The sequence below is a fragment of the Drepanopeziza brunnea genome (genome assembly GCF_022702325.1).
Source record: "Drepanopeziza brunnea f. sp. 'multigermtubi' strain 214-2 chromosome Unknown ctg9, whole genome shotgun sequence".
NCBI classification, from domain to species: domain Eukaryota; kingdom Fungi; phylum Ascomycota; class Leotiomycetes; order Helotiales; family Drepanopezizaceae; genus Drepanopeziza; species Drepanopeziza brunnea.
The window spans coordinates 565655-678144 of NW_027094072.1; the positions used below are offsets into that span (position 1 = coordinate 565655).

The window sequence follows — 112490 nt, forward strand, 5'->3', positions numbered from 1 at the left end:
TGCTACTTATATCTACGAAAGAATTCGATCAGTTTATCGTAAGCTTATTAAATAAGCCGCTCGAATCGAGCAGCTACGCTAATATATCGAAAGGTTTTGTGATTATTTACGGCACTTTTAACGCTAACGAAATATATAAGCAATTAAAGATTTAAACGGCATTTTACGCTTTTATTAGCTAAGTGGAAACTTAAAAGATGCTCGAGCAAGATCCGCGTATGCTTGCGAGCAAAGCAAAGACTTATATAGCTTCGAAGTATTTTAAAAACGTATTTATAAGCTTTATAATTAATAGCGGAGCAGCCAATTTCTTTACCGTTAGCTTGCTTTAGCTAAAAGCACTTTAAAAGAAATACCTCGAGGTTTAATTAAATACATCTCGAGCAAAAAAGAAATCCGTTAAATACGAGATCGGCTTTGCCACTTTTATTGAAGCAATTACCTTAGATACTCTTTTAAGTTAAGTAAAGTTTTACGTTATAAAAAGCGACGTACCTTTTTTATTTTCGTTAGCTAATATAAATAAGCATAAAGTGATTTTAAATAACTTGCGGAACGTGCTAATCTAAAGGAAAAAGGAAATATTAATAATAAAGATATTTAAGCACGTATAAATGCTATTAAATAAAAAGCACGCTGCTATTTATTATAGCATCGAAAGCGAAACCGTTTATTATTACTTTATAAAAAAGCAATTAAAAACCATTTACAAACGTTTTAATTACCTTTTAGCAAATCGATTTGCTATTGTTTTTAAAAAGGCCGAGCACGAATTTAAACGGGATTTGCTTTATAATATCTAAAAGTTTTGCTATTATTATTAAGTATTCGAACGCTCTTTAAAAAGGTTTAGTATTAAATTTAAAGATAATATTAACTTTAATAATACGGTATACGTAAACGTAATGCACTTTAATAATAAAAACGTATTGCACGTCGTTTGCGATTTTACTAATTTTTAAGCCGCTACTTTCCTTAAAAGCATATCCGCATAGCACTTATTTAAAAGATTTAATCGATATTAAGTTAATACTTACGTCGGACCTTTTATAAATATCGTGCACGATTTCGGAATTAATTTTAATTTAATAACGTTTCGAAGCTATTTTAAAAGTATTAGCAGCACTTTAAAGCAAATGCTTATAAAAGCTTATTATAACGTCGAGCTAATAAAACGCTATTACGTCTTTATACGACGCGCTTTTAAGATCGTCATAAAAGAGCTTTTTAAAGCCTTAAAAGAGGATCGGCTTTAAATGGCTATCAAAGCTATCAACGATATAGCGAGACTTAATAGCTTAATTCTTATATTCTTCGTTTTTAAGACCTTATTAAAGCTAACTGTGACGACCTTAAGCGATTATCTGAAGGAACTCACGGGAGCGCGGGGGTTTATATAAGAGCTCAGGAGAATCTCAAAGTAATAACTTAGAATCAACAACTACCGAGTGTAGAGGTCGAAAGTAGCTGAGGTCTATATACACGAAGGTAGAAGCGCTAAAGACTCGTGAACCATGGTTCATAGGTCAAAAGCGGGGAATAAAAGAATACGAAGAATACGAAAGGAAAAAGGAGAGAAGTAGCTTAGCGCATGTGAGGTGCGTCTAAGAGACTTGGCGTGTCGTCACACTACCTTTCCGTCCGAAAAAAGCTCGTCCTCGAGCGTTTATCTATTGCTTTATTACTACTTAAGTGATCGTAGTTATTAATACCGTCCGAATAAGCTTTAATCTAATCGAAGAGCTTCGCGGGAGGGCCGAAGAGCTCTTTGTGTTTTAAGTAGAAGTCACGTACTTTAAAAGGAGCGTACATGAAGTCGGAGGCGGAGTACTAAGTAAGGTTAATATCGCAGCCGAGCTAAAAAGCGCGGTACTCGAGGTGCTTTTTAGTTTAGCGCACGGCTAAGATGTTCTTTACTTCGTATTCAAGTTCGCTAATGATATTAATCGGGTCAGGTTCAGGAATGATTTGCTCGAGAGTAAAGTCATTAAGAGCTTTTCGTAGCCGTCCGAAGTAAAAGACTAAGTGAACTTTCATTGACTCGGAGAGCTTGAGTTTGAAGCTGTTGTAGACGTTATCGGTAACCTCGAACGGTCCGTTCGTAAGGTTATCGAGCTTCTTTAATAGTCGAGAGGTAAAGAACGAGCGCATATCCAATTAAACTTTATCATTAACGTCGAAGTCAACCGAGCGCTTTGATTTATTAGCTTGTTTGGCCATGCGGTTTTAAGCGCGCTAGAAGTGCTCTTTAACGAAGTTCTAAGCTTCGAGGTAGCGGTTGGCGTAAGCGCGAGCTTCGTCTTGGTTAAGCTTGCGAGAAAGGGTTTGGTCGTTAAGTCGTTTTAAGCTCTAATTCTAGGTGGTCCGGAGGGCGTAGCCGTAAATTACTTTAAAAAGGGAGAGGCCGCCGAAGGAGTCGTGAAGGAGCGTCAATTAAGCGAAGTCCATTATAAGGAGGAACTCGCTCCAATCGTCTTAGTAATAGCTCACGAAAAGACGGAAGCGCTTTTGCAAGTACTAGTTGTAGATTTCGGTCTGACCGTTAGTCTCAAGGTATGCGGCGGTGCTAAAGGTCAGTTTAGTGCCGAGGATTTTATTGAATTCTTTTTAAAACTTAGACCAGTATTAAGGTCTTCTATTAGAAGTCAGCGTTAAAAGAGCTCTAAAATACTTATAGATGTAGTAGATATAAAGCTTGGCGAAGCCTTTGGCGTCGATAGACTTGTGATAAAGGATCGAGATTGCTTGCTTAAAGAAGCGGTCGATTATTATAAAGACGTTGTCGTAGCCGTGTTTGTCTTTATTAAAGCTACAAAAATCTATAGTAACGTGCTTTTAAGAGCGCGAAAAGATCGGGAAAGGTTGGAGCAAGCTAGGTTTCTTATCGCGAAGCATTGAAGCTCGTTTGCAAGCGTAGCAGTTGCGGCAGTATTAGTTAACGAATCTGGCTATACCGTGCTAATAGTACTATGCTGCAAGGAGCTTGTAGGTTTTGCAAGAGCTGGGGTGTGCCGTAAATACCTGGTCGTAGACTTCTCGAACGAGTAACGAGCGCAAGTTTTAAACGTCGAAAACTAATAAGCGGCCGTCATAAAGCAGCAGGTCGCTTTTTATAATGAGTTTGGCCCGTGAACCGTGGTTTACGAGTAAGGACTCAGCTCTAGAAGCTTGAATTCGAAGTGCTATGAAATTAAAAGCGGTCCGATTAGCTTTTAAGACTTGGTTAATAACTCGGAATATAAGTAAGAGCTCCGCGATCTTTTCGATAGTGACGGCGGTCTTCGAAGGCGTAAGTTAGCGTAGCTCTTCGGTCAAGAGTCGTAGGTCAACGTTATCGGCGCGAAGCAGCGTTTGCAAGCGTTAGGTGCGCTTAAGGTTGTTTTAAAAAAGGAGCTCTTCGGTGCGACGTATTAGCGCGTTAGCTAAAGGGTTGTCTTTACTTGGCTTGTACGTAATAATAAAGTTGTAGTCGGAAAAGAGCTTTGCTTAGCGTGCTTGACGAGCGTTAAGGGTCTTAGAGGTCATGAAGTACTTTAAGGCTTTGTGGTCGGTGATTACTTGAACCTAATAAGAAGAGCCGGCGAGTTCGGCGCGGAAGTTATTAAAAGAGCGTATAATAGCTAGCATCTCTTTATCGTAAACGACGTAGTTAAGCTTAGCGAGAGCTATGGTTTTAAAGTAGTAGGCGACTAGTAGCCAGTCGGGACTATGCTTTTGAGAAAGGATTAAAGCGATTACGCCGTCGGAAGCGTTAGTTTCTAGCATATAAAGGAGGTCTTAGTTGTAGTGCTATAAGATTGGCGCAGTAATCAAGGCGAGCTTCAAGAGATCGAAGCTTTTTTGATATTAAGAATTGAATGAAAAAGGAACGTTAGCTTTAGTCAAGTATATTAAAGGCTTCGCGATTACGCCGTAGTCTCGAATAAATCGGCGGTAAAAGTTATAAAATCTAAAGAAGCTTTAGACGCTTTTGACGGTCGTAAAGGGCGCCTAATGCTTTACTATCGACGTCTTGTCCGGATCTACTTTTAAGCTTTCGGTAGAAATGATAAAGCTTAAGTATTTTACTTTGGTTGTGCTGAATTCGCATTTTTTGATGTCAGCTTAAAGGCTAGCGTCGTCGAGTCGTTAAAAGACTTAGCGAACGTGGTAAGCGTGCTTCAAAAGGTCGGAAAAGTAGATTAAGATGTCGTTTAAATATGCCGTGCAAAAGATATTTAAGAAGTCGAAAAGGAGGTCATTTATATAGCGTTAGTAAGTGGCGGGTCTATTAGTTAATCCGAATAAAAGAACCTTGCACTTGTAAGCACCGTAGCGTGTCTTGAATGTTATGAGCTCTTTTAAAGCTGGGTCCATCCGTATTCTATGAAAGGCTTGCCGAATGTCGAGTTTCGTAAAGATTTTAGCTCTTAAGAGACGTGCGAGGGTCTTATCGATCAAAAGGAGGGAGTATCGATCTTTACGAGTAAGGTTGTTTAGCGCGCGGAAGTCAATACAAAAGCGGAAGAAACCGTTTTGCTTTTTAACAAATAGGATTAGAGCTGCAAATAGCGCTATTAAGGGTTCGATAAAACCTTTGTTAAGATTGTCGATAAAGTAAGCTTTAGTAAGCTCTAGCTTAAGGATCGACATCTTGTATAATAGTGAGTACTGAAGCGCTTTCTCTTTCCTTTCGAGAAGCTCGATTTTGTAGTCGTAAAGCTTATATAATGCTAGCACGTTGCTAGCGGCCTTAGAGAACACGTGTGCGTAATCGGAGTATTCGAGAAGGATAGGAGGGTCGTTAATGAGCTTTAATAATTCCGTTGTAAGGTCAATAGCAAAGATAGAGCCGTTAGTAAAGCGTGTTAGCGATGCTTGATAGTCAGCTTGAATAAAAGCAATCGTTTAACGCTCGGAGATTAAGCAATCGAGCTCGTAAAAGGACGTAGAGAACAGTTTTACGTCTTTTTAGCGAGCGATCATATAAAAGGCGTATCCGGAGACGCCGTTGATTTTAAGGTTTCTATTGATTTTGTGCTTAGATGTTTAGCGGGAGCGTTTGACGAGTAAGAAAAGTTTTACAGAAGCGATGTCGGTTGACATAAGCTTACGGTTTATTTAAGATATTGATTTAGCGTAGTCTTTAGAAAAGGTGTTTTTCGTAGAGCGAAAGAGTGACGGCTCTACGAGAAGGTGAATAGAAAAAAAGGGTTTAACGATCTTAGAAAAAGAAGCGGAAGGAGGACGATTCCGAGGAGAAAGAAGTGATTCAGCGACTATTATTGCTGCTTGATCCGCCCGTGAACTATAGTTTACAAGTGAATTAGCGTCGTAAGCTCTTTAAAAGCGGTCTAAGGCTCGATCACGCTTGTTAGCGTCGTATTAGTGACGAGCGTTTACTTTACGCTAGTTAAGGTGTATAATCTTAATAGGTTTAGCGTAAGTAGCGGTCGAAGGGTTGGAACGAGGCTAATAGAGCTTGCGGCGAGCGCAGTCAAAGAGAATCTGGTGCTTAGTTAGCTATGCTCGTCCGAGGATCACGCTGTGATTCTTAAGGTTGGTAATAAAAAAAAGAGTAAAGGATTAGACGCGCTTATTAACCGTAAGGTTAAGAAGTGTAAAATGTAAGATAATAGCTTTACGAGCTCTATTGTATGACTTGATAAGGAATAAGGCCGGGAGGGGTTGAATTAAAGGTTTAAGAAAGAAAGAAAGCGATTTAAGTAGCGCTGAGTCAATTAGCGCGTACTTATTAGCTCTTGAATCGAGCAAAGCAGATACTTTGTACGAAAGGCTATTCTTGGTAAAGGTGACGGGTATAGTCATGGCTTTACTACTAAAGAGCTTCGTAAGGTCGAGGTATCGCATATTTCGAAGCTGGCTTAAGAAGGAGGCTTTGCTTAGGCCTCGACGTTTCCTTTATTGTCGGGAGCGTCGGAGTTAGCAAGAGGGAGCTCTTGGTGATCCTCAAGAGCGTCGGAGTAGGGCCTATCGTCCGAGTCATCCGAATAGGGGCCGTATTCAGGTCTAGCGCCGTATTTTATTTCGTTGATTGAGTAGTGGCGGAGGAGCTTCGGCGTATTCGGGTCCTTGCGGGACGATCTAAAGGTTTTGATTGCTGACTTAAGGGCGTTTCCGGAAAAAGAGAATTTGTTAGATCGATTAGATCGATTTGCACTAGCGTTAAGGCTGTTAAAGGTTTAGCGTTAAAAGGTAAGGAAGGAGACGGGGGTTGAGCTACTTTAGCGGTTCTCGTAGTAGGTGATTTGCTTGACCGCTGCTCTTTAAGCCGAGCGGGATTCGTTACGAGCTCTATTGTAAGAGCTCTTTGCGAATTGAGTATTATACTTAGCTTGTAGAGCGTCGTAAAGCTTTGCAAACGCGTATTAGCCAGCAGTTAACTGCTGGACGGCGGTCTAAAAGTCTTTGAAAGTTGTAGTCTTAGCAAATTCTAAATAGAGCTAGTCGCGCAGCGTCTTGGTGATCTTGGAACGCAAGGCTTTACGTAATCGGTTTTCGTCTTTGATTTCGGCGGTAGCGGCAAGCTCCGAGAAAACAAGGTAGAAGTCTTAAAATTGTTGGTTAAGCCTTATATAGAGTTTTTCGAACTTAATTGACGCTTTAGCCTTTTTAGCGGGGTCGTTTAAGAACTCGAAAGCGATCTGGACGAGTTCCGGGGCGGTTACGGGGTTGCTACGATCTATGACCAAAGGGGCTAAGAATAGGTGGGCTATTCTTTCGGTTTGGTCAAGGACGTAGTTCTTGCGCTAGCGTTCTGTGAAGAAGTAATAGTCAGTGCACTGACTTTGTGACCTGCGGGCTCTCGGTCACAGTCAGGGCAAGCAAGTGTCCCAGGTCAAGCAAGTGTCCCATTTCAATTATTTCAACTTGTATTAGAAATAACTTAGCAACGAATATTTCTATAATATTCAAAACTAGATGCATAGATCGGCGTAATCGAGATCTTTAAAAGTCTAATCAAGTATAAAATCTTTTTATTAACAATTTAATAATTAATAGAATAAATAATGTTTGATTATCGATTGAATTTGATTGAAAATCAAATATTTTGTATTGAAAATTTTATATTTTTGAATATTAATCGTCTTTTGAATTGAGTTTTAATATAAAAATTTGATATTTAAAAAACTCTTAATCAAGCGGACTCGTACCATTTGTTTTTTTTATTATAACTTTTATAATTATTATTTTATTTAAGTTACAAATATAATCGAAAAGTTGATGTTCTTGAATTTTCGCTAAATTGTCCGAGCTTTTTTCGCTGTTACAATCGTGATTTTGCGTAATAAATATTATTTTACTTATTTTAATAATAAAAAATATACAATATGTTTAGTAAGTAGAGTATAATTCACTTATCTCGATTCGTATATCTAATTTTTATTATTGTATCTTTTTTTATTATTGACTTATTCTTAATATAAATCGCGATTTTCGATTCTTTTCGATAAAGAATCAAAAACAATTTTTTTTTCCGATTTGCAACTTGAATTACTTGATAATAAAAAGAGCTATATTGATAAAAATTGAGTGCATTAATCGGCGGAATCGAGCTCTTTAAAAGTATCAAATTTTTAATATCATAGCTTTATTTGTTATTAAGTTATTTCTAATACAAGTTGAAATAATTGAAATGGGACACTTGCTTGACCTGGGACACTTGCTTGTCCTGACTGTGACCGAGAGCCCGCAGGTCACAAAGTCAGTGCACTGACTATTATTCATCGAAAGCTTCTAAGTTGTCGAGGACGCGGGCTTGCTAGTAGCGTGCTCGGTAGCTTACACTGTCTGAGAGCTTCTGTTCAAGGTTAGGGATCCGCTCGATACGAGCGCGACCTTGGGAAGCTGAGGAGAAGGCTCTAAGAGTCTTGAACTTAGCTGGAGTGCGAGGGTTGGTTAGCTTGTGAGGAGAAGGTGGTTTATCGTCGTCGGCGAAAAGGCGGCGAAGGTTAGCGGTTTTATAAGTAGAGGGAGTGGCTTGGAGGACCGAGGGCTTATATAGCTCTTTGTCTTTGGAATTATCTTCGAAAGAAACTTAAGAAGGCTCTAACGGGCGTTCCGTAGTTGGCAAGACCGCTTAAAGCTGGTCTAATTCCTTTCGAGCTCGACGGGCTTCTTTTTCAGCCCTTTCGGCGAAGGTTTTTTGTTCGCTAGCGCTTTTATCGAGCTCTTCGTTGCGGGTTTTCATGTCTGCGAAGAGCTTCTTGAGCTTAACGGCCTTTCGTTAGGACTAGAGGAGAGCTTAGTGTTGGGCCAAAGCTTCTTCGGGGTTGGTAGAGGCCGAGAGATCATCTTTATCGTCTTGCTTACTAGTAGCTTCTTCTTGAGTAGAAGGAACTGCTGGTTGAGCCGTAGAGGAGGAGGAGGGAGCTGCTAGAACAGCTTTAAGAGGTGTGCGAGGGATTTTGCTCGCGGGGCGAGGGTTGCTGTGTTATGTAAGTGTTATCCTTTAAGTTGTACTTAGAATAAGCTTTCTCGTGACCGTTAGAGTCGTCTGAATGTTTTTTAACGTCTAACCACTAAGGAATTCTGAAGAGGAGGAATATTATTAAAGCCGTTTTCGGCGGAGTGAAGTAGTTGTTGATAATGTGACGACCTTAAGCGATTACTTGAAGGAACTCACGGGAGCGCGGGGGTTTATATAAGAGCTTAGGAGAATCTTAAAGTAATGACTTAGAATCAACAACTACCGAGTGTAAAAGTCGAAAGTAGCTGAGGTCTATATACACGAAGGTAGAAGCGCTAAGGACTCGTGAACTATAGTTCATAGGTCAAAAGCGGGGAATGAGAGAATACGAAGAATACGAAGGGAAAAAGGAGGGAAGTAGCTTGGCGCATATGAGGTGCGTCCAGGAGACTTGGCGTGTCGTCACACTAACGGAATAAAATCGACTTGCCGCGTCTATTTAAAAGCGTGCTGCTGCTATTAATAAAGCTATAAAAGAAGTACGAAAATGCTACGCTGCGAAGCAAATTAAAAACGCGCTTAAGAAAAAGAATAAACCAATTACAAAGCATACTTTAGACCTTTTTATTAATTTACGAGTACTCGTGTAGCGGGAAAACTAAAGATAAAAGGGCCCCTTTTAGCTACTTAATAAGCAAAAGCATACGTGCATAATAGCATATCCGAAACTTACGAAATTCAAGTCAACTTTAATAAAACCTTATTACTTTAAAGTTGAAAAGCTATTAAAAGAATTGCAAGTACTTAAAGTAAAAGTAAAAGAAGATTAAAGTAAAAACAAAAAAGAGCGAGAATTACGAAATTCGCTTAAACCTTAACATTCGCTTAATTTATCGAGGTCGCTTAATTTAAAAAGCTCGTTAAGATCAGCCCTTAACTTTTAATTTGCTAATCTTTAAAAGTTAATAATACTAATAATCTAAATACTTTATTAAAAGTACGACTTTAATATCTCGACCGTGCTTGATAAAAAAGAAAACGATTTTTACGTTTTATTTATTAAAGACTTTAAAATATTAATTACCGATAAGGAACGCCGAGACTATAAGCTTTTAATTAAGCTACGAGCCGAAAGAATTATTAAGAGCCTCGAAGCATTATTTCAAGAGTTTAAAGCAAAAGAATTAGTTAAATTAATAACTTAAAGCATCTTTTAAATGATCCCGAGCACCGACTTACGAGCTAAAAGCGCTAAGATCTTTAAGTTTAAGTTTATTAACGAAATCAAAGGCAAAAAAACACTTACGCTATACGAGAAGTCTCGTATAATAGTCTAAGCTTTTTAAGATAAAAGCAAAACGAAAGTACTTATCGAGTCACCTACGGTGCAACGAGCGGGTCAAAGATTTTATTATACTTTAGCTTTTTTTTTAATAAAAAACTACGGATATTAAGTCTATAATAAAAATATTACGCAAGCTTACACTTAGTTAAGCACGAAGCTCATTCGAATAATCGTTATGCGATTACTTAAAGAGATTACTTATCGATTCTTTTTCGGCACTTTATTCCTTATGATTAGCTTTTTATACGGCATCCTCGAAGCAAAGACTTATTAATATAAGCGTTTCTCCGAGCACTTTACAAACAACCTCGGCATAAAGCAATTAAGTTTTAACTCTTGCCTTTTTATATCAATTAATAAAGATCAGCTAAGAATAGCTACCTTATAAACGAACGATATTCTTATAATTATCAATTGAGCTATAAAAGCAAAAGAAGAAAAAGAGTTAATCAAATCCAAGCTAAAAAGCAAGGAAATAAAGACCTTTATACACGCCGAGCCGATGATTTTCAATAAATGCAAGCTATCTTTAAATAAAGACGGGTTCGGACTATTAATTGAGCAAAAAGGGCAAGGTAAAAAGCTTACCGTAATCAAGCTCGATTTAGCAATACGAGCTAAGAAGTACTTGGAGCAACGTGCTCGAAAGGCGTATTTAGCTATTATTTATTATTTAAAAGCATCTTATGCTTTATTAATAACTGCTTAACACTAAAAACCGAAAGACGAAGATTATAAAGCCCTTAATAAAGTGATCTAATAGCTAATCGATCACTTAATACGAAAGATCTATTACGTGCCTTTAGATCTAAGGATTGCGAAGCTTTTTATGTTCGTAAATAAAGCGTTTACTAATAACGCTAACTTTAGCTTTTAGATCGGTTTCGTAGCTATCTTTAGCAATAAGGCTTACGTAAATAAGAACGAGTTCACTTTAACGAGTAACATCTTTTATTAAGTGTCATAAAAGTGCAAAAGGGTAATAAAAGTAATACTAGCTTTTAAGCTATACGCTATATCCTTAAGTATCGATATAACTATTGCTATATCGATTACTTTTGCTTAAATCATAGCTTAGCTAAGGATCTTTAATTTCCTCGTGATTATATGCACTAACTCTTATTCGCTTTACGAGTATATAATAAAGCTAAGAACTATTAAAAAGAAACGCTTTATGATCGATATTATAGCTATTCGAGAGTCATACGAAAAGCGAGAGCTCTTTAAAGTACGCTAGATCGGAAGAAAATCTAACCTTGCTAACGCTATAATTAAAGTCGAAGCTAATACCTCTTTGCAAAAGCTAGTTTTAACTAATACTTTAAAAGTGCAAGTAAACGAATAAATAAAAAGGCCGCTATAAAAAAAGGGAGAGTGAGGTTTGATAAAGTAAGATTGATTTTCTTTTATTTAATTACCTTCCTTCTTTTTTTTTTCGATCGATATAATAATTAGCAAAGCATTGCTTGCTAAAAAGAGAGTTGCCGGTATCGATATATCTATATCGACCTTAGCTAGCTAATAATAGTAATAGTAGTAATTAAAGAAGCTTACTCGTAAACTATAATTCACGAGCTACTTAGCATGCTTCGCTTAGCATACTAATAATCAAAAGACCCTTTAACTTAATAAGTAAACCTATTAGTTAGCTAATGCACGTGATTCCTTTTAATCATATAAAAGGAATCAACTCCTTTAAGTCTTAAAAGGCAAACAGAATTTAAATACTTTATCAACCGAGTGTTTTGCAATTGCAAGTACTTTAACGACCTTACGAAGTTACGAATATCTTTTTAATCGCTTAGAAGCAATCCAACACGAGCCCTTTATAAACGTAGTATACGATTTCGAAACCAACTTTAATTTATGTAACGACCTTAAGCGATTACCTGAAGGAACTCACGAGAGCGCGAAGGTTCACATAAGAGCTTAAAGGAATCTCAAAGTAATGACTTAGAATCAACAACTACCGAGTATAGAGGTCGAAAGTAGCTAAGGTCTATATACACGAAAGTAAAAGCGCTAAGGACTCGTGAACCATGGTTTATAAGTCAAAAGCGAGGAATAAGAGAGTACGAAGAATACGAAAGAAAAAAAGAGGGAAGTAGCTTGGCGCATATAAGGTGCGTCCAGGAGACCTGGCGTGTCGTCACAATTTAGCGACGTTCCGAAAGTACTTTAAAGGTATTAAAAGCACTTCGAAGCAAATGCTTATAAAAGCTTATTATAGCGTCGGGCTAATAAAACGCTATTACGTCTTTATGCGACGCGCCTTTAAGATCGTTATAAAAGAGCTTTTAAAAGCTTTAAAAGAAGACCGGCTTTAAATAGCTATTAAAGCTATTAACGATACAGCTAGACTTAATAGCTTGGTTCTTACGCTTTTCGTTTTTAAGACTTTATTAAAGCTAACGGAATAAGATCGATTTGCTGCGTTTACTTAAAAGCGTGCTACTACTATTAATAAAGCTATAAAAAAAGTACGAAGATGCTACGCCGCGAGGCAAATTAAAGACGCGCTTAAAAAGAGAAATGGATTAATTACGAAGCATATTTTAAACCTCTTTATTAATTTACGAGTATTCGTATAACGGGAAAATTAAAAGTAAAAGAGCCTTTTTCAGCTGCTTAGCAAGCAAAGGCATACGTGCATAATAACATGTCCGAAGCTTACGGAATTCAAGTCAACTTTAATAAAACTTTATTATTTTAAAGTTGAAAAGCTATTAAAAGAGTTGCAAGTACTTAAAATAAAAGTAAAAGAAAAAATAAAAGAAAATTAAAGCGAAAGCGAAAAAAAGCTAAAAATACGAAATTCGCTTAAACTTTAATATTCGCTTAATCTATTAAGGTCGCTTAATCTATTAAGGTCGCTTAATTTAAAAAGCTCGCTAAGATTAGCAAACAGCTTTTTTAACCTTTAACTTATTAATTCTTAAAGATTAATAATACTAATAATTTAAATACTTTATTAAAAATACGATCTTAACATCCCGATCGTGCTCGACGAAAAAGAAAGCGATTTTTACGTTTTATTTATTAAAGATTCCGAAGTGTTTATTACCGATAAAGAACGCCGAGATTATAAGCTCTTAGCTAAGCTACGAGCCGAAGGAATCATTAAAAGCTTTAAAGCATCGTTTTAAAAGTCTAAAGCAAAAGAATTAGCAAGATTAATAGCTTAAAGCATCTTTTAAATGATCTCGAGCATCGATTTACGTATTAAAAGCGCTAAGATCTTCGGATTTAAGTTTATTAATAAAATTAAAAGCAAAGGAACACTTACGCTATACGAAAAGTCTCGTATAATAGTCTAAGCTTTTTAAGATAAAAGCAAAACGAAAGTTGTTGGATTGCTTCTAAGCGATTAAGAATATATTCGTAACTTCGTAAGGTCGTCAAAGTATTTGCAATTGCAAAACACTCGGTTGATAAAGTATTTGAATTCTGTCTGCCCCTTAAGACTCAGAGGAGCTAATTCCTTTTATATGATTAAAAGGAATCACGTGCACTAGCTAACTAATAGGTTTACTTATCAAGTTAAGAAGTCCTTTGACTATTAGCATGCTAAGCGAAGCATATTAAATGGCCCGTGAACTATAATTCACGAGTAAGCTTCCTTAACTACTATTACTACTATTACTAGCTAGCTAAAGTCGATATAGATATACCGATATCGGCAATTCTTTTTTTAATAAGCAATGCTTTGCTAATTATTATATCAATCGAAAAAAAAAGAAAGAAAGTAATTAAATAAAGGAAAATCAATCTCATTCCACTAAACCTTACTTTCCTTTTTTTTATAGCGGCTTTTCCATTTATCCGTCTACTTGCATCTTTAAAGTATTAATTAAAACTAGCTCTTGCAAAAAGGTATTAGCCTCGACTTTAATTATAGCGTTAGCAAAGTTGGATTTTCCTCCGATCTAGCGTACTTTAAAAAGCTCTCGCCTTTCGTATGACTTTCGAATAGCTATAATATCGATCATAAAGCGTTTCTCTTTAATAATTCCCAGCTTTATTATACACTCGTAAAGCGAATAAGAATTAATACATACAATCACGAGGAAATTAAAGATCCTTAGCTAAGCTATAATTTAAGCAAAAGTAATCGATATAGCAATAGTTATATCGATACTTAAAGATATAGCGTATAGCTTAAAAGCTAATATTGCTTTTATCATCCTTTTGCACTTCTATAACACTTAATAAAGAATATTACCCGTCAAAATAAATTCGTTTTCACTTACGTAAGCTTTATTGCTAAAAATAATTACGAAACCGATCTAAAAGCTAAGGTTAACGTTGTTAGCAAACGCTTTATCTACGAACACAAAAAGCTTCGCAATCCTTAAGTTTAAAAGCACGTAATAGATCCTTCGTATTAAGTAATCGATTAATTATTAAATTACTTTATTAAAGGCCTTATAATCTTCGTCCTTCGGTTCTTAATGTTAAGCAGCTATCGATAAAGCATAAAATGCTTTTAAGTAACAAATAATAGCTAAATACGCCTTTCGAGCACGTTGCTTTAAGTACTCTTTAGCTCGTATTGCTAAATCGAGCTTAATTATAGCAAGCCTTTCACCTTGCCTCTTTTGCTTAATTAATAGTCCGAACCCGTCTTTATCTAAAAATAGCTTGCATCTATTAAAAATCATCGGCTCGGCGTATATAAAAGTCTTTATTTCTTTGCTTTTTAACTTGGATTTAACTAACTCTCTTTTTTCTTTTGCTTTTATAGCTCGATTAATAACTATAAAAACATCGTCCGTCTATAAAGCAGCTATTCTTAGCTGATCCTTATTAATTAATATAAAAAGGCAAAAGTCAAAGCTTGATTGCTTTATGCCGAAGTTATTTATAAAGTGCTTAAAAAAACGCTTATACTAATAAGTCCTTGCTTCGAAAATGTTATATAAAAAGCTAGTTATAAAAAACAAAATACCGAAAAAGAATCGATAAGTGATTTCTTTAAATAATCGCACGACGATTATTCGAATGAGCTTCGTGCTTAACTAAGTATAAGCTTGCGTGATATCTTTACTATAAACTTAATATTTATAGTCTTTTATTAAAAAAAAAGCTAGAGCATAATAAAGTCTTTAATCCGCTCGTTGTATCGTAAATGATTCGATAAGTACTTTCGTTTTGCTTTTATTTTAAAAAGCTTAAACTATTATATAAGACTTTTCGTATAACGTAAATGTTTCTTTACTTTTAATCTCGTTAATAAATTTAAACTCGAAAATCCTAGCGCCCTTAACCCGTAAGTCGGTGCTCGGGATCACTTAAAAAATGCCTTAAGCTATTAATCCAACTAATTCCTTTATTTTAAACTTTTAAAATAGTGCTCCGAGGCTTTTAATAATTCTTTCGGCTCGTAGCTTAGCTAAAAGCTTATAATCTTAGCGTTTTTTATCGATAATCAATACCTTAAAGTCTTTAATAAATAAAACGTAAAAATCGTCTTCCTTTTTATCGAGCACGGTCGAGATATTAAAATCGTATTTCTAGTAAAGTATCTAGATTATTAGTATTATTAACTTTTAAAGATTAGCAAGTTAAGGGTTAAGAGCTGATCTTAACGAGCTTTTTAAATTAAGCGACTTCGATGAATTAAGCGAATATTAAAGTTTAAGCGAATTTCGTAATTTCCGCTCTTTTTCGTTTTTATTTTAATCTTCTTTTACTTTTACCTTAAGTATTTGCAATTCCTTTAGCAGCTTTTCAATTTCAAAATAATAAAGTTTTACTAAGGTTGACTTGAATTCCGTAAGCTTCGGATATGCTATTATACACGTATGCCTTTGCTTGCTAAGTAGCTAAAAAGAGCCCTTCTACCTTTAGTTTTCTCGCTATACGAATACCCGTAAACTAATAAAAAGGTCTAAAGTATGCTTCGTAATTAATTTATTCCTCTTCTTAAGCGCGTCTTTAACTTGCTTCGCAGCGTAGCATTTTCGTACTTCTTTTATAGCCTTATTAATAGCAGCAGCACGCTCTTAAATAAACGCGATAAATCGATTTTGTTTCGTTAACCTTAATAAGGTCTTAAAAACGAAAAGCGTAAGAACCAAGCTATTAAGTCTAGCTGTATCGTTAATAGCTTTAATAGCTATTTAAAGCCGGTCTTCTTTTAAAGCTTTTAAAAGCTCTTTTATAACGATCTTAAAGGCGCGTCGCATAAAGACGTAATAGCGTTTTATTAGCCCGACGCTATAATAAGCTTTTATAAGCATTTGCTTCGAAGTGCTTTTAATACCTTTAAAGTACTTTCGGAACGTTACTAAATTAAAATTAGTTTCGAGATCGTGCATAACGTTTATAAAAAGTCCGACGTAAGTATTGACTTAATATTAATTAAATCTTTTAAGTAAATGCTATGCGGATATGCTTTTAAAGAAAATAGCGGCTTAAAAGTTAATAGAATCGTAAACGACGTGCAATACGTTTTTGCCGTTAAAATGCATTACGTTTACGTATATCGTATTATTAAAATTAATATTATCTTTAAGTTTAATATTAAACCTTTTCGAAAAGCGTTCGAATACTTAGCAATAATAACAAAACTTTTAAATATTATAAAGCAAATCCCGTTTAAATTCGTGCTCGGCCCTTTTAAAAATAGCAGCAAATCGATTTATTAAAAAGTGATTAAAACGTTTATAAATAGTCTTTAATTGCTTTTTTATAAAGTGGCAATAAACGGTCTCGCTTTCGATGCTATAATAAGTAATAGCGTGCTTTTTATTTAATAGCATTTATACGTGCTTAAACATTTTTATTATTAGTATTTTTTTTTTTTTTTAGATTAATACGTTTCGCAAGTTATTTAAAATTACTTTATACTTATTTATATTAACTAACGAAAATAAAAAAGGTACGTCGCTTTTTATAACGTAAAACTCTACTTAATTTAAAAAGGTATTTAAAGTAATTGCTTTAATAAAAGTAATAAAGCCGATCCCGTACTTAACGGACTTTTTTTTTGCTCGAGATATATTTAATTAAATCTCGAAATACTTTTTTTAAAGTGCTTTTAGCTAAAGCAAGCTAGCGGTAAAGAAATTAGCTGCTCCGTTATTAATTATAAAGCTTATAAATACGTTTTTAAAGTACTTCGAAGCTATATAAATCTTTGCTTTACTCGCGAGCATACGCGGATCTTGCTCGAGCATCTTTTAAGTTTTTATTTAATTAATAAAAGCGTAAAATGCCGTTTAAATCTCTAGCTGCTTATATACTTCGTTAACGTTAAAAATGCCGTAAGTAGTTACAAAACCTTTCGATATATTAGCGTAACTATTCGATTCGAGCGGCTCGTTTAATAAGCTTGCGATAAATTGATCGAATTCTTTCGTAAATATAAGTAGCAAGCTTTTAATCGATGCTACGTATTAAAAGAATTTGCTTTTCGTTACTTTTTTTACGTTTTTAAAAGCTTAAAACTTAGCGACGAATACCTTTTTTTCGTCGAAAGTATAGTTAATGCTTTAGCAATTTAGCTTTTTGCAAACAAAATACTTTTTCTTACTTTTAATAGCTTTAATAGCTTTTTTATTTTTAAAGTATTAGCGGTCTTAAATAAAGCATTCGTATTTTTTATTTAAATCGGAGTTAGCTTTTAAAGCGTGCTAAAAGCAAGTGTGATCGTATAGCTCGCTAAAGCTCGCGTAAGCTTTAGCTTTAGCGAGAAGTCGAAAAGTCTTAATTGCAAAAGCAATTGCTCGACGAATATTAATAATTGCCGCGATAAAAGTAAAAGCAAGATTCATTCGTGCAATCGTAGTTTTTAATACGTTTTTATAAGTTAAATATAGCTTGTTAGCTAAACTTCGATCATCTTTTAAACTTAATCGTAAAGAGCTTTAAATGCTTTTAAGCTTTTTAACAAGCTTTTTAAAGCATTCGCTAAGCGAAGTTCTTAGATTTTTTTTTTTAATTAAATCTAGCGAAATTTTCTTTTAGCAATCGTATTTTGCTTGCCGCCGATAATCAATCTCGAAGTAATCTTTTATTATAATAGCGTTTGTTTTAAACGTAAAAAGCCGAGCTTTAATTACGTAATTGTAATAAAAAGTGATAGCTTTTTTCGTAAGCATAATAAGAAACGCCGTTAAGTAATCGTTTAAAATTAAATCGTATCGACTTGCTTAATTAATAAAAATCTTTAATTAAGTTTTAAAATTATCGTCGAGTTTCGAATACTTTAATTTCTTAAAAAAGCTTCTTGCAAATAAAGCTAATTCTTTCGCTCTTAAGTAAGGGTTTGCTGCTTTAAGCTTAAGGAAATCGTTTTTATTATCGTTAAAAGCGCTTAAAGTGCTATACGCAAGTGTATTATGCTTAATTAATAATTTAATCGATAAAAAGTTATCGATATAATTGCCGATAGTCCGTTTTCTTTTAAAGTTTTTAAAAAGCTTATTTCCGAATCCGAAGTCTTTTAAAAGTCCGTTTTCGAATCTTTTTAATAATCTAAAAGGCTTATTTCTACCTTTTCCGTACTCGTAGCTTCGATCTTTTTGCTAATCTTTTTCGTTTTTTTTTCGTCGGTTATCGTTAAAATCGTTAAAGCTATTCGAATCATCGGCTAAAGCTTTAGCTTAATAATATCCGTACTTTTAAGCGCGCTCTTAACGATTCTTATACTTTTAATTTCTCTTTTGCTAATACGTAGCTTTTTAAAAGATTTAAAAAGCTTATCGATACGTTTAAAAGTACTAAATCTTTTTTTCGAGTTGCTAAAATTAAGCACGGAAATCTGCACGCTATTTTTAATAAAAGCTGATTTTTTTCGAAATGCTTTCAAGTTTTAATAAATCCTCTTTTAGCGTATAGCTTTCGTAGCTTCGAATATTATTTAATTCGATAATAATCTTAAGATTATTTTTATTGCTATTCGATTTAAGTTTTTCAAAAAACTAAATATAGCTTTTAAAAAAAAAGTTTAAAAGCCGCTTAAGTGATTTTAGCTCTTCTTATATGATTAGCGTATTACATAGCGATTAATAAATTAAAAGCGTTAAGTACGCTAAAGCGCTTCGTCGTAGCCTTTCGTTAAATTATATAGCGTAAATCCGTAATTCCGCTATTTGCTTTGCTATAACCTTTATATTTCGTTTTATATCTTTTTTTTCTTTTAAAAACTCTTTTCGTAACCTTCGGATCTCTTCTCTTTTTTCTTTTTCTTTTTCTTTTAGACTTCGTAAAAGTAGTAAAAGTAATTAAAGCGTATTATCCTTTTCGTTCGTAAAGTTTTCGACGGTTTATCTTAAATTAAAGCTTAAAAGTATTGCTTATTATTCTTTTATTTTTTCGAAAGTCTATTAATGCTATTGCTCGTCGTTTAAAAGCTTAACTATTCTATTAGCGTAGCCCTTTTGCTTTAAAAAGCATTATACGCTTTTAAATAGCAAGTGTTTTTTAAAACTAATAAAAGTAGCAAACTTAAGACTTCGTCTCGTATTATCTTTCGTTATCGTAAAACTCGTTTAATTTCAACGTAAAAAAGCGTACCGAAATAAGCTTTATAAGTCGTAATCTTTTAGCCTTTTACACTTTATATTTAAAAAGTCTTTTATTATTGCTCGAGCCGTAATCTTATTATCGAGCCTTGCGTATAATAGCTCGTTTAAATCAAATAAGATACTCGATATCTTATCGTTTAATCTTTTCGAAAAGCTTAAGAGCTTTAAGTATAATGTTTCTTTTAGCTAAATAGCTAAAGGTTTCGTAAGTGGTAATAAGATTCGAAAAGTATAATACTTTACTGCTTTTTATCGGCTAGATTCTTTACTTGAAAATCTAATTGCTCGATCGGCTATAATTATTATTTATTTATATATAAATCGATTTAAATTTAATTAAGTTGCTATATATAGCAAGCGCGGCTTTTATAGCGTTATTGTTTTTAAAAGTGACTTAGTTCGAAATCACTTTTCTATAAGAATAAAGAAAATCGATAATATAAAAAGCGATTTAATACGGAATCGCTTTTCCGTTATAAAAGAAAAGAGGTATCGTATTAAAAGGTATCTTCGCTATAAAGTCTTAGCTTCTTTGTGATTAATCATTTAATAGTAAATCAACTATTAATTAATATTAAATTGCTTTTAAGCGATTAAAAATATATTCGTAATTTCGTAAAGTCGTTAAAGTACTTGCAATTGCAAAACATTCGATTAATAAAGTATTTAAATTCTATTTGCCCTTTAAGACTTAAAAGAGCTGATTCCTTTTATATAATTAAAAAGAATCACGTACACTAGCTAATTAATAAGTTTACTTATTAAGTTAAAAAGTCCTTTAACTATTAACATGCTAAGCGAGGCATGCCAAGTGGCCCGTGAACCATAGTTCACGGGTGAGCTTCCCCAACTACTACTACTACTACTACTAGCTAGCTAAGGTCGATATGGATATACCGACAAAAGTATTTATCGAATCACTTACGGTACAACGAGCGGGTTAAAAACTTTATTATGCTTTAGCTTTTTCTTTAATAAAAGACTACAAGTATTAAGTTTATAATAAAGATATCATTTAAGCTTATACTTAATTAAGCACGAAGCTTATTCGAATAATCGTTGTGCGACTATTTAAAAAGATCACTTATCGATTTTCTTTTAGCATTTTATTTTTTATAATTAGCCTTTTATATAAAATCCTCGAAGCAAAAACGCATTAATATAAGCGTTTTTTAAAGCATTTTACGGATAACTTCGAGATAAAGCAATCGAGCTTTGATTTTTACTTTTTTATATTAATTAATAAAGATTAGCTAAGAATAATTGCTTTATAAACGGATAATGTTTTTATAATTATTAATCTAGCTATAAAAGTAAAAGAAGAAAGGGAGCTGGTCAAATCTAAGCTAAAAAGCAAAAAAATAAAGATCTTTATATACGCCGAACCGATGATTTTCAATAGATATAAGCTATCTTTAAATAAAAACGGGTTCGGACTATCAATTAAGCAAAAAAGGCAAAGTAAGAGGCTTATAATAATCAAGTTCGATTCAATTATACGAGCTAAAAAGTACTTAAAGCAACGTGCTCGAAAGGCGTATTTAACTATTATTTGCTACTTAAAAGCATCTTGCGCTTTATCGATAGCTGCTTAATATTAAAAACCTGTTGGATTGCTTCTAAGCGATTGGGAATATATTCGTAAGGTCGTAACGGTCGTCAAAGTACTTGCAATTGTAAAACACTCGGTTGATAAGGTATCTGAATTTTAATTGCTCTTTAAGGCTTAAAGGAGCTGATTCCTTTTATATGATTAAAAAGAATCACGTATACTAGTTAGCTAATAGGTTTATTAATTAAGTTAGGGTCTCTTAATTGCTAATATGCTAAGCGAGGCATGCTAAGTGGCCCGTAAACCATAGTTCACGGGTGAGTTTTTTATTTATTATTAATACTATTACTATTAGCTAAAGTCGATATAAAGATACCGACACCGGCAATTCTCTTTTTAGCAAGCAGTGCCTTGCTAACTATTATATCGACCGAAAAAAGAAGGAAAGTAATCAAGCAAAAGTAATTAAACAAATAAAAGAAACATAATCTTTTCTTTTCTTTTTTTATAGCGGCTTTTCTATTTATCTATCCACTTGCACTTTTAAGGTATTAATTAGAACTAGCTCTTGCAAAGAAGTGTTAGCTTCGATTTTAGTTATAGCGTTAACAAGGTTGGATTTGCTTTCGATCTAGCGTACTTTAAAAAGCTCTCGCTTTTCGTATGACTTTCGAATAGCTATAATATCGATCATAAAGCGCTTTTTTTTAATAGTTCTTAGCTTTACTATGCATTCGTAAAGCGAATAAAAGTCAATGCACATAACTACGAAGAAACTAAGGATTCTTAGCTAAGCTGTGATTTAAGTAAAAGTGGTCGATATAGCAATAGCTATATCGATACTTAAGGATATAGCGTATAGCTTAAAAGCTAATACCGCTTTTGTTATCTTCTTGCATTTTTATAATATTTAATAAAAGATATTACTCGTTAAAGTGAACTCGTTTTCATTTACGTAAGCCTTATTGTTAAAGATAGCTACGAAATCGATTTAAAAGCTAAAGTTAGCGTTATTAGCAAACGCTTCGTTTACGAATACGAAAAGCTTTGCCGTTTTTAAGTTTAAAAGCACGTAATAGATCTTTCGGATTAAGTAATCGATTAGCTATTAGATCACTTTATTAAAGGCCTTATAGTCTTCGTCTTTCGGTTTTTAGTATTAAGCAGCTATCGATAAAGCGCAAAATGCTTTTAAGTAATAAATAGTAGTTAAATACGCTTTTCGAGCACGTTGCTTTAAGTACTTTTTAGCTCGTATAATTGAATCGAGCTTAATTATTGCAAGCCTTTTACTTTGCCCTTTTTGCTTAATTAATAATCCGAATCCGTTTTTATTTAAAGATAGCTTGCATTTATTAAAAATCATCGGTTCGGCGTATATAAAGATCTTTATTTCCTTGCTCTTTAGCTTAAATTTAATTAACTTTCTTTTTTCTTTTACTTTTATAGCTAAATTGATAACTATAAGAACATTATCCGTTTATAAAGCAGCTATTTTTAACTAATCTTTATTAATTGATATAAAGAAGCAAGAATTAAAGCTCGATTGCTTTATCTCGAAGTTGTCCGTGAAATGCTTTGAAAAACGCTTATACTAATGCGTTTTTGCTTCGAGGATTTTATATAAAAGGCTAGTTATAAAAAATAAAGTGCCGAAAAAGAATCGATAAGTGATTTCTTTAAGTGATCGCACGATAATTATTCGAATAAGCTTCGTGCTTAATTAAGTATAAGCTTAAATGATATCTTTGCTATAGACTTAATACTCGTAATCCTTTATTAAAAAAAGAGCTAAAGCATAATAAAGTCTTTAGCCCGCTCGTTGCACCGTAAATGATTCGATGAGTACTTTCGTTTTACTTTTGTTTTAAAAAGCTTAAATTATTATACGAGACTTCTCGTATAGCGTAAGTGTTTTTTTGCTTTTAATTTTATTAATAAATTTAAATCCGAAAATCTTAACGCTTTTAATACGTAGATCGATGCTCGAAATTACTTAAAAGATACTTTAAGCTATTAATCTTGCTAATTCCTTTGCTTTAGATTCTTAAAACGGTGCTTCGAAGCTTTTAATAATTCTTTCGGCTCGTAGCTTAATTAAAAGCTTATAGTTCCGGCGTTTTTTATCGGTAATAAACACTTCGGAGTCTTTAATAAATAAAACGTAAGAATCGCTTTCTTTTTCGTCGAGCACGGTCGGAATACTAAAATCGTACTTTTAATAAGGTATTTAGATTATTAATATTATTAGTTTTTAAAAATTAATAAGTTAAGGGTTAAGAAAGCTGTTTGCTAATCTTAGCGAGCTTTTTAAATTAAGCGATTTTAATAGATTAAGCGAATATTAAGGTTTAAGCGAATTTCGTATTTTTAGCTTTTTTTCGCTTTCGCTTTAATCTTTTTTTATTTTTTCTTTTACTTTTATTTTAAGTACTTGCAACTCTTTTAATAGCTTTTCAACTTTAAAATAATAAAGTTTTATTAAAGTTGACTTGAATTCCGTAAGCTTCGGATATGCTATTATATACGTATGCTTTTGCTTGCTAAGCAATTGAAAAAAGCCTTTCTACTTTTGATTTTCCCGTTATACGAGTACTCGTGAATTAATAAGGAGGTTTAAAGTATGCTTCGTAATTAGTCCATTTCTCTTTTTAAGCGCGTCTTTAATTTGCTTCGCGGCGTAGCATTTTCGTATTTTTTTTATAGCTTTATTAATAATAGCAGCACGCTCTTAAGTAAACGCGATAAGTCGATCTTGTTCCGTTAGCTTTAATAAGGTCTTAAAAACGAAGAGCGTAAGAATTAAGCTATTAAGTTTAATTGTATCGTTAATAGCTTTAATAGCTATTTGAAGCCGGTCTTCTTTTGGAGCTTTTAGAAGCTCTTTTATAACGATCTTAAAAGCGCGTCGCATAAAGACGTAATAGCGTTTTATTAATTCGACGCTATAATAAGCTTTTATAAGTATCTGCTTCGAAGTGCTTTTAATACTTTTAAGATACTTTCGAAACGTCGTTAAATTAAAATTGATTCTGGAATCGTGCATTACGTTTATAAAGAGCTCGACGTAAGTATTAATTTAATATCGATTGAATCTCTTAAATAAGTGCTATGCGGATATGCTTTTAAAAAAGGTAGCGGCTTGAAAATTAATAAAATCGCAAACGACGTGTAATACGTTTTTGCCGTTAAAGTGCATTACATCGACGTATACCGTGTTATTAAAGTTAATATTATCTTTAAGTTTAATATTAAACTTCTTTAAAGAGCGTTCGAATACTTAGCAATAATAGCAAAACTTTTAAATATTATAAAGCAAATCCCGTTTGAATTCGTGCCCGGCCCTTTTAAGAACGGCAGCAAATCGATTTGCTAAAAGGTGGTTAAAACGCTTATAGATAGTTTTCAATTACTTTTCCGTAAGGTAGTAGTAAACGGTCTCGCCTTCGGTGCTATAATAGATAGCAGCGTGCTCTTTACTTAATAGCATTTATACGTGCTTAAATATCTTTATTATTAGTATTTTCTTTTTTTTTTAAACTAATACGTTTCGCAAATTATTTAAAATCACTTTATGCTTGTTTATATTAGCTAATAAGAATAAGAAAAGTACGTCGCTCTTTATAATATGAAACTCTACTTAACTTAAAAGAGTATTTAAAGTAATTGCTTTAATAAAAGTAGTAAAGCCGATCTCGTACTTAACGGACTTTTTTTTTGCTCGAAATATATTTAATTAAATTTCGAAATACTTTTTTTAAAGTGCTCGTAGCTAAAGCAAGCTAGCGGTAAAGAAATTAGCTGCTTCGCTATCAATTATAAAGCTTATAAATACGTTTTCAAAGTACTTAAAAGCTATATAAGTCTTTACTTTGCTCGCGAGCATACGCGGATTTTGCTCGAGCATCTTTTAAGTCTTTATTTGGCTAATAAAAGCGTAAAATGCCGTTTGAATTTTTAATTATTTATATATTTCGTTAGCGTTAAAAGTGCCGTAAATAATTATAAAACTTTCCGATATATTAGCGTAGCTGCTCGATTCGTGCGGTTCGTTTAATAAGCTTGCGATAAATTAATCGAATTCTTTCGTAAATACAAGTAGCAAGCTTTTAATCGATGCTATATATTAAAAGAATTTGCTTTTCGTTATCTTTTTTGCGTCTTTAAAAGCTTAGAACTTAACGACGGATGCTTTTCTTTTATCGGAGGTATAGTTAATGCTTTAGCAATTTAGCTTTTTGCAAACAAAACACTTTTTTTTACTTTTAATAGCTTTAATAGCTTTTTTACTTTCGAAGTATTAACGGTTTTAAATAAAGCATTCGTATTTTTCGTTTAAATCGAAGTTAGCTTTTAAAATGTTATAAGAGCAAGTGTGATCGTATAGCTCGCTAAAGCTCGCGTAAGCTTTAGCTTTAGCGAAAGGTCGAAAAGTTTTAATAATAAACGCAATTGCTCGACGAATATTAGCAATTGCCGCGATAAAAGTAAAAGCAAGGTTTATTCGTGCAATCGTAATCTTTAATACGTTTTTATAAGCTAAATATAGCTTATTAGCAAGACTTCGATTATCTTTTAAACTTGATCGTAAAAAGCTTTGAATTTTTTTAAGCTTTTTAACGAGCTTTTCGAAGCACTTGTTAAGCGAGGTCTTTAAATTCTTTTTTTTAATTAAATCTAGCGAAATTTCTTTTTAACGATCGTATTTTGCTTGCCGCCGATAATCAATTTCGAAGTAGTCTTTTATTGCAATAGCGTTTGCTTTAAAAGTCGAAAGCTTAGCTTTAATAACGTAATTATAATAAAAGGTTATAACTTTTTTTATAAGCATAATCGGAAACGCTGCTAAGTAATCGTCGGAGGTTAAATCGTATCGACTTGCTTAATTAGTAAAAATCTTTAATTAAGTCTTAAAGTTATCGTCGAGTCTTAAATACTTTAGCTTTTTAAAAAAGCTTCGCGCGAATAAAGCTAATTCTTTTGCTTTTAAATAAAGGTCTGCTATTCTTAGTTTAAGGAAATCATTTTTATTATCGTTAAAAGCGCTTAAAGTGCCGTACGCAAGTGTGCTATGCTTAGCTAATAGTTTAATCGGTAAAAGATTATTAATATAATTGCCGATAATTCGTTTTTTTTTAAGGTTTTTAAAAAGCTTATTTCTAAATCCGAAGTCTTTTAAAAGTCCGTTTTCGAATCCTTTTAATAGTTTAAAAAAGCCGTTCTTATCTCTTTCGTGCTCGTAGCTTCGATCTTTTTGCTAATCTCTTTCGTTTTTTTTTCGTCGGTTATCGTTAAGATCGCTAAAGCTATTCGGGTCACCGGCTAAAGCTTTAGCTTAATAGTATCCGTACTTTTAAGCGCGTTCTTAGCGATTCTCATACTTTTAGTATCTCTTTTATTAATACGTAGCTTATTAAAGGATTTAAAAAGCTTATCGGTACGTTCGAAAGTGCTAAATCCTTTTTTCGAGTTATTAAAGTTAAATACGGAAATTTGCACGCTATCTTTAATAAAAGCTGATTTTATTCGGAATGCTTTCAAGTTTTAATAAGTCTTTTTTTAGCGTATAGCTCTCGTAGCTTTAAATGTTATTTAATTTGATAATAATCTTAAGACTTTTATTATTATTGCTATTAAGCTTAAGCTTTTCCGAAAACTAAGTATAACTTTTAAAAAAAAAGTTTAAAAGTCGTTAAAGTGATTTTAGCTTTTCTTAAATGATTAGCGTATTGCGTAGCGATTAATAAATTAAAAGCATTGAATACGCTAAAGCGCTTCGTCGTAGCTTTTCGTTAAATTATATAACGTAAGTTCGTAATTTCGTTATTTGCTTTGCTATTACTTTTATATTTTGCTTTATATCTTTTTTTTCTTTCGCAAACTCTTTGCGTAACTTTCGAATCTCTTTCCTTTTTTCTTTTTTGCTTAAGGTCTCTTTTTCCTTCCTTTTTAGACTTCTCGAAGGTAATAGAAATAATTAAAGCGTATTATCTTCGTCGTCCGTAAGGTTTTTAACAATCTACTTTAAATCGAGACTTAAAGGTATTGCTTATTGCTTTTTTATTTCCTTAAAAGTCTATTAGTATTATTGCTCGTCGTTTAAAAGCTTGATTATCTTATTAGCGTAGCTCTTTTGCTTTAAAAAGCATTATACGCTTTTAAATAGCAAGTATTTTTTAAAGCTAATAAAAGTAGCAAACTTAAAGCTTCGTTTCGTATTATTTTCTATTATCGTAAAGCTCGTTTAATTTTAGCGTAAGAAAGCGTGCTAAAACAAGCTTTATAAATCGTAATCTTTTAGCCCTTTAAACTTCGCATCTAAAAAGTCTTTTACTATTGCTCGAGCCGTAATCTTATTATTAAGCCTTGCGTATAATAGCTCGTTTAAATCAAATAAGATATTCGATATTTCGTCGTTTAGTCTTTTTAAAAAGCTTAAGAGTCTTAAATATAAAGTTTCTTTTAATTAAATAATTAAAGGTTCCGTAAGTGATAATAAGATTCGAAAAGTATAATACTTCGCTTTTTATCGGCTAGACTCTTTACTCGTAAATCTAATTACTCGATCGGCTATAATTGCTATCTGCTCGTACGTAAATCGATCTTATTAATTAAGTTTGCTATATATAGCAAGCGCGGCTCTTATAGCCTTAAGGGTTATTGTTTTTAAAAATAACTTAATTCGGAATCACTTTTCCGTAAAAATAAAAAAAAATCGATAGTATAAGCAAGCGATTTAATACGGAATCGCTTTTTCGTTATAAAAAGAAAGAAGTATCGTATTAAAAAGTATCTTCGCTATAAAGTCTTAGCTTCTTTATAATTGATCACTTAATAGTAAATCAATTACTAATTAATATTGGATTGCTTTTAAGCGATTAAAAATATATTCGTAAAGTCGTAACGGTCGTTAAAGTACTTGCAATTGCAAAACACTCGGTTGATAAAGTATTTAAATTCTAATTGCTCCTTAAAGCTTAAAGGAGCTGATTCTTTTTATATGATTAGAAAGAATTACGTATATTAGCTAGCTAATAAGTTTACTAATCAAGTTAGGGTCCCTTGACTACTAATATGCTAAGCGAGGTATACCAAGTGGCCCGTGAACTATGGTTCACGGGTGAGTTCCCCACCTACTACTAATACTATTACTACTAGCTAAGGTCGATATAGAGATACCGACAAAACCGAAAGACGAAGACTATAAGGCCCTTAATAAAGTAATCTAATAGCTAATCGATTACTTAACTCGAAGGATCTATTACGTGCCTTTAAACTTAAAAACGGCGAAGCTTTTCGTATTCGTAAACGAAGCGTTTATTAATAACGCTAACCTTAGCTCTTAAATCGATTTCGTAGCTATCTTTAGCAATAAAGCTTACGTAAATAAGAACGAGTTTACTTTAACGGGTAATATCTTTTATTAAATATTATAAAAATGCAAAAAAATAATAAGAGCGGTATTAGCTTTTAAGCTATACGCTATGTCTTTAAGTATCGATATAGCTATTGCTATATCGACCACCTTTACTTAAATCACAGCTTAGCTAAGAATCCTTAATTTCTTTATAGTTATATGTACTAACTCTTACTCGCTTTACGAATGCATAGTAAAGCTAAGAATTACTAAAGAAAAGCGCCTTATGATCGATATTATAGCTATTCGAAAGTCATACGAGAAGCGAGAGCTCTTTAAGGTACGCTAGATCGGAGGCAAATCTAACCTTACTAACGCTATGATCAAAATCGAGGCTAATACTTTTTTGCAAAAGCTAGTTCTAACCAATACTTTAAAAGTGCAAGTAGATAGATAAATAGAAAGGCCGCTATAAAAAAAAAAAAGAAGAGATTATATTTTTTTTATTTATTTAATTACCTTTGCTTGATTACCTTCTTTTTTTTTTCGATCGATATAATAATTAGCAAAGCATTGCTTGCTAAAAAAAGAGTTGCCGGTGTCGGTATCTTTATATCGACCTTAGCTAATAGTAATAGTATTAATAATAGTTAAGAAACTCACCCGTGAACTATAGTTCACGAGCCACTTAGCATGCCTCGCTTAGCATATTAATAATCAAAGGACCCCAACTTGATTAGTAAACCTATTAGCTAACTAATATACGTGATTCCTTTTAATCATATAAAAGGAATCAGCTCCCTTAAGCCTTAAAGAGCAGTTAAAATTCAGATACCTTATTAACCGAGTGTTTTGCAATTGCAAGTACTTTAACGACCGTTACGACCTTACGAATATATTCCCAATCGCTTAAAAGCAATCCAACAATATCCATTTTCGGCTACTTTGATTCTCGTTTTATTAAGTAAATCGTTATTAAATATCTTTTTTTTAAATACCTTGCTTGGCATGATTATATAAAGGAGTATTGCGTAGCTAGCAGCGCAAATACACTCGATAATCGTAATGGACTCACGGTCTCCGGGATCTTTAGTATAAACTTAAGCGAAAAGATAAGTTAATACGTTTCTTATAATAAAAACGTAAATAAAAACGTACCTTTTTGATGTTAGCGTGAGTAATTATAATCGAGCTTTTAATACAACTTACTCGGAAACCGATTTCGTCGAGATTAAAAAAGTCTTTCTAATGAATCTCGTATTTATCGATCGCAGCTTGAAGTTTTTCGAAACAGCTAATTACATCTTTAGCTTTTATACAATCTTTGCGCCTTTGATCTAAAGGAACGGTTTGAATAGCGTGATATCGGCTAATAGATTCTTGTTTAGCAATCTATCGATAAAACTAATTCTTTTTTAATCGATCGATAACATTAGTGAAAGAGCATAAAGTAAGAATCATAACTACGGCCGCGGTAATCATATCGTGCTTTATTAGCAAGCTATATTCGATCGCTTTTTTTAGATACCAAATCAAAGAATTCTTTTGAGCTTCGTTTAATCGATTATTAAACCCTTTAAGCTCGGCAGTAATAGTTCGTTTAGATATTCGGCTTTGAATAGTCGACTTTAAAAGGCCAAATACATCTGCTGCGAGCCTTACGCTCGTGATATCCTTATTTAAAGAATTATTTAAAGCATAAATAGCTTTAATGATCTTGTCTTCTTTCGTCATTTGCTCTACGGTTGCGTATTTAAGAAGCTTTTTCAATCGGGCAACTTTTGCATCGTATCCGATCTGCTTTAGCTGCCGGTTACGTTTAGCCGAGCTCGATTTGCGTGATTTCTTAAGCATAAGAGCGAATTTTTAAGAACGAATAGTAATCGATGATGATGAATGATGATTAAAAGTGGTAGTAGAGTAGTGGTAGATGATTCGATTACGTGTTATCGAGCGATTTTAATAAGGTTGAAATTTCGAATACGCTAAGACTCTTGACGCACGGATCAGCAACGTCGAAAAGTATAAGAAAAGTACACTAAAAGTACCATTTTTACTACTTTAACTCAGCACAATAAAAGAATAACAACTTGTAATTAAAATTCGATTTATTAATTAATATCAAGCTTAATACGATGCATCTTTCTATACAAAAATAATTATTATATAATAGTTGGTTGATTTTCTATTTATTAAAAAGGACCAATTTTTACTGTCTCGCCTTGGTGGGTGTCCCGCTTTGGTGGTGCCGACTTGCTATAGCAAGTCGGTCAATTCTTTCGAATTAAAATTTAAGGAAACCGACGATTAATATATATAAAAAGTTCACCTCTCAACCTTTTCTTTATCGAATCTTATGACCGGTTTCAATACTTTCGACTACGGATGCGAGTTTTACGGGTAAGCAAATTACTATTACTATCCTTTAATTTAATTTGATTTCAAATTGCTAATTGAGATTAGTACGGACGTATGCATGGTCGACGATTCATATTTCGTTTATCGAGGTAATATCAGCGATCTTCTGTTGACCGAGTATAACAAATCCAACGACCGTATTAATTCGTTCCGTTGCGGCACATAAGATGTAAAAATTTATCGCGACATCGAGAGTCCGAGATACGATGTCGAAAGATACAAAGTGATGAACAGCAAAAGAAAGTCGTTTTGTTATCGTTAATAAGATCTGTTTAAATAGTCTTTCATTGCTAAGAAACTACGATTCTGTTAAATAGCTCCGCTTCTATACAAAGTTTCGTCACAAACAAACCAGCTTCTAAAAGTGATCTTAAAAAAAGCAATCTGTAAGCCTGCTTCGGTAACGTAAAGCTGCATCAGCAAGTACTCTAAGTGATATTATTAGGTATTATTGTTGGATCGCCGGTAGCGAGCGTTCGTAACTTCGTATTATTAACGTGCAGCGCACGTAGCTTCGGCAGTTGCAAAACAATCAGTAAAAATGGTACTTGATTTCTGTATGTCCCTCAAGTTTCAGGGGAGCTGATTTCTTCTAGAGCTATATCAAGTAAGTTGACGTAAATGGCAAGCAGCTTACGTAATATCAAAGCGAGCTTGGGAGTGCACCTACCAAGGTATATACGCGCAATTAAGAGTTCACAGAATTTAAAGAGGCGTATTTATTTAAATGATTTGAAGTTCGAAATAATAGTATATTTCTAATCTTCAATTGTTAGTACCGGTACCGTATCCTCTGGTTTAAATGAGACCTTGGCAAGCCGTGCGGGGTGGAGTCAGCCAAGTAGAGAAGCGAGAAAAATGGATTACTCAGCTGACAGTATTCAACGTCGAAAAGTTGGTAAAGGTCAGAATCAAGCGAATTTTAATATTTTCGATCCTTTTTTAAATTTATTTTAATATAAATTTATTTTAATAGATATAATTAAATATCAATTGCAGTTAAATCTATACTTTCTATTACTTTCGACCAATTTCCATATTCGGTTCCATCTTCGTCTACGTATACGATTTCTTTTGCAATTGCTTCGTGCTTTTTTATAAGCAAATTTTGCTCTTGTGCTACCCTTTTTTCCTCAACTTTAGTATCGTTTTCGCTCTCTTTACGAGCTTTATCAAACGATCTTAGCATATCGATTAATTCGGAGTTTTTCTTTGTAGAAAAGCCTCGAATATTGCGTTCTTTTATTAGATCTATTAGATCTTTTCTCCGCAATCGCTCGTATTCGTCGCATTCTACCCATTCGGAATCTATATTCCAATCGTTATCTTGAGTATCGTCGATTACGCGATATTCGTATCCTTCTATCGCTTTATCTCGAATATTCCAATCTCTTATTATTAAATCAGGTAGATTTTTAATATTTAAAAGGTGATCTTCGCTGCCGTCGGCGGCTAAATATATACCGGTATCGCGAAAAGATTTAATAACGAGGTCGTTTGTATTGCAAATACGATCCCAAGCTTGCGCGACCACGTGAGTAAGCATAATTCTCTTATCACTAACAGTCCATTTGGTATCGGTTGGTTTATTTGCTTCCTATTGCCAAATATATTTATCGGTAAGCTCTCGAAGGTGATTTTTAAAAGTTTTGTTGATATGAGTATCGAGAGGCTGGCAAATTCCCGTCATCCCCGGAGGTATCATCGCTATTTCGATATTATTTTTTCGAAAAAGCTTTTTGATTTCTGTCGTTTTATGAAAAGCAGCACAATCTAAAGCAACTAATAAAGGATTGTCTTTAGTAATTGCTGTTTGAGGGACTAGCTCTTCTTCGATCCATTTTAATAATAACTTTTCGTTATTATATGCTGATTTGTTGAATTCGATAGTAACTCTAGGATTATATTGTATTCTTTCTGATTTTTCAATCTCTCCTCCTAATTCGGATTCTTTTCCGTGGAAAATTAATTTCGGTTTTAATCGTCCGATACCGTCTGCGAATATATATAAAATAAGAGTAGCTTGGCGTTTATTCCATCCACTTCGGTCTGATTTACCTCTTACGGTATGTGCACCTTTTATATTATAAGTGCGACCATCTAAATATTCAAATGGAATCGGAGTTTCGTCGAAATTTAAACACATAGAAGGTTTGAATTTATTTAATAATCGAGGCTCGTATTCGTTAGAAATCGATGGTTGCGAAACCTTACGAATACGGCGAAGAAAATTTAATACGTATCTTTCCGTATCGACAGGTAATTTTTGAGCCTATTTTTATTAATATTAATAATTGATTATATTAAAAAATAATAAATATACGTACGATTTTTGTAATACAACGTAAAGTAAGGTTATTTCTTTTTAAAAAACCTTGAAACCAGCCACTTGAAAAAAGAAATACTGATGCATAATCAGGGTATATTTCAGTGAAAAGTCTAGTAGCTTGCTCTCTAAACCACCATTGTTTTATAACAATATTCGTCGATCTTTTTTCGAGGAATTCGTTAAGAAGTTTTTCTTTCATTTCTGGCCAATACGGCGTCTAATATTCAGAAACTCTTCGAGAGCCTTTCGGAGCAGCTAAAATCTTTTGTGCGCCGTTTAAAGTGCACCATTTCATCATAGTAGATTCTCCGTATTGAGGGAATTGTATTTTAAGTTGCTCTTTCGTCGGTTTTTTCCATTCTATTTGTTCTTTATTAAGATTATAATATCTATATCTATATTTTAAAAAATTAATTATTATTATCTTTTTTTTTTAAAATAGAAATATATACCTGTATTTTAAAAAGAACTTAATTACTACTAGCTTTTCTTCTCGAGTCGGATTAAGCTTCTTTATTATTGGCCCTATTTTTGGAGCTGGACCAGCGTTTTCATCTTCTTCAGGCTCGATCCCGTCTGAATATACGTGTATATTTGGTCCGATATGAGTTTGTAGCTTATCTATTGTCATAGATTTTTCCCATTCGTGCTACTTTAGGAACAAGCTTATCGTTGCTCCATTTTCTTTTTAAAACGCTTTTAACGCTTCTTATAGAACTAGAACTAGCTTGAGAGCTAAAAGAGGTATTTGCTGAGAGTAGATCTGGTGGTTCTGGCGGTTTCGGTGGAATTTCAAAGGTGGGCAAAGACATGTTGGCATATCAAGATGTAATAGCAATGCAATTCTATTCATTTTGGCGGCTCAAATGCTATAGATTTTGATACTTGGCATTTCTGAGTCATCAATTCCTGCCAATCGGTCACTTGTCGCCGGTGCCCGTCTCCACCACGCACGGCTTGCCAAGGTCTCATTTAAACCAGAGGATACGGTACTTCAATCACGTTGTCTGCCATTTTGGGATTCTGCCTCCCGTCACCACGCGCACTTTTTAACTGACCAATCAATTCCATTCGCCAAAAAAGGCTATTTGCATTTTTTCATGAGGCCACATTCCCCCTTGTAGGGGAAGGAGCTCTCCGGTAATACAAAGCTTCGCAAGCTCGCTTTGATAAGCGAAATTAGATAGTCATGTGATAGCTAGCGTGAATAAGATTTGGTATTTGTGAGTGTGTGTCTTCCAGCAAATACATCCGTGGTGACCATAGCAATATTTTGAAGTAAGCTTAGTATTTTCAGCAAACACTGGCAGTCAAGATTTAAATTCCATCAATCTTAAGTCACGTGGACAACGACTTTTTTTTTTTCTTTTTTTTTTTCAAAAAAATCCCCCCTATCGATTGGAAGGATATTCTTTCTCAATTTCATATTGCCGTTTCTTCTGATTCAACATGACCCATAAATATATTGATAAGGTGCTACCAGTCACTTTCTTTGTGAACTGAACCTTTAATTTCATATCCCTTTTGTCGTTTTGATAATAAGCTGATCAAGTATCCGTACAAGTTCTCACATTTCTATAGTAGGGCTAATTCATAACTCACCGCCCAGTTCTGCCAGTCTCTACATGGGTGGGCAAAAAGAAAGCGGTGAGTAATTATTTAGCACTGAGATATCGAAAAGTTTCCGAAACGACGCGACAATCTTCACCATTGACCACTGAACACCGGCACAATGGCGAAGACGAAGGATCCTCAAACGAAGAAGCGCAAAGGTATGAAAACTCTTCTTGGTTGGCTGCGCATGTCCTGCCCGTAGCAAAGACTCTTGCTAACAAATTCAAATAGCTTCAGTTCCTGAAGTCGAAGCAGAAAAAGTGAAGAAAGTCAAGAGCGATGTCGCAAAGCCTGCTGAAGCTCCGGCGAAGAAGCGCAAAGGTATATTTTATCTAAATCTCAATCAATTGTCTGTCTAATCATTGCCAATAGCTACCGACGATCCTACTCCAGCTCAATCCAAGAAATCGAAGACGCCCACGCCAATCCTCCAGGGGTCTTCTGAATTGACGCCCGCAGAGCCATCAAAGAAGAACCCCACCACGGTCAAGTCTAAGAATGTCAAGAAAGAGAATACCAAGCAAGATAACGTCAAGCAAGATAAAGTCAAACAAGATAAAGTCAAGCAGGATAAAGTCGAGCAGGATAACATCAAGAATGAGAATGTCAAGAAGGAGAATGTGAAGAAAGATAATGTCAAGAAAGAGTCAAAGAAGGCTGGTGGTTCGGAGCCAGTAAAGAATGCAGCTTCTCACAAACCTTCGAAGGTCACTACCCTCTCTGCAGAGAAGAATCCTCCTTCCAAGGATGCGAAATCCAAGCCCGAAATCGGAGGTGACGCGGATTTGGACTCTGGGCTTGAGGACGAGGACAAGAATATGGACGAAGACTCAGACTCCGAGGTGGACGACCAAACTCTTGCTCTGCTTCAAGGCTTGGAGAGCGATGGTGATGAGGAGGAAGCCACCGGCGAGGGCTATACGACGGGTGACCCGATTCCAGTTCGCGAGAAGCTGAGCAAAAAAGAGGAGAAGAGACTGAAGAAGATCGCTGAGTCAGCCGCCTCCGACAAGCCTGGAGTTGTCTACATTGGTCGGGTCCCCCATGGTTTCTATGAGCACGAGATGAAGGCGTACTTCAAGCAGTTCGGTAATATCTTGAAAATACGTCTGTCACGCAACAAGAAAACGGGGGCTAGCAAGCACTTTGGATTCATTCAGTTCGAGTCCGCAACCGTCGCCGATATTGTCGCCAGAACCATGGACAACTACCTCATGTTCAACCACTTGTTGAAGGTCAAGCTTATTCCAGACGAGCAGGTGAATCCAGATTGGTTCAAGGGGGCAAACAAGCGATTCAAGAAGGTTCCATGGAACAGAATGGCGGGTAGAAAGCTTGAGCAGGGTAAGTCTGAAGAGTCGTGGAACGGGCAAGTTGCGCGGGAGGAAAAGCGACGCAGTGAGAAGGCCGATAAGATGAAGGAAATTGGCTACGAGTTTGATGCTCCGAAGGTCAAGTCTGCTACGGGCGTGGCGAAGCCAAATGCGGTAACACCATTGGAAGCCTGCTGATATCGGGCGATTTGGGACTCTTATGGTTTATAGCTCAAATTTGCTCGGAATTCTAGATCACTTCTTCCTGGTGTTATCTCTCTACGTGTCACAATGAGTGAGTCCGTTCTTAGAGGGCTGGAAATGAGAATAAATCTTTATAGAGATCGTTGGTACTTTCTGGTCAGCTGCAGACATCAGTCACTCTGCCAATGTTAGTACCATCGTTGGATGCAAGTCAAAAGCTCTTCATGGAGCTCTTCCGGGGATTCGATTGGACCCATTCAGCGCCCCCTTCTATGCAAATGTTCAACGTGGGGGCATTGATCTATTTCATCACCGGTCGTCTCTTCAGCAGCATATTCGGTATCTTTCAAGCGTCGCAATACTTCTCTTCTCATCCACGACCGTATCGCATTCATCTTCGAACTCCTTTTTCTTTAAAAGTGGTATACTGTCTCTTGAGCATTCGACCATCAGTCGAGAGTTTATCCCGACAATAGCAAGACTTCGACATCACCTAGGTAAGGTCAAGTCGTGGCTGGAACATACGGTTTGGTATGCAGGTGATAAGACTCACACAAAGCCCTATCACTACAGCTTGGGCATTTTGTACGAACTGTGGACTCTTGCCAGAGCCAAATATCGAGAGTAATGCTATCAGAACGTCAGGATGCACAGCGAAACCTTTGCATTCTACCTTTACCATTCTGAACTTGGTGAAATGTTATATTCGGTACTTCCTTCTCCCCATAGAGATTATCGTACCTCCAGTATGCCAAATTTCTGGTTTTAAATCATCGGTGCTTGGGATCCCTTCTGCCAGGATAGATATCTTTGTTCTTGCATCTAATTGGTTTATAAATGCAAACCTTTCACCAATTTACTATCCGCGGTCTGGCACGATCTAGCGGCTAAAATTAACAGGGAATTCAAGCATCTTATAATCTAAGATTCGATTGGGCCTTTACTCAACGCTCTACGTAGCTAGGTCTTATCGTTTTCGATCCGGGCGCTAACCACTCGTCTATTTGCGAGAGCTGGTTACTGCTGGTATACTGTGGCACAGCTTCAGTCCGACACATTAGCTCTCTTGATAGAGGAGGCCTTTAAGATGAAGGATAAAGAGCTTAAGGCTCAGGTATCTGAGAGCGATTTGAAGAAGTATCAAGCGATGTTGTTGGGAGAAGTAAGCAAACTAGGAAACGACAGTGCTCGCATTTTCTCTAGAAACATCACGAATGAGATTAGGGAAACCAGCTGGTGTTAGGTATATGATAATATGAAGCTTTAATGTGTAGCCGTTTTACCGTTAGGCAGCCTCTTAGTACCGTACCATAGGAACCGCTAGTCCCTCGTCTAGTTAGTACTAGTACTATCCTTATACAGAGCCACAAAGTTGACATCATCACATGCGCAATACAGGTTAGCTTAGCTACGAATGTTTTTTCTGTCCAAAAACAGTTCTGGCTTACACCATACCGGTACTAAGGTTACTAACATTTTTTTTTTCCAAGTCTCACTGCTAATACGTCTGCGTAGGGCTTTCGCACTTGGACTTTGTAAATGCTTGGAAAATCGAGATGGCCGAAAAGCTATAAACAATCATGCTAATGTCAAATTTCACAACGGAAAATTCTGGGGACAGAGAAATGGCAAAATGGGCGAGCAAAGCGAGCTTTTCTTCCAAGCTATATCTTGTCGTAAGAGGCCACACGTACCGAGCTATCAGACTATCGAGCTATCTCCACCGGTACTTGGGACTATATGATTCTAAAAATGGTCTAGAGGTCACCAACTTCAGTGCTAGCATCTAGCGTTATTCGGTCCAGTCGAGAAGGGTGTAACTCATGGCTTAGCAAAAATCCGACTGATTTCTTAAAAAAAAATAAAAAATTTAAAGCACCACCGGCGCCAGAATCTTATAAATTTGCCCTGCCTCTCCAGCTTTCTTCTCCTTATCCTTCTCATTCTTCTTCTTCTTCTTCTTCATATCTAACTTAATAAGTTTACTTCAAAAGCCTACCTTATATTTTTGAGGTTGCCTTTATATCTGGCAATCTTCCAACCAACCAACACATATCCACTGCACCAATACCTCACCACCATAACTTCGAGATATTCCTTCAACTACACCTACAATATCGTCAAATAACGAAAACATGCATATCAGCAGAGAATTACGCCGCTTTGCGGCCCTTATCCTCGTCGGTAGTCAACTAGTGTTGTCTGGAATGTCGAGCAAGTCCTATCCGAACGATCACACCACATCAATGGCCATCAACAACCACTCCACCAACGAACGTAGCTTGATAACTCTCAACACCTCCTCTCTGAAGAGACTCCGGCTCGTGTATATCAAAGGTCGCTCGATTGAAGACATCCGACAAAGTAAATACGTGGCAGTGAAACGCTGGGCGTGGCTCGGTGACGCCGTCCGCTGCTCTCTCTCGTCAACGGGCAACTCATGCTGGGCGGACTTTCCCCAGCCTGATACCCGGGACATTCGAGCAAGATCAGACCAGTCCAGAGCGAAGAATCCTTTCGGGGTCGACTTGGCGTGCGGTATTTTAAGCGGGTATAGGGTCAACAATTGCTTCGACGATGTGGGCAAGAAGTCAGACACCTCCTCCTCAACGTCTTCGGCATCAACATCAAGCCTAAAATCGACCCATGGTACGTCGACCACCAAATCCGCCAAGGGAAGAAAGACCAAGGGTCGTGAGAGGGCCAGCAGCATGCGAACATCCACCGGCCAAGCCACCGCAACATCGTCGCCTACACCGCAAAGCACGGCCGGAGCAACGGCTCTCAAAAAGAGAGGCTGGATCAAGAAGTTCTTTAAGGAGATAAACTGCATTGTAACAGCTGACCGAACATCCCGATGTCAGAAGAAGAAGAAGGAGAATTCGAAGCAGCATAGAAAGCCCAAGCAGCCAGATATCACGACACCACATGAATCACCACCGCCTACAGCACCGGCACCGGCATCGAAACCGACAACCAACGACCCAGCCACGACGACGGGCCTCCAGCACCTCAGCACTGCTACCACCACCACGGCGAATACCAGCAACGCTCCTTCTCCTCAGAGTGCTGCCATCCCCATCCCCATCCCCATCACCATCTCGTCCCCATGCCCGCCGGACTCCGCGGCGGCCACAGAACAACTCCCACAATCCAGCCGCCTGCAAACGAGGGACTGGATCAAGACCTTATTCACAAAGATGAACTGCATGGTAACAACCAACCGCGTATCTCCATGTCTGAAGAAGCCCAAGCAGCCCGCCGCCGCCGCGCCAGCAGCACCGTCGAGCACTACAGAGGACTATAGTACGGTGACGACCTTCCAGCAGTTCAAACCCGCTGCACCGACGACGCCGAAACCGAAGCAAAAGGCAAAGGCGAAAGCGAAAGCGAAAGCGAAAGCGAGCAAGCCGACTGCGACGTCCGCGACTGCAGCTGTATGCACGCCTGCGCCGACCGCCGCTTCGATCTAGACTGCAGAGGAATGTTCGACGCGGGTAGATGTACAGATGGAGATATGTCGAGAAAAAAAAATCGAGTAGAGGATTTAGAGTTGGGATTTCAAGGAGAGGATAGAGGAAAAAAGAAGAAGAATAAAAAGGAAGAAGAAAAAAAATAGGAAAATGTTTGAAATTTCAGGAAGATCTTGTGTTCCCCGGCTGCCCGGCCGGCTTTCACGCGTGATTCGCGAGCTCGTGCCATGGCCATGGCCTCGCTAACAGAAAGGGATGAAAGTCAATAATAATAATAAAAAAGACTTGCGCTGTGAGATATTATTGGTTTTTTTTTTCTTTTTTTTTCCAAAAAAATAAAATAAAAAATGATCAAACCCAGGGAACAAGTTTAAAGGAAAGGGGATTGGAGAGATGAAGGTATTATTCAATGATCGTATGATTCCAGATATATACACCAATAGTCAATCCAAACAAACGCTCATGACCCAACCCACCCCTCAACGCCATGCCAATGCTCTAGTTCTAGTTCTAGCCAGATCTCCCGTCGAGACTTTTGTACTGTCCAACTCCAATCACCTATCATATACAAAAAAGGATGCTTCGAACATGGCAGAGCCCTCTCTATTCCAGAGCCTCGATTATAGCATCAACCAGCTGACACCCACCACGCAAACCGCAGCCAGCCACGCCGTGCGTCCCACCAACTCGCTGATACCCATCGCAGCACTGATCGCGACTCCACAGCACTCCCTATTGTACGTGACGTTGTTGAACATGGCCGCGACCTCAAACACGCTACCGTTCTTTCCGTCGTCGCCGAAGCTCCCGACGTTGTAATAATCAACGTTCAGGAACTTGGGCGGGTAGTTCCACTTCTCGACACATCCCTGGGTGCTAGTCCCCAGCGCGCCCGTTCCGCTGACGCCGTTCGTCACGTTCAGCAACGGGATCTGCGGGACCAGGATACTGGTGCCCAGCAGATTGATGTCGTAGTTCAGGTTGTGGTTGAACAGGTACAGCCGGTTCTTGGCGTCGGCCTCGTTGAGGTCCGGGGGTCGGTCGGCGGTGCAAGGGAAGTTGCGGTCCGTCGGATCGAAAGGCGTCTCGAACATCTGGGAGAACTGATCCAAGATGTATGGCACGGCAGTCTGGTTGGCCTCGTAATCCATGAAGATGACGACGCGCTTGCCGCCTAAGATCATGGATGCGAGGGTCGGCCAGTCGTCGATACCCATGGGGATCTTGGCAGGCACGTATGCTAAGTCCTGGAGCCCGGTTTGCTCGACGAAGGGCTGGTAGGTGGTTACGGCGTTGTAGGCGCCGTTTCCCAAGAGCAGTGTCACGACATCGTAGGGATGCGAAGAGACCCAGTCGTAGACTTTGCCTAGGTACTCTGTGATGGGACCGGCGTCGAGGACTTCGCAGGAGCTGTGGCAGAAATGGGGAGTCGAGTTGACGAAATGCATTTGTCCTTGGAGCAGGCGGATTCCATCGTTCAGTTGCGTAGTTACGTCCAAGGCCTGGTTGGAAGCTGCGTTCCCGGGCTTCATGAACGGGGAGTTGTGGGCCGAGACTTCGGTGATGTTGCCGTACTTTCGGGAGCAGAATTCCGGGTAGTTGTTGCAGGGCGTGGTGTTCGTAGCTGTGGGTACGCCGGCGGTCGAGCTGGCGGTTCCGTTCATGGTACCGTTTGCAGTAACCGTGGAGGGTGGTCTTCCCGTAAGGAAAGTTTGGGAATTTTCTGTTGACGTCGATTTACTGCCGGGTTCTGTGCCATTGCTCACGACTATGCTCGTTCCAATCCCAAAGAGCGTTGTTGATCCCAAAGTTGTGGTCCGGGTGGAAGAGCCGCTCGTTATCGTTGATACAATAGCAGATGTGGTGATAGCGGATATCGAGGTCGAAGAGAGGGTTATGGTCGAAGGGTATGAAAGGTATTCTCCCGTGGGAGATGGAGATTGCTGTCCAGATGCCCCAGTCAAGAGGATGATAGCCGACGGGTCTTGAGAAGTTACAACGGCGAAGAGACAGCCATAGGGGAGAAGGAGGCGTGAAAGAAACATAATGATTCTTGAGTCTAGATCTTCCGGCTGCAGCGCAAGGTTACTGACATGTATGTATGGAGCTGCCCATGCAGTAACAGCTAGCTAGGTAGCTACACTTCCTGTACTGTAGGATCCACGTCAAGTTGACAAAGACTGGCCGGCCGATGTCCGGATACAAAGCAGATGGGAATCGGAAATATCTGAGCTTCCTCGACATCGTCTCAAAAATCGGATGCTGGATCGATATTTGCACATATGACGTCGTCTCGAGGCTTTCTTAGGACGGAAAAGAATCGCGTAGCGGGATGGGATGGAAGAGGTCCGAGGTCTCAGGTCTCAGGTCTAAGGTCCGAGGTGCAGATCTTCTTCGGGGCACATACCAATAGCGAAAACAAAGGATGGTTGTGTTTGTTTAAGAGAAAGACATGAAAGCAGCGTTTATCTTTAGTGAATTCCAAGGTTCATCCATCCCCAGTTCATCGTCCACCGGAAGCTTGACATGTCTTGTCACGTCCAAGCCCTAGGTTACCGCTGCATGGTAAGGCTTGGACCAGTACCAGCACCTCAAAGCGTTCGCCACTGTGGATGATACGAAAAGACAGCTTTTCAATAGAAGGGATGAATGCACACACAGTAACAGACGATAGATAAACCTATAAATCGATATATACAAATATATATTCAAATCAGCCAAGTGCCCATGCCCATGCCCATACCCATACCCATACCCGTACCCGTGTGCTCGGCTCGGCTCGGCTGCGAAACCCGGAAATGCCCCATGCACCTCGTCATCATATCGTCCTGCTGCTGGCCTGGAACATAGCGGCTCTTTCTTGGTCTTTAAATTGGTTTCTGCCTTAGTCATTTTTGGACATTGATCTTGATATCGATATTCATCTATACTCAAATCCCTTCTCCCTTCTCCCTTCTCCCTTCTCCTTTCTCCCTTCTCTCTTCTCCCACCCCCGTCATCTCTACAGACATGAATTAGATAGAAATCTAAAAAAAAGTCGATTACTCAGCTATGTCTTCGACTCTCGCTGCGAGAAGGAAGCAGCCGAAAGAAAACGACGGAGTCCTAGAACCTGAGCAAGATTCAGAGCGGACCATCACCCCGACATACCGCCCAGGGGTCAATATCAAGGAAGCTACTAAGACGCGGAAGACATTCATCATAGTAACATCCGTCTTGTACGCCATTTCGGTCATCTTTTTGATTCTGGTGCGTCTGAATGGCAAAATCGCTTGTTCTGCGATCCAGCTAGCCTAACCATTCCCATATATAGGTACTCATCGGCAACATCAATAACAAGCCCGTGATTCGCAGCACGTACTTCTACAAGCTCGACCTGACGAACATCATCCCCTCTTCAGCCGAAAACATCGTCCTCGTCAATTCTCTCGCCCGCTCCCTCGGCCTCCACGATTTCTACCAGGTTGGCCTTTGGAACTTCTGCGAAGGCTACAACGATGAAGGAATCACATACTGCCACCCGAGAGAGAGCCTCTACTGGTTCAACCCGGTCGAGGTCCTGCTCAACGAGCTGTTTTCCGGCGCGACGATCGCCATCCCGGTACAGCTCGTCAACATCCTCCAGCTGATCCGCATCGCGTCGCGCATCATGTTCGGCTTCTTCCTCGCCGGGACCTGCATGAACGTCGTGTCCACGGGCCTCGTCTTCGCCGCCCTGCGGTCCCGCTGGTGGTCCCTCGTCCTCACCATCTGGACCCTCGTGGCGGGTATCATGATCCTGGCGGCCAGCGTCATCGGGACAGCCATGGCCCTGATCTTCCGGAGGGTAGCCACTTCCCAGAACGAGCTCAACATCGGCGCCGCCTATGGCGAGGTCATGTTTGCCTTCATATGGATCGCGACCGGATGCTCCGTGATTGCCTTCCTCCTCCACGCGGGCATGATGTGCTGCTGTGCTAGCAGGAGGGACGTGGAGACCGGTCGGAGGATGGGCAGGAAGAGCGCTTATGGCAATGTGGGCATGGATGAGAGAAAGAGACCCTTGCGCCTGAGGCAATGGGCGAAGCTGCCCAAGTGGGGACGGAGGAAGGCTGAGGCCGACATCTTATAGGCAGGTAGGTCGGCGATTGGTGTAGCGAGATTGGTGTAACATTTTTCGGAGGTCGAGAAAGTGAAAGAAGGTGGTATGTACATGGACATAAATTCCGGTTTGAGCTCAGGCGTTGGGAAAGCTTAGAAGGCAGTGGGTGCATTTGAGCGTTGGAGTTTACTCAGCATTTGTCGATATCACGAATACATCTATCTGTAGATATACCTGGAAAAACACTACATTCATACAATTTTAATAGTGTCATCTCGTCTCTGACTTCGCGCTAAACTACACTAGTAGTAACAACCCCACCCCCCTTTTTTGTAAGCGAGAAACCGTAAATAACGTTTGAAGGGGGTTCCCTGTATCTACCGGTACTTACGACCACGAGGCCAGGGCCCAGGACTGCATGCAGGTATCACTGCCAAGTAAGACTGACGTTTTCACGTTTTGAGGCTTAAAAGTTTAAGAAAAGCTAATTACTGAGAGGCGACCCAGCTCTGCAGAATGAACCTTGAGAGCAGTTTGGACATTAACAGACCCAGAGAACCGAGATTTCCCTTTACCCGCCATGGAGATTGAAAAAAGAGGGGAAAAAAAGGAGAAAAAAAAAAACTTTGAACCAACACGAGCACACAAATATTGGTAGAATAAACAACGTCCATTAAAAGGCCTGTAAGGTATATGCATCTTCTCCCTTCAACCGCTCGCTCCACAACATCGCCGCTCGGCGTATTGTAGCCACGTAGGGGCGCGTAGGAAGAAATTCATAGGACTTCGTTTAATCATCAGAAAGCCTCCCTCAGCTTTTCTCCTGTCTCTCCAGACCCCCCTCCCTCATCATGACTGCCGTATCCTAGCAATCCTTAACGCTCGCTTCGATCTGCCATCGATTCCACACCATCGTTTCTATATTTCTCAAATACACACAGAGAAGCGCAATATTTTCCTGCTTGTAGTCGCAAAGTACCCACCCATCCAGTAACACCCAGAAGTGGAGAAGAAACAAAGACAAAGGCGATCCATGTCATCAGATATCATTCCGAAATGTATTGATCAGAAGGTTTCGGACTCGCCGCTTTCTTTACTCACTATCATACCAAACGTGTCTAAAAAAGGTCAATTGAAACTCAAGTGTGAAACGCGATATTGGATTGTTTACCTCTCTTCGCGTTTCTTCGAATCACAGTTTCGTCTCTGTTGAGATCGCCTCCGCTCCTAGGAGATGTGCTCATGGTTCGCGGGCCAGTAGGCTTTCTGGGAGGAACGCCTGTGGGCATCAACCTTGAAGCAGATCGTGGTGAGCTACTTGGCTCGTAGGCGTCCATTGGAAGATGCTCCTTGCTTAACGGGCTCGGCTTTTGAAACTTGCTTATCCGAACATGTGAAGATCCTTCAGGAGTCAGCGGTTCTTTGGGTGGGCGTTGAGGAGGTTGATTAGACGCAGAACCGTGTGAATATCCCCCATCAGATACTGGGGAGATTCGGCCGGTGTGATCGTCGTTGTAGCGATTGGTCTGTTGAGGTGGAAGTCGGTTCAGACTGGTCTGGGAACCCCAATCGAGTGATCTAGGAGATAGGGGTGAGTCAAAGTTCTGGGCCTGCGACTCAAGAGCGGTTTGGTATCGGTGGGTCGGGCCAACTCGTGGCTGAGGATGCTGCAAGTTGAGCGAGTTTCTATGAGCTTTGTATTTGGGGTCCTCAGGGGGAAGGAGTGACATAGGCTCTTGCTGCTGATTTCCGTACTGCTGTTGGTTGATTTGTTCCTGTGACTTTCCCAAAGGAAGTTTGTCGTCGCCATAAGGATCATGCTCTGCGTAGTTGCCGAGGTCAGATCCAGACCTCGATGGTCGCTCTGGATACTGCTCTTGCTCTTCTACTTTAGGTCCACTACTTCGTCCACTGTTTCGGAAGCCGCGCAGAACCGTAGAAGCTGTTGTGTTGGACCAACGAGATACCTTGGGAATCCAGCCAGAAGAGCTGCTGGACTTATGCTTCTTACTCTTTTCTGTTCTTGGAGTGTTCTCATTACTCAAAGAAGGCTTCTCGGCGTATTGCTGGGGAGGCGTTTCTAGAGGAACTGAGCCGCCCCGAGTGACTTCTCGAGTTGGGCTAAGCAACTGTTCGTTGTTTTCGAATCGGTTGTCCGGAACGGCTTGCTCATGAGGGTCCATATCTTCCTCGTCGCCTTCAGGGACTGTGCTGATACGATGGTCTGAGAATTTCCTGTTGTCAAACATCTTGTTGGCACTGGCCCGGCGTGAAATAGGAATCGAAAAGTGACCGGAGCGGCTGGCGTGGCTCGCAGTGGAGGTGCCAGCATTACCTTCGGGTTCGTATCCCCGATCATCATAATTGTCTTCTGGGCCGAGGTCGTCGTAAGATTCGCCAGGGTGGCTGTCGACCTTGAGGCCCTGAGCGACTTTAAGCCCCTCGACTTCGCCCAGTAACTGAACAAGCATCTCCTCGATTTTCCCAAGATCATTCGAGCTCTTCATGCTCAATCCCTTCAAAGCTCTCCTGAACACGTTCCGCTTTTTGTTCGGAATATCATCGAACATATTCTCGTCCTGGGATTCTCGTCGGAGCGACCGTGGTCCGCTCTGTGGCTGCGGTCTAGGGCCATTGATGATCTTTTGAACCGATTTGTCCGTGTTGCTTTGGACCTCGGTGATGATAACATCTTCGGAATCAGCAAGCAGGCGCTTCATGTCCTCAAACGAGTTTCTCATTTCCGCAGCGGCTCGGACGAGTGTTACCAGGATTTCTGTATCCCGAGCGCTCCGTTGGGCGTCACGAACAGTGAGATGGTCCATCAAAGCAACAATGTCTTTTGACTGAATACGATCGATGCCATTTCCCGTGGCACTGTCATACATTGGCGATCCCATGCCATGAGACATGCCGCTGAGGTGCCGGGCATGCTTCCTGGTGTAGAATGGATCCTCGCCAGCCATGTCACGAGCACCTGCAAGATCTTGGTCGAGAAAGTTGACACCCTTTGCTCTTTGCTCGGGCGTAGCTTCACCTGGAGACCGAGCATTGGGAGCAGATGAGATGTAGCCCTCGTCTTTTGGAGATGCTCTGGCACTTTGGTAGTCCAGCTTCGTAGGGACAAAATTGCCGCCAAGCCCCTGCAGCCCTCCTGCCTGGCTAAGAAGGTCGCGGTCAAGATCATTTCCGATGACTGCAATCGGACTCGTACCTTCATACGGGTTGGTGATGACTGTATCACGCTTTCGTTCTCCAGAAGTTCGCTGCCACTCCTCGTCGTGGTCCCTGCTGGCCTCTCGGTTGTGGCCTGCAAGAGCAGCGGCTCCTCCTGCACCCACAGCTGCACCGATGAGAGCGGCTTCAGCAGATTTAAGGTTGGCATCGGAGTCGCGGCTATGGTTTGATGCAGTTTCAAAGTGTGCTTGAGGGGGTGTAGGCTTCCCAGGCCAGTGATCTCTGTTTGTCTCCGCAACTCCCCCAATTGGTCCTTGGATGATAGACGGGTTGGTATCGACCTCTGATTCTCCATCTCCGTATCCAATCTCGGGCATCGGATTATGCACATCAGGGAGACCACTAGTACCTAGCTTGAGTTGATCGTGGCTTGCAGCTTCGCTGAGGGGTGCATCAATGCTGTGGCGGGGAGATGGGATATGCCCTTGGCCATCCATGGTACGTTGCTTGAACGACATGTGCAGGGGTGCTCCCGTATGCTCGAGTCTGTCTTCAAATCTGATCTGGTCGGCGGTGGACTTTTTGCTGCGCCCAGCCATGACTACAGCGGCTACACCCGCAGCAATAGCTTTCTCTGCCTTGTGGGTTTTGTACTTTGGCATTGCGATCTTGTGGCCCGACTCGTCAACATCGTACTCTTCAGCCCATTTTGAGGGGCTGTTGCGTTGACTCGAAGTACCTCTGTCGGATTCGTCGTACTCGAGATGTGTTGTGGCGTCAGCTTTGGTTGGGCTGTTCCCTCGACTGGTGAAGAGCCTCTCGGAACCTTCTTCGTAAGAAGCATATGATGCTCTTCGGTCGTACCGGCCATTGTTGCCAGAGAACCCGGATTCGCCAGTGAGTTCGGATGGGTTGACTAACGAAGCAACTGCAGATTCCACAGAAACAGGCATGTGAACATAATCTGGGCTTGCTCCGATGCCGCGGACACTCTGACCGGTGGAGCCACGATCCAACCTCGATGCATACATGCTGTTATCAGTCGAGGTGGTCATACGCTTAGAGTCCACGTGATGATCAGAACTGCGATAGCTGGAGGGCGAGCCAACATCTCGGACCCGATCGTTTTCACGGTGTTGCTCCTCCCAGTACTCACCATCCTGAGTGAGCTCAGAATCAGTGAGTCCCCCTTGTCTGACTTCTGCAAAGTCGTGGCGATTTCTATGAGCGCTGCCCAGCGAGTCAAGAGACTTGATAGACATGCCGGATTGACGGTGTTGAGGCGACTTGCCCAGTGAGGAATATGAGCCCGAGCTGTGGGTCAATCTTGAATCTCGTTGATTTAGATCAGGGTCGCCTTCTGTGTAGCCGGAAACACTCTGTATGGGGCTCAGTCCACGACGCTCTTGTGCATAAGGGACGTATCGTAGAGGCGGGGGGACTTCTTGGGTATTCTGGTAGTAGCTATAGTGATCATTCTCTAAAAGCTCTGAATCCTCATGATCATCGTTGTCATTTTGATGATGCATAGTAGCTGCTCCAAATGCACTAGCGCCAGCAGCGCCAGTCAGGCCAGCCGCCGCTGTGGGAGACCCACCATTGTAATCTTCGTCGACGACAGAATCATCGCGGTCCGAATACTCCATGGGGACCTTTCGTCCATGTTCATCAAGGTCAAATTCTTCTTCGTGGAGATGCTGTTGGCTGGGCTGGCTGTGGAGACTGAGATTTCCCCGAGAGAAGTTTGAATGCTGCATCCCCAGACCCTTTGAAAGAGCAACTGGGGTTCTCGTAGGCGTGCTCAATGTTGGTGATACCACGCCCCGAGAAACTTGACGGATTTGGGTAACCCTCTCCTGGCTTGCCGAATGGGGCCTCTCCGTTTCCGCTGACAAGATGGAAGTCCTGGTGATGTCTGAAGGATTAATGTCGCTCATCAATGGCATTGGCGGCATGGGCTCGTTATTTTGCTCCTCATAGATTTCCGTCAAGCTGTCGCTCCTGCTACGACTTTTAGTTCTCCTCCTGCGACGTTCCCTCCGCTCGTCCTCGAGTGACTCCTCTGACTGGTGCTTGTGCAAAGCTGCTATCGTCAACGCACCAAGACCAGCTCCAGCGGCTGCCGATTTCAGGCCTCGGTGCCCATCGCTGCTGCCCTTCTTGTGCACTTTCTCGCCATTCCGGATGACTGTCTCTTCTGAGGTCTCGCGCTCAAAGCTACCTGAAGAATCCTCTTCCGCCTTGAGGCGGTCAATATTTCTGACCTTGCGACCTTTGAGAGTATTTCCAGAAAGAACCTCATTGTCATTCAGAATGACTTTTGGCCTAGCAGAGAGATCTGTGTTACTACCGCGGTCCGACAGTCGTCTGTTGCTTGAGGTCTCGTCTCTAGAATCTCGGGAGATCCCACTACCTGAAGTGATGGACCCACGGCGGTCCCTATCTCGGTCACGACTTTGGTGCTTGCTCTGCTCCCTCTTCAGTGCAGTCAGTTCAGGCAGGATCAATCGCCGGATGGCATCCTCCACGGTTTCTAAGAGTTTTGGGTTGTTGATCGATGATTTTGAGGTTCCGGAGCGGAAAGAGTATGCATCACCGGATTTTCCACTTAAGTGTGAGTTCAGCAAACTTGAATCTGCGCCAGAGACCATGCTTTCTTCATGATGGGATCGGCTTGACCTTCTGCGGGGCGACTTGACATTTTCTGTTGATTGTTCTCCGCTCACACTACGGCTTCTGCTACTGTGCTTGCGCCGCCGTTCTGTCTTGTCGCTCCGAACCTTCTCAGCAGCCTTCTGAGCTACAATGCGTTCTCGGCTAAGACTTCGACTCCGTCGGCGAGATGGCGTCCCCAGTTTATCAGCTACAGTGCTCGTGACCAAGCCAGCTCCAGCGCCTGCGGCCAATTGCGATTTGCCATCGAGGAAGCTGTCGGTGGGCATGGACGAAATTTCGGATGCATTGACTGGCGCATATTTGGAGCTGCTCTCAGCAGTGGGAATCAGAGGACTTCCATGTCGTCTGGGCATTATCTCCACCTCAATCGGACCACCTCCTTGAGATGTGACGTTTGACTCTTCGGTAGCTGATCGGTATGAGTGTAAGCTGCTATTGTCGTCACCATCACCTTCGACTATCGATTTTTCGCTCCTGGCGTTCGGCGACAGATGGATCCGTTTGGTGTAGGAGGGTTTGCGGTTACTTCCTCGTTCGGTGATTTGGATGTGGTCATTAGAAGAACGACGCTTACTCTTAGATGATGGTGTAACTTTAACTCGTACAGAAGGCCGTCGAGAATCAGCTTGACTACCTTTTCCTCCTTCGAAGTATTCGATTAGCAGAGACGTCTGCGACTTGTTGTTGCTGAGGCCGTGGCTGTCCTTGTCGCCCTTCTTGCGCCGTGTAGCTATCGTGACAGGGCTTCCGTCCTCTGGCAAGGTAAACTGGCTCTTCTCGGTGATCCTCGACCCAAGCTCAGTGCCGCCAGTTGTGCTATCAGTCTCTGTAGGCGCAGGTAACGGCGGGCCTTTTCGATCGGCACCCATTCTGGCAGCTCAACAGGTCAGCCGGGTCGTTTGGAGGAATGCATGAGAGATGATAAAGATGGTCGGCTGGTGGAGATGCGGTGCTACTCTATGATGTTTTGGGGAGAGGCTGGGTGGTTTTCTGAGATGGGGGAGGGGGAGGGGGGCTTTCGCAAGAAGCCGAGTCGCTGTGTGAAATTCGTTCGCCGGGCTGAAGCAAGGCAGAAGCCTGGGAAGCTGGTCTGAGGCGGGAGGGGAAAAGAAAGCAATACAGCTCCGGACGTTTATGACTGGCGGGCGGGAACCAAATGCACTGCGACCCAATGGCGACGAGGTTGACGAGGTTGACGAGGTCAATCGTTGGTCAAGGTAGGTAAGTGGGTGAGGCAGAGGTAGGCTGGGGAACAGGAGCGATGACTGCCAACGCACGAGGCACTCTGCAAGGCTTGTCCAATCGAACGCGGCAAAATGGCGAAAGCAAACGCTTTATGACCGATGTAGGTCTCTGTCAAATTATTTTGAATCTCCATATAAGAACCATCTATGGCTGATGCTACGAGCCATTATTTTGTGGCCGGGTTTTACTATCATACCCGCCCCCTCTGTCAACAAATAGCCTCCAAGAGTCCCCCATTCACGGATTGACGTGTGCTTCACTGCAGCACTACTACCTACCGGTACTGTGACTGTGCTCCTGGCCTGCAGCGCGCCCAACTTGCCCATTCGAGGAGAGGACTCGATTGCCAGCCACATTGCCTTTCTTTCATTCTTGGGATTTGAAGCGGTCCTTTTGCCATTGGAACTGTCTCCGATTGCCCTCACTCTTTTTCCGTTTGTATTTGTTTAGTTTTTTTTGTTTTGTTTTGTTTTGTTTTACCGCGGCTCGTCTCGAGGTTTTCGCCGGGCTATCGCTGATGGGCCTACCGGGTAGTAGCAGGGAAAACCCATTCTGGGTGATGCCCCAAGCGTCCTGTCGCCCCAGTTGGAGGTGCGTTGCTATGGGAATGTTTTGTTTTGAGGGTCGTGCTGTGATGTTTTTTTTATTGTTGTACCATGGAGTGGGCTTTTAATTTCGGGATACCGGTACACCCTAGTGTACGCGAGCACTTTACATTCGATAGTGGTGAGACAGACAGATACCGTGAGTGGAAGATTGTTGAGGTTGGAAGAGGGAGAGAGGGATCGCTGCGTCATGAGATCTGCGAGATGTGCAGGAAACTGTTCGAGGCTCAAGAACCAGGAGATTGGGTGCAGGGTAGCCTGGCTCCGAATGATTCCATCACTACTCATCCGGGCATATAAGCTGATGGAGTATGATAAAAGATACATGTACATGTACACACTTTGTTCGGTGGAGATCCAACGAGTGTCGACAACCAGTGTAACGAGCAGCAACATAGTATCGTGTGCAGTCAAGCTTCGAGCGAAGTAATAAGCACTTTTCGTATTATATCATTTACATACTTTTTTAGGCTACAGATCCAACTAGTATCGACAACGAGTGTAAAGAGCAGCTACATAGTATCGTGTGCAGTCAAGCTTCGGGCGAAGAAAGTAACAACCGCTTTTCATATTATATCAAAAACGAATCACAAACTTCCGACTCGTCTTTCGTACTAGAATACCATCGGGTATTGACCCTCGGCTGCAGGTCGCACCCACAAATCGTGATTGCAAACATCTTGATTGCACTGGAGGTATCATCGTGAGCAGTTGTCTGTTGCCTGTGTATCTACCAACTACGAAGTGAAAAATGCCAAAAACCAGTCCTCCCGCCCACCGTACCAGGGTATTTCATATCCTCCAACGATTTGATTGAATGCGTGCCCAATTTTGAATGCCTGACTCCCAAATCCCAACGCCAAGATATTCTACTCTACCGTATCTCATCCACCACTATACAATCTTTTAATTATTGGCAATCATAATGGGTAGGAAGCTAAACACAACGTCGTTGTTGGTGTAGTGAACGACGAAACCAGCGCCCAAAACCCTTTTGAGTGCTTGTAATCTATGAAGCTTCCACCATTTGTCGATCTGCATGGATCCAGTCTTGTGAATGCGCACAACCATCCTCGAGCCATATCTACGATTGGTCTCTTGATCGATCGCGTTCGAGTAGCAGGGACCCTGAGAAGGATGCTCAACCGTGTTCAGTATGTCGGAAAAATTCGCATGAAGCATTTTTCGGTCTTGTTTCGAGATTCGCTTGGAACTTTCTCTGGCGAGCGTAGAGAGCTTGTGCTCTAGCTGATTCTTTTGACGGTAGACGTCATACCGCTTGACGAAGCTAGTGTCGATGGCAAAACCCTGGTCGTCTTCTTCTTCGCTTGCTGGGTCGTCGCCGGCTTCGCGTTCAGTGTAGCTCTTTTCGAATATAAGGGCTATGTTCTCTCCGGCAGCGACCTGCACAGTGGCACTGCTACTGTCTAACTGCTCAACAAATGCTTCCATCGCAGCCTCGGTCTTCTCTTCAATGTCGTCTAAGGAGGTTGCCAGAAACCCCCAGGCTTCGCAGGCAGCCGTCACAACTTCGGCGCTGTCCTCTGCTTCGATCGAGGTCCCATCTGACTCTATGACCTCAAGTAGGTCATCCATGATTTCTTCGATTTCGGAATCGCCGGCGCCGCCGAAGATGGCTGCTGCGCTGAGAGCGTGGATCGCGACTGCCTTTACAGTATGCGACTCAGAGTCAGTGTACGTATTCTTCAGGGCCTTGAAAACGGAATCGTAGACATTTTCTGAAGGGACTGTAATGAGCGAAAGAGCGATAGCTAGGGGTTCTCGTTAGCTAATGCTGAGTTTTGTCAGCCGAGGATTGGGCAAACCTCTCAAGGCAAGACAGGTCTCTTTCTCACTGCTACCCGCCTTGATGCTTTTTAGCAAAGCTGGGAATAGTTCTGATGTTCTGCTATTTATTTGATCGTAGGCGAAGTGGCTCATGATGATGTGAATATATTGTGCAAGTGTAGCCTCCCGGCCTTGAACACTGCTTCGTTTCCTGTCGATAATCTCCTCCATACGATCACCAAGATCCTGTTTCCAGATTTCGGGAACATCATCGGGCGCATCTGGGGAAATCATATCTTCGATCGAGTTGGTGCTGGGAAGTCCTGTAAGCGTGCACTTGTGTAGCTTTCTGGTCCAACTCACCTCCAGTTTGTGCTATCGCTCATATTTCCCTCTTCTTCGTCAGAGGCTTGCCGGGAAACATTTCTTGAATTTGAGCGGGAGTTTGCCACCGAAGATGCGCGGGATGACATGCGCGACTGGGCCTTTTTTGAGACCGTCTTGCCGCTCTCAAGAGCCTGGCGCCTGAGGTCGTGCATACCGAGGAGCTCGTAGAAGGCGTTAGATCAGGAGGGTATGAAGGTTGGGTAGGTATTGTAATTTGGGAGAGCGACTGAATGCGGGGTATGGTTTTGCGAAAGATGAGAAATTTCCAAGGCTCGACACTCGGCTCTAGTTTTCACCGAAACGAAGCAGCGAGATATGTCGGGCGAGGAGGGTGTGAGTCCTCCATTTATAGTTGATGTGTGTGACTCACGCAGAAAAGCTGCATTTAAGAATGAATTGTTTTTCTGGACGGTGACGATGATTAGTCCACGGTTGGGAAAATGGAAGGCAACCGGCTTGTAACAGGTACCGGTAGTGGCAACCTAGTCCGAGGTACTGTAGGAGGGGTACCGGTACTTGGACGAGATACTACTTACTACCGGTATACGTACCCCATCAACTGCTCAGCAAGTACCGGCAAAGTATATGAGGTGGTGGTAACAATAACATGGAGAAACCCACCGATTTTGCATTCACCCTAAATCCAGATCTTTAGGTAGATGACTTTCTGTACCTCGTATCTCAGGTCTTTGCGTCTTCGAGAACGAAGAGGGCATTCATTCATTCATTCATTCACTTTGTACTCGTATTGAATACTCGGTAGTACCGTTATCTAATCGCCTTATCGCTAGCGTAGCCCCACACTCCCCTCCGCATCATCCATTCCACCCCCCCCCCCTTACACTCCTAACCTTCTCCTCTACTTCGCTCACACAACCCCCCAAGTCCTTTCATTTCTCCCACCAACTTGAACCTCGCCGATATTTTTGCCTCGACACTCGCTTTGAAGCCGAGTCTCGACTCCATTCCATTCCCACGTCCGCTTGAGGCGTCGACGCGATCTAGCTCGTGGGTCCTTGTCTCATCTTCGCTGGCCCGTCTTGTCTCGTACACCTCGACAGACGACCCCCACTCACCACCAGTTCCGATAGATACACCCCACCTCTGCTTCTACCTTGACTTCGACAGCTACAGCCTGTTCTGTCTACGTTCATATAGGAGATCTGGCAGATACCAGCAAAGTCAAGATGGAGACTCAAGGTACGTCAAATATCCAGTTCACCGGAGCAAGGCTCCGCACTGCCGGACATGAAGTCCAACCCTCTGAGACTGAAGCCTGGAGTCGAAGACCTCGAGCTCAGTGGAGGCCTTGAAAAGAGATATACATCGAGATCTTGGATCAGCCAACTACTATATCCTACGGATTTTGTGTTCAGCTGGTCTCTTCTCGTACTCCATGACTGACTCCAACGCAGTGATAGTTTCCCTGGTAGACTTGAATGGCGATCGCTCGATCCCTAATCGTACTATTACCTTGAACCACAAGAACAACTCGGTCCCAATCGGTAGAGCTTCGAAAACCGTAAACAAGGGCATACTTGCTGCTGCCGATAATGCGTGGTTTGATAGCCCAGTCGTGTCCCGTAACCACGCAAAATTAAAGCTGGACTTCGATAGCAAGGTATACAGGAACCTTCAGTGGCTTGTCCTTTGCTAATCTGTAGCAGAAGCTCACCATCGAAGACATCGGCTCTATGCATGGGACCTTTCTGAACCACAAGCAGCTCCTAAGTGACGACCCAACAGTCATCAATAATGGCGATGATCTTGTCTTTGGTACTGAAGTCAAACGTGGTCCAGAGACCTTCTCAGCTTGTAGTTTCCGAGTGTATTACATTACTGCACCTTACAAGTAAGTTCTTAGGACAAACTAACCAAGTTGGACTGCTGCTGATAGCGATCCAGGGCACCAAATACCTTTACATTCCCCGACTCTTCAGACCTTGAAGACGAAGTCGAGGAAGTCGAGGGTTCTCGTGATCAATCCAAGGAAGAAGATACTGAGATGCAAGCGCGGGAGCGCCAATACAGCAGTGAAGATGGGGTCTCGATCAAAACACCTCCCCCCACGTGCTCCCAGCTTAGCGCCACCATTGACCTCACTTCTGATGACCATCCCCAGTGTGGTCTTTCCAACAGCATAGATCTAACCGGGGAGATGGAACCAGTAAAGAACATGCCGTTTTCCACGCTTGCTCGCTCGACGGCTGCTCGCTCCACTGATATTAACGAAAATGCGAATGAGATAAGAATGTATGCTGGGAGCCCATCGATCAAATGCGGTTCCAGCGACGAGAGTGCCGGATCTTCTTCTGACTATCAGTTCGAAGAAAATAAGTCAAGAGCTTCCGACCTAGAAACTGGCATGCAAGCTGTCTTCAAGGATGATACCGACGATGTTGATGATTCTGAGAACGGAGCTTCGATCGACGGTTCCGACGTAGAGAGCGAGACCGGGTCAATCGAGGAATCGATGCCGGGTATCGCTTCGCCTGCACCAACCTCAATCAACAATCTCGTCCGGTATGTCGTCGCAACCGATAATGATGCAATTACCCACTTGTCGGACGTCCGCACCCGCGTTGATGAGCTGCCAGTCCATGACGATGATGATGAGGATGAGGATGCAAGCGAGTTTGGGTTGAGTGAGACCAGCGGAGAAATCATGAGAGCTCTCTGCGACGAGAATCCTCCCAGCGCTAGCCAGGATTCTCCTGGTAGGGAAGTCGAAGACGATGGTGATGATGAGAGTGAATTTGACCCGCCTTCGCCCCGCAAAGTATTTCCTACGACATTTGCGATAGAGCCCGCTGAAATCCCCCTTCCTTCAACAATCCAACCAAGCAAGATTGAGACCAAGAACTTGCTCGGTCAGCCCGGCCTAGCTGCTCGACAACCTAGCCCATCCGATGCGGCAATGGTTAAGAGTGCAGCCCCTCTACCATCAAGTCGTGTCAGCGTATGCGATCTGAGCGATGAGTCTGAACAGAACTCGCGGTTCCTCGGGGAAAAGAGCGGGAAACCTGCATTTTTTGCCGCGAGGGAGGTCAACAAGGCCAAGGCGAATTTGGGTCACTTTACTTGGACGACCGCCCCACCCCCTGCGGTCTCTGCAGCGAACCAAACCATCGATGCTTTCCTTGGAGAAATGAGAGCGCATAAATTTGAAGGCCAATATGGTTCACTTACTAACCCGTTCGGCAGATGGGGAAACCATATGCTCGAACTGTCAAAATTCGCCGCTGCTAAGTCCGACTCCTCTGCTGCGGGGCGGCCAGAACCCATGTCTGGTAAGTTATTCGGGGGCCGACTGAGCGTTACAAGCTTAAAAAAGTCAGTTTCGAGTCTTCCCACCCGCGACTACTGCTCCTTCTTGGACAGACCAGACCAATCCCCTATTCCAGAGCGTCTTCCCAGTCCTCCATCGCTGGACATGACAAGCTCCCATGTTTACAACACGAGCAAGATCTCCCAGGTGTCTTCTTCAGAGCCAAAACAAAACCCACGTTCGGCAATCAAGATTCCGGACATCATCGACAGCGCCTCGCCTTTCCTCCGAGTCAACAACCTTAAGCGAAAGTCTGACAACTTGTCCAATGTTACGGACGAGGAACTTAGGAATTGGGCCAAGTCAAATGTTTCAGACGTCGCTCCGGGTAGTGGCGCTCCGCTTTCACAACCAGCCGATGGCGGAGAGGTTTCCGAGAGTGCTCTAGCAACATCTGATGCTCCCGAGCCTCGGCCCACGAAGCGGTTCAAGAAGCTGCTGGAGAATGTAGGCTACGTTGCTCTTGGAGGAGCTACCCTTTTCGCAGCACTCGTTGCAACCGCCCCAGACCTGATGTAAGCCGTGGCTAGGGATTGGCTGCTTGTGTAATATTTTTTCCTATCTCGGGGTGGTAGGAATGGCCCTATCGAAATGCGGGCTATTTCAACGGTGATGAATCGGAGGCTACCAAGGGACCGGAGTCATCACGGTGTTCGCTTGCGGGCAATCATGTTTTCTTTTTGCATTTTGGCGCTTTCGGTGGACAGCGCTAGGTTCCTTTGTGCAACGGCCTTATGATATTCTGCCTTCCGTAGGCTTTGATTGCATCAATTGAGCTTTTGTAAACGTTTGGAGTCCATTCTTTTCTCTGATCATACGACACTGGAAGTTCATACTCAGCGCACAGCTGCGCCCAATACGCAACGTATCACGATATGTGCCGTTATGTACGTACCTGAATTGCTATCTGCTTAATATAGATTTTACAAAAGACCCTTCATCTCAGTGGACATATCAGAGTGTTTTAAGGACTTGGAAATTATGGCAATGATCATCGCAATTTCTCTATCGGCCCTTTGCAAAGACCCATAATGCCGACGTTCCACAGATGCGAGCTACAGGCCTCCAATAAGCCACAGCCCAGCCGGGAAATTATCTTTTTATTTGCTGCTCTGTCCCCCATTCCCATGTGGTTTTGGCCGCACATAAAATGTCGCTGCTTGCCTTCCCAGAGCGCACTACGCTCAACAGTAGCCGCAAGGCCGCAAGGTAACAACTATTGCGGTAGCTGAAACTGAGTATCATGAGCGATCAGCTCACAACCTTGTACTTTCTGTTCCTGGGCCTGAGTAGTGGCATACTCGGGATATGCCTCCCTCCCCCTCCCTCTTCCCTTCCCAAGTCCAGGTCGATCCTGCACCTGCGCGCATTGCAGCAGCAGAATTTACCATGCGACGGGCTCTGCGCCCGAGAGAAGACACCTGGCCCATGGGAAGCGTTCCATGGCGTGTTTCTGTCGCAATGTGCCTGACTCGGGAGAACGATGATTTTGTGACGGATGATATATGCTGGCCTTATCCTGCCTGCCTGCCTTTGCTTCCTGCTGCCCGAGAATACGCAGGGTCGGAGGCCTTGCCGCAGTGTTTTCAGCTCGGGTTGGGCTTCTATCTGACGGGGGGGGCGGGCGAGAGAGTGTCTCCTGACCAGCAGTGCTGGCTTGGTACTGGATGTCACTTTGCGGGTTGATCCGAGGCCGTTTGACGGGCCAATGTCGATCTGGGATAAAAGATCCTGCTTCCGCGGGAGGACCCTTCTGCTGCTGCCAGCGAACAAGTCATTCATCCTCCTGCAAGAGTTTGGGGGGGGGAGGAGATCATGACCTGTGCTGGTCCCAGGAAGCTGCAGAAGAGTGTCGTACAACGGCTCGCTTATGTACTTAGGTCTTGTCTTGTGGAACGACATGACTTTTGACAGTGAACCTACCTAGGTATCCATCTATAGGGCACTCTCAACGGAAACTCGCCGTTTTTCTCTAGATATCACTACGCTACTTATCCAGAAATGAGAATATTCAGCGCCATCGGGAGAGGTGATAGGCAGGCCTGCAGTCTTGGCAATGGCGCTATAGTACCTTCCCAACTCGAGGATTCGTATCTCCTAAACACAAAGACTAAGTGAGGCCTCCCAGGAATCTCTCCCTCATCCTCCCGCGTTCTGTGAAGCTCAGGATCCCGTGCGCAACACCAGCTCCTGCCCAATAATAGCCTGCGTTGAAAGTACTTGGGGGCACACGAACTGAAGCCATGGCTTCAACGCCCGTCGGCTGCTACCGGATACCGCTGCTCATTTCCCTCGCACACCTGTACTTTTCGAATCACACGCCGTCCAGGAGCTCCGAGACATCTGTGGACTCGCCTTTCCCTTCGTCTCCATTCCGCTGGGTGGCCCAAGGCAGAGGGCTGGACGGAACGTGGTGCCTAATTGACTGATCAGCAGGCTGACCCTGGTGTAGTCTGATCGCCCTCCCTCCCGCACTCGGAGAGGTCCTTCAGCTGCAGTTGTGTACAGCACTTGTCTGCAGCGCGCGACGTGCATCTCTGGTGTTGACGCTGGCTGCGAAGCGACTCGACTCTGCTCGGTCTCTCTGACCATCTCGGAATCTCAACGTAGGAAGGGTTTTGGTCCAATGGCTAGATCCGATTCTCGCAACAGGACCAAAGTGGAAGTCAGCCAATGATCGTAGAAGCGAGAATAGGCATGTGTGCTGTGCTGGCTGCTCACGGCTGAGGGCATGGTGGGAGAGAGAGAGAGAAAAGTATAAAGAGGTCGTGGTCTCCGTGCCGAGAAGGATTTCTATCTCATTAACAACTACGACACTTCTAAATAGCAGGCACCCGCTCAAGAGACTGCTCTTTCTATATACTCTGTCCCGAAGATCAGACACATTCCACAGTCCTCTTCGTTCACCCATTCTATCAGCTACTACACAGACACCTTCTTCTTCTATCAACAACCTCCAAAGATCTACGCAATGACTTACTCGGCAGCGCTCTTCTCACATACTGTCAGCTCTCCCTCCGACGGCGTCGAGTGGCAGACTTGTCCAGACTGCGCCGGGGGCCGCACGTAAACTAGCCTCTTCTTCTTCTTCTTCTTCGTCGCAGGCAAGCAACGCTAACCATACTCTCTAGCCGCGACAGCTGCGAAAAGTGCAACGGGAGCGGCGTCATTGGCATCGCAACCGGCGATACCATGTTCTCCACTCCCTTGGCCGCCATCCGCAGCTGGACAACCTGCGCAGACTGCAGAGTCGCAGGCACGTAGTAAGCCATTTACAGTTTCTTCATTCCAGAGGGGGGGGGGGAGGGGGGCCAGTGCACATGCTTGCTTGAGACGTACAGACATCCTTGACCAGTTCCAATCCAATCCATCACTGGACTGACTAACTCCCATGATAGCTGCGTGACTTGCAACGACATCTGTGTCGTCGTCGGCACGGCTGATGGCCGCAGCCAAGCCCACGCTCTCGCCATCTCTCTCTCCATGTTGCCGTCCGACGACTTCGGCTCCTGGCAACTCTGCAGCACTGCTTAGGAAACCTGTTCCGCATCGTGGCTGCGGGCTGGAGGTAAGCAAGCGCACGGATCTCACCAGAAACGAAGAAGAAGAAGAAGAAGAAGAAGAAGAAGTTTAAATTGGGCAAAGCATACGCTGACCTCCTCGCTCGCCGTGCGTGCCAGTTAACATGCGTGCAGAACTACGACCGGCAGGCTGATGAAAACTTGCACCCACATCAAACGTTCCAGACGCATCACTTCTCCCCGGAACCAGTAGTCGCATCTGCGGAAATTCCTCCACCTCCGTCTCTAGTACCGGCAACGGGACGAACCGCCCAGCTTGCCGAGCGGTCATCTGGAGCGGTCCTGTGTGTGTGTGTATTTTGTTTTCTCTCGCTTGTTTTCTCTTCCTTGTTTTCTCTTCCTTGTTTTCTCTTCCTTGTTTTCTCTTCCTTGTTTTCTCTTCCTTTTTTTATTTTTTTTATTTTTTATTTCTTTTTTTTTTTTTTGAGGGGAGGGAGGTGCGCGGGAGGGGCGTCGTTGCGGAAATCGGGACGTTTTTAGGGCTCTTGGCTGCCCTCGCTTCACCCCTCGCCTCGCCTGTGTTGACATTGATCATCGCGCAATATCCGTATATCTCCTCTTTTCATCCGAAGCACACACATGCGCTCACTCACTCGCTCACTCACCCACTCGTCCATTCCGATTGGCATGCATTCATTTTCCGCGTCCTCTGGTAGAGAGGCAAGAAGGAAAGCTTATAGAGCGTCATCGATCCCGGGATCATTGGGGGGGGGGGGGGGGGGGGGGGGGGGGGGGGGGGAGAGCGATGGAAGACAGGTAGGTGGTGCGGGACCGGCGATAGGGGATAGGGGATAGGGGGGCTGGCCTGGCAAGAAGGAGCAACCACCCGGGCCTTTTTCTTCATCATCGGAACTGTTCTCGTCCTCGGTTTCCTTCTCCCCCGGTGGTTGCCTTGTTCTGCCATGACATCTCTGCGGGAGACAGTCGATCGCTACTCTAGTCATGCTTTGTACACTTGGGATATATGCCTACCTCCGTATACGCTTTGGCACGGGCCAATGAATCAAGCAGCAGCATCAGCTCCGAATCACAGGTCCGAGATTCACTTGACGAGTTTGCAGCTTTCCCGCGTCGTCACTTCCCTCTACTGATGTTGAGCCCGTAGATAAGATCTCAGAGATGTGCTCTTGCCGTGGAGACTTGCTTGCTTTCTTCATCGTCCCAAAGGCGTAACGTCTGGTATTTATTCATGTTCACGCGCACGTGCAGACCGAAAGCGCAGCCACGTCAGGAAAAGGGTGTAGTACAGCCGGCGAGAAGCCTAATTGGAGAGGGCACGCCATCTGAGGCATAGCAGGCAGCAGAGCACACGATAGAACGGCTCTCATATCTCTCTACTCTATCTGCGTCTGATCCCTGGAATTCAGCGCTGACATGACATGCCTCATCGGAGACTTCTCTGAGCGGTTCCTCTCCTCTCCTATCCGCCACCAACCTCTCGCATGGTAGGTTCCCTCCTAACGACCGTGGCGTCATGATTCTTTTGCTCCCGCTTTTCATTCGTTTACTCGCGCTTCGAGAGTCTGGTCTGCGCTGGCCGTTCTGCGTGTCGAGTGCACTTTTGTCGTTCCACGACGCCTGTTGGAGAAAGTAACGGGTACAGCAGCAGCCGACAACTACTACAACGTACTACTAGAATCCCTCTTTGCACGTGTCGCATCTAGCCATCCTCCGTTCAGCGGGCCGGGTAGTGTTTTTCCTGCGATGACGGTCTAAGTACATGTAAGTGCCAAGAAGGGGTATGTTCGGTGCGATTGTATTGTAGGTAGCACCAGAAATGATCATTGTTTTCTGCACGCCGTTAAGTATGCCAGCGCAGATCATCGTGCTCTACTTCGTAAGCTCTGCTTCGCTTCGCATGCTTCGCACGCTTCGCAGCGAGAAGCAAGCAGTCGTCAGTCGTGCCAGATGACCAACCGATCCCTTCCCCAGCATGGAGACTTTTCAGACCGCTGCTGTGCGACGTACGGAGGGATGAGTTCCCATGCGGCCCGTAGCATCACCGCCCCCTCCTCTCGTCACGGGTTTCCTCTGCTGCGATGGAAACATGGCTGGCTGCGGTACATGCTGTTGATGCCGTGCCGTGCAAACCCGCAATCCCGGGCCAGAATGGCTCAGTTTGATGCAGTGCGGTGCTGTTATACGAAGATGATAAGGCCAGTATCAAGCGGTTTATTCAGAAAGTGCCTTTTTTTTTTTTTTTTTTTTTTTTTTTTTTTTTTGCTGAAATTTGTCTGTCTGCATGGGGTGGGTATCTCGGATAAGCATATAATATATATGTATATATATATATATATATATATATATTTGGCCCATCTGCGAAACTTGCTGAGGACATAGAGTGGAGTGGAGTGGCGTGGCGTTCGTGCTTGCTTGCCTACCGTTGACATCGGATGGATGACAACAACCGCACAGGACAGGTACTCGGGAAAGAAAGAGACGTGTGTGAAAAGCCTTTGTTTCTGAGCACGCCGTCGAGGATCGAGCGCAGGGCCATTGGATGCCCAGTTGTGCGATCATTGATATACCGCTTAGACGGACAGCAGGACGACGTGGACGGCGACTCTCGGATATGGAATATGGATGGACCCCCAGGTTCGATCTCGGGATGGGATACGATAACCTCGTCTCTGGACTACAGCTCCTATATTATTCAAAACCTGGTATGCAGCTCAATAAGCAGCCCGGTATGCAGTCCAACATACATGCATACATGCTCAACCTAGCAATATGTATATATCTCTCTCTCTCCCTCTCTCTCTCCCTTGACCAAAGCATCATGCCAAATCTTGAACCTGATTCTCATGCACTCCCAACATCCGCAACATCTCCGTTTGCACTCTCGAAGGCCGTTCGTCGCTCTTTCAAAACAGACCTGGACATCTGCTCATCGTCAAGTCCAGTAGTGACCCTGCCGAGAGCGCTCCCTACCTCTCTCTCTCCTGCAGTTGTTCACATACGCATCATCAGATCACAGCTTTGCCTCCCGCTCTGTCACTCTCTAGGCAGCAAGAGCTATCCAAGAGCTGCTCGAACGTCTCTGGAGACTTCCGCACGGCTGAGTGGAGCCAAAATGTGATGAGAAGTGCCGCGACGATGAACGTGTTTGCGAGATGGAGCGGCGGCAACTCTTCGTCTTATATGCCTCACCACAAGTCGCGGGAAACCTCACAGAGTCCGCTTCGCTTTTTAACCATGTCAGCCGTGCTCGCGTTTCTCTATAAAGTAAGTTTTTTTCTTTTCTTTTTTTTTTTTTTTTTTGGCGCAGTCTACCGTCGAGTTTGGAGGGAGACCTCTCTCTCAGTGGAGAAGGCTTGAAAATGGGAAGTGCTCGCGCGGGGCAAGGTAGATCAGATGGGAAAGAGGAACCTGTTGGAATCACTCAGGTAGGTGATTGATAAGTATGTGTGTATACACACCAATGAATCGGATGAAAATGGTTTTCTCGTTGATAATAGAATTGATCGATGATCTATCTGTTCTACAAGATCAAAATTCGCATGAAAAGTTGGTATGCTCGGCTGAGCCCCGGGCATACGATCCCGTGATCGGTAAGCGACTGTAGGATTCCTATTCCAACAGAAACCAACGGGATGGATGTTCGGCCGCTCCATGAGGGATGGTTCTTCGTGAGGGCGTCACGCGATCCGCGACGTTTTTGATCCGGCCGCCTCTTGAGATATGCGCGATACCTATGGCACGACGGACGGGTGCACCCGCGGCGACTCCTCTGATAGCCTGCCTGGGGTATATAGAGAAGAAGTGTGTATGCAAATGGGAGGTTCGATTTTGTCGAGTCCTTGCTTGTCCGGGGTGTTCTGCTTTGCGAGCTGGACGGCGGGGTCGGTTGCCATACATTTTATTTTATTTTATGTGATTTGATTTGATCGACCCTGACCTAATGAATGAATGTACTGACACTACAAGACGTCGGCAATGTCCTGCAAACCCACCTACCCACCCGCTCTCAGTGCAGAACTTTCACATCATTCTTACCTCAAATCTTCAAATCAAGCTTAAGCAGAAGCTATCCCTCCTAGTAAATAATTTTTTTTTTTAAATTATATTAGCAAAGTAACAATATATATTCTTAGCAGTGCGACGAGGTTCATAGAAACAGGAGAGTCGAAGGACAACCAGATCCTTGCCTCGCAGAGGGAAATGCACTGTTTATTTTCGTTGTAGCTAGCCAGCTAGCCAGCGACCTGTCTGAGTCCGACGAGTATACGATGCTATGTATGCATCTTACGAGATACTTGAAGATGGTTCACAACTCTACAGCTAGTTGCCAATAGGACAGGATGCGGTCGGCTAAACACCAATGATATTTAGTATGGTATTTAGTATTTACCGGTATGAGATATGTATTCTGTATTACTTGTATGTACTCCGTGAAGATCTCAATCCTACCTCCATTTTGAGCTGGGATAGGTCGGTACCCGCAGACTGATTTAGAAGAGAAGTCACGCGGACTCTTGCTGCTTGCAATGGGCCACGAGATCGCATTCATGCTCCAACTATCCGTCTCTAAAAGGGGCCGAGCCGAGAGGCAGTGGAAAGGAGTCGCTGCTCGCATCACAATTCGGACCCAGGTACCGGTATCCATCTAAGCACTGGATTGGATCGCCACCTTCCTCACCTTACTTTACTTTACCTCCTTCCTCTCCCTCCTCTCCTGCCTCTCTTTCTCTGTCCGGATGACCGCAATTTCCCTCAGGAGCAGCGGCAATGCCTTCTGATTCGTCAACACCAGGAATCCCGCTTTACTCCAGCCAGCCTCGTGACTTTGTCATTTCGCATTCGCTGCTTCACTCCTTCCCCTCGTGATTTTGCGATTTGCGAAATGCGGGGAAATGAGGGCCAAGACGTCGGCCTCAGCCTCAGCCTCAGCCCAAGCCTCAGGAGAAGTTTGGGTTCGTTAGCGTTGCCAGGGTGTTCCCCCGCATTGCAAATCCCCCTCTTGTTTGTTTGTTAAGTACCGTAGTCAGTACTGGTACTGCTATACTACGTACCGGTACCGGTACTTACTGGCACCGAAGCTTTCTTTGCCTGGGGTTGCCGGGTACGGTGGGGACGGAGGTACCGGGAATGAGGGAGCCTTCCCAAAATAGGATCCTGCAGTCTGCATGGCTTCGACTCGGTAAGCGAATGGATGGAAGAGGGATATTCCTGAGGAATAGATAGAGATGGAATAGATATGGGATATACATGGAATACACATGGAATATATACGGAATATATATAGAATAGATCTATTCCTATACGCATGTACAGAAGTCAGGGAGAGAAGGCACAAACCCAAAACGCACCTGGACCTGGACAAGGTCAGATGATGGATGCCCATTCGATCCCATTCCATGGCCACTCACTCACTCACTCACTCACTCACTCACTCACTCACTCACTCACTCGCCCTGATCACGATGTCCCGGGCGATATTCGCCTGCGGTGAAGAGTGAGTGAGTGAGTGAGTGAGTGAGTGCATGGTGGCCACCCCAGACCAGACGAGACGAGACTGAGGACCTTCCTTGGCCGGGGGTCCATCGGGCCAGTGGTCGAGTTTCCTGGGGGTAATAGGAATCGAAATTAGCCAACCACTGTATCACGAGATCCTCGCTTGCGCTTTATTCGTGTCATGATCTCGCCAAGCCGTCCCTCAATACGCCGTTTGCAGCTTAGCCGCCCCCCTGGAACCGAGAGCCCCGACGACCATTCTTCGCTGCAGAGCTCGACCTGTCAGACATGGCGGGTGGGAGGTGTGAAAGGTGTGAACGGTGTGAAGGAATTTTCCTCGAGAATGACTCAATCACCCGCCGGTATGGCACAAGGGAGGGCAGAGGGTATAAGAGCCTCTGCGCCGCTTGATCTCGACAACGACTGACTTGACTACAACATCATACATACTACATACTACATCCTCTATACTACATCCTCTATACTAGATACGCTGTCCGCTTTACGCACATCATTTCATCACCGCCTCTCCATCATCAAAGCTGAAGCTAGCTAGCTAGTCCACTGTCTCCTCCACACCTGGCTGTCAGCGATCAGAACTCAGGGAACCCTCTTTGCCATCCACCCAACTCCACCAACACCAACACCAACATCAACAATGCCATCCACATTCCAAGTCGTCGAGCCACACCCACACGTCTCCAAGTACACCTACACGGGACGCGGTGGCGCGGGCAACACCGTCAAGGTGCCCAAGACCTCCGTGGGTGCCTCTGCCCGCGGCCCAGCATCGCTCTTCGAAGACGGCCTCCCGGCCAGCAAATCCAACTTCAGCAGCGGCCGCGGCGGAGCGGGAAACATCCACAAGCCATCCGAGCGCTGCGTCTTCTCCTTCGACGAGGAACTGGTGCTCCAGCAGACGCGCGATGACCGGGCGAAGGCCGGCGAGAGCCACCACATCGGTCGCGGAGGCGCGGGCAACTGGACCTCCAGCCGTCCCGATCATCATCATCATCATCATCATGATCATCATCAGTCTTCCCGCAAGGACTCTGCGTCCTCCATGGGCAGCAATGGCTCTATCCGCAGCGGGTTCTTGGGTCGTCTGAGCCTCCATTCGGAGCGTCGCTAGATCGGCTTTCGGGCGCTGATGGTGGTTCCCTGTTCAATTTCGATTCGACATTTTCGCGGCGCTCGGTTTTCAACAAAAAAAGTACAAAAATCATGGACGGTGGGCAGCATTTGCAAGGGGGCTGGTGCTGATTCCCGCATAAACGACTGTGGCACATCACACATCTTCCCTCTTCAACGGCACACCATGAGCCACAAAAGGCGGCACGTCATCATTGTGTATCACACGGCGTTCATTACCATTATTGTTCACGGATTACGGGTTTGGGTTTTAGTGCAGGGAAACGGTAACGGGAAAAAAAAAGCGGAAAATAAGGCTGGGGACCTCAGGACAGACTGGCTGGCATGACTCCAGATCTTCGTCCTGGTGATTTTTTCATGATTGCGATATCTCTCGTCCTTTGGTCAGCGGCGACATATAGCGATGGATATACCCCCAAAACCCTTTTCTTATTTTTTTTCTGAACATATACCCGGCAGTTTTCTTTCTTCTTGCCACGGATTGTAGCTGTCCCTTTTGGGGTGGGGGGGGGTAGCTTTAGATGGGGATTCTGCGGAAAGGGGAAGCAGGGCAGGGCAGGGCAGGGCGTAGCACACATAATAGTCCAACCAAGAAATATAAGATTTGGAAACACCATCTTTAGACGCAACCCACACGTCATACACATCATCTTCGTCTTCATCGTACATCCCTTAAACTCTCCCTTGGGACCTCATACTTGATCCCCTGGAAAATGAAATGAGTTACTTCACCTCTCGTCTGGAGAGGTGTTAGATTGTCCTCATCGTCTGAAGTACGCTTGGGAGAGAACCGACGCTTGGAATATTTTTTTTTTAAATAAAAAACAATCCTGCGTGGTTCCCTGGGAAAGTGGTAAAGTCATATCGATATATATCGAATGTCATTTTTTCTTCATCTTTTTGTACTTGCGTGGATGGATGTTGAAGTGTTGAGGGATTTTCTCTAGGATAAATCCAATTGTAGAGGGAATGTATGCATGAGGTTATTTTGATTTTGGTGAGATGGTTATGGTCTTTTGCTGCAACGCTTCAAGCTATTGGGTTCTACGACGGGAATGGGACCTCTTGACCAGGTAGCCGCCCGGGATTGAATTAGCGATGCCAGCAGCTATGTTTGACTCGTTGAACATCACAAGGTCACCTACAGATAACAAAAAGCCTTCGTTGTGAAGATAGAATCGTTGTAACTCTCGTGATGCCGAATCGGAAGTACCAAGCGCCAAGACATTCTCGCCAAATAGCTTATCCTTGTCTGCCGGCGCGGTTTCTGAGATTGGGACGCGAACCTCAACATTCAAACACGATGTCGACAAACCACCCAACACCATAAACACCATATCCAAAAGGACTCAATCCACCCCGAATCCCAGCCTTGGATCTGATAACGAAAGACTGCAAACTACTTGCCCTCAGAAACACCCCCTCCCTTCCCCCCCCCATCCCTTCCCCCTACGGAAACTCCCACCTGAGCACCTGAAAGGCCAGTAGGCCCTGTTCCCAAGATGACCGACACCCTCCACAACGCCCCCATAGTGCTGGACAACGGCTCCGGTACGATCCGCGCAGGCTTTGCCGGGGACGACTTACCGAAATGTTATTTCCCGTCTTTCGTCGGCAGACCGAAGCACCTACGGGTGCTGGCAGGCGCATTGGAAGGCGACGTGTTTATTGGGCAGCGGGCGCAGGAGTTGCGGGGGCTGCTGAGGATCAAGTACCCGCTGGAGCATGGCATTGTGACGGACTGGGACGACATGGAGAAGATCTGGGAGTGGGTGTATGGGGAGGGGCTGAAGACGCTGAGTGAGGAGGTAGGTTCCCTGAATGCCCGGTGTTTGGGGAGAGGGGGAGCTATGAATTTGTAATACGGGAGGAGTGTTTCTTTGGACTAACCGTGGATGATATCACAGCATCCAGTTCTGTTGACAGAACCGCCTCTCAATCCGCGCAGTAATCGCGACACGGCTGCTCAGATACTCTTCGAGACCTTTAACGTTCCTGCGCTGTACACCTCCATTCAAGCCGTACTCTCCCTCTACGCCTCCGGCCGAACCACAGGCATAGTGCTCGATGCGGGCGATGGCGTATCGCACGCAGTCCCCGTCTACGAAGGATTCGCTATGCCAAGCTCGATACGGAGGATAGACGTCGCGGGACGAGATGTTACAGAATACATGCAATTGCTATTACGGAAATCCGGCTACGTGTTCCATACCTCGGCCGAGAAGGAGGTTGTACGGATGATCAAGGAGAAAGTTAGCTATGTGGCCGCAGATCCGAGGAAGGAGGAGAAGGAGTGGATATCGGCGTCTGGGAAACTTGGAGGTGGCGGCGATCCGAAGATTGTGGAGTATGCCCTGCCAGACGGTAACAAAATCAAGGCAGGCAAAACCGCTTTCACCTTGCTCGGCAGACAGACTAATGGAAATATAGGTCGGGCAAGAGAGATTCCGCGCACCCGAAATCCTCTTCGACCCCGAAATCATTGGCCTCGAGTACCCTGGCATCCACCAAATCGTGGTCGATGCCATCAACCGCACGGATCTCGACTTGCGGAAGTCCCTCTTCGGCAACATCGTGCTCTCGGGAGGCGCGACATTAACCAAGGGTTTCGGAGACAGGTTACTGTACGAGGTGCAGCGATTAGCTGTGAAGGATATGCGGATCAAGATCTTCGCGCCGCCCGAGAGGAAATACTCGACTTGGATCGGAGGTAGTATCTTGGCGGGGCTGAGCACGTTTAGAAAGGTGTGTTTAAGTTGGCCAGCAGTCGGCATTGGGGAGTATGGCTAATCAGGTGTGCAGATGTGGGTTAGCATCGACGACTGGCATGAGAATCCGGACATTATCCATACGAAATTTACATAGAACAGCATCTACTGCCCCTTTTCAAACCTTCCGCCCACCATCCACTACCGTCCCAACATCGAAAATTTCCCAGCTGATTAGCTACCCACGACGTTGCAAATAATACCCCACGCTACCACAAGACGTAATGAACTCCATCTTGCCTGAATGGCACGACACGTATGTACTGGCTGGCCTTACTCGGAGATGAGCGCACAGGAACAGGATGATGGCATGAGGGGGTGGATGAGAAGGGAAATGAACGGGTATTTGAGTGTGAGAATTTCTGTTCTTCGAAGGGCGGGAATCACACACACAGCCGTACCCCGTTGTACATTTACGCATCTGTACCCACACCACATGTAATCTTTTTTTCTTTTCCTACACCACAAGGAGAGGGGACAGGACGGAACTCCTTCCCCTTCAGAAGATACCCACCCCCAGATAATGAATTCTGTATCCAGCTTCTATCTCGCCTGGCTGCCTACACTTGCTGAAGCTTACTACGTGTGTATTGTATGTCTGTATGCATGTATACCAATTAAACGGTGACATTCCGCTTCAACCGCGATGGGGACGACGGACGGCGTGACTTGTTAACTACCGGTACTGCTGCTGCTGCTCTTTCTTTCCGTGTTTTGTTTGTTGCCGCTGGTGTTGCTAGGAGTGGGGGGGGGGGGGGGGGGGGGGGGGGGTCGTCTGGGTTTTCGTCTTGGTTGGGATTGCTGGTCGCTGCTGCTGCTGGTGGTGGTAGCCTTTGTTTAGGGGGATTTGGGGGTGGGAGGAGGAGAGGACTGATTGGTTGTTTGGTTGGTTGGTTGGTTGGTTGGCTTCGCTTCGCTGCTGGGTACAGTAGGAGGAGATTCTGGTTTTAGCTGCGGGGGTTAGGTCTGTTATGTTAGGTATGTTGCGCGACTTCATCTTTTTTGTTCTTCAGGGGGGGGAGGGGCGGGAGAGGGGGGGAGAGGGTTTCTATTATTTTTCTTCCTTTACTTTTTTTTTTTTTTTTTTTTCTCTTTTTCTCTTTTTTTTTCTTTTTTTTCCCTTTTTTTTTTAATTAAAAGTGTAACATACAAATCACAGCGACGCAGAGATCCGGCCGGGGTTATACCATCCAAAATATGCGTATCCGTCAGCTAAGCGAGGAAAAAGACAACGACAACGACAACGACAACAACAACAACAAAGTCTGCAATCCGCTATCAAGCTATCGAGACCCCCTTGACTTACTTGTACCTACCTACCTACTGTACCTGCCTATCCACCAACTTATCAACCACATACATATGATACGTCTCCACCACCCATCCCAGGTTTTAACCTAGCGAGGAAAAGCAGAAAGAGCAACCAAGCACCCACCCAGCCTAGTAGTGCGCGCGCGCGCGCGCGATGGCAATTCAAATTTTTTCTCCCGCGTCCCCGTCTCGCTAAGGGCTATCAAACAAGCAAGTAAGCAAGCAAACAAGCAAGCAAGCAAGCAAGCAAAGCAAAGCAAGCAAGCACCGACTCTGCTTCTGATACCGGTACTCTCAAGAACCGCAGCTACCCACGGGTCGACATCGGGCTCTCCTCGGCGTCGGTCTTTGGTCGCGGTTTGTCGCGGAGGGCCCGGACAGGTGGGGGACTCTCAGATGGGGCTTGACTCTGTTCTATCAGCGTCTGGTTTACTGGCGTTTACTCTGCTTCGCTTCAGTCTGGAGTCTATAGTCTGCATCAATGCATCCAGCACCGCAATGAAGGTCGGTGATTACCGGCCTGCTTAGGAGGCTTGATTCGACTGACGAACTCGGTCCGAGATGAGACGAAAAAATATATACATATATATATATATTACGAGCTCAGATGCAGAGACGGATGAATGCTCCGTTAGTCTGCTCTGCCCTGCTCTGCTCTGCTCTTCCTGAAGGCGGCGGACGCGTCACTCTAGGTGTTTTCTACAAGCGAGAAAAACGGGGATGCATATCAACATCAACATCAACATCAACATCCACATCCCCAACATCACCATACATAAATAAACGAGAGTAAGTAAAGAGACACGCAAAGCCAGGCCTGCCTGCCTCCCTCCCTCCCTCCCTCCCTCCCTATCTCAACATACTTACCGGTACTTGAATTCATCTTTCCTTCCCTTAACCACAACTCCCTCTTTCCCTCTCCCCCCTCCCCCCTCTCCCCCTTCCACGCTCCACGCTCCACAACTTCGATTTCAGCTTCAATCTCGCAGGAAGACAATCAATGCCTCCCCTTCCTTCCTTGCTTCCCTTCTCCCCTCCCTCCCCTTCCTTCCTTCCCCCCCTCCCTCATTCATTCATTCATTCATTCAAAAGCTCCCACGCTCGACAAGCAGAAGATCAATCCATAGATCACGTATATATAAATTCGCGAGAATTTTATATATATATATATATATATATATGTATATTTTTATATATATTTTTTTTCCTGGCTGACATGATAGATGAATGCATGCATGGAAGCAGTACGGAAAGGAAAGGAAAGGAAGAGAAGGGAAAGTGCTTGCGCCCTCCTCCCGAGTCTCACACGGTCTGAGCGAAAAAAAAAAAAAGAAAAAAGAAAAAAAGAGGGGGTCAGCTACATGTTCCGACGGATTGGTAAGATGGAAGGAAAAACCCACAAAAAGGGGGGAAAAAAGGAAAAAAAAAAAAAAAAAAAAAAAAAGCTTCTCAACGACCCACTCGGTCATGGCACACAAAGAAATGCAAGAAGATTCTTAATTCTGCTAGGGTAAACACACCCGAAGCGACGCGCCTTCTGTCCCCCCGCGCGACACTTGAGTCAAGCCTCGTCATCGAATGGTGTTCGTATACGGTCAGTTATGACTACAAATACAAGCCAATCAGCCGTCCTTATATGAACAAATCCTAGATCCAGATACCAAAAAGTATAGAGATCCCCCCGCTTAAAACGCTAAGATATCTGCAGTCCAACCGCCCCCAAAGACCGACCCCATTACACCAAGCCTCCATTAAATACCATAACACCATTATCAACCGTGAAATCCCCCCCAAAACTTTTTACAAGAAGGCACCCACAAGCCCCGCAAGGCACATCATCACGCTGCCCGCTCCTAGCACCACATTATTCGCGCCGCCCGTCGCGCTCGTCCCCGAAGACCCTCCCGCCGAGGCCGCATTGTCACCCGAGACCGCGGATGTAGACCCGCCTGGAACCGGGCTCGGATTTCCCAAGTTCGTCGAGGAAACGGTGGGTGTCTTGGTAGGCGTGACAACAGCGGAGGTGGTTGTAGGCGCGTAGGCGCAATAGCTAGCCGCGGTGTTTTGCATGCCCGAGAGACGGCTGTCGCTGGGGCAGACGTCGAAACAGCTGGACGCGTGGGTTAGCTGAATCGCACGTGTAGGAGAGAGAGAGAGAGAGAGAGAGAGAGAGAGAGAGAGAGAGAGAGAGAGAGAGAAAGAGAGACGACGTACACGACCACCACATTCCACTTTTCGCAGAGACAGCTGTAATCCGTGGGTTTGCAGGCGTTGGCGATGATTTGCGTGGAAGAGAGACATTGGTTCAGGACTGGGAGGGCGCCGCAGGTTGTTGTCGATGTAGCTGACGAGGCGGAATAGGTCGTGGTCACGGCTGCCGCAGCGGACACCAGGAGGCCGACAGGGAAGAGCGAGACGCGCATCATGAAGATAGAGAGATAATAGATGGATATAAGTTATGTAGGTAGTAGATAGTATAGGTATGTATAAGGTATGTATAACTTTGGTAGAAGGAGCGAGAGTAGAATTCAGCGAGAGTGCAGTAAAGGAGTGACAGAAGTGAGGGAGTGTGGAGATGGTGGGAAGGAAAGAAATTCGAAGAGCAAAAGAGTCAAAGAGCAGAAGAGCAGAAGAGGAAAAGAGTCGGACCAGGATGGAAATCCACGTTCCTGAGCTAAGACTAAGTAAGAGTAGTGGGGAAGACGTTGCTCGGGGGATGAATTTCCTGGGCGCCAAAAGGCACAGCACGGACATGGGCATGGACTCGGCCAGCATATCAATTGAGCCGCTTGATTGGCCGTCGATGATGCCCCCCAATAATATACATAATATATATAGTGTGAATAGTATAAATAGTATGAATAGTATAAATAGTATATAAATTGTAGATAATTATATCAAACGAGCCATATTTGTCCATGCTTATCCATGTCCATGCCACGGTCGAAGGGTTGGAGCATCAAGGCTGTCACGGCCTCCCCGTCTGACACGAGATGGGTAGATATTCTGGTGTTTATTTATATATCTTAACCCCCAAATAGGGGACGAAGCGAGAACCCAGGCAAACGGTTTTCTTGAGAGTTTTCTTGAAAGTTTTCTTGCGTATTCATTCATTCCGTCATAGCCTATACATGCATGAGCCAATGCCAGTATCTACAGATCTCGCCCGCCGTTCCCTGAAACTTCGACATCGTCTGTGCCCGATCTTCGACATATCACATACAAAGCTACTGACCAAAAGGAAATTATGGTTAAGCTACTATACTACCAGAGCAAAGCATGTTGTTCAGTCATATCTTCTCCCAAAAAAGAAAAAGCAAGCAAGAACCACAAGAGCAGAGTTCTTCGTCGTAATCGCAACATGATACCCGCTCAACAAACTGACTGTAACCGATTCGAATCTATCGTTTCGTTCATGGTCTTCGTGATGCGTAAAAATTGTAACGTTGGCCTCGAAAAAGATTAGGGCGGAGCAAGAGGAGGGAGCAAGAGACTGGTAATGTAATTCGTGGTCGTTCGTCCGTGAAAGGTCGTGGTGCGGCCTGCACTGTGTCCGAAACGCCCGGGTATCCTCCAACGCCATATCATTCCACCCGATTCAAAGAGGAGTTCCATCCAACACCCGCCATCCTATCCAGGAGTGAGCGAGTTCGCTGAGCACAATCTCAGCCACGGAAGTCAAACGTCTATCATCTCCGCATCGTCCGCCAGCACGGCATCAGCCGGGCCCCAGTTGCCTTCAAAGACGGTCGCGCCAGCACGTCGGCGCTGCGCAACCCATGTGAGACCACCGTGGCTGAGGAGCTCGTTGATCACCGGACGGTCTGCAGGCGTCGGCGAGATCATCCACCGGACGAGCTTGTCGAGCGCATGTTCATGATGCTGGTCTCTCATGAACAAGGGCGCTGAGTGGAGTTCACCGCCTCTGATTGAGCCGAAGAGGTTTCCTGGGTCATGAGACATGGATCTGCCGGAATGTTTGCCGAAGCCTCGCTTGCTACGGCTAACCATGATAGGCGATCCAAAGCCAGTCTCGATCTCATCGTCGCTCATGTAGGGTTCCGAGATCATGTCACTGTCTTCCATGGGGGTTCCAGTCGCGTCTCTTGGAAGGTTGCTGTCGGTACTCCACGTCAGACTGGGAGCATCGCTCATGTCACCAGAGCGGAGGCGAGCCCATGTTGGGCCGTTGTCGGGAAGCTGGACGTTGCCTGCGATCTCCAGGATGATGAGACCAAGTGCAAATATATCTGAGGGCTTGTCGTATTGACCCATGAGAATCTCAGGACCAATGTACTCGCGGTCACCTTCACCCTCGATTCCGGCTTGAGCGGGCCAGCTGGCAGCCATCCCGAAATCTCCAATCTTGAGATCACCTGCAAAAGTGATGAAGATGTTGGCAGGTTTAAGGTCCAGGTGAATGAAACCAGAATCATGAACATGTTTGATTCCCTAGAACGTTGATGAGCAATAGTTTTGACGTGGGGGTGAAGAGAGCCGGGCGTCATACCTTTCCTAATTCCAACAAGATTTTCCAAATCCGGAAATCGTCCAATCGTCCCCTACGACCAACTTCCGACAAGAAGAGGTCAAGACTGCCCTCCTCACAGTATTCGGTCTGAATGTACAAGTGGCTCGTCTCTTCCCAACTGTCTACAAAGTTCAAGACGTGATCAGAATGTCCGAGTGCCTTGAGCACAGTAACCTCCTGCAGCTTCCGTTGACGGTCCCGGGTACCCAAGTAAGGTTGTTTTGTCTTCTTGACTGCGAAGACACGTTCCGGCATTGGCGTTGAGGGAGATTTCCTCGATAGGGGCGAGCCGGGTTGGCTGTAGGAGAATGACGGAGCGGAGGCTGGACGAGTGGCTGATTGCACGACCCGGTACACGCGGGAAAACTCGCCAGAACCAATCATCTCAACCTTCTCAAATCGTGCCAGCAGAGCGTTGTCGATGTCTGATGGCGCGAAAGTACTTACCGGGGTAGTGCTGAGACGTCGGTCGCTGAACCTCGGGAAGTAGTCGCGGCCTGTTGTTGGTGTTGCGGGTGGAAGCATGCTCTGTGCAGCTTGCTGGGAGGCTTGACTATCTCTGGGATTCGAGATTGAGAGACCACTCGGGTCGGGTGGAAGAATGCTGTCCTGAGGGGTACGGGGTGATATTCTCTCCATGAAATCTATTCGCTCCAACGGACTGGCTGGAGCAACGTGACCAAATTTAGCAAAGCCCAATCTACTCGCAGGACTGATAAGGGAAGTAGTAGTCAGAGCTTTGGGTATCATAGGCGCCGGAGAACGTTGGTTCAGGGCACGCTGAGTCCGGGACCTGCTGAAGGACGGCACCGAGTCCGAAGATTTGAGAGGATCTCGGTGTGACGCAGCAGGTGTTGGAGAGCCACCGACATCGATTGACCCGTCACTCTCATACGATCCCTGACTGTCTGGACTTGTAAAAAGGTTCAACTTACTACTTGTTCTGGTCAATTTTTTGCCCAGTCCGTATCCCACGGCGGATGTAGAAGCTGCATAGTTCCGGTTGGCGCTAGGGCTCCCACTGTAGTGCTGCTGGGCGAGTGCCTGCTTGGTAGGGGTTGGTGGTAGGTCAAAATCATTCACTCGACCTCCCTTTGCATCAGGTGAACCCCCATTTTCATCTCCGTCAAGGCTGAGAAAGCTGCCCCGTCTGTTGCCGAAGGTGCTGCCAAACACACCACTCGGCTTTCCAAAGACACCCTGAACGGCCTGATTCCCGTGTGGATTGAAAGGAGTTGATGGAGTTCCGAAGGAGTGTCGGATGTGTCTTGCCTTTGCAATCGCGCTTCCCGGGACAGGGGCAGGGTAGGTAGAGAAGCCACTGACATGCTTCTTGCAGGGGGTATCAGGCACATTTCCCTTGCTGCTCCCACGGACTACTGGCAGCTGTTCCGGATTTCTGTTGACTTTTGATATAAGACCCGTAGAAGCAAAAGCAGCTGCATGAGGCTTAACAGACTTGTAGTTTTGCGGAGTAGCAAACGAAGTGTCATCACCGGACTGCTTGTCAAATGAGAAGGGTCTTAATGATCCCGCGGGGAGCGACTTGGAAAAGTCTAGTTTCGGTCGTAGTCGCTCGCCAAATTGGACTGGAACATGGGTTGGAGAATCGTCGGGAACGCTTGAGCTCGATGAGGAGGTTGTCATGGTCCGGGAGAGAGGGTGAGGTTGGTGGATTCCTTGATGGATAAAGTGGTTCGAGGCATTTGGCAAGCTGCCCTGGGAGGAAAAGGGACTGTCCCGAGCCAACGGAGGCATGAACTGATCTAGGGATAGACGAGGGCGGTCCTTCGCTTTGACAGGCGTAGAAATTTGTGGTCCACAATTTGCCAGCTGCTGAGCGGCTAATGCCAGGGCTGCCTGTCTCCTACCCCACGAAGTCTTCTCGCCGTGTCGTTGCTGTAGAGTCGATTTTCGCAGTGAAGATGATCTCCTCGGCATTGATGTGACTGCGGAGGGATTCTCATGTGTGACAGATGCAGTAGATAACTCATACTCGTGATTTGAATCATCATGAATGTCGAATTGCGACGAAGACGGCGCGGGACCATGATCGAAGACGTTGAAATCGTGGCCGAAGCTGGCGGAGCCGTGCAAACTTCTTCTCTTCGCAACTGGGCTTCCCAAGCTAGCCTGGTCAAGATTCATGATCGCATCACTGCGCTTGAGGGGGCTCGAGGTCGAAGATCCCATCGGGCTATCATTGGCACCGTCGCCGCCCAGCCTGGACAGCGCCTGGTTGATCGGCGCGGAGATGTCGTGACTGTATGACATCCGGGCGACCCTATCCAGGCCCTTGAGCTCCGCGGGGCTCGCCTTGCTACTGTTATTTTCTTGTCCACCTGCAGATCCGGCCGAAGAACGAGGAGTCGCGTTGCCCGAGTCCGACGCGTGGCTCAAAGCGCGTTTCACTGGGCTTTTAGGAGATGTTCGAGTTCGGGATGCAGGTCGGGGAGCGGCTGCCTTGCTACGGGTTGACGATCGAAGAGCCAGTTTTACGCTCGGCGGAAACGGTACAGCCAAAGGTGAGGGAGTGTGCGGCGGGTTGCTGGGACTGTTGCTGAAAATTGAATTGTGGGAGGAGATTCGCTTGGGAGGGGATAACGGCGAGGGCGACAGAGGCGACTTGGGCGACGAGCTGGGAGATTTCGTGACGAGGCGGAATTTGGACGGGGAACGCGATAGCGATCGTCGCAGAGATCTGACGGCAGAGGTCACATCCACATGGCGCACGTGGGTTGGAGATGGCAGAGTAAGTGTACCGCCGCCACCATTTGAGTACGACATGATAAGGAGAGGAATGCGATTGACGCCCGTGTATGATATCGGAAATGAGCGTGAGATGCAGGCGGGTTAAGAATCGCGGTGCGGCATAGAGATGGCGCCGCAGGAAGTGTGTGTGTGGTTGCTGGCCTGGAGATGCCCGTCTGTACGCTCGCAATGTCTGTTCGATCTGCCGATTCGAAAGCTCTACGAAAAGAGAGATGCCCGTGGTGGTGGTGGTGGTGGTGGTGTTGTTGTTTTTTTGGTTGTTTCGTTGGTAGGCTGGGTATATTAGGCCAGGAGGGAGGAGGGAGGTTTGATTCGAAAGTCGAGGAATGTGTTTGTTGCATGTAGCGACTCGACTTGGTCTTGGTCGGGGCAGGAATGTTGTGTGTATGTGTTTTTGTTGATCAGGTCGAGGCAATCGTAATCAAGACATGACACTTTGAACTGCTTGGGTACGACGACAACGACGACGACAACGACTCCTGCACCCCAAACCAGCTCCAGAGAGAATCGAGCCCGTCGGTGTCCAGTACCGGCTTGAAGATGTATGGCGGAGGAGAGAAAGAAAGACTGCTGCGATGCGATGGAAGTCGGAGGAGGAGGTCGGGGGGAGGGCCGGGTCAGGGTTCGAGGGGCGGGATGAGGTGAAGTAGGTAGGCTGGTGACGGGGTTGGGGTTGGGGATGGGTCGGGGACTGGCACTGGGTCGGGAAGTCTGGGACAGAGAGGAAAATTGCGGTCTAGCGGAGTGGAGAGTGGGTCAGGTCTTGTTTACCCAGGACGCGCCTCAACGTGTTTTTCTCGCTAGGATAAGCCGGACCCGGACAACAACAAACAGAGCAGGGCCGTATCGGTCGGTAGCACAGAGTATTCCGTACCGTCAAGAGGGCAGCAAGAAGCTGAACGGAGATGTGAGAAGTGAGATTTGAGCGACGCTCTGATATAGATAGAGGAAGGAGATTGAAGTTTCCTTCTTTCGTAGGAACTTTCAAATGGATGGAGGATGCATGATGGAAGTCACGCTGCGTCGCCGATGGGGGCGCTTTGAAGAGGGGGCACATCCATAAATCCCTGGCTGTCTGGCCGCACTGGACAGATGGACGGACCCCCTGAGGGACAAAGAATAAACGGGCTGATCCATCTGCGCTGAGTTCCCACAGATGGTTAGCTGTGCATCACAATGTTTAGTGTTGCTTGTTGCTCTCTTTCTTTCTTCTTCTTGCGCCAGCCAGTCCAGTCGTATACATCCACGTCGCTCAACTTCTCCGTCGTCGACTTGTCCTCGTCAGCGTGAGGGGGAGGCGGAGGCGGAGGCGAGGATAAGGAGTAAGTGGAGTGGGTGACTCTGGGTGAGTGGCGAGGATCGTAGGATTTCTTGTTTATTTACTTCTCTGCCTTTGTTTGTTTACTTACTTCCCTCCCATTTGCCCCTTTCCCCCTTTCCCCCTTCTCCCTTCGTTAGTCACCCTATGCCCTCGACGCGTTAACGCGACGCGTCGATCCACAACAATAACAATAACAATAACATCAACAACAACAACATCAATATCCGTATTGGATTTATACTTTCGCAGGCCCCCCCCTAGCTCCGTCGCGCGGCCCAAGAGCCATAGCTGCCGGGGACCCAAGAATGGCGTCGACCAGGGCGACTCTGATGACTTCATCTCGTCAGCAACTTCCAATATTTCCAAGTCGTTGAAAATACTAATACTACCCAACCGATCTCGCCGTCTCCTATTGCCATTTTGATTGCACAACCCGCATGCGGGACAACGCCGAGTCCGTTTCTTCTAGGACCCTGGAGATCCGTCTCCTCTTTTTCCTTCTTCTCATTGAGAAACTGGCCAAAGATTTCCCATGCCTCGACATTAGTGGAGCATGATTTCGCATTGCCTCCACACCCAAAATTGAATGCCGCTCAGGCTAGCCAATATTTCCCTTGTGCGTGTAAAATAAAATAGAGGAGCAGGGCTGTAGAAATGGCACTATAGGAATCCACGCAATTCTAGCAATTACTGAGAACCACACCTCTCCCCTCGAGCGACATGAGATCAAAGCTAGGAGGAGCAAATAGAAGAAGCGGAAAAGCTAGCGACGCCTGACGCTTGTCCGAACCCGGAGAACAGACATAAATGATCCCATGATCCACGGTTGGCGCCAGCGATGTCTCGCAGAGCCGAAGAAGAAGCGAAACATTGTCTGGAGGGAACAACCACGGGAGGGTTGTCAACGATGATGAATTATTATCGTTGGGCGGGCGGGCAGATATCTGAACAACAGCCAGCCAACGGGTTTAGCAAGGAAGGGCTCTTCAGCATTCCTGTCTCGGCCCCGGTATCCACAAGTCTCGATGAAAAATAGTAGGACTACCGGTGCCTACCATAACTACTAGTAATAACATGTAATGAAAAGCGGAAAAAAGAATCAATATTTAGCTCCGTCCCCCGACACTCTGTTGAGGCAGCATCAGCATTCAGTCCGAGGCACGGCCACGCGACTCGCCTGCCCTGCACCCTAGTCTCAATAAAATACTACTACGGAGTACCAACGAACCACTTTGACTCTTCTCGAATTCCCCTTTCTCCGCTACGTGCGGAAGTCAAATAATGGAGCCTCTCAGCTCGTGGACATTATTCCGTACTCCTACCTATCTGAGCAGAATGAGCAGAATGGATGATGCACAGAATATGAACCCGCAGCGGCGAATACCTTGACAAAAGCTTGGCCGGCTAGCTTATACGTGCGGCTGGCCTATAAATATATTTACATATATACAACATACATACATACATACATGCAACAGTACATACATACGTCCATACATCCATACCCCATGGCTGTGTTTTCGTCTGGCATGCAAATACTACCTGCATCAGAGAAGTCCGGGTTGATGAAACGTGATGATTTGGATTTTGGACTCCTCCGTATGATGATCGAGGAGAATCATAGATGAGGAGGGGGAGGAGAAGAGAGTTCGTGAACGTGGGATCCGTGCAGAGAGGAACGGACTACCTACTACTAGGTACTACGGTACTACCTCGTGATGTCTCACAGCTAAAATCCCTCACTCACGAAAAGGGAAAGCGGCACAGGGACTCACTCTCCGTACTTTACTCGACTCGCTGCGACTCTTAGCGAGAGATACTACTTACTACCTATGATCTTCCTCTTACACAGGCCGGGTCACGATCCCGTAAGTGTGCTGACATAAGCTTTACCGCGTCCGAATGTGCGGAAGAGCCAGCCGAGAGATGGTCTGAAACATGGTTATAGAGTACAGTAAAGAGAGAGAGATCTGATCTTCCTTTTACACGGGCCGGGTCACGATAAGTAAGTATGCTCGAATAAGCTTTACCGCGTCCGAATGTATGGAAAAGCCAGCCGAGGGCCCGAGAGACAGTCTTAAACACAGTTATAGTAGGTCGAGAGAGGGATCTCTGCCTACCTCGGTCTTTCTTAGACTTTCTTTATCGTAAGGCGCCATCCGATCCAGGTACGTAGTATACTTCTTCCGGTTTACGATCTAGACCACCCATCACCACCCCGTTCGTTTCACATAAACTTTCACGGAGAAAGATCGTAGAGCCAACCCCCTCCCCCACCCACCAGAGACGAACGAGGTGCCATGACAGAAAGATGTACAGAATATGTCATGCAGAAGTTCTCGCTTGGAAGAGCAGAGAACTAACTACCTAACCATGCATTATCGAAGCCCCTCAAATCGGTTCCGGCTTTGACAGATAAGCGTTGAAAGATACCTAGACCTCCCTCTACGCGATGATGCAAGGTGCAGTAGGAGAGAAAAACACGTGCACCACGTGCCAACCGGTACATCTACCTACTACTACGGTAGTAGTATCTACTGCTAGCTTGTCGCGACTCGCTACTTATCCATCTACATTATCTACGAAGTACTACTACTATCTAGTAGTACTTTAGCGACCTACTTTAGCTACCGCGGATCCACAACCCGCCGCGCCGAACCTAAAAGCCTTCTAGCCCCTTACGAGAACCCAACAATAGGATCGATCACCACCATCATCATCACTCTCAAACCCCCCAAGCGTTTCCGGCTCCAACTCTCTTAGATAGCATGTAATGATGACAAACAATGATGGAAACGTCCGTGGGATCTGAGCTCGGTCTATCCAATCTCTGCCTTAGCGAGCCTATGGGGGTACCTACTCATTCATCATACCATTTTAATGTAGAGCTAGGTACTGTAGCTACTCAGCGAGCCTAGCTAGCTTCGAGGGAAGGACTACTAGGTAGGGTGTCATCTCAGCGATCCTCTGACCCTCTCCTATAACAAACAGTCATTGGACCGCTTAAATCCAGTATGAAGCTCTGCGGAGCATTCAGGAACAGCTTAGCTACCTAGTAGACCGTCCCCGCGACCCGTCTCACTAACTAAAGGAGCCGCGTCCCACGGCCGTCCCCATAGCCGCCGTCCCCGTCTAATTCCTTAACACGAGTCTATGAAGCAGATCATTTTGAATTCTCCAAAAAAAAAAAAAAAAAAAAAACGATCTACAGATTGGGTTTTTTTTTCATTTTACTTTAATCTTTAGAGTCGATTTAAAATGTAATATGGATTCGAAATCTTTGATTGTTGGTTAGATGAGGATGCGCGCCAAGATATATCTCGGCATCGCAGCCGCGGCTTACACATCAACAACGCTTTGAGATATTTAGGATCGGAAACGATCGATTCAGCAAAAGTCGACCATCTCTCTCTCTCCGCCCGTGATCGCGTCTGATAGCAGTGGGGGTGCATGGAAGATGGTGGGGGGCGGGGTGGATGGGGTAGAGGCAGAGAAGGAGGCGGAAGTAGTAAATTACGTAGTATTTCCTTACTAATGCAATCCTCCGGGGCCGGTTTCCAGGTTCGGGGACGGTCCCGAGGACGGCTAGGAACCACGGTCCCGAGGACGCTCCTCGGACGGTCTCCTGACGAAAAGGCGAGCTTTTATCAAAGATCGATTTTTTGAGTCGGTTCCGCTTTAGCTGCAGCTTTTAATTTTTCCTAAATGATTTCATTTCAGCTCTAGCCCCCAGTTCAGGCCTCGGCCGAGGGTGATCCACTAGCTATTTTCGATTGCCGGCAGCGCATGGGGGGGTTGGGGGAGGATTGTGACGACGGGGAGGAAGTGGGAACGGAACGGGACGGGACGACGGGACGGGACGGGACCGAAAAAAAGGTGGGAGGTCAATCACGACGTCGTCGTACGAAAACAGCAACAACAACAACAACAATAACAACAGTGGTAAGAAGAAACGGAAAGAAATAGACAAAAAGGACATTTCACTCTAGATAGCTCGCGAGCTGGATAATCTGAACATGGCTTTGACCTTGACTTTGACTTGATATAGCTGGCAGTGTATACGTACGTACGTACCCGGCCTGAGAAAGCCAAAGTCAAAGAAAAAGAAGAAAAGAAAAAGAAGAAAAGAAAAAAAGAGGACAGGACAAGAGAGGAGAGGACAGAAGAATACAGGAGAGGAGAGAGAGAGGGAAAAAAAAGATACAGCTACCTGCCTACCTAACTATCTATACAATAACTCTTGTTAAAAGACAGAAGGGCTGACGCGGGTCAGTTGCACGAACACGACACTTCGCCCGCTCGCATAAATCAGTAGCCTGTCTCACTTTTATTTATATATATACAGCAAGATGTACGAAAGAGGGAAGTTAAATGAAAAGAAAAAAAGATGGAAAGAGAAGGAAAGGCTTGAGAATCCACTACATTCTTTTCTCTTCTGTACCAGCCTCACCAAGGCGTGTGTGATATATATATATATGCAGCACAGTACAGCACCGTACAGCACAACAGCCTCTTCCCCTCCTCTCCTCTACTCCCCAATACCCGCTCTAGCTCTCAAAGCTCTAACTAACAAGATCGATCGAATCCTTCATCTCTCACTGTCTTGTTGTCAGATATACAAATTCCCCACTCCCATCATTATCATAGTCTACAATGACCCCCAACAAGCTCGTCCCCCGCCTGTCTCTGCATCACCAAAAACAGAAAATCGGCCGTTTAAAACCCCATCGCAGGAGAAGAAAAAAGAGAGGATCCCCACAGACGACTTGCTCGCCAAATCCCAATCATCCAGCGCTCTAATTTGCTTTCGCTGCCTCCTTCTATATAGCCCAGGCACGCCATGTCAATCTTTTTTCAGTTCGCCTAGGGACACCCCAAAAGTGTTCCAACCCTTACGATTCCAAAGAGAACCCCGATCCGATTGATCCCCCAGAAGCATAAGAAAAAAAAACGAAAAAAAAAAAGGGGGAAGGAGCAAAAACGGCGGGATACCGCAATATTGAACCCTCAGAGGTTTCCATTTTGTTTTGGTTGTCCAAATTTCAGTAGAGCCCCAATCTTGTAGCTGCTTGCGATGTCCACGTATCTTACTTGCTTTTTTCGTGTTGCGCCTTCAGCTTTGTCGCGCCGCCTGAGTCCACTCCGATATGCCATGCTGCCCGAAGAAGATGGAATTAAAAACAGGGAAAATGCAGTCGCTCAAAAATTATACAGGATCATCAAGCAATGACGAAAGAAAATTAGGTGTGGCGCTGTTGTAGACCACCGGTGGGTGCCGCTGGTTGGCTGCGTGATTTTAGTACAATGTGTGGACTTCTTCCGGGTCCTGGTCTGCAGCGTTTGGCTTGACTCTGACCCGACTCTTGACACTGACACTTCGAAGCCTAGGGCTGAGTGGGAGTGTGTACTTCAGCGTGCCTTGTACAATGAGATCGAACTCGTGTTGGACTATTCTTCCCCACCGCTTGCTACCAGCAGGTATTGTCTCGTTGCCGGGGTTGATAATGCGAAGTTGTCCTAGTGATGTCGAGGCCTGGGCCCGGAAGGGCGATCCCTCAAAAGTCAAGGGACTGTAGAGACCGCCTACATGGCCAATTTCCAGGTTCGGTTCGGTGCCAGGATCATCAAGGGGCGGATCAAAAGGATCGTCGTCCCGTTTTCGCAGAACTCGCCGAAGAAAATCCGTTTCCAGAGGACGCTTCCACCACTGCTGGTCTGTGCCGGCATACGATGACTTGGCGAAGACGACCAGGTCTGCCGTATCTATGGTCACGACGACCAAGTTCGGGTTCCGCGCTTGCACTTTCATGTCGAGGATGACGTCTTGCTCACTTGCGATGATGTTCTTCAGTGCCAGAATCTTGACATCAGTCAGCGGTTGAGTCGTAGCGAACATGAAGCCTACAGCGCCCGACATGACCAGACTGATCATAATAGTCAGAACCAGACACCCGGCAAATCTAGCAAAAAATGAACGTTCTTCCCGCGACGATTGATGTTCCATTTGTCGCATGGAAGGCGCTGGGCGTCGAGTTCGAGCAGACCTACTAGAACGAACTGTCGAGACGAGTGGCGTTCGTTCATCGTCCGCCCCGTCATCAAGATCGTAGCCTGACGACAGCTGGGGAGACTTCCTCCCGTTAGGTGCCGTCCTCATACTGGTCAGCCTAGGGCTCTCAGGCCGCGAGGACAGTCGAGCGGTAGTGTTCCCAGCTTTCGACTTCGCAGCATTGGGAAAAGGAGATTCGTTATCAAACAGAGACGCGTGGCCATTGCCGCCCCCGCGACCCCACCGACCACCAATATGATGATGATGTGTCGTTCCTCTGCCTGTTCCCATGTTACTCCGAGCTGTGCCGCTCCCGTCATCTTCTCCTGGGGCCACCTCTTGCTGACTATTACCGTTACTGTTGTAACTGTTGGCAAACTTCATGCTCTTCTTCATCGCCACACTGTGGTGACCATCCATGATGGTGCGCCTCTGGTCAACTTGACTTGCCATCGACGTGGCGCTGGGAGTGCGCGAGTGAAAGCGCCGGGGGCGATCACTGATATCTGGTGGGTTCGACTCATACACAAAAGTCTCTTCTGAGTCTGACGAGTTGGCCTCGTCGACCGCGCTGGCAACCTTGGCTTCGAAGATATCTGCTTTTGAAGAGGCTGGGCGACTTCTCGTTAGCATAGTACTTACACCTTGAAGATTCAGACTCGGCCTGCGAGATGCCTGTGACACTGAACGAGTAGGACTGGTCGGGCCGCTACTGTTCGTAGGAGAGTACGGGCCTTGACCGTCAAGCTTTACGGGGGATTGAGAACGAGCAAGGAAGCAATCCCCAACACCGCCCCGAGTGGAGTGGTGATGGTGTTGACGGAATCTGGACCTAGATAAATGTTGTTGCTCACCAATGCCTGAGTTGACTGAGGGCGCCTTGCGAGCAGTCTTCTTCTTCTCTTTCTTCGGTCGTATCGTCTCGGAACTCGGTTTGGTACGAATACTTCCATTGTTTCCTGCGCCTACCGGTCCTCCAACTGCGACTTGTGGAATGGAGCTGACGGTCTCCGTTTCAACCGTCATGTTCCTCGCTGAGCCTTCGCCCGAAGGTTTTCCCCTTCCCACACCAGTGAACGTCTTCGTAGCTGGTCCATTGGGACGTGCAGCAGCTGGTGGTGCGGCCGAGGTTGACCTCATCTTAATGTCCCCCCTCCCACCACTTTCACTCCCACTCTCGTTGGCAATGATACTCGGCTTCGGCCTAATGGTCTTTGTCGACGAATTGTCCGGAGAGGTGCCATTGTCCGTGGTTGTCGAGTTTGCTGTATCCACTTTCTCCAATATGGTGCCAAATTCCAGGCCGGGGGTATTGGGTTGGCTAATCTCTTGCACGGTCTCCAGTGTAGAACTAGCCCCACTGACTCCTCGTGCTGGTGTTCTCATACCCGATATCAATAACGAATCTTCCGTCTCGCTATCCGTTGTGACCTGCTTTGCGTCCTGTTGTTCCGCGACGGGTGTGGAACGCTGAGCATTGATCAAGGGCGGATCTTGGTCGAATTTGCGAGGCGCAGAGATGCTCGGCTTGTTGAGAGGCGGAGGAGTGCGTAGTCTAGGCGATGTCGGCCAGCGAGGTTTTTCTTTTACGTCGGAGTTTAATAAGGGTCTCTGGGGTATTGGTGCTCTAATCGTCGGGTCCGAGGATACGGGATGTAGTACTGGGGTAGATGCCACACATAAGGCTCTTTGTGTAGCAGCCGCAGACGGTGGATTCGTGCTTGAGCTGGCGGAACGTGCTGGGCTAAGATCTTGTATACTGTTCTTCCTTGATCGACCAGGACCCGGGGCAGAGCGGTTGGTTGACTTAAGTAGTGGTCGTACCGGAGATGACTCCCTCGATGGGTTTGGAGAGTTTGCTGCGGACGTGACCCGTTTGACCGGTAGCTTCTTTGCTGATGGTGGTGGTGGTGATGGTGGTGGTGGTGGGAGTGAGGATGTTGATGATTCACGAAGAGGTCTGGGTGGTGGAGGTAGTGGTGGTGGTGGTGGTTTGGATACTGTTATTTGATCGCCGTTTGCCGCGGCGAGGGGAGAAGTGTCAAAGGCGACGGGCTCGGTGGTCTCCTTGATCTCCTGGATGGCAGAGCCGGATACCGGTATGGATGTGGCCTTGTCGTCCATCGCGACTGTCGTGTCTGTCTGTTTGAGCCGACGAGGAGCTTGCTTGAGACTAGGAGGTCTAACCGGCACGCGAGTAGGAGCCAGTCCAGGTCCAGATGGGAGAAGATGGACCTGTGTTGCAGTGCTAGGACGAGGTAGTAACAGGTTAGTGTTGAGTCCGGCGAGACATGAGAAGAACGGAGGGCGCTCGGCCGAGATTGCTGGTAGGTAGAAGATGGGATGGGATGGGATGGGATGGGATGGGATAGGATGGGATGGGACGGCGATGGTATGTTTGTTTGGGTTTGGGTTGGAGTTGCGTCGAGTCGAGCAGATGTTGACGTTGACGTTGGTGTTGGGGTTGGTGTTGGTGTTGGTGTTGGTGTTGGTGTTGGTGTTGGTGTTGGTATTGGCGTTGATGTTGGTACTTTTCATCACTTGTCAGTGTCAGCCCAGCGAGTCCAGCCAGCCCAGAGCCCAGAGCCCAGAGCCCAGAGCCCAGCCAGCCCAGCCAAGTTTAGGGCCAGGGCCAGGGAGAGGAGTGGAGTCGAGTGGGACCAGGGAAGCTCAATACGGAGTGCAGAGTGGGTAAAAGTACGTCAGTAGGTAATTCATTATCCAGGTATTCGGAGTGATTCGCAAGGTGATTAATTGCGGAATCTTTGGATTCCCCCTTTATTTACGTATCCACTTCTATGTAACTGATGAATACCTACCTACCTACTTACTGTTCGGTGATAGCGCTATGCCGACCCATCCATCCTTTACCTGCCCAGGCCCGCCATGCAGATATATGAATATATATACTTCGTATACTTATATTGGTGTTTGTGTGTGTATATATATATATATATACATACCTACATACGTGCCATCTCGCTACTGGCCCAGTTTCCACAATCCCATGTCGGCGACAGATCAACGATCTAGAACGTCTATGACGTTTCTGATCGACAGCGTACACCCAAGAAGGCAGCTGGTCACATGACATCACCAGGGACGGAAACGGGAACTGGATTATCGAGAGAGTTAGAGATAAAGAGGAAACCATTGTCGCTTATGTTATTACTATATCATTTTACACTGTTTTGTTTTGTTTTGTTTTGTTTTGTTATATGTTGTTATGCTTTGCCTTGCTTTGCCTTGCTTTGCTTATTAACTACTCCTTACCTACCTGCAACTTCATCACTTGTACGGATATTCTATGTATGCTACGTAGCTCGCTCCAGTCCAGTGCTCCAGTCATCGTCACCTGAGCTCCTGGACGGATTGCTGGTTCGTCCACGTTGCAAAAGCCATCAAAGTCGAAGAGGAGCCGCCCTTCTCCCTCCGATCCTTTCTCTCTTGTCTGTCTTGTCTCTCTTGTCTCTCCTGTCTCCCTCCACACCGTCTCTTCCCTTGCTACATGCAACAACCCCCACGCCGTCGTGGCTTCACGTGGGGCCTGACCTCGATCTTCAGAACAGGAATTCCGATTTCCATTCGAACAGCGCATCAGTCTCAGCCCCGGCCTCTCTCACGTCACGTGCACCGAGGAGCCATGAGTCCACTCACTGTGGACGCCCTCATCAAGATGTGTGCGACTTGTGGCAGGCAGATAAGCTGGAGGAAGAAGTGGGAGGTAAGCCCTTTTTTTAGAGAAAAAAAAAATAAGAAAAAAATCCAGTCCCGTCGAGATCTTCTCATCACGTCACTTTGAACTCCTGATTTTAAACCACTTCTTTTCCTTTTTTTCTCGCATCTCATCAATCTACCTCATCATTCATCTTGATGTCAATGTATATATAACGAACGGCCTAACTTCTTCTCTTCTCCCAGAAAAACTGGGCCTCGGTCACGTACTGCTCAGATTCGTGCAGGAAGCACAAGGTCAGGCCCAAGCCACACTCGCTTGACCTTTCCTTCGAGTCCAAGATCCTCTCTCTCCTGTCCGAGCGGCGAGCTGTTCAAGGACCAGCTGCTGTCGTTACCTGCGAAGAAGCCGAAGAGGAGACTTTGCAAGAGCGGAAATGGCGTGTCGCAGAAGATCACAATCACACAGGGCCAGCTGGCGATAGTCGGAATTCCCTAGACCATGTTCCAGGCCATGTTCAAGCTCAAGCTCACGCTCAACCCCCGTCCAAGACTCGAGAGAGGTGTAGGCAAGCTGCGCGGCGGCTGGCGGCGAGAGGCGACATAGTCATCACTCAAAATGGCAAAGTGGTAGAGCCGAGTTTCGCCAAAGGGGTCATGGAACTGAAATTCCCGTGACTGTAGGGAAGAATAGGACCAAAAATACCCAAGGCTCAGCTGTGTGTCACGCTCGTCGGGAACTGGCAGCACTGGGAACTGGGCACTGGGCACTGGGCACTGGGCATCGATCCTGTACTGTACTGTCCTACGTGTATTCGTCGTCTAGCGAATTACAGCATATAATCGTATTCCATCCCATCCCACCCCATCAGCCCTCTGTGCAATGATACAATTGATACTATTCTTCCATCGATGCCATTGCTACAAATGTGTCATCCAACTGCATAACGTTGACTCGGACACCAACATCCCGTCTACTCCGTAGCTACCTACCCGATCAACATACCGGTACACCTCCGCACCGATTCCAAGGACCAAACTCAAGTCCCAAAAAGTTTCTCGAGACTCAAGACTCGAGAAGAATACCGGATCTTTGGTCCCCTAGCAGTACCACTTGGTCCATTTCCACAGCCCATGGACAACACCCACACACCGACACACCTACAGCACCGCAAGCTCACCTCCCTCCTGTCTCGACTCGATCCGAGCAGAAGTGTCTTCCAACCAACCCAAAACCCAGTCAGTATTGCGAAAGCAAAAAAAAAAAAGGAAAAAAAGGAAAAAATTGGCTGGTACGAAATCTCGGGCCTACCCGTAGACGCCATCGACCTCGACATATCGATTGTTGTTTTGCGCTACACGGAAGGAGGTCAGGTCACGACGCTTGCAAGATTCCCAGATTTCCGAGATTCAGAGACGCGAGCGACGTACGCTCACATTTTCTGTGCCGACCTAGATGCCCTAGGCAGGGCTGGTAACGTAGGGCCGCGGAGGCGAGGAGGCGAACAGTCCGAGAGGAAGCAGAATCGGAAGTTGGGAATGGGAATTGATTCATGCAGGCATCTATCCATTGACCCTGCCGATCATCCTCACCTTCGTTCGTACTTTCGTTGATTGATCTCATCCTTCCATTCGCAGCTGAGGTCTTTCGTCGTCGTTATCAAAGCGGGTAGGTAAGGTAGGTAGGTATGTATAACCAGAAAGATACTCCGTCAGCCGGTGAGTAATCCGTAAATAGTAGATAGGTACATAATAAACAAACAAACAAATGGACCATAGCCGTAGCCGTAACCTAGCTGCCCTACTAAGTAAGATAATCGAGCAGGCAGGCAAGCTACAGCCGGGTGTACCTCCTACGTATGTACCCCCGCGGCGACGCACCGCTACTTACTTAGAATCTGTACATAGAGCGAGACTAGAGAGACACGCAAATGGAAAAGATTCGAGAAGGGAGATACCTAATGCAGAGAGACGGATTGACAACCAGTGTTGATCACATAACGATATGAAATATACACACGCAAGAGCACAGGCAAAAGACCTGGCGAGCGCAGGAAAAGATATCATCGCATGTAGTAGGTATTCTTACTCACCTCCCTACTTAATCATTCCAGTGAAACTAGCTTGATACATCTCTCTTTTTCGTCTCCAGCGCGCTGATCAATTGGCAATTCCATCCATCCATCCGTCCATCCATCCATCCACCCATCCAGCCGTCCATCCATCCATCCACCCATCCAGCCATCCATCTATATAGGTATACACCAACGAAAACACACATCCAAACGGCTACCAATCCAACAGCCCAGCAATCCAACCAGACAAAACCAGACAACCCAACCCCTAGCTTACTTACCTACCTACCTCCCCCCCCTCAAATCAATGACCCACCACGAAAAGTAAAGATATAATCTCTCCTTCTCCCATTCCCATTAATTCCAATTCCCATTGATTCCCAACTCTTCCACCCTCTTACCTTCTATTTCCCATCACCCACCCCCCCTCCCCCCCTTCCCAGAAAAAAAAAAGGAAGACCCTCCCAGATTTACTTGATCTGATCTGAAGTACTGAACTGAACCGAACAAACGTCGCATACAAACCTAACACGACATGTGGATCTTTGATACGTATGGGCTGAGGGAAAGCTGTAGGAAATAGGTTGTTGATAGGGGACTATAGGACACCCCAATAGAGCCGAGATATGAGCATGGAGAGCGTGGTAGAGACGATGGGTGAAGTCAACAAGCTTGCGTGAATGTTTCAAGCAACATGGCATGTACTCGAGACAAATTTCCAAAGGGGAATATGCCACGGCGAAGGAGTCACACGAGGAAGAAAAATTGGTCACCATGGTGAGTAAAATCAGTCATTGCATTGAAGTAGTTGAATCTAAAGTATATGTGTGTCCGCAATCCGCAGTAGTGAGATGGAGAGAAGGGCTCAACTACTGACAACCACCGCCTCGCGAAGGCTCGTGACACATGGGTGGTCTCCCCGCTCGTTCGTGGCCAGCGAACATCGAAGCAAGGGACCCTGTCTTGACGGTATTCCGGACAGGGACGGAAGAGTGAGAGAACATGCCGAAGTTTTCGAAGAGGACTGAGATCGCAATGCTGCCTCGGGAGCATGGAGTCAATCAATCCGGATTCGATAGCAACAGCAAGAAGAGGATAGTTGAAGTGCTGGTCATGAGTGGTACTGATGCCTTCTCGGGAGCACAGTTACGCCGCCCACTCATGAGAAGCGAGAGATCGAAAAGGCGAGGAGGCGAGGAGGCGAGGAGGCGAGGAGGCGAGGAGGCGAGGAGGCAAGAATGGTGAGGAGGTCGGAAGTGCCGTCGATAAAGAGAACCCAAAAACTTCTAGCGCGTAATGGGCTGCCACACTCTTCATCGATGGCGAGGAGGCGAGGTTGGAAAGGTAGAGAAGAATCGACGTTGTTGGATAGGGAGTCGTCTCGAGAGCATCCCAGATCCAAGTCGAGAGGATGCCGTGGATAAGTAGAAACCAAAAACTTCTAGCGCGTATTGGGCTGCCACACTACTTATCGATGGCGAGGAGGCGAGGAGGAAAAGAGGCGAAGGGACGGAGTTGGAGATGTGTCGACGTTGATGGACCGGGAGTCGTCTCGAGAGCAGCCCAGTATCCAAAGTCGACTCGTGTTAGGAGGAGGAGAAGAAGAAGAGCGACACCTGACAAGACGATGTTAGAATTGTCAACGAGAAGGAAGGAAGTCAAAAGAACGACTGAGTGAGGGATGGGGCAGACTTAGCTTTTGGTTAAGTGCGAGTGCTGACCCGTCCTCCGCCGAGGCCCACCACGAGTCCACCACGAATCCACCACCAAGCCGCAGTCTACCACTCCTCACAACCCTCACAAAGATGCCACGCCTTGGATTCATCGTACAGAGCTGTGCACAGCTCAGTGTCGGTGTAATCCTCCAAGGCGTTGATGTCGTCGAGGACTTTTGGGAGGAAAGCACCGAGGGCGTAACGCTCGGCGCAGAATTCGCAGGAGGTCGGCACTCCTGGTCGGATCTGCCCATGCTCACCACAAACACCGACTTTGTGCGGCGCAAAGAAGGTGCCCGAGTGGCGCCAGAACTGTGGCTGCCTGGTCGATGGCGGGCTCCGGACGGTGATGTTTTGGCCGACTCCTTGGATGTGAGGGCGAGGGCCAGCGGGGTAGAAGTGGGCGGGAGTCTTCGCCCAAGGAACGTTGCCAAAGTCAGAGTCTTCCCGAGGAAAGACACGGACTTCGGCCTTGATCCAGACAGGATCCTCGAAGTGAACCGACTTGGCCGCGAGGGAAGTCGGTCCACGGCGGATGGCAGACTTCAATGGTGGCGGCACTGAAGTCTCCGTCGAGGTCGTCGTCTGTTGGATTGTCCGAGGGGTCGGACGGGGGGTTGGGCTGATCCTCAGCGGAAAGCTGAGGATGTGGCGGCTGCGGCGGGTGAACGCCGAAGGGGGTGGTCCCGGGATCCGAGATCCGGTTCCGTCGGCTCTCAACCGCTGTGGCAGGGCGGCTGGGAGGGGTGCTGAAACCGTCCCGATCCGGGGGACGGGAGAGAGAGAGGGAATTGAGGTTGTCGACTGTCGCGTGGCGGCGACAGGAGGCGCAGAAGGTCGAACTTGTCGACGGGCCTTCTGAACCTGTGGTGATGATATCAGGATAGTCCTCACGTGACAGGATCCATTAAAATAAGCGATGATTGCCCCATGCGTCATTGTTTTGAAACTTCAAAACAACAACACCAGTGACAGCAATGCCATTCATGACAACGACAGCATCGCAAATGTGAAGAGTGGGAGTGGAAGTGGTAGTCAATGGACAACACAAGTGTGGAGGGTAGAGGGGGTAGTGAAGTCATGAGACAACACAAGTGTGGAGGGCAGAGGGGGTAGTGAAGTCATGAGGCAACACAAGTGTAGAGGGTGGAAGGGGTGGTGGTAGTCAATGGACAACACAGGTGTGGAGGGCAGAGGGGATAGTGATGTCATGATACAACACAAGTGTAGAGGGGATAGTGAAGCCATGAGACAACACAAGTGTAAAAGGGATAGGAATGATAGTGGTAAACAGCAATGAAAAACATGACAACGACAGCAACACAAGTGAAGGGAACAGAAGGGATAGTGGTTGGTGTGGGATAGAAGGTATGACAAGATGGAATAGTTGGACTCACCCTCTCAATGTGCTTCATGACTGAAGCGGCTGCCCGGGAGGTTGGGGTCAACGGCGACATGTTGATGACGCGGGGAGGCGAGGAGAAAAGGAAGAAGAGGAAGAAGAGGAAGAAAAGAAGAAGAGGCGACGAGGCGAAGCGAAGAAGAGCAGAAGAGCAGAGAGCAGAAGACAAAAAGTCGAGAGCGCGTGAATCGAAGAGCGTGGTCAAAAGCTTGAGTACGATGTCCGATGGTGAAAAGAATTGTGTTTTGTCGAGGGAGAAAATGCTTATGTAGTGAGCCAGGAAGCTAGGCCTTGAGCCATCTCGTTGTGGTAAAGTTGGCGCGTATTGGCGCGTAGAGAAAAGGTGCTTGGCCGTTTTGGGTCAACGAGACCCAGTTCTGGCCCGAGAAACTCGGGTTGCGGCTTGAATCCTGAGGCAGCAGGGTGGCAGGCAACAGGAGGGGGGGAGGGCGAGGGCGAGAGGGAAGGTAGTAATTGGGGGGTTCTGGCAAGCTTAGAGCTCGTAAAAGTCATAGGAGGAAGTAGTTACATGTGTAGAATCATGACGGCGATGTGGTACCCAGGTTCTGATGCCTATGTTGTGGTTCGAAGCAGCCAGCGCTGTTGACTGTGATGTAGGCCATGAGAACCAGCGATTGAAGACGCAAGTAACTCGAGATTGATAGCAGATGTTAGGTAAGATGTATTAATGTCAAATAGAAGGAAGGAGCAGTCCGATGGGGAACCTGATGTGACAGCAGGACAGCCATGAACGCGTCCCTCACTCAGCACAGAATTTACAACGATGACATGCAACAAGAGGCAGAGCTGGAGCAGGCAGGCAGGTATGGCAGGCATGGCAGATATTCAATACGAAGTTCAAGACGCCTACGATAGCACAGAAGCATTGCGAACTCGAAGACGTTTAAGGGCAAGCTGTACGAAAGCTGGTCCGGACCCAGGGGCAATTACAGAATACAGACGCAAAGAGCATTCAATCGCACGCGGAACAAGAATAATAGAAATCATGGCAGACATTGGACCGGCCGGACAGGATAGCACTGGGGGAAAGCAGGCCGCGGTGCTGATCGACTGTGCAGGCAACAAGCTGGCGGCGGATGAAAAGTGCTCCATCATCATAGCAGAAGCAAGAGGAGATCAAGAAAAGTACTTCCCTTGACCCTTAGAATGACATTTACAGTCGTTCCTGCGTCGTGCTGCTTGCGAATGTGGACATCGCAGCAACAAGCAACCCATCGACAGCCTGGTACCCCCCACGCCTTCGGAACGATCATCTACAGCTGCTTGAAGGTGACTTGTACCTCCCCATCACCGAGAAAGCGTCTGACACTTCTCTGGCACGGTGAACTTACCTATTTCGTCCCCTAAACCCGCTATACCTCGATGATTGGTAGCTCAGGCAAACACATGCCATACTGCCAATACCCTACAGCCACAGAGACGGCACGGCTGGGTACATTGGCAAGATGATGGGGTGCTGCGAGGACCAGCATGGGCATGGGCATATAGGCATATGGACTGGTCATGGCGTGGCTGGCTTCAGGACATAGACACAAGACGGAGGCAAAGGCACGGCACAGAGACATAGGACACTATGCATGATAGGGTATCATCATTATAGCAGAAAGTGCACCTATGTGTATCCCGTTGCCAGTTTCAAAGCCAAGTACCTGCATCCAGAGCTCCCTTCATTGCCTCGATCCAGATTGACAGAACGCCATGTTACAATTACCCATTGACCTGCTCGATCGCTATTCAGTCGTGTCAAGCTGTAGAACGCCACAGTCCGGAACTAGGTGTTGCGTAAACTTGGCAAACATTACTCTTCATCCTCGTCCGAGGTGGCTTCGATGTTGGCCTTCTCCTGTTTCTTCGCCCTGACACGCTTCTGTAATTTGGAATTTTCTTCGGGTCCATTCTCGGGGATCTCCGAGTCGGATACATCAACACCCATAGTCTTCAGATGTGCGTTCAGTTCCGGAATTGATTTGAGGAGAGCCTTGTATTGCTGGTTGATCGGGAGATTAGCAAAGTTTGTATTTGAGTGTCTCGCGAGTAGTCTTTGGCTTGCGTAGAGTACTCATGAGACATAGGAAAAAGGGAAAGGGCTGCCGCTCAATTTTTCTTACCTCAATGTTGAGTGAGACACCCTAGATAATTATATTAGCTTCTTTTCCACACAATTCAAGCGTTGCTTTGTACCTTAGAGCCAGGCTTATATTCACCATTTTTCTCGTAGTATTCTCGAATGCTTATAAGCTTGCTGCCTTTAAACTCTGAGACGTTGAGTCTCCGGGGATTTTTGCCATTGGAGAGCTAGGAGGATCGTTAGTGGTGTCATAAACAGTCATCTGATGATTACAGACCTCCCAGAACTTATCTTCATTACTACTGCTTGACGCGGCATTCTTGCTCTTCTTGGTTTTGCGTTCCGCACCATCGTCGTTCTCGACAATGTCCTCCTCCTCATCAACCTCATCATGTCCGCGTTTGCCTTTGCCCATTGTGAAACTTTCAATTGTAAGTGAGGTTCGCTTGGTGTAGTGACAGAGTGACTCTTCTACGATTTAGCAAGATACAGTGTTGATGTCTGGAGAGGGGTAGAAGGAACGAAGTTGAATGGAAGCTTCATGCGCTCATCAAGAGAGAAAGAAAGATACGGTTGTCGTCAAAATTAAGCGAGATAGCGATAAACCGTACTACAAATAGATAGATGCCTCTGAGTGGTGGGACAAGCGAACGAATCAGCACTCAGTACATGGATGTGACGGCGGGGCTAGTACATCTATTTAAGGGGCTTTTCCACAGAAACGCTAGGGCCTATCTGTTTCTCACTGACGCGCGCCGTTCCTGTTTCATGAGACATTATCCCCCAAAGACACTTTGCGCCCGTCAGGACTCTGAAATCCCACTTCAAAGCTACACGCATCGAAGCCACACGCACCGAGTTGAAGAGACGCCGCAACCATTTCAGTATGGGCCTGCAATATAACTGACTGCAATGGACGGAATATCCGAAGAGACAAAGCAAGAGGAGGGCCCCGGGGCTGTCGCGAATGCGCCGGAGTCAACACATCACATCATGCCAGACGAAGAAGATCTGATGACTCGCACCCTGAATTTCCTATCCACGGCTTCCTCGGAGACAATTGTCGGCATTGCTGTAGGACTAGCAGCATGTACATACATGATACTGGGCCGGGTTGGCCTGATTCTAATTGGGGCGCTCGGAGGTGTGGTGCTTCATGCCACCTGGGAAGGGGAGATATCAGCAGCCGTCGAAGATGGACGGAGAGAAAAGAGCCTGGATGTTGTCAGCCGGATTCTGGACCTGCGAGCTGTTCAGCAGAGGATAAACGAGGATAACGAGAACAACGAAATGGTTGGGAATAGCTTCGAAGGCTTCCAACCCGAGACCGCCGCGGCCTTAAACGAATTGGTCGACGCTGTGATTAGAGACTATGTGAAGCGGTGGTATCAGCCCCTCCTCCCTGCGGAGGCTTCCTTTCCTGCAGCATCCCGCCAGACTCTTACAAAGTTCATTGTTGCCATCTCCCAACACCTGTCTCGAAAAAGGCACGCCGACACATTCCTCGACTTCTTAACAAACTCGTCCTCAATTGTCATTGTTTTTCTCAATGAGCTGTCAACAGCCTTGTCTGTATCTCAGGGCAACAATGTTTCGCCTGCTGAAGCTATTCAAATATATCTGTCCACGAATCCCGAGTCCAACCTCGCCAATGTTCTCAACGAGAAGCAGCAATCGCGGAAATTCAAGATCGTGGCTGAAGATATTTTACAAAACTTCCTGGAGAAGTCAACCTATGATTGCGATCCTGCGAGGGCATTCTTAAGAGAAATTCTTGCCGGCCTTATATTGCAGATGTCTTTGGAAACCTTTTCGAATCCAGAATTTATCAACGGGTGCATCGTGTATCTCCTCGAGGACGGCGAACCAGATTTAAGTCAGGCAATTGACGTGGGTATGGGAGGATCAAACGTCAATAACTCTTTAGGTGCTTCCTCATATGATGTAGACGGAAATCTAGGCAATATTGGACTTGCCAAACCATCCAGACTTCAGTCGGAACAACAGACACAGGAGGATAAAGGTCACCAAAAACGTCTGAGCAAGGCAGAGGAGGCTATGGAGGAAGCTATGGAGGAAGCCAAAAGACTGTCTCAACTCATAGCAGAAGAGGATGCAAAAAGGCTTTTTGTTGAGCAAGGGCCCTTAGATGATGATTCGGAAGCTCTTGTCGCAGCGGCTCAGCATAATGCCCATTGCCAACATCTGGACACATCTGGCTTGATGAGGAAGGAAGCATCCGCCTTGGCGAAAACAGCGGAACTTATATCAAATGGCGCCGCGACTCCCATGGCTTTGCAATCAGCAGGTGACAAGCACAAGCTCTCTACAGATGTGACTACGCCTGAGCCACCAGATGCAGCACACCGAGAGTCTCAAGATCTTGTGTCCCCCCCACACCCATCTGCTTCGCTCACTTCTGCATCTGCTCCAGCCTTCACAAGCTTCGACCAAATAATTCCTCAATCGACACCTGTTGCTCTCCAGGAAGAGCCTCCTGTCCATCGTAGCAAAAGCTTCTCATTAACGCTTCACAATGCCAATATCATCATTGATGATGATTCAATGGTTTCGGACAAAGGCAGGCTGAGGTCAAAACCCAGTACAGATTATCTGGTTCAAATAGAACCAGCTTCCTCTGATTTCCCTGGCTGGATGATCGTGAGGCGCTATCCCGATTTTGAGTCTTTACACGAGGTACTCCGACGAATTGCGCAAATAGCTGGAGTGAAAGCCTTTGTAGAACAGCATCATACACTTCCAAATTGGAAGGAACATACCAAACCGTCTCTGAGAGGGGAGCTTGAAAGATACCTACGAGATGCTCTTTGGTACAAAGAACTCGCCGAAAGCGAGGGTATGAAGCGTTTTCTTGACAAAGACCGGGGGCAATCCGCCTCTACAACGACGACCAAAAATGGATTTCCTGGTCTAGGCTGGTCGACCCCTTCAGCCTTTGAGAACATGGGGAAGGGAATGTTGGGTAGGTTTGAAGTTCCTGCTTGTCACGGTGTCCATGAGCTCCTAGCACATAAGAGATATGATCTCGTCTTGGACGCTCCATTACGACATCTATGATTTTTGAATGCAGGTATTTGTGCTGATAAGACTGTAGATGTTCTCACAAGCGCCCCGAAAGGTGTTGCCGAAGGTGGCAAAGCGATCGGTGGCGGAATTTCAGGAGTGTTTACCAATATCGGGAACTTGGGCCAGAAGAAACCCGCCACTGGCAGCTCGATTAACCTCGTTCAGCATACGGCTGCCCGATCTTCAACTTCAGCACTGCCGAAGATGGACAGCATGAACTCCGTCATAGCGCCTAAAACGAGCCGAATGAGCGAAGACAGTTTTCGACCCACGTCGATTGTGCAAATGCAGCCGTCCCCCATGCCCTCCATGGAGCGTCAGCCCAGCAACAATCTTCTTGCTGAAGGTGATAATGAGCGCGAGCCTCACGTGTCTGCATCTGCTAGGTCGTCAATGAGTAGTCGCCGAAGCGTCACCTACAACCGTGACCTGAGCAGAGCTTCTTCAAGGCTAGCAACACCTTTATCATCTCCAACTCAAGGAATTCTAGGCGAAATGAAATTGCCTCCCCTACCTGACGATATTCCTGACGATTACGGGTCTAGCATCGACGCTTCCTCTTTTTCAAATTTACGGACAGAGAGTAGCGCCGCTACGGCTCGAACATCTACAAGCACTGCGCCATCTTCACAATCTCCTGGCTGCCCACCTCTGTCGGCGGCAAACAGATCATCAATTCAATCTGCTACACCAATCCGAAAGCAGAGCAGAGAGCAGACACCTATCACTGAGGCCGAAACTAGAGTGGCAGTTGAACTATTGTTTGCAGTAGTTTCGGAAGTCTACACTCTCACCTCTGTGTGGAATATCCGCCGTACATTGCTCAACGGAGCAAAGGCTTTCCTTCTTCGACCCTCTAATCCATCATTAGCTGCTATCCAGTCTCTCATTCAAGAGTCTATCATTGCGTCTAATACATCTGATGCAGGCCTTTCTTCCCACCTTCGCAAGCTACGCGAGAACACAATGCCAACCGAAGATGAGCTAAAGGTATGGCCAGCAGCAATGAGCGCCGAAGAAAAGGAGAAATTGCGGATCAAGGCAAGGAAGCTTCTTGTGGAACGAGGGATGCCCGCTGCTCTGACCGGCGTGATGGGCCAAGCTGCCTCTGGAGAAGCAGTAGGCAAGATATTTGATTGTCTGCAGGTCGAAGAGGTCGCAAAGGGGCTGATGTACGGGCTTCTGTTGCAGGCCGTACGTGCTGTCACGCAGTAGACGAGGTTGCTACATGCATCCCTCTAGATCTACGAACAGGTATGGGTGTAAATGATTACAAGATATCCAGGTGCGGGTTTTTCCAAGCGTAAATAGATTGATACGACGACTATGCATGATGAGCGGTGTATACTATTTGTATCATAGGGAGTTCCTTACAGCGAGCATAATGGGTAGGAGGAGGTATATGGAGCAAATAAGAAACATGGTTGGCAATGGCTCATAATCGACCGCTTTGGAACCTCTGATGTCTGATCACTCACCGAGTCCAAGTCAACAAGCAGTGGCAGTGGATGCAAATCCGATCAACCTGAAGTTTGAACTCAAAGAATAATGTGACCTGCTTGTCTTAATCTGAGTTGAGCACCGGTAGGTCTGGCTGTCGATCAGTGGAACACCTGCTAGTCCTGATGGGCGTCTTGGCTAGGGCGGTGAGGACACTAAGCTCCATTCCACCTTTCATCGTTACTTTATCATTATCACGTGATGTAACTGTATATTTGTTTGGTTGAGCTTTTTCATTCCACTGATGCTTCACAAATTTACCATTTACCAATATTCCCAATTCCAGTCACAGCAGGGATTGGGTCTTACGGCTTCTTCAAAGAGCAAATCAGTATTTCTTGTCTTCTCAGATACTGCATCGAAGATGTGTTCTCAAGCCGAGGCGCGGGGTATCCGCATCGCCATTGATGTGAGTTCAGGAGCTCTAGATGTGTAGAGAGACCAGGATAAAGACACTAGGAATCTTTGTTACGGCAGCGTCCATGTCAATTGGATATTTGATTTTCAATTCCGTTTTCTATCAAGTCGCCGTCTTGTGTATATTAGTTCGTTCACATAAACTCGGCTTGCTGACCATAACGGCACCAGAGAGGAGGCACCTTCACAGACTGCGTGGCGAACCCTGGCTCAGGCAAAATGTCAGATAATATTGTCATCAAACTGCTCTCTGAAGACCCCTCCAACTACGATGACGCGCCCCTTGAAGGTATCCGCCGCATCATGTCTCGATTCCTCAACAAAGAGATCCCACGTGGCGAACCCTTAGACACCTCTAAAATCGAAAGCATTCGCATGGGAACCACAGTAGCGACAAACGCTTTGCTAGAGCGGAAGGGAGAAAGGATTGCGTTGGTAGTCACGAAGGGCTTCAAAGACTGCTTGGAGATTGGAAATCAGAGCAGGCCAAAGATCTTTGATCTGGCGATTCGGAAACCGGATGTACTGTATGAGTGCGTAGTGGAAATTGACGAGAGAGTTACGCTCGAGGACTATGCTGAGGATCCGGAGCGGGGATCTACGAAAGTTGAAGGAAATGGATCGGAGAAAGACTTGGTGAAGGGGTTGTCCTCCGAGGCAGTACGGATATTGCAAAGGCCCGTAAAAGAGAAGATTCAGAGCCAGTTGCAGGAGGTTTGGGACAGGGGCGTAAAGAGTATAGCTGTATGCTTGATGCATGGCTATACTTTCAGTGAGCATGAAGCTTTGGTTGGAAAGATTGCAAGAGATATGGGATTTCACCATGTTTCTCTTAGTCACGAGCTTATGCCGATGATTAAGCTTGTTCCAAGGGCGACGTCTGTATGTGCTGATGCATATCTGACACCTATCATCAAGAAATACATTGCTGGCTTTCAGACCGGCTTTGAGGGTGGCCTGGGAACAGAGAGTGTAAAGCACGAGAATGGCTCGAAGGGAGCCAGGTGCGAGTTCATGCAGTCTGATGGTGGACTCGTTGACGTCGACAAGTTTTCTGGGCTGAAAGCTATCTTGTCCGGCCCGGCTGGAGGTGTCGTCGGTTATGCGCTTACATCGTATGATCCCGAGACCAAGACTCCGGTCATTGGGTTTGATATGGGAGGGACCAGTACCGATGTCTCAAGATATGGGCTTGGGAGATACGAGCACGTCTTTGAGACAACGATTGCAGGGGTCACGATACAATCGCCACAGCTAGACATTAATACTGTCGCAGCTGGTGGTGGATCACGTTTGTTTTTTCGCAATGGTCTTTTCGTGGTTGGACCTGAGGTAGACGCTCCCGTTGCCCTTCACATTTCGGAAAACTAACTTGTAACAGAGCGCTGGCGCTCACCCAGGCCCAGGTTGCTACCGCAAAGGCGGACCAGCAACCGTGACAGATGCCAACCTATTTCTCGGCAGACTTCTTCCTGACTTCTTCCCAAAGATATTCGGCAAGAACGAAGATCAAGGTCTCGACGTGGAAGCAAGCGAAAAACTACTCAAAGAGCTCACAGAACAGATAAATAAGGAAACTGGCAAGAATATGACTGCTGATGAGGTTGCTTACGGATTCCTGACGGTTGCCAATGAAGCAATGACGAGACCGATTAGATCTCTGACCGAAGCAAAAGGACATGATACATCGAAACACCGCCTGGCGACTTTCGGTGGTGCGGGTGGGCAGCATGCTGTTGCTATTGCTGAGAGCTTGGGAATCAGACAGACGCTCGTACATCGTTACTCGTCGGTTTTATCGGCATATGGAATGGTACGTTCTTGGAGCAACCGAGGCCTTATCCTTACTCGTCTAAATTCTAAGGCGCTATAAGCGAGCCAGCGAGCCAGTTGTCGGTGGTACTTGTTCTCTGATCGTAGCTGACCCAAATTAGTCGCTAGCAGATGTAGTTGAGGAACGCCAAGAGCCAGACTCGAAAATTTGGGCTGATAAAGGGGATTCAAGAGACGCATTGCTCAAAAAAATCGAGGATTTGAAACAGAAATCATTCACGGCCCTCAAAGAGCAAGGGTTTAAAGATGATTCGATTGTCTTCGAGGAGTACCTAAATATGCGATACAGAGGAACTGAGTCAGCCCTGATGGTTGTCAGACCATCAAAAGAGGATGCCGAAAAGGAATTTGATGGCGACGATAATTCTTTCGGGAAAGCATTCGTCAAGCAGCATCAACAAGAATTTGGCTTCACATTCGATCGAGATATCATCGTGGATGATGTGCGAGTAAGGGGCATCGGAAAGAGCTTCGAAGACCTGGGCAAGACTGTGGATCAGCAATTGAAGGAGATTAAGCCAACGGATGTCAAGACCGGAGACAAGGAGTACAAGCGGTCAAAGGTATACTTTGATGGAGCTCGACACGATACTCCTATTTACAAGCTCGAGGATCTGCATGTCGGTGATAGAGTCAATGGACCTGCCATTCTGTGTGATGGGACGCAGACAATTGTTGTTCCCCCGGAGACTTCGGCGCTGATCATAGAAACCCACGTAGTGATCAACATCAGGGAGAAGGAGCTAAACAATGAGTGGGTATTTTCTTGTTCTGAAATCGGATGAGGAACAGTCACTGATATGCTTATAGAGCCTCGAAATCTGACAGCACCAAGGAAACAGATCCAGTCATGCTTTCAATTTTTGCCCATAGATTCATGGCGATCGCCGAGCAAATGGGCCGATCTCTCCAGAAGACCAGTGTGAGTACTAACGTGAAGGAACGCCTTGATTATTCGTGCGCGCTGTTCGATTCCACAGGTGGCTTAGTCGCTAATGCTCCCCACCTTCCTGTACATCTGGGCTCAATGTCTACTTGCGTAAAGCGACAAGCTGAAATCTGGCGTGGAAAGCTGGTGAAGGGAGACGTCCTCGTTTCTAACCATCCGGAGTTTGGTGGTACTCATCTTCCCGATATAACGGTTATCACACCAGCCTTCGATCAAGCTGGGGAAAATATCCTCTTCTATTGTGCTTCGCGCGCCCACCACGCAGATATTGGTGGCATATTACCGGGATCTATGCCGCCTCATTCCCGCGAGCTGTTCCAAGAAGGTGCAGCAATCAAGTCCGAAAAGTTGGTCAGTGCTGGCAAGTTTAACGAAGAGCGGATCACAGAACTCTTGCTCAGCGAGCCTGCTAAGCATCCAGGTTGCAGTGGGACGCGATGTCTTTCTGATAACATCTCGGATCTCAAGGCACAGATATCGTCAAATATGAAGGGAATCAACTTGATTTCCTCACTAATTGAGGAATACAGCGAAGACGTGGTCAATTCATACATGGTTGCCATTCAAGCAAATGCAGAGCTGAGCGTGCGAAATCTGCTGAAAGATGTCAGTAAGCGATTCGAGGGCCAGGACCTGACAGCTATAGACTATATGGATGATGGTAGTCCGATCAAACTCAAAATTACAATCGATGCTGAAAAGGGGGAGGCTGTTTTTGACTTCGATGGGACTGGCCCTGAAGTCTATGGTATATCTCCCCCAGATTGCTTGTTGAGCGAGTCTTTAATCATTTGCAGGTAACACCAATGCTCCGCAGGCAGTCACCTACAGCGCAATTATCTACTGTCTTCGCTGTCTCATCTCAGAAGACATTCCCCTCAACCAAGGCTGCTTGAAACCCATCAGAGTTCTGATCCCGCCAAAATCCTTCCTCTCGCCCTCAGATAAAGCCGCAGTCGTCGGTGGTAACGTTCTAACCTCTCAAAGGGTCACCGACGTGATATTGAAGGCTTTTCAAGCATGTGCCGCCTCTCAAGGCGACTGTAATAACCTAACATTCGGTTTCGGAGGCAACTTGGAAGGCCAGCAAAGCGTGAAAGGCTTCGGATACTACGAGACGATCGCTGGAGGTAGTGGTGCAGGGAAGGACTGGGAAGGAATTTCTGGAGTACACACACACATGACAAATACTCGCATCACAGACGCAGAGGTGTTCGAACGACGCTATCCCGTTTTGCTTCGAGAGTTTTCGTTGAGACCTGGCTCTGGAGGCGCAGGAAAGCACCGTGGTGGTGACGGAGTTGTACGCGACATTGAGTTCCGCATCCCGGTCCAAGTATCGATTCTCAGCGAGCGGAGAGTATATCATCCATATGGTCTTGAAGGCGGCGAAGATGGAGAATGTGGTCTCAATATTTGGGTGAGGAAGGTAGAGACTAGTAACGCAGAGAGGTCGGACAGGATGTTGAATGGGTCTGTAGACGGGATTGAGGAAGCAACTTATGAGGAACGGTGGATTAATATGGGAGGGAAGAATACGGCTGCGATGCGGGCGGGTGAGAGAATTATCATCAACACTCCAGGAGGTGGTGGGTGGGGTAAGACTGGGGAGCGTAAGGAGGAGAGGGAGAGAGAGAGGGATCCGAAGCATGGGTGGAGGGGTGGCTCGCATACTAATCGGGAGGAGACGGCTCTCCAAGCTTAGAAGGGCGAATAAAGTGTTCCTCTCTTCTCTATTCATGGTAAATACTTGGAATAAGACGATAGAATATGTCGGATTACGATTGAGTACGATGGAGTGGTTAGGGCAAGTACAAGGAGTTGGCCTTGAGCAGCCACATTAGCGTAGGTCACTGAGCACGTAACCCGAGGCTTCTCTATAAAAGAACCACTTCCTAGAACCTCTATAGTAATCAACCATTATCAATAATACAACCTCCAAACTAATTTATAAGTCCTAAATTCATCATGAAGCTTATGACACTAAGAAGATAAATGTAGACCTGCTGGTCTTGACGAAATTCACGATGCTTATGTGGAGCCGAGTGTTTTGATAATGGCCCAACCGGGCCTCGCTTGTTCTCGACAACAAATAGGCATCCTTTCTGCCATAAAAGTGGCAACTTTGCGTTGATATTGAAGCAAGGCCGGGACCCAGTTTCAGGTTGTATTTTGCATGGCAAGTGAATTCTCTGATATTGTGACAGGCAGAAATTATAAACTGCCCCTGAAATTTAGTCGCCAAGGCAACCTACCTGCATATTGGATCTCGAGCTTCGGTCGTCAACAAACTCGCTTAGCACGGACAGCACCCATTTCAGTACAATTTTCGACGCTCCTCCGTGCGCCACACTAGACTGTCAAAGCATGCTCCGAGCGCCAACTGTGTGAGTAATGAGACCAAGGCGATCTGAGGGCGAGGTAGATCAGCTGACAGACGTGAGCATACCGGTATACGAGCATAGATTTGTCATGAGTAAGGATCCGGAGAAGAGCCTTCCTGTGTGGCGTAATGTCTGTTGCCGGAGATCCAGCTACTAGCGAGAGTAAAGTACAGTACCTATAAGGATATTGTATTGACCAGGAGGTGCCCAGTCCCTGCTCCCGGACGTCTTCAGAGAGATCGAAATGGGCTTTCATTCTCTTCAAATTGAGTAAAATCGAATAGCTGAGAGAGGTGCAATAGTTATGTATCTAATGACCAAACACAGCTACTTTGAATGAAAACCGTCGGGGGTGTCACTCCTCATATTCATCTCATCGTGAGAAGCAATCCTCGCTGTGAAAAGCACGGCCGGGATCCGGCGGCGATCACCCGCAAAGCTACCTACCCGTCTAGATTCGGCAATTTCAAGCGTTAGTGGAGGACTATGATTTTGCCACCCATCTGGTCCACAGCTACTCCTGGTCTGCGTATCTGATGTTTCGAATGCTCTCAGCCTATGCTTGGAAATTTCAAATCGCGGCGCAGAGACCTCATTCTGTGCTTCGGCCCCAAGCAAAGCTCCGTTCACACAGCTCGAGAGAGCACCAGTGTGCTCTACATCTTCCAGAATCTCTGGAGAGCACCATGACCCCTCCGAGTTGGAACGTGGTGTCACTCTCAGACCGAGCGGACAGACGAGCACACGAGTAAGCAGACATGGAGGTTCTTCCGAGCAGAATTCTTGTTTCAAGCTGAAGATCAGCTGAGCCAGAGATTTCCTTCTACAAGTACGTCTTTCCTTCTCGCGAACATATTTCGCCGTCATATCTTCCCTCCCAGCAGGTTGTTTCTCCAATGTCTGCTCCAGTGGTTGCCGAGCCGGGAATCGAAAGTCAACGGACGATTGTCGAGAATGAGGATAGGATAGCGCAGGATCCGGTTGTAGCAGAAGACGAAGATAGGGCGTTGCCCGAAGACGCTGAGAAGATCGAGAGGCTACCAGCACTGCCAGAAGATCCTGAAATCGACGACGATGCTTCGGGGAAAGGCAAGGACCCAGAGAAGGAACAGCTCGCTGCGGAAGAGGCAAAGGCAGGAAGAAGTGCAGCACAAATTGCAAAGGAAGAGGAGGCTGGGCGAGCCGCCGGTGCCTCTCAGGATGATCAAATCCCGAACGAAACCGCCGCACCCTCTGAGTACACGCCAGCATTGGATGGGATGGAATCGACACTTGACGGGAACGAGGGCATTAAACCTGCTCCGTTACCCCCATCACGGCCGCCATTAGAGAAACTCGCGCAGAAGGATACTAAACCTATGTAAGAATAATCTAAATATCTGACTGTGAAACTTTTCGTTTCGTGGTTTGACTGGAAGGTCGAGCAGGCAGGATTAACAGAGATACTCTAGGGACCATATAGGCCTCACTATTGGGCCTCCGGTTATCCTCCTCTTCGACGTCATCGTCCCGATCATTATATACTACGCCTGGGTAGGTCACCTCTTCCCAGCCCCGTGGACACTTTTGGGGAACCAGCCCTAGGCTCATAGCAGCGCTGACCTCCTCCTAGTATAATACTCAAATCCGACACTGGAAAGACGATTGCCGCGCGCAGACCCCCCCCGGCGAGAAATGCACCATTGAAAAACCTGAATACAACGAGGAAATTCTCGGCTACGCCATCATCTCCTTCGGCTTCGGCGAGGTCTATGTCCTCGTCGTGCGCGTCTGGCGCCTCCTCAAGCACCCCGACATCTGCGCGCCGCTCCTCTCCCGCTCGAAGTGGGAGCTGGACGCCACCTCCTGGGTCTACCTGGTGGCCATGCTGCTGGCGCTGATCCCGTTCGTGGTCGGCAGCTCGCTCGTGATCCCCGAGCTCTACCTCTACTCCCCGGCCTTCCTCATGGCCTTCCTCGGCTTCGTCATGCTGGTCTCCATGTCGCGCATACCGCTCCCCATCGGCATCAACTCGCACGCCCGCGGCTCCAGCATGCGGCCGTTCATCTACTACGCGGCCGAGGACTTCATCGCCGTCGACGGCCTGCAGGACCGGGAGTTCCGCGTGCGCTACAACGCGCGCTACGAATCCTCGCCCGCCTTCCGCCGCATGTTCGTGTACCTGACCCTCTGGTGGATGTTCGGCGTCCTGGTCTACATCGGCTGCCTCTCGGCCGTGATCTGGAAAGTCTCGTTCCACTACGCCTTCGGGCTGACGCTGGGCGTGCTGTTTGCGTACCTTATCCTGTGGGCGATCACGTCGTATTGGTTCGTCATGTGGTCGATGCATCGGGAGAAGATCGCGTGGGAAAAGGGCCCCGTGTCAGAGGCGTAATCATAATCACACATTGTGGTATTGTTGTAAATGTGTAAATTTGTAAATTTGTATCAACATCGGAGGAGTTTGGATCTTCAATTGAGGAAGGGAGTAGGTGGGGAAGAAAGAAGCTAATGCTGTCCGGGCTCGCAAAAGAAAAAGAGACTCGTACTTGCTCCGTGGCAAACCCATAATACATTAAAGTAACTCCATCTTGATACCTTTACTTTTTAATCCAATCTTCTACTTTGGTATCTTGGTACACGTTGCATCCCGCTGATTCGAAAAATCTCGCTGCGAAAGTCGGTCACAAAGGCTTCTCGGAAAGGTGTCAGGACTCTGTATTTACCCGGTTATTCCAAATAAATAGCTGGTAGTCATAGTCTACTGGATTAATTCGAATGCTCTGTATAAGGCGTAGCAATACGACAGGTAGCAATGTAAGAATCCAGGCTCATACATAGACGTCTCGCTAGTATCGAAGTGTAGAACTGGACATTTGAGTAATAGTGATCACGACCCGAAAGAAATCTGCCATCCAAAGCGGTGGTGCATTTAACAAATCGACATGTATCTATAGCTGCTATTTAGATATTGAAAGTTGACACATCTCAACACGATATCCCAAATTATTTATACCAATAGATATCAAGCAACTAACGCCGATTGGATTATGAAAGGCTCGCAGTAGATATAGCAGAGGTACACGGATTTAGCTGAGATGAGATATGGTATCGTACCGCTCTTCGAGCGACTCCCCCAATTGAAAAATGCAACCCTATCTATCTCGTTTTTACTTTCTTGCTTGCTTCATTAACGCCCAAGAAGTAACAGCGAGCGAAACATCCTCCCAGAACCTTTTTCCAAAAAAAAAACTATAGGAAATCAGAAAGCATACCCCTCCCCCCTTTCTCTCTATCCGAGAGTTCCACGCAATCCATTTTCACAAAAAAATTCCGCCACGGTAAACCAGACAAGAAAAAACCAGGATATCGCATACCTACCTACCAATCTACTACGCTGCTAAGTAGGTAGCAGAGCCTGGCCTCGACAGCAGCCTAAGCGAGCCCGGCTCGATCGGCTCTGTCCGTCCGTCTCGACGCCCCCGCCGCCCGCCGCGTCGTTTCCCGAACTGGGAAAGCCTACAAGAGTGCAGTGAGGAAATTGGCAAAGGCAGGGACGGCCGCCGGTTTGAGGGCGAGCGTTGAATTCGAATGCAAGGACCTACGATCTGCTGCTGCTCTAGAGGTATTTCGTTGATTGCCAACCGTGGAGGGGGGGAGTCATGTGGTGGTGGTTTTGACGTGGCAATTTTGCTGTGTGTAGAAGAAGGGAGAAGAGAGGAGGCTGGCTATACGGACATTCATTCACCGTAGCAAAGGGGACAAATGAGTCGACCGCTTCACGGGGTCGCATGTACACAGATAGATATATTTCCTTGTGGTGAGGTCGATGACTTGAAATGTTGCAAAAGACGGTCTTCCCACCTCCCTATAAACTGATGGCCCGCGTCACGTGCTCTAACATTCATTCGTAAACCCATCCGTGATAAGCGAAGATGTTTTATCTACCTATACATAGGTACATAATAGTCAGTGCACTGACTTTGTGACCTGCGGGCTCTCGGTCACAGTCAAGGCAAGCAAGTGTCCCAGGTCAAGCAAGTGTCCCATTTCAATTATTTCAACTTGTATTAGAAATAACTTAGCAACGAATAATGCTATAATATTCAAAACTAAATGTATAGATCGGTGTAATCGAGATCTTCAAAAGTCTAACCAAGTATAAAATCTTTTTATTAACAATTTAATAATTAATAACGTAAATAATATTTGATTATCGATTGAATTTGATTGAAAATCAAATATTTTATATTGAAAATTTTATATTTTTCAATATTAATCGTATCTTATTCTGATTTCTAATATAAAAACTTAATATTTAAAAGACTCCTTATCAAGCGGACTCGTACAATTTGTTTTGATTATTATAGCTTTTGTAATTATTATTTTATTTAAGTTATAAATATAATCGAAAAGTTGATGTTCTTGAATTTTCGCTAAATTGTCCGAGCTTTTTTCGCTTTTACGATTGTAATTTTGGCGCAATAAATACTATTTTACTTATTTTAATAATAGAAATATATAATATCTTTTATAATTAAAATATAATTCATTTACTTCGATTCGAGTATCTAATTTTTATTATTATAGCTTTTTTTCGTTATTGATTTATTCTTAATACAAATCGCGATTTTCGATTCTTTTCGATAAAGAATCAAAAACATTTTTTTTTTTACGATTTGCAACTTAAATTACTTGATAATAAAAAGAGCTATATTGATAAAATTTAAATGCATTAATCGGCGGAATCGAGCTCTTTAAAAGTATCAGATTTTAATATTATAGCTTTATTCGTTATTAAGTTATTTCTAAAACAAGTTGAAATAATTGAAATGGGACACTTGCTTGACCTGGGACACTTGCTTGCCCTGACTGTGACCGAGAGCCCGCAGGTCACAAAGTCAGTGCACTGACTATTATATATATACAGATCTATATACTGAAGGCCCTTTATGGCGATTGTCACCACTAAAGTATTCACACTATCTGTGGCTGCAGTAAGTCGCAACTATTTGATCACCTCGTCAAAAATACCCACGGTGTGATCACCGCTGTGGACGGCGAGATTGGCCTCCATCTGCTCAAGCTTGTCAAATGCCTATAAAACCCGTCGTCAATCGTGAGCAGACGGTTGTCTTGTCGGATGATGAATTGGAAATTTGAAAGAAAAATATGCGATATACGAAGTCTATCGAGTCTCAACCACTGCATCCGGCTAATCAAGAAACGGATCGAAATGTAGAGGCAACAAGCAGATACCCGTAGATTAATACACACACGATACTTGTATCCCGTCAGCTACTCGAAAGAAAAAAGAGAAAAGATGCAAGGAGAGTTCCACCGACGACGCCGAGCTTCGCCTCCCCGTGGGCTCAGTCAGCCTCATCAGAAATTTCGAACCCGTTGATGCCTGAAACTGCACGCAGTTCAGAGTAGACTTACAAGGCTGACAGAATTGCTCTCGTTCTGGCATGCCTCGGCCAGATCTGAATAATAAACAGGCAGCGACGCGTGAGGGATCGGCGGGATCATCGAACGGTACATACCACGGTACAGGCGTAAGTATTACCCCTCGAAGGTGCCTCAAAAGTCTAGTTTCCACTTTAAAACC

General features: G+C 45.3%; 20 protein-coding genes across 20 annotated transcripts; 12 read left to right on the top strand and 8 right to left on the bottom strand.

Annotated features, from left to right (window-relative positions):
* Nucleotides 1-34676: 34676 nt before the first annotated feature.
* L3040_005581 (uncharacterized protein) lies at nucleotides 34677-36069 on the top strand (the record flags this gene model as incomplete). The annotated part of the gene is made up of 3 exons (XM_007295828.2): nucleotides 34677-34716; nucleotides 34790-34879; nucleotides 34931-36069. 3 exons carry the CDS (start codon nucleotides 34677-34679, stop codon nucleotides 36067-36069), a joined length of 1269 nt encoding a protein of 422 aa, XP_007295890.2.
* Nucleotides 36070-38210: 2141 nt separating this feature from the next.
* On the top strand, nucleotides 38211-39548 carry L3040_005582 (uncharacterized protein; the record flags this gene model as incomplete). The annotated part of the gene is made up of 1 exon (XM_066154567.1): nucleotides 38211-39548. One exon carries the CDS (start codon nucleotides 38211-38213, stop codon nucleotides 39546-39548), a length of 1338 nt encoding a protein of 445 aa, XP_066011420.1.
* A 620-nt stretch (nucleotides 39549-40168) lies between these two features.
* L3040_005583 (uncharacterized protein) lies at nucleotides 40169-41593 on the bottom strand (the record flags this gene model as incomplete). Its single annotated transcript, XM_007295827.1, has 1 exon — nucleotides 40169-41593. One exon carries the CDS (start codon nucleotides 41591-41593, stop codon nucleotides 40169-40171), a length of 1425 nt encoding a protein of 474 aa, XP_007295889.1.
* A 1006-nt stretch (nucleotides 41594-42599) lies between these two features.
* Nucleotides 42600-43659, top strand: L3040_005584 (uncharacterized protein; the record flags this gene model as incomplete). Its single annotated transcript, XM_007295826.1, has 2 exons — nucleotides 42600-42797; nucleotides 42862-43659. The coding sequence occupies 2 exons, from the start codon at nucleotides 42600-42602 to the stop codon at nucleotides 43657-43659; spliced, it is 996 nt and encodes a 331-aa protein (XP_007295888.1).
* A 1035-nt stretch (nucleotides 43660-44694) lies between these two features.
* L3040_005585 (uncharacterized protein) lies at nucleotides 44695-50351 on the bottom strand (the record flags this gene model as incomplete). Its single annotated transcript, XM_007295825.1, has 2 exons — nucleotides 44695-44747; nucleotides 44801-50351. The coding sequence occupies 2 exons, from the start codon at nucleotides 50349-50351 to the stop codon at nucleotides 44695-44697; spliced, it is 5604 nt and encodes a 1867-aa protein (XP_007295887.1).
* Nucleotides 50352-52238: 1887 nt separating this feature from the next.
* L3040_005586 (uncharacterized protein) lies at nucleotides 52239-53659 on the bottom strand (the record flags this gene model as incomplete). The annotated part of the gene is made up of 3 exons (XM_007295824.1): nucleotides 52239-53104; nucleotides 53159-53433; nucleotides 53484-53659. The coding sequence occupies 3 exons, from the start codon at nucleotides 53657-53659 to the stop codon at nucleotides 52239-52241; spliced, it is 1317 nt and encodes a 438-aa protein (XP_007295886.1).
* Nucleotides 53660-54694: 1035 nt separating this feature from the next.
* Nucleotides 54695-57354, top strand: L3040_005587 (uncharacterized protein; the record flags this gene model as incomplete). The annotated part of the gene is made up of 5 exons (XM_007295823.1): nucleotides 54695-54707; nucleotides 54923-55128; nucleotides 55175-55359; nucleotides 55413-56797; nucleotides 56846-57354. 5 exons carry the CDS (start codon nucleotides 54695-54697, stop codon nucleotides 57352-57354), a joined length of 2298 nt encoding a protein of 765 aa, XP_007295885.1.
* A 1482-nt stretch (nucleotides 57355-58836) lies between these two features.
* L3040_005588 (uncharacterized protein) lies at nucleotides 58837-59423 on the top strand (the record flags this gene model as incomplete). The annotated part of the gene is made up of 2 exons (XM_066154569.1): nucleotides 58837-58949; nucleotides 59288-59423. The coding sequence occupies 2 exons, from the start codon at nucleotides 58837-58839 to the stop codon at nucleotides 59421-59423; spliced, it is 249 nt and encodes an 82-aa protein (XP_066011421.1).
* Nucleotides 59424-59806: 383 nt separating this feature from the next.
* On the top strand, nucleotides 59807-60369 carry L3040_005589 (uncharacterized protein; the record flags this gene model as incomplete). Its single annotated transcript, XM_066154570.1, has 3 exons — nucleotides 59807-59901; nucleotides 59967-60098; nucleotides 60234-60369. 3 exons carry the CDS (start codon nucleotides 59807-59809, stop codon nucleotides 60367-60369), a joined length of 363 nt encoding a protein of 120 aa, XP_066011422.1.
* A 6159-nt stretch (nucleotides 60370-66528) lies between these two features.
* On the top strand, nucleotides 66529-67002 carry L3040_005590 (uncharacterized protein; the record flags this gene model as incomplete). Its single annotated transcript, XM_007295821.1, has 1 exon — nucleotides 66529-67002. The coding sequence occupies one exon, from the start codon at nucleotides 66529-66531 to the stop codon at nucleotides 67000-67002; it is 474 nt and encodes a 157-aa protein (XP_007295883.1).
* Nucleotides 67003-68524: 1522 nt separating this feature from the next.
* L3040_005591 (uncharacterized protein) lies at nucleotides 68525-69887 on the top strand (the record flags this gene model as incomplete). Its single annotated transcript, XM_066154571.1, has 4 exons — nucleotides 68525-68830; nucleotides 68930-69400; nucleotides 69453-69767; nucleotides 69825-69887. 4 exons carry the CDS (start codon nucleotides 68525-68527, stop codon nucleotides 69885-69887), a joined length of 1155 nt encoding a protein of 384 aa, XP_066011423.1.
* Nucleotides 69888-72901: 3014 nt separating this feature from the next.
* L3040_005592 (uncharacterized protein) lies at nucleotides 72902-73524 on the bottom strand (the record flags this gene model as incomplete). The annotated part of the gene is made up of 2 exons (XM_007295819.1): nucleotides 72902-73211; nucleotides 73316-73524. 2 exons carry the CDS (start codon nucleotides 73522-73524, stop codon nucleotides 72902-72904), a joined length of 519 nt encoding a protein of 172 aa, XP_007295881.1.
* Nucleotides 73525-74779: 1255 nt separating this feature from the next.
* L3040_005593 (uncharacterized protein) lies at nucleotides 74780-78419 on the bottom strand (the record flags this gene model as incomplete). The annotated part of the gene is made up of 3 exons (XM_066154572.1): nucleotides 74780-75553; nucleotides 75612-76297; nucleotides 76568-78419. The coding sequence occupies 3 exons, from the start codon at nucleotides 78417-78419 to the stop codon at nucleotides 74780-74782; spliced, it is 3312 nt and encodes a 1103-aa protein (XP_066011424.1).
* Nucleotides 78420-85021: 6602 nt separating this feature from the next.
* On the bottom strand, nucleotides 85022-87898 carry L3040_005594 (uncharacterized protein; the record flags this gene model as incomplete). The annotated part of the gene is made up of 2 exons (XM_066154573.1): nucleotides 85022-86385; nucleotides 86629-87898. 2 exons carry the CDS (start codon nucleotides 87896-87898, stop codon nucleotides 85022-85024), a joined length of 2634 nt encoding a protein of 877 aa, XP_066011425.1.
* Nucleotides 87899-89417: 1519 nt separating this feature from the next.
* L3040_005595 (uncharacterized protein) lies at nucleotides 89418-90127 on the top strand (the record flags this gene model as incomplete). Its single annotated transcript, XM_007295816.1, has 2 exons — nucleotides 89418-89498; nucleotides 89696-90127. 2 exons carry the CDS (start codon nucleotides 89418-89420, stop codon nucleotides 90125-90127), a joined length of 513 nt encoding a protein of 170 aa, XP_007295878.1.
* A 2861-nt stretch (nucleotides 90128-92988) lies between these two features.
* L3040_005596 (uncharacterized protein) lies at nucleotides 92989-94696 on the bottom strand (the record flags this gene model as incomplete). Its single annotated transcript, XM_007295815.2, has 3 exons — nucleotides 92989-93140; nucleotides 93326-94103; nucleotides 94637-94696. 3 exons carry the CDS (start codon nucleotides 94694-94696, stop codon nucleotides 92989-92991), a joined length of 990 nt encoding a protein of 329 aa, XP_007295877.2.
* A 1764-nt stretch (nucleotides 94697-96460) lies between these two features.
* On the bottom strand, nucleotides 96461-97145 carry L3040_005597 (uncharacterized protein; the record flags this gene model as incomplete). Its single annotated transcript, XM_007295813.1, has 4 exons — nucleotides 96461-96649; nucleotides 96771-96791; nucleotides 96844-96957; nucleotides 97008-97145. 4 exons carry the CDS (start codon nucleotides 97143-97145, stop codon nucleotides 96461-96463), a joined length of 462 nt encoding a protein of 153 aa, XP_007295875.1.
* A 497-nt stretch (nucleotides 97146-97642) lies between these two features.
* Nucleotides 97643-101032, top strand: L3040_005598 (uncharacterized protein; the record flags this gene model as incomplete). Its single annotated transcript, XM_066154574.1, has 2 exons — nucleotides 97643-99713; nucleotides 99846-101032. The coding sequence occupies 2 exons, from the start codon at nucleotides 97643-97645 to the stop codon at nucleotides 101030-101032; spliced, it is 3258 nt and encodes a 1085-aa protein (XP_066011426.1).
* Nucleotides 101033-101681: 649 nt separating this feature from the next.
* On the top strand, nucleotides 101682-106221 carry L3040_005599 (uncharacterized protein; the record flags this gene model as incomplete). The annotated part of the gene is made up of 6 exons (XM_007295812.2): nucleotides 101682-101726; nucleotides 101906-103066; nucleotides 103116-103547; nucleotides 103669-104321; nucleotides 104378-105264; nucleotides 105314-106221. 6 exons carry the CDS (start codon nucleotides 101682-101684, stop codon nucleotides 106219-106221), a joined length of 4086 nt encoding a protein of 1361 aa, XP_007295874.2.
* A 1365-nt stretch (nucleotides 106222-107586) lies between these two features.
* L3040_005600 (uncharacterized protein) lies at nucleotides 107587-109274 on the top strand (the record flags this gene model as incomplete). Its single annotated transcript, XM_007295811.2, has 4 exons — nucleotides 107587-107648; nucleotides 107700-108260; nucleotides 108352-108433; nucleotides 108513-109274. The coding sequence occupies 4 exons, from the start codon at nucleotides 107587-107589 to the stop codon at nucleotides 109272-109274; spliced, it is 1467 nt and encodes a 488-aa protein (XP_007295873.2).
* Nucleotides 109275-112490: the final 3216 nt, after the last annotated feature.